The 139966-nt window shown below is 49.1% G+C and overlaps 5 protein-coding genes and 1 pseudogene across 21 annotated transcripts in view; 4 read left to right on the top strand and 2 right to left on the bottom strand.

The window, feature by feature from the left end:
• Positions 1 to 6763: 6763 nt before the first annotated feature.
• CUNH3orf18 (chromosome unknown C3orf18 homolog) lies at positions 6764 to 18759 on the bottom strand. 2 transcript variants are annotated; one of them, XM_052719815.1, is made up of 5 exons: positions 18509 to 18759; positions 16709 to 17025; positions 13387 to 13412; positions 12642 to 12789; positions 6764 to 11685 (listed from the first exon to the last, which is right to left on the bottom strand). In XM_052719815.1, the coding sequence occupies exons 2-5, from the start codon at positions 16880 to 16882 to the stop codon at positions 11605 to 11607; spliced, it is 429 nt and encodes a 142-aa protein (XP_052575775.1). In that variant the 5' UTR covers positions 16883 to 17025; positions 18509 to 18759; the 3' UTR covers positions 6764 to 11604. The 2 variants fall into 2 exon arrangements, with proteins under 2 accessions (XP_052575775.1, XP_052575766.1); XM_052719806.1 differs by having other exon boundaries at positions 16649 to 17025; positions 18509 to 18755.
• A 2781-nt stretch (positions 18760 to 21540) lies between these two features.
• Hemk1 (HemK methyltransferase family member 1) lies at positions 21541 to 32317 on the top strand. 2 transcript variants are annotated; one of them, XM_052719772.1, is made up of 11 exons: positions 21541 to 21673; positions 22522 to 22907; positions 23247 to 23338; positions 23655 to 23748; positions 28562 to 28696; positions 28999 to 29063; positions 29346 to 29395; positions 30544 to 30652; positions 31489 to 31584; positions 31717 to 31830; positions 31944 to 32317. In XM_052719772.1, the coding sequence occupies exons 2-11, from the start codon at positions 22677 to 22679 to the stop codon at positions 31978 to 31980; spliced, it is 1023 nt and encodes a 340-aa protein (XP_052575732.1). In that variant the 5' UTR covers positions 21541 to 21673; positions 22522 to 22676; the 3' UTR covers positions 31981 to 32317. The 2 variants fall into 2 exon arrangements, with proteins under 2 accessions (XP_052575732.1, XP_052575742.1); XM_052719782.1 differs by lacking the exon at positions 21541 to 21673 and having other exon boundaries at positions 22755 to 22869.
• Mapkapk3 (MAPK activated protein kinase 3) lies at positions 23680 to 103960 on the top strand. Of its 3 annotated transcripts, none has more exons than XM_052719759.1 (11): positions 23680 to 23748; positions 69882 to 70158; positions 95579 to 95718; positions 96826 to 96890; positions 97342 to 97421; positions 99103 to 99226; positions 100344 to 100419; positions 100774 to 100898; positions 101475 to 101560; positions 101831 to 101911; positions 102613 to 103960. In XM_052719759.1, exons 2-11 carry the CDS (start codon positions 69934 to 69936, stop codon positions 102763 to 102765), a joined length of 1155 nt encoding a protein of 384 aa, XP_052575719.1. In that variant the 5' UTR covers positions 23680 to 23748; positions 69882 to 69933; the 3' UTR covers positions 102766 to 103960. The 3 variants fall into 3 exon arrangements, with proteins under 3 accessions (XP_052575719.1, XP_052575705.1, XP_052575711.1); XM_052719745.1 differs by lacking the exon at positions 23680 to 23748 and adding an exon at positions 69508 to 69629; XM_052719751.1 differs by lacking the exon at positions 23680 to 23748 and adding an exon at positions 69656 to 69753.
• Cish (cytokine inducible SH2 containing protein) lies at positions 55458 to 61975 on the bottom strand. Its single transcript, XM_052719796.1, has 3 exons — positions 61547 to 61975; positions 58405 to 58625; positions 55458 to 58175 (listed from the first exon to the last, which is right to left on the bottom strand). Exons 1-3 carry the CDS (start codon positions 61564 to 61566, stop codon positions 57643 to 57645), a joined length of 774 nt encoding a protein of 257 aa, XP_052575756.1. The 5' UTR covers positions 61567 to 61975; the 3' UTR covers positions 55458 to 57642.
• On the top strand, positions 65203 to 65989 carry LOC128105484 (40S ribosomal protein SA-like; annotated as a pseudogene).
• A 22438-nt stretch (positions 103961 to 126398) lies between the features above and the next one.
• The window catches only part of Dock3 (dedicator of cytokinesis 3), a 377571-nt gene continuing 364003 nt past the window's right edge, over positions 126399 to 139966 (top strand). For all 13 annotated transcript variants that reach the window (XM_052719644.1, XM_052719626.1, XM_052719604.1 and 10 more), the window contains exon 1: positions 126399 to 126507. In XM_052719644.1, the coding sequence (XP_052575604.1) occupies positions 126471 to 126507 (37 nt within the window). In that variant the 5' untranslated portion in view covers positions 126399 to 126470. The remainder of the gene's footprint in view (positions 126508 to 139966) is intronic.

Genomic DNA, 139966 nt, shown 5'->3' with positions numbered 1-139966 from the left:
GAGGAAGTGACAGTGTTTCTGTCCCCCTTGGGCATATGGCTCAGCAGGGATCCAGGTGTGGTCTCAGAGCAGTGTCCAATAGATCCATATCTACCAGCACTAGTCCCAGACAGGGGAATTCAGGAAGGGAGGCAGAGTGGGTGTCATGTGGTGCAGGCCCAGCACAGTGAGGTGCCCCATGTTGGCAGTGAGGTGCTCCCTGTTGGCAGGGGTCACTGGTGAGATTACTATTATTGTTTGTTAGTTGTTTTTTTTTTTCCTTTTTCTTTTTTTTCCTTTTTTTTCAAGGCAGGGTTTCTTTGTGTAGCCCTGACTGAACTCTCTCTGTAGCCCAGGCTGGCCTCAAACTCAGAGATCCCCCTGCCTCTGCCTCCTGAGTGCTGGGATCAAAGGCGTACACCACTCCTGCTGGGCTGAGATCTCCATTGTTAATGTCCTGCTTCTGAAGAAGTTCCTCATCCCTTATAACTTGCTGTCTGTCCTAGTGTAAATACAAAAAAAAAAATTATCTGAAACCTAATTCAAGCCAGCAAGGTCAGCAAATACCTGTGTCTTTCATGTTCACGTGTAGGAATGCAGGAGCCAAAAGAAAGGGAGGAATGGGACCCTCTGAGCTCAGCCTTAGGCAGGACCCACCCCAAGGACGCAGAGACAGACTACATCTATTTAGAGTTTGCACTGGATTACAGAAGCACTGAGTCTAGATTCCCCCATGACTTAGGACAGGTCATTCGGTTTCACTGAAAGTTGGATCCAGATCGGATAGCAGAGTAACTTCACAGTTCAGGAGAAAGTGAGGGGACACAGATATCTATCTATCTATCTATCTATCTATCTATCTATTTATTTATTTTGGTTTTTTCAAGACAGGGTTTCTCTGTGTAGCTTTGTGCCTTTCCTGGAATTCACTCTGTAGCCCAGGCTGGCCTCGAACTCGCAGAGATCCGCCTGCCTCTGCCTCCCGAGTGCTGGGATTAAAGGCGTGCGCCACCACAGATACTTATTACTAAGCTGAGTGGGGCACCAAAGATGCCAGACCCCCTCAGCCAAAGACTTTCTAGAGCTCAGTCTTTGCACTAGAAAGAGCCATCCTCCGTAATAAAAGTACAGTAGCTGCATACATTTAGTCAAGGTTCTTAGCTTACTTGAAATAGCCTAACTCACTTAGTTCCTATGAGGCAAGGACCACTTACCCAATCGTCCACTCAAGAAGTAGCTCTAGGGGCTGGAGAGATGGCTCAGAGGTTAAGAACACTGACTGTTCTTCCAGAGGTCCTGAGTTCAATTCCTAGCAACCACATGGTGGCTCACAACCATCTGTAATGAGATCTGGCTCCCTCTTCTGGCCTGAAGATATATGCAAGCAGAACACTGTATACATAATAAATAAATAAATTTAAAAAAGAAAAAGAAGAAGCTCTAGGCACCTACTGGCACGAGGGTCCACTCTGGAGGCTCAGGCTTCCAAAGCAGCCAGTCATCCTGACCCAACTCCACTCCAGACCTGCTCCTGGCAGACAACACAGGCATTTTTTTTTTTAATTTAAGAAATGTGTTTTATTCATTTTACATACCAACCACAGATCCCCCTCTCATTCTTCCTCCCGCTCCCCTTTCCATAGTCTCCCCCCACTCCCATCCCCTCCTCCAAAAGGGCGAGGGCTCCCATGGGGAATCAGCAAAGCCTGGTACATTCAATTGAGGCAGGACCAAGACCCCTGCCCCCCCTCCCCCAATGCAGACATCTTTAGTGTGCCCAATGCCAGAACCTCTGGAATCCTAAAATAGTTGGAGGGAGGGAGGGAGGGAGGGAGGGAGAGAGGGAGGGAGGAGGGAAGTGAGATCTCCAGGCTAAATTTCGGTCAAGGAACTCCCCACCCAGTTTCAGCCTCATTCCCACTCATCACCCACCACGCCACCCTTAGACCCAATATTCTGGACCTGTACTGCCACCTGGTGGTCACAGTGGGAATTCTCCAAATATTGTTGCTGCCTCCTTTGGCCAAGGGAACCTGATTCCAACTCACACGTTGTACAGACTTGGAAAAGTTACCACTTAGAGGGTAGGAGCTAGGGACACAGGTGTGGTCTCAGGGCAGTGTCCAATAGATTCATCTCTACCAGCACTAGTCCCAGGAAAGGCAATTTAGAAAGAAGCAGAATGAGCATGTCATGTGGCGTGGATCCCACATAGTGGAGTTTTTGCAGATCACCATTGTTAGTGGCCTGCCTCTGAAGAAGCTTGTCCCAGTTGGAAACACACCTCTACAGCTTTATATCAAACCTAATTCAACCCAGAGCAAGGCCCAGCACAACAAAACCCTTGCCCCGTTCAGGAGTGATGGGTCCTCCTCTGTACTCCCCCCGTGACCTCACTTGTACCTTTCCTCGCCTCCTGGTGAGGGATGCTGCCATTGCTCACAGTCTTGCTGCCTTGGTTCTCACAACAGATGGGATTCTTCCAAAGCCAGCCCCATCTGCACCCATCAGCACCAGAGCCCAGCAGGGGACCTCATGTGGACAAATCCAGAGTGGCCGAAGGGAACAGATCACCAGCCGAGGAGCAGCTCCAGCTCTGGAGAATATTCTCTCCTTCTCTGGAAATTTTGGCAGTGAGCTCTGGGGTTAACCTGCCTGGGGCCAAGTTCTGTATACTAAGCTGCCCTATTGTCCTGTGCCTTTGTCTCTCCATCTGTAATCTGGACACACAAAGGATGTCCACTAGGTTGCTGGGAGACTGGAGAGCTCTGGTTCTGTCTGTGAGTACCCAGGAGGTTCACACACTCTCACTCGGCAGGACTTCAGAGTGTCATTTTATTGACTTATTATTGAGCTGCTGGTAAATCTCTTAAATCTCTCATAATCTTATGTTCTTGGCTTCCTTCCTTCAGTGAATGAGTCTTTCAGTGAATGCCAGGCAGGGAGGGTCTGGCCCATTTTGTGGCTCTCTAGGTCCTGCAGTCTAATGGCAGGAGAGAAGGGTGGGCCCTGCTGGACCCTGCCCAACAGAAGCCTGGGTAGTGGCATGGCTGCCAGGGCGAGGTGAGAGAGGCAGCCAGGATGTGGAGACGAGGAGGGGTGTTCTAGTCGGTGAGAGCACAGTGCCAGCATATGAGAGCACATGACCGGGGTTTATGGAGGGAGATGGGGAGGGGAAGGGAGAGGGAGGGGAGGAGAGGGGAGAGGAGATGGGAGAGCAGAGGGTTCAAGGAGTGGGGCCAGAGGACAGCTCTTAGGCCATCCAGTGTACTTGGCTGAGGCTGCCAGTGCCTGGAGTTGCCAGCAGGTGGCATCATAGTTGCTATGAGAGAGGCTGTAAGGCCAATTGGGATCCAAGTGCCTGCGGGCGACCTGTCAGGCTCCGGAACCCCCACTTCTAGAACTTATCGGGAGCTCCTGTCTGGAATGGTGTAGAAGGCCCTAGTCCAGCTGGAAGCCTGATGTTCCCAGACTGTGGGCCTAGATCTCCTCTGCCATGCAGGTGACCCTCTGCCTCCTGGAGGGGCTAATCACGCAGAATCGCAACGAGGGTGACTGCCATCCCCACACTCTTCCCTGGGCCTGGATCAAGGGCCCTGGGGCCAGAGTTACCAGCTGAAGCCGCTGCAATGCCTACTTCACGCCCTTGAGTTGAGGGGCACGGTGGGTATTTGTGGGTTCCCCCACTGTAGTGAACACAGGTGGGGGGCCTCCTCTGAGCCAACTTTTCCAGGTGTGAGTTCTGCCTCTCTATTCAGACCTGCTGCTCAGTACCTTTTCATCTCACCTGGACCAAGGGAGCGGGCTATCTCTTTGATGGGGTCTCCAAAAGCAAGTCAGTCTACAGGAAATGTTCTGGGGGTTGAGAAATCAGCAGCCTTCCCGGGTATCATCAGCTCTGCTAAGAGCCCGGCATGTTCCCAGGCTTTCCCCTGCCATCCTGCTTCCCAGCCATGTGATCCTGGACTAGTCCCTGGCTCTCTGAACACACCTGTACTTTCTCTGACAAAGGCGTTGGAGTGGGGGATGGGCGGAAGTACCTGGCTTGCTGCAGATACTATGTAGCAGGCAGGAGGTTGGGCACCGGCCATGAGAAGTTACTCTCAGGTTCTGTCTGGCGCTTTCTTCTTTCTCCTCCTTCCCCTCCCCATTTTTTTTTTTTTTTTTAAGATTTACTTATTTATTATGTATACAGTGTTCTGCCTGTATGTATGCCTTCACTCCAGATGAGGGCACCAAATCTCATTATAGATGGCTACGAGCCACCATGGGATCACTGGGAATTGAACTCAGAACCTCTGGAAGAACATCCAGGGCTCTTAACCGCTGGGCCATCTCTCCAGCATACACCCCACCCCCGTCTCCTCATTTTTGTACTATTTGTCTTTGTTTTAGATAGGCTCTTCCTATAATGTAGCCCGGCTGGGTCTCAAACTCATTGCCAGGCTCAGCTTCACTTTGCCTTGTTTTAAGCAAAAGAGAGAACCTACTGGCTGGGTCAAAGATCAAAAGGCAGGTGAGTCCGGAAGAGAGAGCGTGAGTGGTGAGTGCATTGAGGGGTCAGGAAGAGCAGCCAGGTGGGGGATGGCCAGGGGGAGGTCCCTAGGAGGGCGAGCTGAGCCAGGAGTATGCGTTCTTGTCTTCCTTGACAGTGGCTCCACATCACAAGGCAGCTCCCTGTGAGTTGTCACATCCAGCAGGATCGTGTCTATGGCAGGAGGATGTTCCAGGTCCCAGCCCCGCCAGCGCAGGCAGCTGGACTCCAGGCCTTCACCCGACCTCTGCTTAAGCCTGTCTTCTGTCATCTAGCCAGATGGGTGCCTGGGTGCCAAACAGGCAGGCTTCCTTCTACACCCACCATCTTGCCCCTTCTAGGCTCATAGGTGCCAGGCCTCTAAGATGACTCTCAAGCCCCCTCCCTAGGACACCTTATTATGAGGGGAAAACCCTCATCCCCTGCTTCAGACCCAAAGGGCTCCGGGATCTGGGGGAAAGCTTTAGTTTATATGAGCACAGAAGTTCATCCCCAGGCTGTAGATGAGGGACCTACCATACCCAGCTTAGAAATGGTAAGTTTGGATGGTCAATACAAGGAAATCTGCCTAGAGTGTGGCATCTTCTGGATGCCGCTGTGCTTGCTGGGAGAGAGCTAATTTCTTCCACGGATTTCTTGGGGAAAGTCATAGATGAGTCATAGCCACAACCACAGCCACATCCTGGCTAGGAAGCAGAAAGAGAAAGTGATTAGGCACAGCCCTGTGCCTCCTCCAGGCAGCCTTCCCTGAGTAAAACTTCGGGGCCTGGGAGCAGCTCTGGTCAATAACCTCTCTCTAATTAAGCAAAGTCAGTCCTGGAAGGCAGGAAGTCCCTCACATACAAAATGCTTGCTTAGTCCTGGGTACTCCTTGAGGTCTGAGAAGCCCAGGGAAGAAAGGATGCTACATGTCAAAGACTCTTGTGTCAGGGTCTGAGAGTCCTCAGACTCCCCTCACCCATCCATCCCAGTGCACTATAAACACCCAGGCTGCGGGGGTGTCTGTGGAGCACCCAGGCTACAGAGGTGTTTGTGGAGCACCCAGGCTGCAGAGGTGTTTGCGGAGCACCCAGCAGTTCTGAAAAGAGCAGGGAGGAGCCTGGGTACTCTCGCCACGTGGAATATAGCCCAAATCTTGGCTTCTGCCAAGACTTCCGTCCCTGGGGACTGGCCTGGATTCCATCTAGGACAGGCAAGTGGGGTGGTGGTGAGATGGCTGGGGTGATGTGAGGTCAGACCTAGACTCTCAGAGGGATCTTCAGGCCTGCCAGAGTCACCTGATGGAGCAAGGCACCAGTGACCAGGGAGAATGGAAGAGGCCCAGGGACGCTCCTGTCTCGCTCTGATGTGGAGATCTAGACTGGAGACCATGTAGTAATGTGTCTGGGACCTCAGGAAACCAGCTCCCAGACACAGGGGGCCTGGTACCCATTCTCTTCAGCAGGAAGCAAGAGATTGTCTCAGCTCTCTCCAGGCTCACTACCACCCACCAGGCAGACTCTCAGCCTTTTCCAAAACCCTCCACAACTCTAGAACTGGCCTGTTTATGTTTCTGACCACTTTGGGACGTGTTTGTTGCCGTCAGCTTTTAGGCCACTGTGAGGATCCATACCGCTCCTATGTAGGCCCACCAGCAAACATTACTCAGAAGGTTCACTTGTGCGGTGGAACAGGACTCCAGAGGCCGGGGACTCACTATGACTTCAGCTGCGTCCCAGCCCTCCCCCTGCCCTTCTACACCCTACACATTCTAGAAACCTCACACTGTGGGGGCACTTGGAAGGAGGCCCTCTTGGGATTGATTCTGCGTCCAGGCTGTCCGGGGCTTTCCTCCAACTGTGAGGACTGTGCTGTGTTGGCTGGTTTACTGTCCACTGGACACAAGCTAAAGTCATTTTGGAAGAAAGAACCTCAACTGAGAAAATGCCTGCCCCCCCCCAGCACACACACACACACACACACACACACACACACACACACACACACACACCCGACTGGCCTGTGGACAAGTCTGTGGTGCACTTTCTTGATTAATGATTGATGTGGGAGGACCCAGCTCACTGTGGGTGGTGTCACTCCTGGGCAGGTGGTCTTGGGGTGTGTAAGAAAGCAGGTTGAGCAAGTCATGAGGAGCAAGTCAGTAAGCAGCACCCCTCCACGGCCTCTGCATCAGCTCCTGCCTCCGGGTTCCTGCCCTGACTTCTCTCAATGATGGACAACAACGTGGAACTGTAAACTGAAATCAAATCCTTTCCTCACCAAGTTGTTTATGGTCATGGTGTTTTATCATAGCAATAGAAACCCTAAGACACTAGTCCAGGCTGTGACCCACTGGTCAGAGATAGGATCCCTGGCCCCAGAGAAAGGCTGCCTCTCTCAGTCACCCCCTGCCTGCAGGGTCCAGCTCTTCAACACCAGGTACAGAAACCCTGACCTCTGAGGGACCTCACAGTGTTCCAGCCTTCCTCCTGTCCATCATACTGGGATCTCAGGCCTGTCAATCATGTATCCGACTAAGTTCCAAGAGTGTCACCTTCCTAGATGAACTGTGAGAACTGGGACGTGTCCTGCAGACTGGGATGCTCTGAGAAGTGGGCTTTCTAACACACACTACTGTATGCTGGGTAGGGAAGGAAACCACCTTCACGTCTCAGAACCTTCGACTCCTCTACCTCTTTGGCAGTTCCTCTCTTGAATGAAGGCTCCAGCACTGGACTTTGCTCTGGGAGTCTTTTAAAAATAATAAAAAAAAATTTATTCATAATTTGTAAAATTATCTGTATGCATAGGTTTGTGCATATGAGTGCAGATGCCTATGGAGGCGAGAAGAGGGGTCCTCTGGAGCTGGAGTTACAGGGGGTTGTGATCCATCTGACATGGATGTTGGGAACAGACTGAGGTCTTCTGTAACAGCAGCATATGCTGTAACCACTGAGCAGTCTCCCCAGTCCTTCTCTGAGATTCTTATCCTTACTCTGCATGCTTGCTTGTTCGCCTAGCTTTCTTGGAGACTTGAGAGGGGTGATCATGGTGTCCCTAAGGAATGCTGTCCCCTACCCCGATCTGCCTCTGCAGGACCCAAGCTAAGGAGTAAGAGGCAGTGATCACTGCCAACTAGCTCTGAAGGTGAAGTGAGGTGCATGCCAAGGGCAAACCTAGTCCCCGGTGGGATGGCACTTGTTCTAATCCTGCTTAGTCACGCCTAAGGGCCCCATGTGCTTCCCTATCCTCTTCCTCTCCCTGTGCCTGATGCTCACATATTTCCCGTTCGTTTCTCAGTGTGGCCTTTCAAGAGCATTCTCGGGGAAACCACAGCTGTCCCACCTGCAGCTGTCCCCATGGCCTGAGCCCTCAGAGGGATTTCCCTCAGACATACTTAGACAAGTCCCACCCCCGACACACACACTGAGACCTGCCAAAGGGGTACAGCTTCACGGAATAGCATAGGGATGTCTGCCTGAGCCTTGGAACACCCCAGGCATTCCCTGGCCTCACCTTCTGCCTTTATCTGTAAACATAAAGATATGGACACACAGGACACGCTTGCTCGTCTTTTTTCTACTTGGCATCTTTCTCTTCCATGTAGAACAAAGTGCAGTGTGGGTTGGCTCTCTGATGGGATACTGGGCTGGAGGGAAATGTTTCTAGGAACCTACAGGAAGGTCAGAACACCGCAGGAGTTTCTGAGCTCTCCCGACCAGAGCTTTCCTTTACATTCTGAAGGCATCCCCACTGTCTGCCTGCAGCCAAGCAATGGGATTACTTTATTCACTTTGGCTCCAAGGTGACACTTCACTGTATTAAACAAGAGACAGCCTCCTTTGAAGGCTTCCATCCACATCCACCCTGACACCACCCACAGACAGCCACTGCTGCTTCTGACCTGAAGCCCTGGTTGCCAGTCACAAAGAGAGATTTTATGCATCGGGGAGAGAGAGAGAGAGAGAGGGAGACAGAGACAGAGACAGACAGAGGGAGAAACAGAGACAGAGGAAGACAGAGGGAGAGACAGAGACAGAGAGACAGAGGAAGAGAGACAGAGACAGAGAGAGATAGAGAGACAAAGAAACACAGAGTCTGATTGATTATAGGGAGGGGGAGGGCCTTCCTCAGAGGGACCCAATTGCCAATCTTAGAAGCAGCAATGGTGGGCAATTCTGCCTTGCCCCAGTCACCACTGAGGACTTGGTTCCTCAAGGAGAATATATCCACCAGAACCTTTCACCCCAATATTTATCAACCCTACACTCTGTGAAAGACATGGGAATTTGGTTTTCCTCTGAGAGTAGGAAAAAGATCTAGAAAACAGAACCAAGTGAGTAGAAGGGACAATTTACTGTGAGGGCACAGTCTATGAGTGGGTGGCCCGCCACTCACAGAGAGCAGCCTGTGTCTGTCTCTTAGCCAGGCCCGCCCTTCAGGAAAGGGGCCTGGGTCATGCAGCAGAAGAGAAGGACACAGGGGCTCTTCTACACCCTCATCATCCCTGGTCCCTGGGGTCTCCCTTACTCCCCAGGACTGTTTCTTCAGGATGCCAAGCGGTCTGCAGCACGCACATACCTGAACCAAGGGCTTGACTAATGATGTGGGAACACACAGCTCACTTCCTCACCCCCGCCAATCTTCTGAGAGGAGAGTCTTCCCTAACAGCAAATCCATCACTGACAGGTCCAGCTGTAACTCATGTGCATGGCCCATGGGGTACATGGTTCTCAGCCTTGCCCAAAGTCCTATCCCATAACCCACATTCCCCACCTTCACCCAGCCCTCCATCATGGAACTTGGAGGCTAACCCCCTCTATGTCTCCATCATGCTAGTCTGAACCTTAGCTCTCTCTCATGGAACCTTCAGCTCTAACACTGGGACATTCCTGGGCAAACTGGTCACCATGGTGTCATTCTCTAAATCTTTCTGAGCCTAGCAGGTGGGTCCCATACATAGAACCTTACTGACTCCCCATCCCATGCCATTGACCTTGTACTTTGTGCTCCCTAGGAAACCATTTTACTTATGAATTTCAGACACAGCTCCTGTGGATCCTGAGACACCATATGCCACCCCACAATCTTCGGGGATCAAGCCCTCTTCCTCACCTGATCTCACAAGATTCTGTCCTCTTGGCCTCTATCCACCCCCCAGATGTTCCAGGCATTGTTACTCCATCTCCGAGTTGAAGCACAAGGCCCCAGAGCAACCTTGAACTCCAGGCCAAAGCATTTCCATGGATAGAACAAGAAAAACAGCTGGGCTGTCTGCCTCTCATAGCTGGGATCCAAGTGACTGTCCCCAGGCCTCCCACAGATCCTCACCTCACCCACTGTGTCCCCTCCTGGGGTTTTGCACCCCAAGTGTCAAAGACTCCATTCTCTTTGTGTAAACATCTTAATTACATCTTTAATGCTCTCACACATGGTGATGCTGTGAGTTAAATTACAGCTTTGTGCATCCTAAATTACTCACAGTCCTCCAGTTGCTCAAGTGCTAACGTATTTATAGCATCTAGAGGCAGAAATAAAACCAGAGCAGTCCCCATGGGATCCTCCTAGCCCCTCACCTCTTGATGTGTGGTATCTGCCCAATGGCATATGGGCCACCCCCGCATCCCCTCTAGCCAGCAGAGGACAGCGATGGTGGTGACGCTGGGGATGCGCCTCTGTGCATGCTCATGTGGGAGTCCCAGTGTAGAAAACTGCCCCGTCTTTGTGATCTACTCTGCCCAGTTGCCCCTGGTATGAACCTCGTGCCTCCAAGACAGAGAAGGAGACCAAAGGCCGAGACTCCCTTCCACATTCCATGAACACCGAATGCCCCTTCCTGCATTTAGGGCAGAAGGGAAAAACTAAAACCAGACTTGGTTTCTTGGGTCTTTTCCTCAAAGGACAATCTTTTCCAGGCAACCATAACTTTTCCTACTAGCTTCTGGCCTTAGACTGCCCTTGGACCAAAGGCCTCTCCCAGAACCCCGTATCGGAAGGGAGCTATTTCCGGAAGCAGGTCAGGCCAGCTTTTGGACCCCACTGAAGAAACACAGTGGACAGAGGAACCCAGCCTTGTTTCCTTCTTCCGTGTAGCCCTGAGCACTGAAGGAGAGGAAGCAGCCTATGGTGATGCTCCACTGCATACCACGGGGTGGGAGTCAGCTTGCCAGGTGGAGCCGATGCAGAGAGCCTCTGTCTTACTCTTATGCTGGAACAGGTACACGTCTGTGTGCAGCCCATTCATGCACATGCATGAAGCCTTCTCCACAAACTGAGGGAAATGCATCTTTCCATACCCAGTCTCCCATTTCATCTCCCTCAGCTACCTTGGCTGCCAGTGACATGTGGCTGGGAGACTTTGTGCTCACCCACTCACCATAATATCCTAACTATGCACTGCCCTGGGTTTGTGTAGCCCTTTTCCTGGCATCTACTGGGCATTTCTAGCTCTGTCCCTGGGCCTCCTGGGCCTATAAAGGGTGCTGCCCTAGCTGAATGTGGTGGCGCACGCCTTTGATCCCAGCACTCAGGAGGCAGAGGCAGGTGGATCTCTGTGAGTTGGAGGCCAGCCTGGTCTACACAGCAAGTTCCAAGACCCTGCCTCAAAAAACAAACAAAGAACCCTTCCCAAAAGGTGTTGCAATGCCCCATCCCTATCATCTAGGGTTTGCCTCTCTCTACCCTAGAGCAGGCCCCAGGCCAAAAAAAAAAAAAAAAAATGCAGTCCTAGATAGAGGGGAGTCTGCCTCTCTTCTCCCTTGCCCTTCAAGCTCGTGCCCTTCCTTCCCAACAGAAGCAGACCTTGACGTGAGGGGTATGGCCAGGAGACCAGAAAGCCAGCAGTGGCTCTTCGCCTTCCTGCACGAGGGCTGCCTTCCGAGCCGGGCCATCGGTTCAGGAGAAGTCAGTGGCCAGATGCCTAGCCTGGTCAGAGGTCTCTCTTCAAGCTTGAGTCAGTGGGTGGGGCCTCAGCACAGCTGGTGTCTGTTGCAGCCCTTTCCTGTCCTGTGGTGGCGATGGCTCAGGTCCTGAGATAGATCTTGACAGTCAGGAAGTGGGCAGCCAGTGCTGCTGGCACTGTGGCGGGTGTCTTTGTCAGAGGTCCAGGCCACTCACGCGTGGATGGCATTGGCTACATCAGTAAACACCAGCCTGCTAGGCCTCTGCAGTGGGCCTTGGGAAGGGAGGGTGCTCTGCAGGGAAACAGGCAGGGGCATCAGAACCATGACCAAAGCCAGTCCCTGATCCAGTCACTTCCACCCTCATTTCCTGGTGCCTGCTTTTGCCTGGCACCAGTTATGCCTTCTGCCTAGAATGCCCTTCCACCAAGCTCGGTCTAGAAACGTGACCTGGCTCCTATGGCTTCTCCCTCTCCCAAGCCATTCCCAGCTTGCCCTGTCACCTTGGCAGCACTTACTACGGGCTTAGGATTGAATTAATTAGGCATGTACTTCTTTCTGCCAGCAGGAAGATCTCACCTCTGACCCTCTTCCCCCCAGGACGGGTCAAAGACAGGCCCGGACCCTTCATGGTACTCTGGCTTTGGAGGATCTGGGAGAGTGGTAGCAGTGCTGAGGTTGCCCAGTGGTTCTGACTGGATAAGGGAATGGGCGAGGAGGAGTGTTTGGCTTGGGTCTTCACTGCCCCAGATCGTCAGAGCCAAGGATTCACCAGTCTACTCAGAGATGCCTCTGCTGAAGAACCTGATCCCACTCACAACTCACTCAAGTCCATCGATCCTCAGGGACACGAGAAACCTAAGAGTCCTTGGCCCTGTTAATCTTGCTTTTAGTTTTCATCTGTGTGTTTTTCTGCTTTCCCAGCTAGTACATGAGGGTTAACAGAAGAACTGGGATTTCCATATGTAGACGAGAAAACCAGGCTTAGAGATTCCAACTGGGCCTCCAAGATCTACAGGCTGTCAGAGCCCAGCCACGCTGGATCCCACAAAGCCTGGCTTTGTACAGTGAGTCTGTGAGAGCCACAGAATAATTCCAGCACTTTCTAAACAACTCTGAAGAGACCCATACACTCAAAGCTGCCATCTCATCACCTGGCAAGGGCTGGCAAAATGCATGGAAAGGATGGAGGGTGGGTAGTAGGAGACAGGTCAGATCCAGGCTGGGTGGGAAGACTGGCCAGTGCCCACCTTGCCCTGTGTGGCCTGCAGGGAGGCAGCAGCTTGCATGGAGGCTGCATCTCGCCCATGTTCCAGGAGTTCCTGCTCCAATTCATCTTGCTCCTCCGTGGGGTCAAAGTTGTACATAGGCATGAGCTGGTGGCGTAGCTTCTCCAGCCTAGGGGGAGGACAGAGGCTGTTTGGGGGTAGGACAGAGCCTTCCTCCTTCAGTCTTGGTGACCAAGAGAGGCACACGCCAAGTTTAAGGTACCCCAAGTCTTCCCTCAGGATTCACTGATAGGCATCTTTGAACCTACAGTACCAATCTGACTCTCAGATGGGTAGCCTTAGAATGATCAACTAGCCATTCCAGGCTCTGGCTATAGGGGCCACAAGGGCTGCCTGGGCCAAGATTCTCCTGCAATCCCAGCCTCTATGGACTGAGGCAGAGGAAGGGAGCCAGTGGCAGCCAAGTTAAGACATCAGGGCAAGGGTGGCTGGCTGGTGACGATTCCTACCCTTCTTTTCTTTCCCCATACCCCAATGCCAGGGTTACATCTGTTTTCTCAGAATCTTCATACCTGCCTGCCTGTGTGTGAAAGTGGCCATCCCCAGTCACGAGTGGGCGGAAGAGGCCTTGATCTCCACCCCGCCCCCAACACCCAGTGAGAGGAGCCTTAGTGCTGGGCCTCTTTCTCCTTTCACACTCATATCCACTGGATCCCAGCCCAGCCCTTCCTATGGGCGAAAGCTTCAGGAACCATCTGAGAATTACCTCTTCTTCTTCCTGATATATAAAACCTGCAAGAGAAGGAACAGCATCAGCTGCTGAGAAACGGAGATCCCCACCAACCCAGCACGCCCTCAGGGTGGGGGAACTGTAGGGGATGAAGAGAGGAAGGAACACTTGGGGGTCCCCATCCCATACAGATGTCTTACATGTATGCTTAACATTCACCCCAGCCCTTGCCTCAGTAAGGTCTTGCTATTACCCTAGTCTTGCCTGGAATTCCCTATGTAACCCAGGCCAGTCTTGACCTCTCCATCCTTCTGTTTCAGTCTCCGAGTGCTAGAATTACAGGCCTGCGCAACCACACCTGGGTCCTTCGATATCTTCAGATGCCAACAGACTGGAGACTTGGAGATGGGGGCCAGGCATAGGAAAATTAGTTAAGGCTGTCTGGAATTGACTGTTTCCAGCTCTCCAAATCCTGACTAACCTCCCACTCAGCATCTGCCTGGGACTCCTCAGTGCTGAAGGGGAAAGGGAAGACTTCCGCATGTCCCTTCCCCTCAATTCTCACTGAAGCCCTTACAGGCAAAATCAACAGTAGGTCAGCAACAGCCAGGCCGCAGAACAGTGGCTCTAGGCAAGACTCTGCACATCTGAGCCCCAGGGTTGTCCCTCAGAACTCTGATGCTAGAGGAGCCTAAGAAAGTCCCTGGGTCCCTCCCTCCCTTGTCCAGACACAAAAGTAAAAGGTTGACAATCAGATACTATCTAGAACTCCCAGGCAGGAGTGGGGAGCCTTGGTACCAAACACCAAAGAGAGAGAAGGTGGGGATATTTAGGTGACCACGTCTAGGCAGGGACTCCAAGGACTACTGCCACCATCTGCTCTTCCCCAAACCGACAATTTTTGAATGTCAAGAATATGACAGCCAGGTGGAGTCATGAATAACTTTGATCCCAGTACTTGGGAGGCAGAGGCAGGCAGATCTCTGTGAGTTCGAGGCCAGCCTGGTCTACAGAGTGTGTTCCAGGACAGCTAGTGCTACATAGTGAGACCTTGTCTCTAAAAATACAAACAAACAAAACAACAAAAAGAGTATGACAGCTTCTGCTTGGGGAAAACCACATCCTCAAGTTTGTTCTGAGCCCCTGTGGCTCCCACAATTTTTGTAGCCAACTCATAGCTTGAATCTGTTTAATTCCCAAACTGGCCAAGAGCTTTTCCCATATGATTTCAAGTGGAAAAAAAGCTAAAATGTCCCTAGCTCACCCACCTGCTCCAGGGAGTGACTCCTTGCTGTCCTAGGGGTAGATGGAAGAGACACTCAGGTCTCTGAGTCATCCCCAGCCCCCTTCCACCCTGAGCGCCAGCCACAGTACCTCTGCTTTTGCTCCTTGGCCTCGCGGCTCTTGTGCCAAATCTCTCCCTTCCCCTGTAGTCTGTGACTCAGGATAACCTCAGGAAAAGCCTGACAGAAACTCCATCCAGCTTGCATGTCTGTGCCCTGCGGCCCCTCCACCCCAGCTCAGGACACGCTCCCACTTCCTTTCCAAACCTCCCTGCCTTTCACTGTCCAGCCTCACGTCTCCCGGAGCCTTCCTGCTCTGCTCCTACCTGTACCAAGCTCTTTTCACACTCCTGTATGAGGCATGAGGCTGGCATCAACTCCTCCATGTGCCCATGGCATGGCTCAAGGCTGGTAATAAGGGGATGGAAGAGGCATTTGGGACATTTCTAGAAGTCTTCCCCTATGTGCCTTGGAGCTCTTTCCTGCCCTCCACTAGCTTTGCCCTGCCACCTTCTGCCCCTCTACTTCTGGTGGGAAGGACGTCCACTCTGGGACGTCAAATGTCCCTTAGGGACAAAGAGCAAGGCAGCCTTATCAAATTCCTTGTCAAAATCTTTTGCTTAGAATTGAGACAGACTCTAAGCCGTTTGCCCCTGAGGTTAAGGTGTCTCCGGCTGTTTTAGCCATCACACGGGTGCTGAGGGGAAGCACCACCATCTCCCTCATTCCTATCCCAGGAGAGCTCTCCTTCCTGGCCTCCCGCTGTGTGTGATGCATCCTGGCCCTACTGGCCAGCCAGCAGTTGTTCCCTGGCATCCATCCGGAGCCTGCAGGGCCCATATGGCAGCCCTAGTTTAACACTAGCTCTAGCCAGGCCTTGGATGACTATCCCTGCCTTTTGTGTGTGTGAGCGTGTGTGTGCGTGTTGTGCGTGTGTGTGTGTGCGCGCGCGTGTGTGTGTGTGTGTGTGTGTGTGTGTGCGTGTGCGTGTGTGTGTGTGTGTGTGTGTGTGTGTGTGTGTGTTTTGTTTGGTTTTAGCCCAGTGCTGACGACTGAAGCTCGGACTTTGCATCTGCTGTTCATGCACTTGACTACTGATCTACATCCCTGGTGCCCCAGTCCAGCTGTTTGTGAGATCCACATGCTCCTGAGCTTAAGGCTAGCCACCCACTGATTGTAAAGGGCAATGGGCACAATGCCATCATTACTAGGCCTTCTAGGGGACTCCAGGTGCATCCCACTTTCCTTAGTCTTCGGTTGCACAATCCTTAGTGGCTCTTTGGTGACATTCTTTGTGTCTGTCACTGTAGAAGGATACTCACAGTGTTCTTCTAGATCACTTCTGTTCTGATGGCTGCCTGCCCCTTCTTGTGACAATGAGGTCAGGCTCCTATCTAGAGTCAGAGCTCTGATGTTTCTTCTCAGCTGTCTCTGACCACACAGCCCACATAAAACCCTCTGCCTATTAACCTATTCGTCACAAGAAACACAGTCAGGACCTTGTCTCTTCCGGCGCTGTTGTGTCCCAAGGGTAAAGGAGGATACTTAGTAAATAATTACCGAAAAAATGCATAAATGAACTGCTAGCAGCCGGCCATGGCTAAAGCATCCCACCAGACTCTGTAGCCCATAAAATAGCCCAACCACCTTCTGGCCTCTACTGCTATTGGAACTCCCACACTCCTTTGCTTCACTGCCCTGCATGGGGCTCACAGAACCTCCTATCTGCCTTAAAACTCTGCCTGTCAAGACCCTGTGTCTTGACCCCTCCCCAATCCCAATCTTATATGCCCCAGCTCAAAACACCATGTATTATTCAGACGCGTTCCTGGCTCCTCCAGTTAGAATTGCTTATCTGGGTCCCAGTAAATAAATCTTGGGGGTAGGTGGGAGGGAATTGTATTCTCATTAATGGACAATTGCTTCTAATTAGGTTGTCTATAAGTCTAAACACTAATCACCCTCCCCCCAAAGGACAGTGTTCTGGGCCTTCTCCAGCTTGCCCCGGCTCTCACCATGGCCACAGCCAGGCCAATCACTGTGATGATCCCAAAAGACAGAAGCATGGTACCCACACCGGCTGCACCACCTGCCACATCAGGGATTCTGGTGCCATTGAAGCTTGTGGTTTCTGGGCTGAGGGTGGTGGTCTCTGTGGTAGACCCTTCAGCGGCAGGTTCCAAGTCAGGCTCAGTGGTGGGTGGGTGGCTGCTGAACCAGCTCTGAGTAGCTGGGCCCCTGGGATTCATGCTGATGCTAGGAAAGTGCCAGCGCTCAGTCAACCTGCCCACTGACTTCTGACGTGAGGAGTGTCCAAGGCTGCAGCCCCCGCCACCGTGATGACCACTGGCACAGCCGAATCCTTCACAGGAGACCCCTGTCTCCCTGGGTTCTAGAAAGGCAAGAACAAAAGCAAGAGTTACAGCTAGGGGCATAGCCAGGGATAAATCACTCTAGAATCTGAAAGCACTGAGGAGGTAAAGATTTCAAGATGGAGCTAAGTTCAGGAAGTGTTAAGACACAGGATTTGCCTATGCTTCCCATATGGATACAGGGGCATGAAAACATGGTTATATCGATCATACGTGGAAGATGGGAGAAGATGCAGAGGCCTGAAGGGAAAAGTCTACCCTTGCATGCATATCTCTGCATTCTCGGTTTCTCCCATTCCTACCTCCTCATTCCTTACACCCCACACGTCTCTCATCCTGCGTGGGAAAACAAAACCCTGCAGCCTTTTCCCTCCTTGATGGGAAACGCCTGCCTAAGATTCAGACAGATCTGATTTTTGAATCCTGAACATGCTGGATAACCTCTCACAAGTCACCACTTTTCTCCACTAGTTTTTTTCCAAAGTGGAAAATGGTAAGAGCAACCCCACGGTGTTGTAGGGTTAGTGGCACGTTAGAATGAACAAGTCCCTCGGGGTGGGGGGAATTTAGCTGAGCACAGGGCCTGTCCCCAGGAGGCACCGAGTCAGTGTTCCAAATCCCCATCACTACCACCACCAAGCCAGGAGGAGGGAGGCACAGCAGTCACTGGACCTGTGTGTCCCAGGCTGTGGTTGGGGCTAGGGTAGGGCTGGTGTGGAGATACTGAGAGGCAGGAAGGATGGAATGAGCTAGGTCCTCTGGCAGGGTAGTTGGCAGGAGTGGTCATATACCACCTCCTTTCACTCCTAGAAGTAAGCCAAGGAGTTACATCTGCAAAGGCAGCAATGAAATGCCCACTTTGAAACGCCTTCTCCTGTTTCCCTCCTATTTTGGAAGCAGAGGGTGGAGATCACTCAGCCCCGTGGGTCTTAGGTAAAGCAGAGTGGGAAGGAGTCCTAGCAGAGGTGCAGAGGGGCGGACCTAGATAAAAAGGATCCTTAGCTTATGGCTACATACATGTTTCTCTGTGTAGCTCATAGGTGTGCATAGGATCTTGCAGATGCAAGATTATGCGTGAGAGGTGTGCACATCATGGTCCCTTAGGAAGGAGCAAAACTGGCAAAGGGTCATGCATGGAGTAGACTTATTCCTCTCTGTCCTCTCCAGCTTAGCTCAGCACGAAGTCTCAGGTTCACTTCTGGGCTCTGCCACTGATCCCAGCCATGACCTTGGACCAGACCCTTAACTTAGCTCCGAGTCTCTGTTTATTATGAGCCAAAGGGAGAGAAGGCATCCTGCTGACTATTTTCTTGGCCTGCCTCGGGGTCCAAAGGGGAAGGGAAGAACACCGGGGTGAAAGTGGTGGGCACCGCGACCTCCTAGAAGCTGCATGCCATTCTCCATCAGGTCTCTCAGTCCTCCCTGCCTCAGTCCCCACGCCCGCCTCCACGACCCTGTTATTCTTCCATTCTTCCTCAGAAGCAGCCGATCTCAGGCACTTACTTAATCCTCTCCGGAGCGCGGAGCTCAGTCTGAGAAGCTAAGGGTGGTAGCGACGGGCGGGCGGGAGGCGTGGGCGGGGGGAACACCCAGGCCCGCGCGTTGGGGGCGACAGGTCCGACCCAAGGTCCGCCTTCCCTGAACGCAGGGATCAGCTAGTATTAGCCTGCACCGGCTGACAGCCTGAGCTGGGGTGGGCTGGGCCGGGACCATGGAGGGGGTGGGGCTGGGATGAGCAGCCTCGGGGGATCCCAGGAGCCGGAGTGCCTTGCCTCCCGGCCCCCTCCGTGCCTCCGAGTCCTGATTGGGTGCCAGGCCTAAAACTCGACCAGCATTGGCCTACTCGCCTGTCGCTCGGATATAGCTCCGCCCCCAACGAGAGCTAGGAGCTGAAACCCTTTTGAACTGCCAAAAGAGATTCTCAGAGACTACCTCTGACCCTGGTGGCCTGCCGGAAGTTGGGCAGCGGACTGTAGGTGGCCAGATCCTTTCTGGGCCAGAATTCGGGTCCTGGCCAGCTCCGCCCGCACTGGGACAGACTTGTAAGCCGAAAATGCATAGGTACAGAGGTTTGGCGAGAGCTCTAGAGGAGTCTTTGAAGCCTAATTGAACGCTGGCTTAATCTTCTACTGAGTTTATGTCCTTGAACAGCAAACTGCTTCTCTTCCTTTGTCTCCGCTTCTCGCTTAGATAGGAACCCTGATGAAAGGACTTTTTTGCTAAATTTTTGGTAAATGACTCCAACTATGGGGCTACAAATGAAGAATCTTCAGTCCAGAGATATTGAGAGCAGAATGGAATTATCTGAGTGACATTATAATGATGTGCCCTGACCCAAGCAAGCCTACCTATCCCCCTCATAATAGCTTCCATCCACAGCAAAATTCATGTCAGGACAGAGGCACTAATTCCCTCTACTCCAGACTTATATCCCCAGCCCTTTAAAACTACCCCCACCCCCATCCCGTCCGTCCCATAGACAAAGTATCACACTATTGTTCAGGATGGCCTGATACTATGTAGCTCAAGCTGCCCTTGAACCAAGGCAATCCTCCACTTCTTGGGTGCTGGAATTTTGAATTTTAATGGATTTTTATGTGTAAGGATGTTTTGTCTGCATGTATATCTATGCATCATGTATGTTCCTGGTGCCTGAGGAAGCTAGAAGAGGGCATTGAATCCTCTGGTACTGGAGTTGCAGACTGCTGTTAGCCTCTGTGTGGGTGCTGAGAATTGAGCCTAGGTCCTCTGGAAAAGCAGCCAGTGCTCTTAACCACTGAGCCATTTCTCCCGGACTCCCATGTACTGGGATTTATAGGTGTGTACTAGTATACCCGATCCAGCCCCAAAATCATGACTTATTATTAGTTATGAATGCTTGGCCTTAGTTTAGGCTTGTCCCACTTGCTCTTATAACATATTAACCTGTTTCTCTTCATCTACGTTTTGCCTGGGACTTTTACCTTTCTTTCCTTCTGTATGTCCTACTCTGTGTCTGTCTGTCTGGCAGCTGCCTGCCTGGCTGACCCCAGTGCCTCCCTCTCTTTCTCCCTTATTCTCTCTCGAGCCTAGAGTCCTTCTTCTACTCATTCTCTCTGGCTGCCAGCCCTGCCTATCCCTCTACTGCCCAGCTATTGGTCACTCAGGTTTTGTTTTTTGTTTTTTTTTTTTTTCCGAGACAGGGTTTCTCTGTGTAGTTTTGGTGCCTGTCCTGGAGCTCGCCCTGTAGACCAGGCTGGCCTCAAACTCACAGAGATCTGCCTGGCTCGGCCTCTCGAGTACTGGGATTAAAGGCATGTGCCACTGCCACCCAGCTCAGCTTTTTATTAGACCAATCTGGTGCCTTAGGCAGGCAAGGTGAAACAGCAACACACCTTTACATAGTTAAACAAGTGCAACACATTTTTACATAGTTAAACAATTATTCTGTAGCACAAACAAATGTAACATATCTTAGTTAAATAAATATTCTATTCCACAACACAGCCCCCACCCTTTCATTCCAATTTTTTATTTTTTACTTTTTGAAACAGAGCTTCTGGTCTCTGTGTCTCCACCTCCTGGGAGCTGGGATTTATAAGTGTGTATCACCATATCCCATTTATGGGAATCAAACTGAGTATTGTGCATGTTAGGTAGGTGAGCATGTCAACAACTGAGCTACCCGAATAAACTATTTTTTATTTTTATTTTATTTTATTAAAATTATGTGTATGGGTGGTTGGGTAGGTGTGTACATGTGAATGCAGGTGTCCACCGAGGTGCTTGGAACTGAAGAATATGTGCTCCTAACTGCTGATCCATCTCTTCAAGGTCTCTTCCCACCTTTTTAATTTTGAGACAGGTTTTTACTAAATTACCCAGGCTGGTCTTGAACTTAGGATCCTCCTGCTTCAGCTTCTCTAGTAGCTGTGATTACATGCCTGTATCACCAGGTCCTGCAACTGCTATGAACTTTATAAAAGGCGCAACTAAAGCCTAGAAAGGTCTGAGCACTTAAAGTTAAGCAACGAATTGCCAACAAAATCAGGATTCGAATCTAGTTTTCCAGCATTTGCTTTTCTATCTGGTCCAAATTTTATGTGCATGTGAGGTCGAGAGGGTCTTTAGATACCTAATCCCTTCCCGAAAACAGAGACTGCCCCCAAACACTGGAACCCAACCACACGCTGCTAGACCCAGCTTGCAAGCTGTTAGAACAGCATCCTTCCTCCCCTCTCTAGCCTGGCTCTCAAACCCAACACAGACTGACACCCGCTCGGTTTGTTTCCGCCCATACACCGCCCCAACTGGATATGTAAACGCGTGCTTCAAGCAATCACTGCAGGCTGGAGCCACATCTCTGCTGCGACCTTAAGGAAGACTAATGGGTCTGGGACCCTACAGCGCACCTCACACGTCCCCACACTTTCCCACTAGTGGGGCTGAGGGTGGGTGCGGGTCAGTTCAGCCTGCCCGCCCTCCCGCAGTCTTCAAAGGGGGAACCCGGTGGCTGTAGGAACCCTAGACCAGGGAGACGTGGTGCACCGGAGCACTTTCTCAACTGCACTGGAGCGGAAACAAGGCGTTAAGGGAGGTTACTGCAGGCTACGCACATCCGGGGCCGACCCTGGGGCTGTCTCCCGGTGCTGGTGTGTAGGCTGGGTAATCGTGCATTTCCTCTATCAGGTATGCACCAGAGGAGGAAACGGGGTGGGAATGTATGACCACAACATTGCCTTTTGAGGCCAGGCCAGTCTTATCCCTCACAGTCGGGGGAAACAGGCTTGGAGAGAGGGCGTGCTTACCTGAGTCGTTGATAATGTCCTTGAGGATTTGGGACGGAGCTTTGCTTCCTTCCGGAACTGGGTACAAGTTGCTTCCTACTTCAGCCCTGTCTTTGAGACTGTGGCAGTTAGCAAGTGCTCAGCAGACGTTAGTTTGGACCTTACTTAATTTGCTTGGAAGTAGAGGGGGCCACCGATTTTAAGTTTTCAGATAACTTATTTGTGTTAAATGTAACACTTAATTTTTCAGCCTTCAGTTTATGCTGATGTCTGGGGTTATGGGCTAAATTAAAGGGAAAAATTCAGGTTCCAAACAGTGATGGTGCATACAGAATGTCAGAAGCAAAGCTCCCAAGCAGGGCAGTTTCCAGCCATCCATTAGTGAGTTATTAGTTTGTGGTGTACTGTCTTCCAGACCCTTGACATCCATTGGTCAAGGCACCAGTCACCAAAGAGCTGGTGTTATTTTTCCCACATTATGATCAAACTGAAGTCAGAAACAATGATTTGACTGAGCTCACACATACATATGTCTGACATATGCCCTACTCCCAAACCCACACCTTGACTATTAGCAGGGACCAGGCTCTACCAATTCAACCTACTTAAGCTGGAAAAAAAAAAAAATTACTGGCCAAGACAAGAAGAAATCAAATAGGTGGTTGAGGGTGTGAATATAGTCCAGGAGGTAGCAGACTAAATACACATTCTTTTCAGGCAGCTTTTGAATCTTTCCATATTCTCCTCTAGGGTGACAACAACATCTGAGAAACAGAATACGGGAGAACCAGAGCCCATGGCTGATCCTTCTGCACCTAGCCCAGCCTAGGGATCACTCCCAGCACCTCTCCCTGTGACTGGTATCACAAGGGAGACTTAGGAACTTGCAAACATTTCTCCAAGACATGAAGCTTTGGGGGCGAATACTTTGGACCCTTCTATCTGGTCCCAGGGGAAGGATGGGAGCCTCCCAGGGTTGGTCCTTCAACTCATGGAAGCTTCATTCATCTCTGACTGGACTGTTGAGTGCCACAGGGGTGGCCAGCCGGTGGACACAGGTCTTTGAGGAAAGAGGTATCCCAGAGGCCCGGGAATCCAGTGAGTACATCGTGGCTCATGTCCTTGGAGCCAAAACAGTTAAGTGCCATGCTAGGGAGGATAGGAAGAGGGGGGAGGGAGAACTCCAGGGAACAGATACTGGGGATTTTTGTTTTGTTTTGTTTGACTTATTTTGGCTCAATCAGTGTGCTTAGATAAAACTGGTGGAATTTTGCTGAACAAATGTTTCAGGCAGATACTTATTCATTCATCCAACAAACTATTACAGTGTGTTCCAGGTACTACAGGTTCTGGGATGATTAAGTGGCTAGTGTTGGTTGAGTCTACAAAGTGTTGAGCCTGTTGTCCACACAAGAGACCTGGGTGTATGTCTCTAGACCAAGGGAACCAGCCACTCACATTCTCCTTGGGGACAGTTTCAGAGCCTGAAACCAGAACTTTGGACCAAGCCACTGACCCCTAAACAACTGCAGTGCATCCAGGAACTGTGTAGCCATCGATTACAGAGGTAAGCAGCCATGGACAGATCTGAAGACTCCAAGTCAGGAACAGAGAGACTCATCCTTCCCTACTCCCACCAAATTATGATTGTGGAGGAGTACAGTGTCTGAGGACTAGGGAGCTGTTGGGGTGAGGAAATGGCAAGAGAGGGACTAGTGTAGTCAATTTACAGAAGGGAAAGAGGGTAGGCCTAGACTGTGTGTCCTCGGGCATTGCAGACAGGACCCTGCCTGATAGCCTTGGCTACAGTCGCTCTCAACTCATCTCTGGCCTTATTAATCCTGGTTCTGGTACTGATGACCCCCTGGATGCTCCTCTTGCAGGATGCCGGTGCAGTATATCCTTGGCGAGTGGGACTTTCAGGGGCTCAGTCTGAAGATGGTACCCCCAGTGTTTATTCCACGGCCAGAGACTGAAGTGAGTATATAACTGAGATGGGTCAGGATGGGGCTGAGGAAAGATTCGAGGTACTTGTCTTGCCCCAGACTTCCTCCAGGGGGTGCTGGGGCCCCATGGCTGCCATTCACAGGGGCAGTGACCTTCCACACTTATGTCTTGCTGGCTAGGTTGGTTGAGCCACGATAGAGGACTTCTCTTGCCCTGTCCCTTCGACTTCCTTCACGTTCCAAGCCTCTGCCCCAGCTCCAAGGACAGGAAGTGACATAGAATGCTCCAAGTAGTGTTGTCCCAGTGCTCAGCTCATTGTGGCCGTAACTTAGGAGCTACCCTGTAGGCTCATGGCAGACTCAACCCATGGGAAATAAATGACCCCCAGCAACTTAGAGAGCAGGGGAGAAGTAGATAGGCCTCCAGCTGGACACCTGGAGGCCTGGTGTGAGCAGTGTGATTTTATAGGTGGTTGCTACCTGCTCTGGGCTCAGACGATGAGTGTTGGCCTGTCAGGCCAGGGTATCTGTGACTCAGTGGTTGGCTTAGGTCTGTGGTCTGGTCAGGTGATTGTTTGTGTCAGTCCCTCAGATTACCAGAACTGGGGATTGTGTGGCCCATGCATGCTGTCCCTTGGGGACACACCCTGATCTGGGACAGATGTGTCTCTGTCCTTCTTGCACATCCTCCTTATTTGATGGCAGAGCTGGGAGATGGAGAATGGACTCTGGCGTGAAGTGGGGCTGCCTACAGGATGGTGAGCAAAACCAGAGGGTGCTCGACTCTGGAAAGGATGGTTTCTGGGAAGATATCTTGGCATATAAACATTCTCGGGAAAAGTCCATCCCTTTCCACCTTTCCTAGCAGGGCCTGCGGCTATCTGTCCTTCACCCTTTCCATCTCTGTCCCTTGGTCAAGAATCCTCTGATATTTCTGGAGAGATGGCTCAGTGGTTAAGAGCACCAGCTGCTCTGCCAGAGTACCCAGGTTCAATTCCCAGAACCCACACGGTGGTTTACAACGATCTGTAACTGTAGTTAGTCCCAGGGAATCTGACATCCTCTTCTGGCCTCTGTGGGCACTATATGCACACTACATAGGCATACATACCAGCAAAATACTATACACATTAAAAAAAAAAAAAAAAAGAACCCGTGGATCACCTAGTGTACCCCCTTATCATGTGGTTGAGAGACTGAATTTCACTTCATCCTCCAAAGTTGGGGCAGAACTGCAGGAAGCCTGAGGCCTTGAGAAGTCAAAGAGCTGTCAAGGAAGGGACCCATGGGCTGCACCTGAACGTTCTGACTCTGTCCTGTTTAGTGCTGACATAACCTGGGATGGGGTCCGAACATTCAAAAGCAGGATGTGGCCTGTCATCTTCAGGCTTTTGGGGGATTACCCTGTAGCTTCCACCAAATACGTGACTTCTGGCCAGGATATCACTTGCCATCCTTGGAGAATGTCAAGGCTCAGAACATAGAAGGGCAGCTATCATGGTGGGATCTGCCATGCGTTTTTGGATTCTGGGTGTTGGGTGTGAGCTTTCAGCTCCCATGTGCCCCACCCACTCTCGGTGTGTCTGGGCCAGGAAGGCAGCTTTGCTGCTTGAGGAGGGGAAGAGTGAGGATGCTGTGGTTGGGAGGCCAGGTCTGCCTCACTGTACAGACATTTCTGAGAACTTACCAGGTTTGCCCCAATGTGAAGCCACATCAGGCAGGGGCGCTTTACTAAGAAATGAAGAGGACGTGGCCTGTGGCAGAGTGGAGAGATTGGGTGCAGGGGAGGGGTCACAGTCTGTATTTTCTATCCATCAAAGGGCGGTTTTTGATGGTGGGTGTGAAAGTCTGAAATGCAAAGTTGCAAGTGGCTTGTGGCCTGATGAGCTCGGTTTTCCCTGGGGGCGAGAGGGTGGCAGTGTATACAGTGGGAAACTGCAAGGCTGGGGTGTGAGCCACCCTTTCCCCACCCGGTGTGGCATGGCTGTGAGAGGCTCAGTGCTGTCATTGTTTTAGGGAGGCAGTACACATGACTAGGGTCAGCCCCCCAGGATATGATCCCAATAGAGGATGTGTATGGGACATCCTTCTGAGACCTCAGGGATGCTGTACAGGGGTTATGCAGTCCCATCTGGAGCAGTGGCTCTAGGCGAAACTACCCACGTCCCTTCCCTGCCTCTGTCTCATGTCTCTCCTTCTGTCACTCCATGTTTTAAATTCTTCCTGGATTCAGTTCGAACAGATGATTGGGTCTGTGACCAGCTTGACTAGATAGGTCCTTTCCAACAAGCCAACAGCTTTAGGTAGAGGGAAGGTCTTTACTGCATAGGGAAGAATTTTCTAGACTTCCTGAATGTAGTCTCGACATAGATAGTTCCCACATAGTCCCCAGATGGTCCTACGATCAAGATGAGCTTTCCATGGTCTGTGGTAGATGGGAAGGTAAGAGGCCGCTGGTTGCAATGGGGGCCCAGTCTCTCAGCCCTGCCCCAGGTGGCCATTTGCATGGATGGTATGTGTGTCTGAGGTCAGGGATGCCTCTGAGGTGGCTAGCCAGTGTGGGCTGGCTGAGGGGTCATCCTCCAGCCAGAGTGGGCTGTTTGTGGTCAGGAAACCCAGAGAAACTCACACCCCTAACACAGGCTGTTATTTTGCTGGCCGTTCAGTCTGTTGCCTTTACCACAACCTCTCAGTCACAGCCTTAGATTGCAAGCTGTTCACTGGTCATAAGCCCAGTCTGCTGCACACACCCCAGTGCTCTCCACTCATGCCTGGCACAGACCTGAACCGAGCTCCCTCACCTATAGACAGTGGCTTTTTTAGTGCGGAAGGGGCTTGGAACAGGGAGGGTTGGTCCAGCTCTCCAACTTCTGTCTGCTTTGGACTTGTTACCTTTGGTGTGAGTGAGCATTGCCACTGAGGTAGGGACCCTAGGAAGGACGAAATGCTTTTTGGGACTCAGCAGACAAACTTGAAAGGGGGGTTGGATGATCTGGTGCTGTTTGCTCCACTGGGCCTGGCTGGGTCAGACCCCAGGTCTTCTCATAACTTAATATGACAAGAGAGGCAAGCCCTGGCCTAGATCTTCAAGTCAGGTTGAAGATCTTTGGGTTGTAGAGATGCAGCTGGTCTGCAGAATGAAGATGTTCTAAAGACTGTGTCCCTCAGTCTATCAGACTTGGAAACAATGGACCCCAAAGAAGTAGGGATTTCCTGCGAAATCTCATGCACTAGTCAGAAGATGAGCTTGTCTCCCACAAAGGGATCTCATAGTCCTAACAACTTGTCAGATCATCTTATGGATGAGATTGAAGTCCATGCAATGATGTGTCTGTGGTGGGCAGGACCACACCTTGACCCGCACTGCTTAGACCTGCATACCCTTGGCCCGCTATTTAAATTGTGATTTCACTTCAGGAATCTGAGGTAGACTTGAGGGGTTTGCTGGATCTCTTTGTCCCTCCTCCCAGTGTGGCCACATTGGACAAATCTTTCTTTCCTCCTCCCTCCCTCTCTCCCTCCCTGCCTCTCTTCCTTCCTTCCTTCCTTCCTTCCTTCCTTCCTTCCTTCCTTCCTTCCTTCCTTCCTTCCTTCCTTCGTTTTCTTTCTGCTTTCTACTTTTAATTTGGCTCTTTTTATTGGCGTATTAAGGATGGGTGGCCAGGTCTGATTTGGGGCACAGTTTGTGACCTCCCAAGTCTACTACCAGAGATACTTCACAGGGGCTAAGGAAGGCTTCCTTCAGAGAGCTCTCACTTGCTGCTTCCCTCTGAGGTTCCAGAGCCTTGAAGGGGCCTCTGCCCATATCCGAGGGGGGTTGTCTTTGGGAAGAGACCACATTGCCCTTTCCCTGCTGCGTGCTTGGAGCCCCGACTCTACTCTGTTTAGAAACATTCCAGCTATGGGACAACAGCAGCCTTCACCCTTCACTCCTAGCTCACCCTGTGGTGATTACCACATACAGCTTCAGTCGACATCAGGTGGGGGGCAAGACCCCAAACCCTCTTGGATTCGTGCTGATGACATCTGAAAGTATACTTTTGCTGTAGTAGTGGATACCATCCAGACAGACTCTTACCACACCTGTGCCCCTTTACCATGTTCTGTGTGTGCCACAGCCACCTTCAGGGGTGAGACTGGGTAGAGCTGTGTCCCTGCCCCATTAAGGTAATTGCTTGTCCCTTTGGCCTAGGAGTCTTCTGGGAAATTCCCAAACCCAGCTCTGTGAGAAAGCTGAGGACGCATCAGCCACCCCTGATTTATTTATTTTTCCCCTGTGGTACTAGGGGGTGGACCTTACATGTGCTGGGCAAGTGTTCTTCCTTTGAGCTGTATCCTCAACTCCAAGCCTTTGATTCTTGACCACTATGAGCCACAGTTCAGGCTCCAGGTAGGGTCTTGACCCTTGGGTGTTTCTTCATGAGCCAGTGGTGATGATCCAACCAGTTAGTACAGGCGCTGGAAGCAGGACCAGGCACAGAGGGATTGGCAGTCAAATATGGTTCTCAGCATTGCTGTGAGTATAAAAACGGGAAGATGGCCGGAAGGGCAGAGCTGAGGTTTATTGTGCACATATGCTGCAGATGAGGGGCCAGGTATATGATTCTGATTCATCTTTACTGTGTTCCTGAGGGGAGCGCTCTGTTCCGCAGATGAGTAAAATAAGGCATGCAGGGACAGAATGACCCATCCAGGGTCCTTGCTGATGTGAAGATCAGTTTGGCCTTGGCTGTCCCTCATCTGCCTACCTGCCTTCACTAGGAGCTAACTGCTTAGACCTCTTTGTTAAGGCTCCCGAAGAGCAAGAATGGCACCCAGTCTGATCCAGACCCTCTGCCTTCCAGGAACTGGTTGAATGGGTTTTAGGGGAAGTGGCCCAGCAGCCCCCTGCAGTGGGAGCCCAAGGTGGTCCCCTCATTCTGGAGGTGGGCTGTGGATCAGGAGCCATTGCCCTCAGCCTACTGAGTCAGCTCCCTGAGGTAAGCCCTCTCTGTATCCCTCTGCCCTGCCTTTCCCTGACATCAAGATGGTCACTCACTGTCTCTTCCATTGGCCCTTCCTCCACATCCCTCTGCTAGAAGCATTGAAGGAAAGTGGCCAAAAAAGGAAGATATGCCCAGTCCAGCATGGCGATAGCCTCTGACTTCCATCCCTATCTGTCCGGCTAGAGCCCAACTATAGGAAAATTTTGTTACATATTTCTTTCTTTTTGGGAGCTAGGGGAGGGTTCCCAGACAGGCATCTCCCAGAACTCTACCTCTCTTCCTTTGTTCTTGGGCAGAGTCAAGTCATTGCTGTGGATAAGGAAGAAGCTGCTGTTAGTCTGACCCATGAGAATGCTCAGAGGTATATGGGCTGGGAGGTCCAGAGGGCCAGCACTGGGGAGTTGGACTTCGGGACCTGAACTTGACCTTTATTCTAGTATCCAACCTGCTAGTCTGACTTCCATTCTTGAGGGAGAGGTGCAGTGAGGGTAGCCTGGCATTGGTCCCACCGGTCTATGAATGGATGGACTCTGAGCAATGACTATATTGCTGATCCAAGAAGGGCTCACTTTCCCTCCTGGTCCTTGTAACCAAGGGTAAAGGCTTGCATCCTGTGCTCACCACCACTTCCCCATCTCTTTAGGCTTCAGCTGCAGGACAGGATTCGGATCATTCCCCTTGATGTAACCTCAGGTACATCCCCCTACCCATCTTCTTGGGGTGGGGATCCTGGATAGAGGATATGGGTAGGTGAGGACTACAGGAATGGAGTAAGAGTTTCCCAGTAACCGTGGACCAGTGGACCACCTCAGACCAGCCCTTGCTGAGGACAGACAAGGTGCTGTTGTTGTCTGCTTGGCTGTCCTGCCCCATGAAGGGACAAGGGACTAGCCACAAGGTCTTGTAGCCCTGTCTGTCTGTCTGCCTCTGCCTCCCGAGCAGTGTGAATAAAGGTGTGCGCCACCACTGCCCAGCTACAAGGTCTTTCTTATCTTCTGGATCCCCTATAACTGATAAGTTTAACTAGGGTTTGTTTATTGGCGAGAGATAAACAGATGTTCAAAGGAGAGCAGTTCTGAGCCAGGTATGGTGGCCTCTACCTGTTATCTTAGCAATGGGGAGGCAGAAGGACTCCTATGAATTCAAGGCCTGTCTGAGGAACATAGTGAGTTCTAGACCAGCGTGGGATACAAAGTGAAACACCTCAAAAAAAAAAAAAAAAAATCAAACAAAACAACAAAGAAAGAAAACTTTCGGACCAAAATACACATGTGCCTCTGTCTCCACCCGGCCTGGAAGAGGTGGTCAGGCCGTGCCCGGCTCGTGGCAGGTTTTGCAGAATCCTCAGGTTTCCAGCTCCTGTTCTGATTCTTTTGTTACCCATGGAGCCCCCGAACTTTGTGTGAGTGTGATAAACCTGGTTTAGCATCTGGTATGAGTGGGACCCAGAAACAGCCATAAGGGATTGGCTGAGGCAGGCCTGCCCTCGCTATGCTTTCAGACTCTATTGGTTATAAAGCAGAAAGTGGCAAGGCCAGGGGAGCCTTTGTAATCAGGTTTATGGGAGGTGGCATTGAATATTGCTTAATGAGGAGACCTTGACAGCGAGCAGAGAGAACACAGACATTCTAGGTGAAGGGCTGCATGTCAGCATGTCCACCCCTGGCCAGCCTGCTAAGTAGGGACTCTGGCTACTAATCTTCAAGTCTAGCCAGGTCTAGAGACAGACACACGGTATAACATGGGGAGAGGGGCTACCTAAGGGGCAAGGTAGCTTGTGGAGCTACCAACTTTTACTTTGCAGTGGACCAATTCATTCTGTGTATCCGCTTTGCTCACAGAAGGGTGCTGGACCCACCTTTTGCCCTGGGGCCCTGTGGACTTGGTGGTCAGTAACCCTCCCTACATCTTCCACAAGGACATGGAAGAGCTGGCCCCAGAGATCTGCAGGTACAGGGGGGTGGAACAGCAGAGGAGCTCTAATAGGGTTGCTCTGGGCTGGAGGACTTGCATCTGGAGAAAATAGGTGGGCCCGAACGGGACAGCAGTGTCCCCGAGAGGTACACTTTAGATTAGAGCCCACAGCCTTACTGCGACCCTTTTTGCCTTTGCACTTGTGACTCCTGGAGGCCCCGAGGCTCCCTGAGCCTCCATCTCCTCTTTGAAAGAGGAGTGGTGGCGTTTGCAGGACCATGGGAAGAAGGACTTAGCATCGGGCATAGTGAGACCTAATAAAAAGCACTCGCAGAGGAATGTGTCATTTTACACAAGACTAAGACCTAGAGAGGGAGGGTGCCCTGTTTAAGGTCCCATGAGGACTTGTGGGAAAGCCAGCACTGAAATCTCTGGCTCTGGAAAAGCCATGCTGCATTTACAAGGACGGAGAAGGCAGTGTAACCACATGTCCCTACATAAGCACTGGTGATAAGGGGTGGGTGCTGCCTCCTCTTTTCTGGGCTCACAGAAGTAGGCAGGATCAGTTTTAGATGTCCTCAGATCAAGAGCAGGAGCAGCTGGGTTCTAAGGGAGCCTCATGCCCTGAGGGCTGTCTGTCAGTGGGACTCAGCAAATCTATCCAGCCCTGCTCTATGGGGGTGCTGTCTGCAGAAGAGGGGAGGAAGGCAAAACCTGCTAATCCATTTAGGAACCACTTGCTAATGGATCCTCAGCTTCCCTCTCAACCCAGAGTCTGTCCCAGGGGGCCCTTTGTGAAGGCCTGCCTGGCTTGTCAACCCTTTCACATACCCGTCCCCCAGACTCTTACCTGCCACTGTTCTCCCCTTCAGTTATGAAGACCCGGTGGCCCTGGATGGTGGTGAGGAAGGCATGGACATTATTACCCACATCTTGACCTTGGCACCCCGGCTCTTGAGTGCCTCTGGGTATGGACAGCAGCCTCCTCCACTTCCATTGTGTAATTGGCATGCCTTCGCAATCATTGTGCCCCTGCCTCTTGCAGGCCAGACAGGTCGTGGTCCTACCTACTTGAGGTGACCCCTTTCTCCTCTGTGTAGAAGCATCTTCTTAGAAGTGGACCCAAGGCACCCAGAGCTTGTCAAGAGCTGGCTTCAGAGCCGGCCGGACCTGCACCTTAGTCTTGTGGCTGTACGTAAAGACTTCTGTGGGAGGTAAGACAACAGTTCCCATCGCCATACCACTTCCGTGCTCTCTAGCAGCCCCCACCACTCGTGGCATTCCTTAGAGCTTAGATGGTACCCAGATACTCATCCTGTCTCCTCAGGCTCCGGTTCCTGCATGTCCAGAAGTCGGCACCATAGTGTGGCTACTATGTGAACAGCTGGCCAGGATTCTAGCCTGCTGGGTGCCTGGCTGATCCTGATGGAATACTGTTCAGAGAGAGGTGTTAATGCTTTCCAGAACCCCAGGCATGGTTCTGTGATTCCCTACGATGGATGCTTCTAGGAGACTTGGAAACAAGGATGGAGTGTTCTTCCTGGGGGAGCAGAGAACAGACTCAAGAGCTGGGTTTCCAGCCTAGCTCTTTCCCCTCAGTGTAGCAGGCTACTTGGTGTGTTCCTGTCACTGGAATTGCTATGAAGATATTGGGAAATGTGGCCAGTAAAGTATTGAGAGAGCAATAAATGGTAAACCAGTGTTTTGTTATCAGTGTTTGTGGGCCCTTGTCCCCCGTGTAGGATTAGGCCTGAGAGCCTCCTCCTACACTAGTAAGTCAAGTAGACTGTGTGGTGGGGGTGGGGCCCAGTGTAAGGACAGCACATGATGGGGGGTAGGGGTATGGAGGCTTAGTCATGGCCTTGAACACCATAGGGACTGCACAGAATAGCTCATTGTTTGGGTTAACATCATCTACCTCCAGCCTAGGTATGCCTGCACACTCTTCCTTGACTGGGCCTAGGCTGATCATGGGGGCCGTGTATGAGGGTGACGGTGGGGGGTGAGGGTCTTTGACATGTGATCCTGGGGTTGCATTCCCACATTCATGTAAGTGAATGTTTGAGACAGTAGGGTGGGGGAAAAAAACCCACAGGATTTTTGTTTGTTTTTATTGACAATTCATTCCAAATGTAGAAATTCAAATTTGGAGTTCAAATAACCGTGTATGCTTCCCTGGTTGGTGCACCCAACCAAGTCTGGGCACTGAATTGTGACCTTCACCCCAGCTTTGGGCAGATACACGGCTACCAGGAGGCCCAAAGACCAGCCTACTGTCAACAGCAACAGGAAACTTGGTGGTGAGTGTTGATGCAAGGCCGCATCTGGGTAGTTCATCAAGCGTGTCGAAGACTAAGACGTTCATTCTACCTGACTCTTCTCTGCCCCCAGCATGTGCAAGGTGCTGCCTGACCTAAGGTACCACAGCCAGAGAGAGTGTGCTCTGATAGGCAGCAGCTCCTCCAGAGCCACGACAGCTGAGTTCCAGGTCCTGGCTTGGAGTTGGTCCCCAGTCATCTCCTTTCTCTATGAGGCATGGACTCTTCTGAGTTCAGGGGCAGTGCAGGAAATAGCTTCATTTTATTCTGTTCTACATCAGCAAAGTAGAACATGCATGCTGGCATCTAAATGCCCAGTCCAGGCAGGCGGGTCAAGGCGCTAAGAGAAGACCTGCCTGAAGTCCCATGATAAAGGGAGGCTAGGTTGTGAAAGGAAGTCAGGTCCTCGCCTTTGGGAGTCTGTATTTCTGGACTTAGATCCTGTGTAAGTGATGTCTGCTGCTGTGCTTAGAGGGTATATTTGTGTTGGCAGAGACCATACTGCATGTGTCAGAGCCCCCGCATCTGACCCTGGTGACCTACCCTATGTCCAGCCCTAGATATGCGGCCTGCAAGCTGTCTCGCTTCCTTTGAAGGCGGGAGCCTGGGCTTTCCCTCATGGCTATTCCAGAAAGAACCTGGGAAGGTAACAGGGTCCAGCCAGAGCAAGGCTCCTCACCTCCTGAGCCGCCTCCGCCATTTGACCTTTGCTTGCCGAAGCCTGTGTGAAGATTGCCTTCTCTCTCTCTTGCCTTTGTCCTTTGGCTCTGGCTGTCTTCAGACATCAGGCCGCCCTGACCCCACAGCAGTCTGTTGCCCTCTTGTCTCACAGCTTGGGTTATACTCAGTCAGTGCCGAGTTCTCTTGACAGTTTTCCCTCCGGCCTCGGGCCTGTCTGAGGTAAGGCCTTGGAGAGCCTGTGGGTATGGCACCCAAGAGAGTGGAGAACGACAGTGGAGGGGCAGCTGGGGTCACTGGAGCAAGAGCCACCCTTGGGACGGCTTCCTTCCCAGAAAAATGTAGGGCCTGCCTCCACTGGGATTTCAGTCCAGGCCAAGTAGAGCGGCAAGGCAGGGCCCCCAGACTGTAGCTACTAGCTTAACTGGGCTAGACACTGAGTTGCCACACTGGAGCCATATCAACCCAGGTTTAGATTCTAGAGGCTGCCCCTTACCAGGATGTGACCTTGGGCAGATGACTTGGCCTTCTTCAGCTTTGGCCTCCAAACCTTGAGAAACAGGGCCAAAGTGCTTTACTGCAAGGATGGCTGTGAGATTTTCTTGGTACATTGCGGGTGTTTCTGTTGCCTTGAGGACAGACAGGGAAGGTCCTGTACCCTGCTGGGTCAGCTCAGCACCAGCATGAGGCAGGCAGAGACAGCAGTCAGCCAAGGAAAGATTTCAGTCCTGGGTTCTTGCTGACTCTCCCCGCTGGAGATGGAGCCAGCAGGAGCAGCCGCCTCCTCCCTTCACTGCCTCTCTCCCCCAGGGCCTGAGTACCCAAGGCCCAAGCCATGGCAGCCAGTGGCTCCACTCTGGAAAAGCCAGGCTCACGTGCCCCGTCCTCCTCTTTCTCCTGATGCTAGTGCCAGAAGCTTGGCACAAGTCTCGGATTCCCTTGGGGCCAGCGCAGGAGGGTGCGGTGCAAAAGGTACCCCCCAGGCTCTGTAGGCTGTACAGGCTCTGAGGTCTTGAGGCCAGAACCTGGGAGGTCAGTTCTGTCCCTTCCAGCAGGTGGAGAAACTGTGGTCTCACCTCATAGTTAGATGACTTCTGTAGCTTCCTATGGGTTATTCAATGCAGCTTATTTAGCTGACTTATTAAAATGCGTCCCCAGCTACAAGAAATATACCCTTTTCTGCGTGCCCACTTCCGTGGACCCTGGGCATCTGTTCCCAATCTCATTTCTAAAGCTTGACTGGATCCCCAGTACCTAAGTATGGTGTCTGTGTCCTGCAGAGTGCTGTCTGAAGAGGTGAGGGAGGCCAGCTCTGAGAAAGGCCCTAGGATACCCCTCTCTGGCCATAAGTAAGCTCTGTCAGGATAAAGGGTTTCACCACTGATGGGTTTGAGAACTGCTGGGCTGAAGTGGGAAGCCCTTCAATCAGCCCGGCCTCATCTTTCCTTATCCACCTTCAGATTCTTTACTGCCCTGCAGTACCCTCTTGAACACCTTCCCCTTACCCTAGCAGTGCATCCTTCTGGAGTGTCCTTGCCCATCACTGCCAATCCATGCCATACCTGCTAAATTCTAACACACCTGCCCTGACTTTGTGTTCTAGCCTTCCCCTACCCACATCTCTGTCAGTGTCCTGCCGGTATATCTGGCCCCTGAATTTGGAAACCTTCCAGTCTCATTCTGGGAACCACTGTGAGACTGGCACATTCAGGTTTAGTAAATGTCCACCAATAAACTGACCCCATATCCATTTGCTAGACTTGAGGCTAGAGCTTCCTGAGTGGCCCATATCTGACCTGACAGTAGCTCTCACATACCCAGTCAGCAGGGAGAGGAAACCGTGAGGTCTGGCTTCCTGCCTGAGCCAGGCAGCTGTTCAAGTTGAGCCATAATCTCTTTGAGGGCTTCAGTGCACCTGATCCCCACCCCACAGCATGCCAGGAGAACAAGCTGTCCTTGGCGGCCGCAGGAGCAGGCGCCAGGCTTCCTGGAGCTCTCGGCCTTAAGCAGCCCACAGTCAAGGCTAGGATGGTGGCCTGATCTCTCTTTATGAACTCTGCCCTGAACAAGACCCTGGGTGTGAGACAAACAAAGCCACCTTATTAAAGACACCTATGTCCTTGTCCCCCAGCCTGTGACTATTACTTTATATGGCACAAAGGACTTTGCAGATATGAATAAAGATCGTGTGTGTGTGTGTGGGGGGGTGTACCTGTATGTGTTCACATGAGCATGCAGATGTTGAGTGCATATACATGCACATGCATGGGGAGGGGCAAAGGCCTCAGTCACCACCTTATGTTTTGAGATGGGGCCTTTACACAAGCCCCAGGGCTGCTGCCTCCATCTCCCTGATGCTGGGGTTACAGATGTGACAGCCATAATGCTGGGGTTACAGATGTGTACAGCCATGATGCTGGGGTTACAGATGTGACAGCCACGATGCTGGGGTTACAGATGTGTACAGCCACGATGCTGGAGTTGCAGATGTGACAGCCACGATGCTGGGGTTACAGATGTGACAGCCACGATCCTGGGGTTGCAGATGTGTACAGCCACGATGCTGGGGTTGCAGATGTGACAGCCACGATGCTGGGGTTGCAGATGTGTACAGCCACGATGCTGGGGTTACAGATGTGACAGCCACGATCCTGGGGTTGCAGATGTGTACAGCCACGATGCTGAGATTGCAGATGTGTACAGCCACGATGCTGGGGTTGCAGATGTGTACAGCCACGATGCTGGGGTTGCAGATGTGTACAGCCACGATGCTGGGGTTGCAGATGTGTACAGCCACGATGTTGGGGTTACAGATGTGTACAGCCATGATGGTGGGGTTGCAGATGTGTACAGCCATGATGCTGGGGTTGCTGATGTGACAGCCATGTCTAGCTGTTGCGTGGGTGCTGGGGATTCAAACTCAGGCCCTCAAGTTTGTGCAGCAGGTAGTTTACCAGCTAATCCTTCTCCCCAGACTTGTGACTACAGGTCTCAGGAAGGAAACGCTGTCCTGAGTCGTTGGGGTAGGAGCAGCGCGACCACGGTGTCTACAGGAAGGAGACAGGGATGTCTAAAGTGAGAGGACCTCTGGGTCAGTGTGCTGTGATTGAAGGAGGAAGGAGCCATGAGCCAAGGAATACAGGCAGCTTCTTCCCTAGAGCCTCAGGAAAGAATGCAACCCTGCCCACACCTTCATTTCAGCCCAGTGGAATGGGATTTCTAACCTCTAAAATTATACAGTGTAGTCGTGTGTATTAAGTTACAAAATCTGTGGTAATCTTTTATAGTTAACTCTAGGGAACTAATACAGATCTTGATGCTCCGTGGAGCTTGGATTAGTCACCTTTGCATTCTTTTTTTAAATGTTTTGGGTTTTTTTTTTTTTTTTTTTTTTTTTTTTTTGAGACAGGGTTTCTCTGTTTAACAGTCCTGGCTGTCCTGGAACTTGCTTAGTAGACCAGGCTGGCCTAGAACTCACAGAAATTCACCTGCCTCTGCCTCCCAAGTGCTGGGGTTAAAGGCGTGCGCCACCACTGTCCGGCTAAAATTTTTTTTAAATTTATTTATTGTGTATATATACAGTGTTCGTCCTGCTGTTCACCTGCACTGCATGCCAGAAGAGGGCACCAGATATCATTACAGATGGTTGTGAGCTACTATGTGGCTGCTGGGAATTGAACTCAGGACCTTTGGAAGAGCAAACAGTGCTCTTAACCTCTGAGCCATCTGTCCAGCCCTTAAAATGTTTTTTTATTACACTTATTTACTTATTTTTTTTGTGTGTGTGTGTGTTTTTTTTTTTTTTTTTTTTGTGTGTGTGTGTGTGTGTGTGTGTGTGTGTGTGTGTGTGTGTGTGTCCATCCATGCCACAGCATGCTAGTGGATGTCAGAGGAAAAGTTGTAGATCAGTTTCCACCATATATCCTGGGGATTAAACTCCACTCTTCAGGCTTAGCCTGAAGTACCTTTACCCAGAGTCATCCTGGCTGGCTTGTCACTTTATATTCTTGTGACAAAATCTCTTACAAGGAGGAAAGATTAGTTCGGCTCATTGCTTCAGCCCAGGGTTGGCTGGCTCTGTCGGGCATGTGACAAGGCAGAAAGATGGTGGAGGAAATCTCACGTGACAGCCAGGAAGCAACGAGAGAAAAGGGTCCTGGGACAGTACATACTTTTATGGCTAATCTTGGCTGTCAACTTGACACCTGGGAGAGGAATCCTCAAGTGAAGAATTGTCTCCATCAGATTGGCCTGTTTTCACTTCTGTGGGCTATTTTCTTAATTGCTAATTTATGTTGGCAGGCCTGCCCACTGTGGGAAGTACCATCCCTAGGCAGGTGGACCTGGGTTGTGTTAGAAAGGTAGCTGAACTCAAGTGAGCCAGGAAAAAGCCAGCAAACAGTGTTCCTCATTGGTCTGTGCATCAGTTCCTGCCTCTAGGTTCTTACTTGACCCCTGCCCTGGTTTTCCTTAGTGATGGACTATAACCTGTGAGCTGAAATAAACCCTCCCCTCCACAGATGGAAGGGAGAGTTTTGGTCAGGGTTTTATTACAGCAACAGAAACCCAATGAGAACACACACTTTTCTGTAGGTCCCAGTCTCTTATTGCCTCCAACTAGGCCCAGCGCCTTAAAGTTCCCACCGAGTCTCAGTCACTCCACCAGCTGGGGACTGACGCTTCAACAGTCTTTGAAGGACATCCCATGTCCAAACTGTAACGGTTCTACTATGGCAAACACTTAAACATGGAAGTGTTTCTGGAATTGGAATGTGGAAATGGGCAGAGGCTGGAAGAGTTTGGAAACACATGACACATTGTCTTGAATACCTCGCCTCAGAGGGGATGTGGCCAGGGTGGGTGGTGTGAACCCTCTTCAGTCTTGCAGCCCGAGATGTCTTTAGAGAGAGTGGGCCATCTCTCCGAACAGAGTGGCTGGCCCAGGCACTGAGAGCAATGGGGAGACAGGACTGGAGTGAGAGAGAGAGAGAGCGAAGTTGGCCTCTCTGCACTATTTTTAATAATGTGAGGTCTACCCAGCTCCTGGTCCTGGATTGTCATGGAGTCACGTGGTTGGCCTAGCAGCACTGGAGAGTCAGGAAGGCCCTCACTCACTAGTCATGCCTGAGAACTGAACACAGCAACCCGTGACTAAGCCTGACCCCTCCGTGTCAGTGGATAGCTGGGCTCTTTCCAGTCACCAGGCATCCTCAGGACTGTGTGTCACCATTCTGTCCTGGAATTGAATCCGGTTGTCCATGAGGATCTTAGTATTCTGGTTCTCAAAGCTGGAGTAGCCAACTGGTGCCTTTGGACCCTGTCCCTGGCCAGCCTGAGGCTGAGACTACTCTGGATGAGGGACTGAGGGACTGTGGAGAGGTTATCCCATCTGGACAAGGTGTGCACCCCCCTCCAAGCTACAGTCTTAAACCAGGCATCACTTGGAAAGCTTCTGGAACCCCAGTGGGTTTAAGAGAGGCTGAGGACAGATAGTTCAGATACCTGAAGCGGGGAGCTTAGACGCAAAGCCTAGAGGACTTGGTACTAAAAAGAGTGAACTGTAGCAAGACTTGTATGTAATTCCTGATTTCCCCTCTTCCCAAGCAGAAGTCTGCACAGCAGGCTGGAAGAGGATGAAGCTGCCACGGATGCCCGCCTGACCAGCACAGGCACTGGGATTGCCACAGCTAGGTCTTGAGTCATGCCTTGCAGAGCTCAGAGCTAAAATCCACCTATTGGGACAGGAGCAGCAGGTGTCAGAGCTGTCCCGGAGAGCTTCCCACAGCCACAGCGGCTGCCTTCATCCTGGCGTATGCAACCAAGAGTCAGTATCTCAATCTCTCAAGCCGGGCTCCAGAGGGACTGCCACACTCAGGGGTCTTACTTGAGTTCACATAGCACTTGCCTCCTGACTCCTAGTTCAAGGCTTCCAGCCTTCGTTATTTCCAACGTCCTGTAGCCAACAGATGGTGCTGTATAGCTCAGTGGTTCTCAACCTGTGGGTCACAACCCCTTGGTCTTTCGATCAACCACAGGAGTCTCCTGAGGCCATTGGAAAACACAGATATTTACATTATGATTCATAACAGTAGCAATATTACAGTTATGAAGTAACAATGAAAATAATTTTGTGGTTGGGGTCACTACAACATGAGGAACTGTATTAAAGGGTCACAGAATTAGGAAGATTGAGAACCACTGATACACCTCTTATACTAGGGACTCTAATGTACAAAGCCCTCTGGGCTAGGTTCATGGACCAACGTGAGCCACATTAGCTCACCTGTGGCACTGGGTATATGGATACCCACATCTTGGTCCCATCTGAAGCCCTGACAGTTGTGAGGAGAGTGAAGTTCCCTTAGTAGAATAAGTGATTGCTACCACTTCTGAGGGAACTGGCTGTGCACCCCTACCCAGGCTCTCTGGGTCTCCTGAGGTCCTGTCTCAGTTAGGGTTTCTATTGCTGTGATAAAACACCATAATCAAAATCAGCCTGGGGAGGAAAGGGCTTATTTCAGCTTACAGTTTCACATCATCCATCCTTGAGGGAAGGGCAGGGCAGGAACTTAGTGGAGCAGGAACCTGGAGGCAGGAGCTAGTGCAGAGGTCACAGACGAACACTGCTTACTGGCTTGCTCCACATAACTTGCTCAGCCATCGTTCTTACAGCACCCACAACCACCAGCCCTGGGAGGCTCCGCCCACAGTGAGACAGGCCCTCTCATGCTGTTGATCAAGAAAATACACCACAGGCTTGCCCACAGGCCAGTCTGGTGGAGGCTTTTTCTCAATTGACGTTCTTTCTTCCCAGATGACTCTGGCTTGTGTCAAGTTGACTTAAAACTACTCAGCACAGATATCTAAAATGACCGCTGGGTATATTTGGCCTTATAATCAGGAATGTGAAGTAGACCAGTTTTAAATTCCAAGGGCCTCTTTTCTTCCTGATAACTGCCTACCAGTCCTGTAGGTGGTCAGTAAAGGCCAATTTTATAGTTCAGAGAGTAAGACAAACCAAAGGAGGTTATTTTGGTCTTGCTGGGAGACTGAACTGAGCTGACTTTCTCTAGGGCCCAGCTGAGGCAGCTTGGAGCATCCCTGACAGGGCGGCCCCTTTCCCAGGGCCTGGGTCTCCCTAGGGCTTCTGCTTCTCAGAAGAGACAGCCACTGAAGTGCCCCTGTTCTCTCAGTTCTACAACCTTCTCCAAGGGCTGCATCTGGAAGAGCAGACAGGCCAGATGTCCCCGCTCTGGGTCCAAGCAGCAGGTGCCATTGTTGGGGCTTGGTGTGCCTAGAGAGGTCCCTGTGCAAGTGAAGTTAAGGCTCAGCAGGGCAGGGGGCAGGACAGTTCTTTCGGGGATCCCAGTCATCATCATTTCCTCCACCCGCTAAAGGCTCCTACCCCGCCTTGCTTTGCAGAAACAGTGTCACCTGCTAGAAGAGGTAGTTTAGTCCCTCTGTCATTCCTGGAGGTCAGCGAGAAGCTGAGTTCTGTGAGGATGCAGAGTGCATTCAGGCTAGTGCTGCCTGAGCCTTTTGCCTGTTTGTTGACCTTGTGGCTAAGTGTCTAGTGTCCAGCTAGGCACTGGACCCTGAACAGCTGATCTGCACTATTAGTTATAAGTCTCAGGAAACCCTACAGGTCTTGTAACTGAGAATACCCCAGATTAGGTTGCACAGCAAACTGGGAGAGAGGACGAGGCTGCCCTTGATGCCCATCTGACCATCAGAGACCCTGAGGTGGGTGGAGATAAATCTTGGGATGCACCCTGCAGAGCTCAACGTTAAGGTCCACCTGTCAGAGCAGTGGCAGAGGTTGCTGGGGCTGTCTCCACAGGGCTTCTCAGAAATGTAGCAGCTTGATAAGCTCCTCTCCTGAGGCATGTGCAGCTCTGAGCCGGGACCTCAGTCTCCCAAGCCAGCCTAGGAGCCAAGCACCAGAAATACAGCCCATACCCACGAAGAAGGGCTATAAAACACAGAACTTGAATGATGCACACTACGAAAAGAGCATTGGATTATCGTAATCAGCCTAGGGAAAATGCCTAGGGGCTGGAAGGCACATGAGCAGAAGGGTGTGGTGCCAAGTGGGTGGGAGTGCAGGGGCCTGGCTGAACTCTAAATGCACAAGTAGGGACCAGTGGCTAGTTCATTTGCTACTTGTTTTTGTGTGAGTGTTTGGTCTGCATGTGTGTCTGTGTATCCAGTGCATGCCTGGTACCCATGGAGGCAAGAAGAGGGCATCAGATCCCCTAAGATTGGAGTTACAGATAGTTGTGAGCTGCCATGTGGATGGTAGGAATTGAACCTGGATCCTCTGGGAAAGCAGCCAGTATGTTTAACCACTGAGCCATCTCTCCAGCCCTGGGCAAGGGGCTTAAAAGCAAGGTTTTTGAGCTGAGTTACAGGGATTGTAACTCAGGCATTGAAGTTGTAACTCATAGGATTGTAATCTAGGTATTGAAGTTGCTCTTTCATGGTCACAGGAAAAGGGGGCTCAGGCAAGTAGCCACAACTGTCCAATCTGGAGGTGGCTGGGGCTACAGTGGAGGCAAAAGGCGTTCTGGATCAACTGACTCACAAACATTACTGAGGAGCTGGATGGGGATGGGGATGGGGATGGAGTGGTCAGGATCCTGATGCACAGCCCATGGCTCTGATTGGCATCAGAGGAGCTTGGGGCTGCTCTGAGCTGGAGACTGGGGATCTGGAGACAGTGAGTCTAAGAGTAAAGGATACTCTCAGAACGTCCCAGAGGCAATGTGGGCATCCAGAGATCCAGATGTGACCATATGGGAGCTCAGCATCCAATTGGGAAGATGCTCCCAGGCCTTTGGGCTGGTGACAACGGTAATGAGACATCTGCCATGTGTAATCAGTGATGAGCACCACAAGCCTGTGGTTGTAAGTCAGACAACAGCATGTCAGGGATGCCTGCCTGGCCCACTCTCAGGATAAAGAGGGAGACCTGACCTGTCCAGGGCCACACAGCAAGTGTTCACGCTGGGGTTTGCACCCTAGTCCTCTAACATCTGGGCAGGAGAGAAGGTGAGCAGGCCACAGAGGCTACCTGCATCCAAGGGCTTTACTTCACAGAAGGTTTGGCGGCTGGTTAGAGGCCCAGAGCCAACATAGGCCCCTAGGCAAAGGGGAAAATGGCCAAACCAAACAGCACCAGATTCTGGTGAGCTTCCTCTTGGCTGCCCTTGGGTGCCTAGCTTTCACATCCCACTGCAGAGGAGCTAGACAAGGAGCCCTGGGTGTAGGGGAGGAGGCAGGGTGTGTGACTGGTACTGAAACAGGACTCCTGTGCTCTGGATATGAGGTGGGGCTGGCAGGCATCACACTCTGGCTCTTGGCTGGCAGGTGAGTTAAGGAGGTGAGTCTCCATCACATTGTGAAGAAGAAGCATTTCAGGTCCCCAGGCCTGGAAGGTTCTAGGAGGAGGCACTGGATGGATGTGTCTTAAAACCCCTTTTGGAGGCACTCTACGGCTGAAGACTTTATTTATTTATATTTAAGACAGGACTCACTTGGAACTTGCTACATAGACCAGACTGGCCTTAGACTCAGCAGAGGTCCTCCTGCCTCTGATTCTTGATTTCTGGGACTAAAGGCATGTGCCCACCAGACCTGGTAAAACTCCTTCATTGCACCCCAACCCCTTACAGCTGCAGAGTTTGTTCCTTCAAACCAAGTTTCACATGGCATTCAAATACGTTTTTAAAAGGTAGAAGCAGCATTTTAATAACATAATGTTTAAACGTTGAAATTCTTTCTTAGCATAAAGTCCACTAAGGTAAACAGCAAAGAACACAAATGTCTGGCCCAGGGCCTAGCATGGGAATTGTTTTTAAATTTAAAGATGTATTTATTTTTATTTTATATGTATGGGTGTTTTACCTGTCTGTATGTCTGTGCACCACAGAAGGGAAGGAGACTCGACTCACAGATGGGTAGTTAGGAACAGTAGTAGTGCCTTTCAGCCCGCCTGACAGTCTCCGACTGCAACAGAAGGGCTCATTTCAAGCTCAGGTCATGGGGAAGATTCTGATGTGTTGTAATTGTGGGCTGCGCTTGTTTGCGTCTGTGGTGTTTAGATATCATCATCATCATCATCATCATCATCATCATTATTATTTGTGTGGGTGTGTGTATATGCCACGGTCGACATGGAGAGATCCAAGCACAATTTTGTGGAGCCCATTCTCTCCTTCCACCTTGACATGGGTTCTAGGGACTGAACTCAGGGCAGTAGGCTTGCACTATGAGTGTTTTACCCACTGAGCCATATCGCTGGTCCTGAAATTGTTTATTTCTTTTTTAAATTAATTTTTTAGTTAGTGTACAAAGTAATGAGTTCTCATTGTTAGAGAGTATATGTGTGTATATACATTTTTTTTTCATTTTTTTTCTGGGACAGGGTTTCTCTGTGCAGCCCTGACTGTCCTGGAACTCGCTTTGTAGATCAGGCTGGCCTCGAACTCAGAGATCCACCTGCCTCTGCCTCCTCGGTGCTGGGACTTAAGGCATGAACCACCATGCCCAGCTACATTGTATCTTGTCTTTATTCACTCCCCACCCCTCCCCCTCTTTTGCTTGTTCTTTTCCTCCCAGGTGGTCCCTTCTGCTTTCCTGTTATATGTAAGTGTGTGTTGGGAATAGAGTCTGCATATAAAAGAAAACATTTGATATTTTGTCTTGCCCTTCATGACCCTCTCCCCTTACATAGTCCCCCTTCTATATGCTTCTGTGCTCTCTCTCTCTCTCTCTCTCTCTCTCTCTCTCTCTCTCTCTCTTTTCTCTCTCTCTCTCTGTGTGTGTGTGTGTGTGTGTGTGTGTGTGTGTGTGTGTGTGTGTGTGTGTATTCTGCTTATGAGGAGAAACACTGGACATTTGTCTTTCTGAGTCTGGTTTATTTCACTTAGCGTGATGACCTCTGTTCCATCCATTTCCCTACACTGTTTATTTTTAAATGTGAAAAAAAAAAGGGAGAAAGGAAGGGGGAGAGAAAAAGAGAAAAGAAAGAAAATTAAAAGAGGGTCACAAGATGGGGGTGAAGATGTTTGCTGCCTGATGGTCTGTGTTACCCGTGAAAGAGGAAAATGCATATGACCTTCACGTGAGCACAATGGCATGTGTGTGTGTGTGTGCATGCACGCACACACACACACACACACACACACACACACACACACACACATATATAACAAATAAATGTTAAAAGTTTTTACATTAGAAGGGAGGGAGGGGGGAGGAGGAAGGAACTTGTGGGCGGGCATGAGGCATCAATTTTTTTTCTGTGTTGACTGTTCTGTTCCTGAAGCCTCCAGCCTCCCCAACTCTCATGTCCTGGAGGTATCTTCTCCCACCTAGCATCTGTCACAGCAACTGCATCTGGGCCACGTGTTTCTGAAAGTTCCCTGGAGTCCACAGCCCCAACCTGGCTTCACAGTACATGTGCCAGGTACGCAGTCCTTGGTCTGAGGCAGTAAAAAGTAGGCCCAAGCAGGAGGCACAGCCTAGGGGCATCCCCAGGCTTGATGTTGCCTTTAAGGTGGGCAGACTGGGGAACCCAGGGCCCCACAAAGCCTCAGATTTCTCTGGTTCTGGGTACCTTCATTTCTGGGAACTGGCCGTGCTTTGGAAAGAGAGAAATGAGAAGCAAAACACTTTTGGGCCCCAGCATCACCACCCCCCCTTTCTGTCTTCTTCCGCTGAGTCACAGTCAAGAGCCAGGCACCTCAGCCTCCCTGGGGCCATTGGCTGGGGCAGGATTCAGGGTCAGGTGAGGACAACATCTGAGAGAGGTTCTCTTTCCTGCCAGCATCCTCTGTGAGTGGTTCTGGGGCAGCTGAGGGCTGAGACCACCTCCCAAGCTAGGAGAGGGGGAACTGAGATGCTTTGTGCCCTGTCCCCCCATTTCCTTGTCTCATGTTTACTCCTCAAGCTTCTACTATGCTTGTATGCTGGAACCAGGAAGGTAGGGTGGTTCAGGCAGCCCTTAGGTTCCTTGTCTTTAGAGAGCTCATGGATGGAGACAGACTCCAGATTGTCTCCCAGCGAGGGACTCTGGGTCTTTAGGATTTGTCTTGTCAGCAATGGGGACCCTCACAAGTTTTGCCCTCCAGGGAGAGTGGCCATATTATAATGCTTATCAGAGATCTGCATATATGCCTCAGCACAGGAATGTACATGTACATGCATGTGCATGGGTGTGGCACTTGAACACTGGCTGGTATTCACGATCATAGGCATCCTTACAGAACCTCCCTTGGGTAGAGGAGCTCTAGGTTCTAGAAACTGGGTCAGAGCTCTCTTTGTGAGTGTGTGTGTGTGTGTGTGTGTGTGTGTGTGTGTGTGTGTGTGTATTATCCTGTCTCAGAGGCTCCATCAATACTTATGAGTCATGACAGCCTGTGGAAGCCCCAGCACATCACCCTCATATCATGGAAAAGAATGTTGAAATTGGGGGTCTCCCTCCGTGGCTAGCCTAGTGTCACACAGTGTTTTGGGGGTAGGTCTGGGAGGGTGACTACCCAGGTCTCTGACATGTTTGGAGCCCAGTTGAGGACCAACTCAGGTCCTCTAAGCTTCAGTGGCCTTTCTCCAGGATTTCCTGCTCTCTATACCTTGCTAGGACTGTCCTGGCCTCCTGGGATCCATTCTCGCTATCCCGAGTGCACCAGCCTCCCAGTTCTGCTGAAATGCTCCCTGCCTTTCTCATCCTCTGGAATTTTCCTCTGACTCTAGCCTCCCTCCTTCTAGCCTTTGTCCCCTTCATGTCCACCCACTAAGGCTAAAATTGGCCCATGTACCCCTTTTTCCTGTCCTTTATATTAAGAATTGTGTTGGGCTGGGGTAGATAGCTCAGTCAGCAAAATGCATGCCATGCAGGCATGCAGACTGGACCCATATAAACGCCAAGTGTGGCCATGTCTATTTATAATCCCGGTGGCTGGGGAGGTGAAGACAGGAGGATCCCTGGGACTCATTGGTCAGCCAGTCTAGCTTACTTGATGAGTTCCAGGCCAGTGAGGGACGCTGATTCAAAAGAGAATGCCTGAGGAATGACTCCCAAAGTTGACCTCTGGTCTCCACATGCATGTACACACACACACACAAACACACACACACACACACACACACACACACACACACACACACACACACACACACACACACACGTGCTGCATAAAAGCTGAAATTTTTAAAAATTTCATGTACATTGGTGTTTATGCCTGCATGTATGTCCGTATGAAGGTGCTGGATACCCGGGAATTGGAGTTACAGACAGTTGTGAGCTGCCATGTGGGTGCTGGGAATTGAACCCAGGTCCTCTGGAAGAACAGCCAGTGCTCTGAACCAGAGCCATCTCCCCAGCCTCCGAAAGCTGAGTTTTTTTTTTTTTTTTTTTTTGTATCCACTATGTAAGCAAATTAGTTAGCCTTCCACGTTTTCAAAGCTGCTAGCAGGAAGAGGAAAACTCTTGGTATAGAAACAAAAGACAGATCACCTCCGCTTCGTCAGGAACAGGGGCTGTCAATGCTCGCTGACCTGGCAGGGGTACAGAGAGGGAGAGAAGTGTGGAGCAGTCTTCCGACATCCTGCTGGGGGCTCCTTAGCATCGGTTCCAAAGAAGCTACATTCGTTAGGATCCTTGTCTCGGTGTGGCTCTTGGGCAGTGCAGGGAAGTCATGCCTAGGAGGAGGTCTTGTCTCAAGCCTCCGCTCTGTGCCCCCAGGAGGAGCTTGTAAAGGACATTTTAAACATTGTTTCAGCTCAATTTAGAAATATTTGATCTGTCTAAGAATTTATGGTGAGGCAGACATTGGATATTTTTTTCCCCAAAATCACTTGTTGGAAATGACATCTGGACGGTTGCCGTTCTCTTGTAACTTGCCTGAAACCTGTCGTTTGAAGTACAGTCCAAACCTATAAAAAAAATCAATTTCTGATACGTTTACAAAGAATGCAGGGCTATCACCAATACGAGGGTCTTGATACCCCGTGCCTGGTGCAGTGAGACAAACCCATAATCCACTCCCGTAACAGTTCGAGCCCCAGGGAAACACAGGCAGGGTCTTCTGCTCTGAGGTAGCATAAACTCCCTGCACATGTCGGAGGATTTGAACTGCATTCTGAGAAGGTTCATTTCTATGAAAACATTTAACAGGACTTAATAAAAACTTTAGGACTAAGGGTAGGCCTCACTGGTAGAGCACTGGCCTGGCATATAGGAGTCCCTGGGCTTAATCTCTAAAAAAAATTAAATAAGAAAGTAAAACTTTAATTTTCAATCATCTTAACATTTGACATTATGTTCTTCTTTTTGCGATAGGGTCTTATTCTGTATGCCAGCCTTCCTGGAACTCACTCTGTAGCCTGGGCTGACCTTGTGCTCATGACAATCCTCTCGCCTCAGCCTCCCAAGTTACTTCCTTTTAATTCATTAATCATTAATTTCGCATGTTTTTCTGGGGGCGCTCACATGTGGGTAGGTGCCCATGCATATGCATGTAGGTGCCTGTGGGGGGACTGAGGCCGACATCAGCGATCTTCATGGGTTTCTCTCTGCCTTGTTCTTTGAGGTTCTGAGGCTCTCCTGTCTCTACCCTCCTAACACTGGACTCACGGGCAGGCCGCTCCCCCCCCCCCCCCCCCCCGGCACTTATGTGGGTTCTGAGTTCATGGAACTGCAGTTGTAGGTACTGTCTGTCCCTCCAAGTCACCGTCCCAACCTGTTACTTCACTTCTAATAGATAACCTTAAAAAAGTCTATTCATTCGTATGTGTGTGAGCGCCTGCGTGTGTCTGTGGGCACCATGTGTTATTCGTATGTGTGTGAGTGCCTGCGTGTGTCTGTGCGCACCATGTGTTATTCGTATGTGTGTGAGTGCCTGCGTGTGTCTGTGCGCACCATGTGTGTTCCACAGAGGCCAGAGCTGGAACTCGAGGTCCCGCTGGCTGTGAGTCTACATGTGGATACCGGGAACTGAACCTGAGTCCTCTGAAGACCAGCAAGAGCTCTCAACTGCTGAGTCATCTTCCCAGCCCCGATTCTTATTCTTTTAAAAATATTTTTTTGGTCTAGGGATGTAACTCCTTTGGTGGAATGCTTGTCAAGTATGCCTGTTTGGTTCTCAGCACGGTATAAAACCATGCATGGTGGCACATGCCTATAATCCCAGCACGTGGGAGATGGGGGCAGGAGAATCAGAAGTTTAAGGCCCCGTCCGAATAAACAAACAAACAAACAAACAAACAAACAAATAAACAAACAAACAAATAAATAAATAAATAAATAAATAAAAATAAATATTGATCCTATGTTTAAAATACTTTCAATTTTGGCATTTTTCATTTAACCTAACATGTTTATATCATTTGGTTATACTATGGTTTTATTTTGTTTGGATTTTGTTCTGTTTTTTTGGGCTTTTTTTTTTTTTTTGTGAGGGGTTTTGTTTTTCAAGACAGGGTTTCTCTGTGTAGCCTTGGCTGTCCTGGAACTCCTCCTGTAGACCAGGCTGGCCTCCAGGGATCCGCCTGCCTTTGCCTCCCAAGTGCTGGGATTAAAGGTGTGCACCACCACTGCCCGGTATACTATGTTATTTTAACCTTGTAAACCATTACTGTCAAAAAACAGTAGTTACATGCAAATCTTATAATTGATCTTGTAAATGGTTATAACATGGACGTCTTTTCTAGAATAAATACAAGAACACCCAGCACTACAGGATAAATGGAGAATGCATTATGAGTTAAGTATATCTCTGTTTTCTTACTTAAACCTCAGACCCATCAGAGAACGAATAATTGCCATGATGTTCAAAAATCCTTGATATCTCCTGAGTTTCAGACTTATAAAAGCTGTCCATTGGTAGATCCTTTTATTGCTATGAAAGCATGTTTGTTAAGTAAGAGGCTAGCATATATTTTATTAGTAGCTTGTAGTTTATGGTTTTTCAATATTTAGATTCATATATTAGGACTTCCGCTTGTCCCTTTGCCCAGAGCACAGCATGCATCAGGGCCTGTGCTCCAGAGGGAAGGAGGGAGGTATGTCTGCAGTTTTTTTTTTTTTTTACTCCCACTTCTTGTCAGCTGCAGTGGGAGCCCCGGATGATTGGTGGCTTCAAGGTGAAGGCACAGTGGGGAACTGGGTCCTGGGTCACCTGCACTGCCTTTTTACAGGGGTTTTGGGGTCTCTTTCTTAGAGACCATCTCATAGCTGCCCCAGCCACTGCCCTGGCCTTCAGTCCCAGGACCAGCCTTTCATGGGGAGGGATGGTTTTCTCGGAAACATGGATGGGTAGGTTACAGGCTGGTGCTCAGGCAAATAGTGACGTGCAGATGTGAGTGGACTGGCAGTTCCCTGCTCACAACTGAAAACCGAGGCGCCAGAAGGCAGGTTTTCTCAAGGCTGCATAGCCGAGGGATGCCAGGGGGACCCTGGATGGCTTGACAGTGAAGCTGGGCCTGTTCTAAGGTGCAGGGATCTGAAACCAGGGATAACGCTCACCTGGAGGCTTCCTGTTCAACAGGAAGTCCTCTCAGCAAGGCATTGTTGACCGCACTTTGAATTCCCACTTTCTCTTACACCCCTCTTTCCTCTGACCTGGTAGTGCACTCATGTCTAACACCCCCTTTCCCTGTGCACATGCCCCCCTTTTGTGCTGTCCACACCTGTTTCTAGTTGTTCACTCTGCCCCAGATTGGACACTTGATAACCCTAGAGGCCACACCAGACCTGGGCCCTCCCTGGGAGAGCCCTTAGTGTGATGATGGCGTTGAAGGAAATAACTTCAGTCAAGGAGGGCTTCCTGGAGGTGGGGACCTAAGCTGAGGCTTTGACACTCTGTCCCTTCCCCAGGTCACTGGATGTCCTCTGAGCCTTTCACTTGAATGGCCATCAGGTTCCAAGAAGTGTCCCCTGTCTCTGCATTGCTGGTTCCAAGAACTGCAGCTTCTGGCAGCATTTGCCTGGCATTCTTTCTTAGAGCCTACTTGGGTTTCTAGAGTCTCCAGGCGGGGAGAGTTGGAGGCAGAGAACGGAAAGAGATGACTTCTCTACAGAGAAGGTCCTTCATGAACTAGACATTGGGAGGTGGTCCTCGACTGTCAGGCGAGGGGGATAAACACACTGAGGTTAGGTATAGGCGGTCAGTGAAGTGAAATACCCTGTCTCCTTCCTGATCAGTCATATGAGCAGGACTATGTGCTCTCCCTCACAAAAGGAAAATGATTCCCTGAGCCCATCATTTCCACTAGCTTCCCACACCCCACTCCCCATCCCATTAGCCTGGGTCCCCAGAATTCTAGGCCACAGAGAACTGGCCCAGGCCTTCTCCTGGCCTCAGCGGAGACCATCGTCAGAAAACACCCAGAGGTACAGGCCAGGGGACAGTATGGCAAGTTCTCAATAGTGAAGGGGATGGGAGCAGGAATTCTGGGGCCTTGAAAGAACGTGACACCTTCACTATGAATCTTTTTATAATGTTGCTTTGCCTGCTTAGAACTGAGTAAGTCACCCCTCCAAGTCCCCCAGCAAGTTGGGTGGGTGTGACTAGGGTCAGGGAGAGACAGGCCATGATGGGTGGGCAAAGACAGAGTCCAAATTCCCTCAAGGTCAGCTGGGCCTCTCCTCTGGGTATCTTCCACCCACTCCACCTCTGAGCTGGCACCGGGCCTGCCCACTCGCCTGGGACCTGCCCGAGCACATTGAGCAACCAGTTCCTGAGAAGCGTGGAAAGCTGTTTGGTTTAAAATTAACTCCCCCGCGCACCCTCCTGCCCGCCCTCCTCAGAGTTCTTGGAAGAGGCACTCTGCTCTTCCTGGGAAGAGGCCTCTAGCCACAGCTGCTATGGTTCTGGCGAAAACACCTCACCCAGGGTGGGGGCGGAGCTGCCTACACTGTGCCTTCTCTGCCCTCCAAAAGCACCCACAGGTAAACTGCTGAGACCCAGGAGAGAAACTGGGGATGGTCAAGTTGCTGGAAAGGGGGTGCTGGTGTGCCTCAAACCCACACCTCCCAACCCTGATGCTGACTGGCTGACTCCAAGTGAAAAGGTACAGGGCTATGCAGACCCAGCCTGGGTGCCTTTCAGGTAGGACACAGAGCAAATGGATCCCACAGACAGTAAACCCAGAATCTTGGCCTGTGATGAGAATGTGTGTCTCAGGAAGATAAAAACAGCCTGCTCAGAGTCGCCCAGCTTTGCCTGTTAAAGCTGCGCCTACCCTGTCGATGCCAGACTGGTGATGGCAAGATCCCAGGAGCACAGGCACCCAAGTGCCAGGGCTAACAGTACACCTTCCCAGGAGGTCTCTTCCTGTGGCCCCTCCACCTTTTCAGGCTGCCACGGGAACTCTCTCCTTCTGGATAGGCCTTCATGTCTCTGAGCTTTGAGGAAATGTTTGCCTAAGGACTCTCTCTTCTATGGCTCCTCCTACCAAACTGTCCTCTGGAAGGAGCTGAAGAAAACAAAGGAATGTTGGCCAAGGGGAAAGGCCAGCAGCACACATACAAGCCCACATGCGCACGCACACTCACAAGCACATACACATGCACACACACACACACACACACACACACGCACGCACGCACACACACACGCACACAAAACACACACACAAATTGATGTGCTTAGTGGGGAGGGTAAAATGCTTCTTGTGAGGAGGCTGAGAGCTGAGAGGCACTTACAACATAGCCTTGGCCTCATACAGGCTGGGACTGAACTCTAGAAGAAAGGGAGCCCATGTCTGGTGACAGGAAAAATCTGGTCTGGTTTATTGGTTCTAGGGCTGGGGAAAGTCCCCAAAGCAGGGTTCTGCCCCTGGAAAGAATTTGCTAGATGTCATGCCCCCTTCAACCACACCATCGGGATATCTCTGGGGACAGTAAGTTCCTGTGTGGGTGGAACAGTCCCAGAGGGCTACGTGGAGGAGTTGTAGTAGCCCCAAGTTTTCCCAGCCTTCAGAGGCTACCTGCTGTACCCTGGACTCTGCCTGCTTCGACCAGGCTTGGGTCATGGAAACCACTGTCTTTCCACTGAGCAGACAGCTTATGGCCTCCTTCCGCACTCAGCCAGCTGTGTCTCCCGCTCATAGATGGGTATCTGCTTCCATGGACTTGGCTTGCCCCCAAAGCCAGGCCCAGACACTCTCTACTCACCCTCTGGTCTGCAGTCTGGCCAGAGTTAACCCTCCAGGGACCTCCTCTAGCTTGTGTCCCAGACACGGATCCCTGATCCTGCTGCCCTCCAGTGACCACTCGTGCCCCCTAGTTGGCTGGCTGTGCTCCCCACTGAGCCAGAGAGGGGTGGGGAGGCCAAGTGCAAGCCTGCTCTAGATTAAAACTGGTCTAACAGGTTGGCGTGAAAGGGCTGCTCTGGCCTGCCCAGGCTCCCTTTCTGAAGGAGGACAGCCGAGGTAGGAGGGTTGCCATCGGAGAGTTAAGCCAGCCGGTCATGGCTTCAGCTTCATTCAGACACGTACAGCCTTGGTCTAGCAGGCTCTGCTCAGGCAGCAAATTAAATGCTGGACTTAGGTTCAGGGGCCCTTGGGACCAAGGGAATGCTAGGTGACTCAGTAATCTTGACTAAGACATCTCAGCGAGACACGAGCCAGTTAGACCTGCTGACAAGAAATACCTGGGTGGCTTCGTACTACCTGCCCCCTCCAACCATTCCAGAGGCCTGAGTCCAGAGAGCAAACCACATAGGACCACTTTCCAAGCCCATCCTCCTGTGGCTGGGCAGAGTCTTCCAGGCCCCAGCTCCGCCCCCAGGCCACGCCCTGCTGAACCTCTCTACTCTTCTGTCTGGCTTTTGAACCTTGGGAGGCTAAGGCTTTGGCAGGTGAGTCTTCAGAGACAGGGTAGAGCAGTGGTTCCATGAATAAGGTCTGGAGGCAAGGCTTATGATCCTGAGCTAGCCATTTCCTCTCTCTAAGCCAGTGGTTCTCAACTTTCCTATGGTGTGACCCTTTAATACAGCTCCTCATGTTGTGCGGACCCCCAACCATAAAATTACTTTCGTTGCTATGTCATAACTGTAAGTTTGCTACTGTTATGAATCTTACTGTAAATATCTGTGTTTTCTGAAGGTCTCAGGAGACCCCTGTGAAAGGGTCGTGACTCACAGGTAGATAACTGCTGCTCTAAGCCTTACCCCTTCAACTGAAAACAGAGACAACCTCTGTTAGTGTGCAGGGCTGGAGCCACGCCCCAAATTGCCACCTTTGCCTCCTCCGGTTGCGGTGGCGCCCCACCCCTCTAAGTTCCGTACCTGTGAGTCTTCTCATGGGCCACCTGCTTTGATGTCGTCATGGAGCTGCCCACCTAGAGTACTTTAGAAATGAGCATCAGAGCTCAATACAGCCCTCTAGACTCTGGGGTGCTCCACCAGCTAGGATCAGTTCAGCTGCCCTCCCCACTCATCCTGGATTCTAGGTTGGTTTCTGTCTTAGCGCCATTGTACGGGTTGTCCCCAGTTTTGGGGGGCAGCCTCTCCCCACGTTACCCACAGGACCTACCCCTCCACTTTTCTCTGGTAGCCAGGTTCACTGCCACCCTCTCAGCACCTTCTCGAACCCTCTTTGCTGCAGGGCGACCCGCACCAAGGCCATTCTTTCTCCCCCACTCAGAACCCGCCCCTTTGTTCACTTTTTACAACCTCTCTTGCACTACCCGCAAGCTCCATGAGGATGGAGGCCATGTCTGTCTCGTTCCCTGCTGTGCCCCCAGGGCCTTGATGGAGTCTGACTCAGTTAGTGGCCAAAGAGCACAAGTGAAGGGACTCAGTCAGTGAAGGGTGACATTAATTACTCTTTGGGCATTACGCAGGGTCCAGCATGCCCACCTCGTGGCTTACCCTTCCTCTCCAGCTAGCGCCAGCAGGGTTGTCCTTTTAGTAGCCCAGGAGCATCCAGGGTGGTCGCACTGGCCAGCTGCTTTTCCCTTCCTGTTAGGCTTGGGTCTCTGACTTGGGTCTGGGGTCCAATGACATGTTTTCTGCTGTCCTTGGCCCTAGGCAGGCATTGGTATTCCTCTCATATACAGACTGAAATGTCAGTAGCTGGCAGCCCCCTGTCAGGAAATAGCTAGACTCTGGTTTGAGGGGAGCTGGGGATGGCACATTGCCAGGACCACTCCAGCGCTCTCAGTAGGCGGAGACGGGTCGAGAGAACAGCTGTCCAAGCTGCCACCCAGCTGCCGATCTCCACCTCACAGAGCCGAGTGGGGCCGAGCGCAGGTGGATGAGCACTGCTCTGTGCTCAACTCTCTGAGCGGCCTGAGCCAGCCCCTGCTCCTGGCATTTGAATACAGGGTAGTATTTGAACCCCACTCCCGTGCAGTGCAGAGTCCTCACGCAGACTTGCACCTGGCAGGCATTCTTAGACAGTCGCTCGTGTGAAGAATGAGGTTTTCTCTGCTTCCTTTTCTTACAGCAGCTGACTGTCCAGGCTGAGGCACCAGATGTGAAAAGCATGCCTCTGGCCCCTGTGTGCCCACTACTTTCCCACTATATGACTCAGATCTGGGGGGTGGAGGGCAAGAGGGATTACCTCACACATTTTGGGAACCACAAAGAGGCTGAGATCAAAGTTGAAGAAAAGGCACTACCAGGGCCATGGTAACGCCGGGAAGAGGTGCACTGTTGGCCCCCACTGTCAGCAAAAGTTTTACCAGCTGCCACCAGCAATGGAGAAGGTGTCAGACCAAGTGGACGTGGACACTACTTCCAGCTTTTAAAAATATCACCCCTCCTTCATCTACCTCTTTTTAACTCTAACCCAATGTCATTCCTTTAAAAAAAAAAAAAGGAAAAAAAAAGGATTTTTCTGTGTGTGTTTCTGTGTGTGTAGGTGCACAGAGGCCAGAAGACCGCATCACTTCCACTGGAACTGGAAACTCTGGTCCTGAAAGAGTCGCAAACACTCTTGACCCCCGAGCCATCTTCCCAGCCTGCATGATGTCATTCCTCTTCTCTGTCATTACTGTCTCCTTGTCCTCAGTCCTGGGCCTCCCCAATTCTGGTTGTTTATTTTTTTTTAGCCTCTTCTGTATCAAGATGCCGCTTCTTGATACAGCTTCCTGCTCACAATCCACCATTACTGACCTCTTGTAATTTGCAACTTCTAATGGTCTCAGGACTAAGACCATATCCTGAAATGTTTCCATAAGGCTTAGAAGGCTATGAGCACAGCTTAGAGGAGCTTCCCTGTGAGGCCCTCACACACGGTGGGAGAAAATGTCAGGCCATAGCAGGATCCCAGCAGTCTAAATATCCCCAAGTCAGACCATTAACCCTGGACAGCAAGAATTTTGACACTCCTCCCCGAGACCAGACCCTACCAGCTCATTGGTCACTATCTCTGACTCAACTGATCTACCTCATTGCCCGGGAAGAGCCCTCTCAGGCCTCATGTCAGGGATCCTCATCATTCTCACATGCTTTTGTTTCCACTGTCCTTCCTCCTTGCCAGGTCTGTCCTGAGTTCTGTGGCCCCTTCTTCTCATACTACCCTCCCTCTGTGCCCACTTGCACTTTCGTTTTTTTCTGGAGCTGAGGATCGAACCCAGGGCCTTGCACTTGCTAGGCAAGTGCTCTACCACTGAGCTAAATCCCCAACTCCCCCCCCCCCACTTGCACTTTGAATGGCTACTTCCTCTACATACACCTCTTGGGCTTGGAGCCTCTCTGCTCCCCACTTCCCACATCCCCAGCGGTGCAATGGATAGCACACTGGAAGGCATGCAATAGACCTTCACCTCCTGTCTCTCATTTCCCAAGGGGAACAGGGGGGAGATGACAAGAAAAGCAGCTCTCTGTTACCTTCACCCCTCAGGCCCCTGGCAGAGACTGCTCAGCCATGTAAGGCTCTGAGCTTCTGCTTTTCCAGATGTGAAACTGGATCACAATAGGATGAAAGGGAGACAGACTATCCGCAACTCCAGATGCCCACAGAAGGCTTCATAAATGGAAGGCATAATTTTATTATCACTACAGAAAAATCAGTGGAAGAAAAACTACCAAGCTGGTTTTTGTGTTATAATAATGGTTTTATAAAGTCTCGTTAGGTATGTATTTCTTGCTCTCTCACATGCAGGCAACTTCCTGGTCAGGAAGCAGACACAAAAGAGCTGCAAGAGCAGCCCTTGAGCCAGCATCCCCTTCCTGACTCAGCACATGCCCCTCTGCAGGGAACGCACCACAGAGAAGCCAGCTCTGTGAAGGAAGCCATGTGAGGAGGCGAGTGTGAGCTCTGTGTTTCTGGCTCCCGTCTGTCTGGTTACCCAGCCTCCCAAAAGAGGCTAGGGAGAAAAGAGAGTGGGCACATCCATATGCAGGTGGTCAGGGCCAGGACATTCAGGACGACTTTGGGCCCAACAATACATCTGGGGATGGGGGGCTCCACAGGGAAGAACCAGAGCTGGGGATCTTTGGACCACCCAGGCCTTAGGGCAGAGAAATGGGGTGGCTCATGCCATTAACCCACCCCCAACCCCCCACAAGGAGAATAAATAAATAAATACTGTATAACTGTGTAGCCCCCCAGGCTGGCCTGCTTCCTCCCAAGGGGATGGCACTATCAACCTCAGTGCCTCTGGCCGATACTCTCCCAGAAACAGGCTGGCTGCTCTACAGATGGGCAGGGGGCCTGCCCTACCCAGCAGACCGAGAAACCAGGCCTGGGAGGAAATATAGAGTTCAGGTGGCTAGGGCACACCAGTGAATGGAGGCCTGGGTCCAGCCTCCAGGGTGAGACAAGGTCCTGCCTGTCTGTCTCTGCTCTGCCACGTGGCTTCACCACAAAGAGCCATATGGGACCTGGAGGCATTGACCTCGGAGTTGTGTGACAATCCCTCTTCCTTCCACCTGCCTTGTTCTTGCTGGCACCTTCTGTATGTATACAGGCACCAGGATGACTGGAGAGGGACAGCAGGAAGCCAGGTCCAGCTGGGGCCTGTGTCCGCTCCAGGATATAATTGTATGAGGCAGGGCAGGGTGTCCGGCCCAGTCACAGTTGGAAGGGGTACTGTCGGAGGTAGTCGGCCATGCGCCGGGGCAGCGGTAGGCAGTCCACGTCGGCCACCAGACGGTTGATGACAAGGCGACACAGATGTTGTAAGCTGCGAGCACTGCTCCTGCGCACAAAGGGCTGCACCAGTCTCAGATGCACGGCAGTCGCCATGGGGAGAGGCAGGGCGGAGTCACCAGGGGCCTCGTGCTTAGGCACAGGCAGGGCTGCGGTGGGAACAGGATCTGGGCTGTCACTCCGCGTGTCAGCGGCACAGGAGGCCACATAGTGCTGCACAAGGCTGACCACATCTGGGAAGGCCAGGATTCGAGGTCTGGACAAGCAGTTGGAGTCCAGCCGGAAGCTGGAATCGGCATACTCAATGCGCACATTGGTGGGGCCACGGGTGGTTTTGACGGACAGCGTGAACAGGTAGCTGGGGTGGGTGCTATCTCGTACTAGGAATGTGCCCTCTGGCATCTTCTGTAGGTGTTGCCGGGCCTCACTGGCTGTAATGGAACCCCAGTACCATCCTAGACAAGTAGAGAAGAGGCCAAGGGACGGATCAGAATGGAAATTACCTAAGGGCACCAACTCAGGGCTCTCAAGATAGAGAGCCCCTTCACATTTCCCTGGAGAGGGATGCATCTCTACCATCAGACTTAGGGGCAGGACCAGGCTTCCCAAATCCGATTCAAAATCCAAAGAGCTTAGTTCCTCCACAGACCTCTCAGGACAAGGTCTGTCTCTCCTGAGACTCACCAGATTCCCGAAGGTAGGAGAAAGTCTTGGCTATGCACAGCAGGTCCTCCTCAGGGTCCAGCACCTTTGGTTCGCTCTCTGACTGGACAGGGGTCTCCTCTGCCACCTCCTCTGGGAGTGCCCCAGTGGGCAAGGGCTGCATGGTTGGCTCAGGCAGCTCCAGAGACTGGGCCCACAGAGGCCGCTGCCCGGTTTGTTCCACAGCCAGCAGAGGACAAGATCTAAAGTGGGCAGATAGGCAACAGAGCTCTCATATGATCTTCATTTTCAGAAAAGTCCTTTGATTTCTTCCCCCAAACATACCGATTTAAAAAAACAAAAACAAAAAACCCACGGCCTCACTATGTAGCCCTGGCTGGCCTGGAACTAGTTATGTAGACCAGGCTGGCCCTACATTCACAGAGATCCACCTGCTTCTGTCTCCCAAATGCTGGCATTAAAGGTGTAAGCCACCACACCCAGCTCATATATACAGATCTTTCTTTCTTGTTTTTTGGAGTGCTGGGAACTGACCTCAGAGGCTCACACATGCTAAGCAAGTGTTCTACCACTGAGCTATATATACCCATACCCCCAGTTTCATAGAACCCATTCTCAAAAGATTCTTTTCTACTCTCCTGCATTTACTCTATACAAGCTAACCCTCATCTTGTATCACCAAAATCACAGGTCATTCCCCATGAGCACTTTCAGCATTCTTACCACAAGAATGGGGAACCTGTCAATGCAAAAGCTATCCCCCAGCTGTGCTCTGATTGAGGTAGCCTGTCAAATGCCACTGTATCTGGTAGTCACAGGATGAACTCGGGTGGGATCCTCAGGGAGACCTCAAGATTACAGGAGAAAACCTAAGGTTACACGGTGGCTTCCTGTCAATGGAGGTGTCTGTTGGGGGTCCCTCTGTCCACACCGGCTAGGACTTCACGACCTAAACAAGCTCCTACCCACAAGCGGCTAGATTCCCATCCTGGGCTCTGCTCCTCTCAGCTGAGGGGAGGCAGTGGCCTCTAAAGGCATTGGTGACTCTTAGCTCTCATAAAATATGAGCTCCCACCAAAGGACGGAACACTCAACCCACACTCCAGACTCCACCCTGTCGAGTGTGTACAGTTTACCTCTCTCTGGGTTGCTGTTTTTCTTCCTTCCAGATGAGGGCCTACTTGCCCTGAGGGGTTTAGCAATATTAGAGCGCTTTGGTTAGGGGAACCGAGATGGCTGAAGTCCTAGGGGAAGCCCACCCAGGTGGTGGCCCAGGGGCTCTGCGTCCTGAGGAAGGAATAGTTGGAGCTCACTCATTTCTAATGAAATATGCCTCCCGGCCTCAGTTCTGTGTCTAGGTCCCTGCTGGATCTTAGGACCTCAAGATAATGAAACCCTAGGCTCTACCCACACTTGCCGGGGAAGGCAACCCCGTATCAGGGATTGCTTGTAAACAACAAGGGGTGCTTAGGAGCTGGTGGCAGTCAGCAGGGACAGAAGCCAGACCTGACAGTGTAAGTGGTGTTTAGAAGGTCACGGTCCTGTGGCCACTCATCAGAAGGGGTGGCTGGCTCTTCCTGCCAAGTGTTTTTCCACACTTAGTCAATCTGACTGAGCCGTGAGAGCTCTGGAGTCCCACTTAGTGAGTAGAATTTTGAGGTGACCTGCCTGCTGGGGCTCATAGCCTGTTCCAAGTACCTTTTGAGAGGATGTGGGCAGCTAGCCAGTCATTCCACAGCCTCTGTTGTAAGCACGGCCAGACAGCTTAGTGAGGCCCCTTGCGCAGGTCCCACATGCATGTGCAGTAAGCACCTCTGGGGCTGGTATGGCGTCTAGGTGTAGAATGGCTATGTTAATCCCCTCAGGTTGCTGGGGAGAGACTATATATCTAGGCAGGGGTGTGTCTACCACTGTGTCATTGTGGTGGGGGTGAGGGCTGGTGTGTTCCAAGAACCTGTGTGTGCATGTCTTGGAATCTAGCCATTAAGTCCTGCCTGACGATACAAGCCAGTGAGATGAACCAAGCCCAGGGAGGTGGGATACATGCGCATCTGTTCAAGAGCTTGTGTCCCTAATGGCCAACGCTGGCCCCAAGGTTCCCAGGGGCTTTCAGTTAAGGCAGAGTCAAAGAGGCTGTGGGAGCCCAGAATGGAGGAGGGGGGCCACCCAAGAAAGAAGGCAGTGTGTGAGTCTGCTGAGGAGGCCAAAATTCAAAGACTGAAGGAACATGGTAGGGACTACCAAGGAATTAACAGTCTTCCCAGCATCTCCATGTCCTTGTCCTGAGACCCAGGACAGCTTAGAGCAAGGGCACTTCAGCCTGGCCCTACCCTCCACTCTTCCTCACTTAGCACCATACGCATGTCAGTTATAACAACTGCTACCGCACCACCCAGCTCTCCCTGGATTTGTAATACCCACATATACACATTTCCTCTCTTCTTAGCATTTTCTTAATTCCTGACTGATCAATGACTTAAGGGGACACTGAAACAGAGTGAACAGGTGTGCCAAAACCACTCAGCGGAGGCCAAGACTTTGTCTTATCAAAGCCCCAGTCCACCTACAAGCCCCATATTTCCATGTCCATCTCCAACCTCGGAGAAAGCAAGCTAACGTTTTTGTCGCACTGAGACCTCAATCTGGGCTCAAAAGAGGTGTGGGGATGCTCCTAAGGGTGCTGGTTATCAGGTGCCAGTCTTGGGAGAGTCAAGGACCTCAGGGATGGCCTAACCGCTGACCTGGGACGGAGGAATGGACACCTGAACAGAGAGGAGTCCAGGGGCTGGTCACTGGCAGGTAGGAAGCCGGAAGGCGTGGTAAGCTCTGGGCTCAAAAAAGTCTAGACTGGTGAGCTCCATCCTGGGGGACCTCTTAAAGTTGTTGCCAGTGAGATCTCAGGAATGGGGGCTCCTCCTCCCACCGCTCACCAGCCCCGTTTAACTGTGTGTGTGTGTGTGTGTGTGTGTGTGTGTGTGTGTGTGTGTGTGTGTGTGTGTGTGTGTGTCGGGGGGTATCCTAGGCACACCACTCAAGGTCCTCTCGCACTCCATCACCTCCAACCAGTCAAGCCCTCCCAAATCCCGCAACTAGCTGGAGGTCTGTGATCTCCTGTGCTTCCCGCGTGGAGCATAGGCACGGGCAGGGAGAGAGCTGCGCTTACCCCTGTACGCAAAGGACCATGTCCTAGAGGCCACGGCGGCTCGAGAGTCGGGGCTCGGCGGGACGGAAGCAGAAGGGAGCCAGTGGGTGTCGAGGGCCCGAAGGTCAAGGTCCCGGGGCTCACGGCCGGCAAGCAGGGACTGAAAGGCTGTGGAGCTAGCAGCCTGGAAGGACGAGGGGGCCGGACCGGCGGGGCGGGGCGGGGCCAGGCGCCTCCTAATCTTTTGTCCGCTGCGTCCCAGCCCTTCCCGGAAGCCGCATCTTCCTAGAACCGCAGGCTTTGCGGCGGCCGGGAGGGGAACAGGGGCGCTGGCGTCTGGGGCTTCGGGCTGCGAAAGGAAACACCTTTGACAGATTTCCAAGAACTTTCCAGGAAAACTGGGCAGGAGCTCCTCGAGTTGACCAATCGCAGCTCTGGAGGTGGAGCCGAGCCGCTGGACGGGCCAATTGAAGTGCGTGAACCCTGGACTGACGTGACCGAGTGAGGCGGGGCCTAGAAACTGTTCGGGAGAAGACTGAGTTTAGGGGCAACTTAAGAAGGAAGAAGTGTGCGACTCAGGCCAGATTGTCTTCCTTTCCTCAGCTTCTTTGGGGATGGGTGCGCTTATCTCCCCGTAGAACTACAGGGCGAGGGCAGGGTCTGGGCCGGTCCTCCTACCTAGCCGCTCCTATCGGACGTTGTATTAGGGCTCCCTATTGGGTCTCGTTTACAGCAGGACACTATGTGGAGTTGCCAGGAGGTAGGTGTTGTGCTGTGAGATTTGGAGATAGACTTAGGGAGAGGCGTGGGGTGCAGAAGGGGGCCGAGGAAATGAGTAGGTAGGTCTGCTGTGGTCACCACAGCTGAAAGGATTCAGGCTACATCTAATCTTTTTTATCCAATGAGTTCATCCTATCTGTATCTGATCTCTGAGTGGACCTCCAGTCATGGAACGGGAGATGAACAGAGACAATCAGCTCCCAGATAGCTCAGTCTATGGCTTGGTGAGGTACAAACAAATGCTGTGGGAAAACTGAGTTCAAACAAAGGGAGAGAGTTTGGGGATAGGACCATAGAGGTAGGGGACAGAACCGTGACTCTGCTCTCCTGTAAAACAGAGAACTTGCTATGTTTTATTCCCAGTAACTCACCAGGGAGAATTAAAAAGGATCCAGACTATCCTGGAACTCGGTATGTAGACCTGTAGACCAGGCTATCCCCAAACTTCCAAGTACAGGCTTCCGGTGTGGGATTACAGGCTAAGCCACTGTGTCCAGTTTACCAGGGAGCATATTGAAGGACTGTAGGGTCTATAGAGAACACCCTCCAAAACCTTGGTCCAGGATATGGGGAGATGGGATCTAGAGAGCCAGTAGCATCCACTACTTCCACACCCATCACTGTTCAGTATGTGTGTCTCTTCCCTTGACACATGTCACTCCACCCAGATTCCTCAGAAAGGGTGGCTACAAACCTTTGGCAGGGCCGACAGGTTTCTGGCAGTGTACAGGACCTTGAATAATAGCATCTGGGCTTTCCCCAGCACAGATAAGGCTCTGGGTGCCCCACCCAAGATAGAGAGCTGAAGATAAGACTCTGTGAAAAGGGAAGAGTACTTAATGAAGATCAGAAATGACTCCAAAGGACTCAATTCTCTGTAGCTGCCCCGAAGGGGAAGTTAAGCTTCAGTGTAACTCAATCAGAGCTCCCAGAATAGAGTAAGAAGCCAGTTTCTTGGAATATGGGTGGGGTAGAGCTGGAGTATCTAGAAAGCATGGGATCCCTGTGTGGCTGCTAACTCTTCTGTAGGAACTACTGCCACATTGCTAAGAAGATAAGGGGATTTCACAGGTGTCATGCAACTGAGTTGTAATTTTCTTTTTTTTTTTTTTAAAGCGTGTGTGTGTGTGTGTGTGTGTGTGTGTGTGTGTGTGTTCAAGTGTTTGCAGGTGCCATGGCACTCCTGTGGAGTCAGAGGATAACCATGTGAGTCCCAGAGCTCGACAAAGGTTGTCAGGCTTGATGGCAAGCACCTTGATTTCCTGATCAATTTCTCTGGCCCCCAGAGCTGTGATTTTGAACTTGGACCTTCTGATGCCACATTTCAAGCACCCCAAGACCGTGTCCCTTCCAGTTTACTGTGACTACTGAATACCTACCGTTTGCTAGACACTCAGCAAGGTCCAGTTTTATTTAGCAGTCACAACAACCATAGATAATGCCATCTGTTATGTGTGGAAACTAAGACACAGATTACAGCTAGCAAGTAGTGGGTTGCAACTAAAGCCTTTTTACCTTCCATATACTTCGCCTCTAGGTCAAGGTAACCTTCAAACTCCTCGGCATCCTTCTCTGTCCTTACTCTAGTCTGTATCAGAGCACCTGTATTCCCTTGAAAGCATCTCCTACAGAGGTCAGGGATTCGGAAGTTCTGTGCAAACCAATGTCCCCAAGGGGTTTGACTCTCCAATAGTCTTTTGTGGATTTAACAGTGTTATGCATCTCAACCTGTGTGCTGGGAACTGTTGTGTGCCCCTGTTCTGCCCAAACTGCCCACCTACTTGCTTCATTCAAGCTTTGTGAATAACTCTGGCCATTCCCTTATTACCTCTCCAATCCCTGACTGCTCCGTTGAATGGACCCCCTCCTTGACTGCTGGGCCCACACTGCCACCTGGTGGCGGAACCAAATACAAAGAGGTATTCCTTCCTAGTGTATTCTGTTGCAGGCACTGCGTGGGTTCCTGTTGCTGCAGGACACCTTTGCCTTCACCCTCCCAGAAAAATCACAAGATGGGTCACAAGGATACACAGCAATATTCCCTCAATATCTGGCTTCTGTCCTTTCACCATGAGCAGGTTCCCTTTCATCAAAAGGCAATTGTGGTGAGGAGCAGGGGCTGCCCTCCAGCAGCCACTTACTGGATGGTCTGTTTGGTCACTGTAAGTTACTTCAGTGGCCTCAGTCTCTGTTCCCTTGAACACAACTATTACCAAGGGCTAAGTGGCGGAGTCTGCTGCCATGAACCCAGCCTGCCCAGGCCCAGCATCCTAGGTTTCGAATCTTTCCAATAGTGTGAAAGGGGACATGATTCCAGGTGGTTGCTGCAGCACAGGCACTGAGAAGAAGCTACACGTTCTGATTTTCCTGGGCTAAGTGAACAGCTGGAAAACCTCTGTTTATGATTGATATGGGAAATACATGTGTCTATATAATCATAGGCATTTACATTTAAATGTGTGTGTGTGTGTGTGTGTGTGTGTGTGTGTGTGTGTGTGTGTGTGTGTGTGATGGGTAAGCATGCCACACTGTGAATGCAGAAGCTAGAAGGCAACTTTGTGGAGTCTGTTCTCTCTTTCCACCTTTGTATACATCCTAGGGATTGAACCTTTATGGGGCTACTTACATTTATACTTCAGTGTGGTCTGAACAATTGCAGCAAGCAAGTTTGACTTCTGTGAATATAAATTTTAACAAAATGCAGGGTATGGTGGCTCACATCTGTAGTTCTAACACTTGAGAGGATGAGGCAGGAAGGTGAGGAGTTGAAGGCCATCCTTGTCTACTCAGTGAGTTTGAGGTAAAAAAAGAAATGGAATGCTTTCTGAAATGCCCAGGGATGTGTTCATATGGTGTTGTTCTTGATTCCCATCATTACTTAAAGGGAAACTTACACAATGTCGGGAGCCCTCGATGTCCTCAAATTCCTTGAGGCAGGGACCCACTTAGGTAGCACCAACCTTCACTTTCAGATGGAGCAGCACACCTACAAACACTTTCAGATGGAGCAGCATACCTACAAAAGGAAAAGCAATGGTATCTACACCATAAATCTGAAAAGGATCAGGAGAAGCTGTTGCCTGCAGCTCAAGCTATTGTTGCCATTGCGAACCCTGCTGGCGTCCGCATCACCTTCTCCGGGAACACTGGCCAGTGAGCCCTGATGAAGTTTGCTGCTGCCACTGGAGCACTCCAATTGATGCCCTTTCATGCCTGGCACCTTCACTAACCAGATGCAAGCGGCCTTCAGGGAGCCGCGGCTTCTAGTGGTGACTGGTCCCAAGGCTGACCACCAGCCCCTCACAGAGCCCTCTTGTGTCAACCTGCCCACCAATGCTCTGTGTAACACAGACTCTCCTCTGTGCTACGTGAACATTGCCATTCCATGCAACAACTAGGGAGCTCTCTCAGTGGGTCTGATGTGGATGCTGGCCCCGGAAGTACTCTGCATGCATGGCACTGTCTCCCGTGTGCGCCCTTTACTTCTACAGAGACCAGAGGAGACTGAGTTCACTGTTGTTACCCAGAGGTAGCAGACTGGTCTGAGGGAATGCAGGTGCCCTCTGTACCCATCCAGCAGTTCCCTGCTGAAGGCTGGAGTGCCCAGCCAGCTACTGAGGACTGGTCAGTAGCTCCCACAGTATAGGCCACTGAGTGGTTGGAGTCATCACTGAGTGGTCCTGAGCTACTCTGCAGATACCTGAGCAAAGGGGGAAAAGGTGGATGGAAAATAAAGTTCCTAAAAGCTGAAAAACAAACAAACAAACCAACAAGCAAACTTAAAAACACAATTTAAAAATTTTAGGGTACTTAAAATCTAGCTCTGTTTTGGTTTGGTTTGGTTTTTCGAGACAAGCTTTCTCTTTGTAGCCCTGGCTGTCCTGGAACTTGCTCTGTAAACCAGGCTAGCCTCAAACTTAGAGATCCACCTCCCTCTGCCTCCAATGTGCTGGGATTAAAGGTGTGTGCCACCACCACCCAGCTTAACCCTATTTAAAAATATTAATTTTATTTTTAATTATGTGTATGTGTTTGTGTGCAGACATACATGAGTGTGGATGCCCAAGGAAGCACAGTACAGGATCCCCTGGAAGCAAAGTTACAGGTGGTTGTGACCCACCTGGGTATGGAGAATGTAACTTGGGTCCTCTCAAAGAACAAATGTGCTCTTAACAGCCGAACCCCATTTTTGGTTTGTTTTAAGAAAGAGACATTTTTGAGATGCCCAGCCCTAGTTTCCACCCTTAGTTACCTACCTTGTGGAATCCTGCTCATAGAGAACGAGACCTTGCTGAGCCTTGGGTTCACTAGCTTCAAACTGGTTGCCTACAGAGAGCAGTGCCTGCCTCAGCCTCCTAGCAGCAAAAACTTCCAGATTGCATGGCTTCCTTCAAGCTCTTAGATCTGGGGTCTGATTATTAGGTGGGACTATGATTCCACCTGATCCTAGATGCAGCTAGGCAAATGTGTGTGGGTGTGTGCCTGCACATGGCTATATGTATCTGTGCATATGTATGTCATACACATTTATGTATCTGAATATCTGTGTGTGTCTCTTGTATGCAGTGTGTGTGTATCAGGCTTTTTCTTTTAGGCCACCAACCAGCTCCCAAATCATGACATAGAGACTTATCCTTAGTTTTGAATGCTCGGCCTAGCTTAGGCACATTTCTGGCTAGCTCTTCTAAATCAACCTGTTTATCTACCCTTTGCCTCGGGGCTTATTACCTTTCTTCTGTCTATCTTCCTTTCACAGCTTCTCTATGTCTGGCTGACTGGTGTCTCCCCTGTTCTCCCCTCCTTCTTCTCTCCTTTTCCCTCCCCTCCTCCTCCTCCTCCTCCTCCTTCTCCTCCTCCTCCTCCTATTTATTCTGTCTACCAGCCCCACCTATCCTTTCTCTGCCTAGCTATTGGCTGTTCTGCTCTTTAGTAGACTAATCAGGTACCTTAGGCAGGCAAGGTGAAACAAACGTGACCCATCTCTACATCATTAAACACACATCCTTACATCGTTAAACAGATGCAGCATAAATAAAACATAGCACTCCTTCACACAGTTAAAGTACTATTCTGCAGCATAAACAAATGTAACACATCTTTGCCCAGTTAAAATAATGTTCCATAACAGTGTGAGTGCAGGTGTCAGAGTATACTTGCACATGTGAATGAGTAGAGCAAAGAAGGAAACATCATGAGAGGTGGTCATTATTTGAGAGAGCCCAGCTTTGAGGTTGTGCTTGGGGGTTGAAATGGGGGGGGTGAGGGGAGAGTCTCCTGCTAGTTGTTGACTTCAAGCAGGTCACTTGCCCTCTCTGGGCTTGTTTCTCTTGTGTGCTTTCAATGTGTGTCTAAAGGGATGATCATGTCTTCCTTTCCCCTGTCTCAGTGAGACCATGGGGTTCAGGTAGAGCATTTCCTGGTCTGCAGGAAGTGTTCTTATGATTAGCAGAGGCTCTTATCTAGGGACCTCTGCTTCATAGATTGTTGCTAGCTTAAAGGTTGCCTGGAGAAGACAGAGTCGCCAATCCTGGAGGAGACAGACTGAGCTGTCTGCACACAGAGAGTACCACAAATAGTTGCAGTACCCTTCACAAAGTAGTTATCAGCAACGGGATGCAGTTGTATAGACAGAAGGGCACCAAATTCCTGCTAGCTAGGAACTAGTTCTCTGACAACTGTGGACGTGCAGCCCATGCATCTTTGTATGTGTTGTGGTGGGAGGTTATAGAAGAGGTCTTCAAGGTCACCAGTTCCTAGGCCAGGAGATATATACATTTTGGAGGTTGACGCCTTTGGGTGGGACAAAGGTCCTGGTGGCTGCAGGTCTGAATACAGCCTGTAGATGGCAGCAGAGACCTGCTCAAAGGGCCTGCCTGTGGCACCACCCACTTTCCAAAAGTTTCAAAGAATCACTTGGCTTGGGTATTTCAACTTGTGGGTTGTGGATATGGTTGAAAGATTTGCCACAAGAGACACAGTCTCGCTATCTGTGGCTCTCACTGAGTTTTTTTTCTCCATGGGCGCCCCTGATCCTTCTGTAAAATAAGAGACTTCTGGGAAAGCTGGCTCAAGATATCTATGACAGGCTAAGATGGACTAAGAATGAAACTGATGTCTAAACCCAGGAAGGGAATTTCAAAGCTAATAGTGTGTCTCTGGGGTGGGAGAAAGGGAGTTTAATGTTAAGGGTTTTTTTTTTTTTGGTTTATTTATTTATTTGGTTTATTGAGACAGGGTTTCTGTGTAATAGCCCTAGTTGTCCTGGAACTTGCTTTGTAGATCAGGCTGGCCTCCAACTCAGAGATCCCTTCCTCTGCCTTCCCAGTGCTGGGATCAAGGGCGTGGGCCACTACGCCCGGCTAATTTTATTTTTTTAAACACAGCCTCACGATGTAGCCTAGGTTAACCCCGAACTCAAAATCTCCCTGCCTAAGCCTTCTTCGTGCAGGAATTAAGGGTGTTCACCACCGCGGCCAAGGGCTTGAAACAGAATAATCCAAAGCCCAAACCATAATAAGGTGAAAAGCTGATGTACCTGACCAAATGGAAAACCAAGATTTCTGATTCAGGAAAGCCCCAGGTGTGTTCAACTTGCAGCTGCAGACTGCATGCGTTGCAGGACAGCACGAATGTGGCCCAATACGTTAGCTGACAAGTAAATCGCAAAGTCAAAAGTCAAAAGATTGGTCAGGAAGCGCACAGAAAGAAAAGCTGGCTAGTGCTAGAGAGGTACCCTAAACCACCGGGGACCGAAGAGTGGTGAATCAAACAGCATACCAGTTCCCAGGGCAGGTTGGCAAAAATTAAGTTGAATTCTAGCGCGCTTAGCCACCTGGAAAATCGGGAGTCTAGCAAGGCCCCCTGGCAGCATGCAAAAAGAACACCGCGCTCAAGAGCCTTAGAGAAACACAGTGTCTTACGCTGTCACTTTTCTAGGTCGCGGATAAAAATCCGAGACTGATACGGCACTTGGAGGAGTTTCTACCCGGTGTCCCAAGGCGCCGGGAAAGTTACAGCCACTTCTGGAGGCCACGCCCCCATTTTGTCCGGGGGGGGGGGGGGGGCTCGGGGCGGAGCCTGCCAGGGGCTGTGCCCTGGCCAGCCCAGCCGGGACCTGCCTGGCCCTTTAAGGCTGACCTAGCGGGGCCCCAAGTCCGGATGACGTGCGGGGAAGGGGGGGTGGAGGGTCACGTGGGCCGCGGGCGGCGAGACTCGGGCCCAGGGCGCCCCTCGGCTACGGGCTCCCGGGATCACTATCCCTTGCCCCTCTCGCCTGCTGCATGGCTTCCGTCTAGTGCATTGCCACCAAGTGCGCCTTCGCCAGGTACGCTTTCCCGGGGTCCCTGTGTGGCCAGCCAGCTCTCAGGATCTGGCGGCTACACAGCGCTGGACTCCTTCCCCACTCGACACGTGCCCCGACAGAGGGATCAACCTCCCCCCTGCTGCACGTAGGTACTCTCAGGCAGTTTCCAGCTTGTCTTGGGCCAGCAGCCCAGTCAGTCTAGTTCTGGAGAAATCAAGGCTGGGGTGTGTCCCAAAAGTCCGTGTGGGGAGTGACTCTTTCCCTTTCCCTCAGGTGCCTCCAGACGCGTCAGGCTGGGGCTACCTCCGAGCGCCCCGTGGGGGCCATGGATGGCGAGACAGCAGGGGAGAAGGGGAGTCTTGCGCCCCCGCCAGGTGCTCTCGGTGGGCCCACCTTGGGCGGTGCTCAGGCCCTAGGTGTGCGACGGGAGCCCAAGAAGTACGCGGTGACTGATGACTACCAGTTATCCAAGCGGGTGCTGGGCCTGGGTGTGAACGGCAAAGTGCTGGAGTGCTACCATCGGCGCACGGGGCAGAAGTGTGCCTTGAAGGTTAGTGACCCATCTCTCTGAGGGCTGGGGTGACCTGGATGGAGGGTCCAACAGCCGATACCTGTGGGTGTGTGTCCAGGGCCTCTATTAAGCATCTACACTTAGCATCATATTTTATTTTTATACTCTTCCTCTAAGATCAGACCCATAGTCCTCCCAGCCTCACACATGGGGAAACAGGCTCGACCTACCCAAGCTCCGGGTGTGTCCCAAAGAGCAAGGGGAGGAGTCAATGTGAGTAGGGCTGTTGAACCCGGAAGGTGGGAGGGAGTGGCTGTACACTCTGGCTCTGGCTTGGGCTCAGGCCCAAGTGGGGCTTTTAAGGCTTGGCTATCCCCCCCACAAGTAGCTTCTGCTATGGAGATGGGTCTGAGTTTCCCTCTACCTGAGGCTGAGCCCCCAAGGCTCAGAGCGGCCTGCTTCCTTCTCGTTGCCTCTGCCTGCTTAGACTGAGCTATGAGCCTCTTAGAGCATGTTGGGGGGGGGGGGGGGCGCAAAGGCTGATGCCCATCACACCTTAGGGTGCTCTTTGACTACTGGGCTCTTGATGAATTGTTGCCCCCTTGTGGAACGGGCCAGCTCTGCTCCTAGGCTGACTCACCCTGGACAAATGATGGGCAGCCATTTAGTCCGATCATACTCAAGGTTCCCTAGAAGCCTGGCACATTGATGGAGGGGAGCTGGGAGCGTGGCTTGGAGTAGCTGATCTCTGCATCTGGCCCCAGGCACCCAGTTCCAGCCCAAGAGCCCCCATCCTTACTCCTATCCCTCTCCTTCAGAATCCCTTGAATTGTTTGTCGTTGGGAACCTGTCCCAATTGGAGGCAATGCCATTGGCACCAGGATGGTACAGTATGGTGGAGAGTGACCCCTGGTCTGTTTCCCAAGTTGCCAGCAGGAGCCAGAGTGCAGAGTCCTGAAGATGTGGCTGTAATCTCTACCTTGGCGTGTGCCAACTCTGCAACCTTGGGCAGCACCTTGGAGGATTGTAGTTCCGTCTCTGATTTTGTTCAGGGAGAAGGAACGGGGCTTGGTGTGAACTTGAAATGAGATGAGTGAACTTGAACAGGCCTGGAATCAGCCTAGAATAGGCTTCGGGACCTACTCAAGGCACAGGCGTTGCAAGAATTTGAGTGATACTCGGCCCATTCTTTGTCTTTCTCTGGTGTATCAAGGCTGATAGAGGGGGAGGTCGTCCCCCAAGAAGGACTCTGGAGGGGATCGTGAAGGTGGCCTCAAAGGCAGGGAAAGGGTTGACCTGGGGGCTGGGGCCCAGGTATAGCTTTGTGACCCTCTAACCCTACAGCTGACTAGAGCTTTGAGATCCCAGGCGGGGGAGAAGGCGGCTTTCCTCACGGTAGATAGGTATAAGGAGATGAAAAGTGAGCCCTTGTCCTCTCCCTTGTCATTAGCTGTCCTGTTGTGTGAAATAGGAGGCAGCCTGGGAGAGGGTGAGTGGTTGATTGAGGCCAGAGAACCTCTTCTCAGGTTCAAGACTTTGACCCTGAGAGGCGAGGCTGAGAGCTCTGACCAGCCCCTCTAGGGTTCAGATACTGTGAGCAAGGCCCGGATGGGTGAGAGTTCCGAGTCTGTGGCCCAGGCAATTCCAGGTTTGCGCAGGGCTGGGCCTACACCTCCCCTAGCAACGGGGTATCTGACCAGAGACTGGAGGAACTTGGCTGCCATGGCTTCCACTCTAGCGCCACTATTTTAGGGCCCCAGTGTCCTCCCTGTCCGGGACTGGGAACTGTGGCAGTTCTGAAGTAGTTTTACCTCTGTATCCCTTAAGACTGTACGTGAGCATGACTGGAGCTACTCGCTCAAGGACCCTAGGATCTGGCCCTAAAATGACCCTCAAGGACACAGATTAGATGTGACCCTCACCCTAATTCTTTCTGATCTTGACTCCTACACTCAAGAAGGGGCCAGTACAACCTCTGGCTCAGTGACTATGTACATATTGTTTTAGTGGCTTGGCCTTGGGAGGGGGCAATGGCATCTTCTCACTCATAATTTCTGTCCTCTGTCCAGAAGAGTGAGGACATATTGGGGGTCTCAACATAGTGGCAGACCCGGTCCTAGGGACCTCAGCCAGCCCTCGATGGATCCTAACCCTCTCCCAGCTGCTCTAGCTCAGCCTAGGAGAAGGTCATGGGCTCCGTTCCTTTGTGCCTTCCTAGAGCTGTGCCTTAGTTTCTTAGGCTGTCCTATCCTGACCCTGTAGCCTGAACTTGGTCAGGTCATCCCTTTTTAATGCCCATCTTAAGGCTTTGTTGCCTGAGAGGTCAGAAAGGACCTAGCAGGAAGCCTAAAGGCAGCAGGCACTCATGAAACAGGAAGACTGTGGTCATAGGCCCTGTAGCCACGACCATTCTGTGGGGCTCCAGAGGAGCAGGCCCCTCCCCTCTTCCCCTTTCTCTTCGCCTCTGACCACTGTCTTATTCTGGCTTGGCTTCATGCACAGCAAGTCCTCTTTCCCCAGGCCAACTTCTGTGACCAGCAGAACTTTCTGTGGCACCCCAAGCACTTCTGCTGTGCTGTTGGAACCAGAAGGTGAAGTGCCTCAGGGGGTGTATGGGGGATGCGGTCTTCATACTCCTTCTGCTGACATCTTGTGCTCCTTCCCAGGCCTAACTGATTAAAGCAGATGTGATCTGGGCACTTAGTACCTTCAAGTAAAAACAAAGAAGGTTCAGGGGAGACGGTGTGTGTGTGTGTGTGTGTGTGTGTGTGTGTGTGTGTGTGTGTGTGTGTGTGTGTGCACATGGGAGGAGAGGTGGGGTTCTTTTTCCTGCTCCTGCTGCTGGACAACAGGGCTGGGGACCCTTCCCTTCTGATCAGCACAGCCTGTTGGCGTCTCCTCTGGCCTCCCAGCGCCCCCTCTTCTCTTCTTCATTAAAGAGAACGGAATGGGGGGGTGGGGAATCTCCGGTAGAGTCTTCCAGATGGGGCCTCTGCAGTGAACATCCTCCTCCCAGGCTCAAGATCAGGAAGTGACTGACTGCTGCTTCCCCCAGAACAGTTCTTTTTCCCTTGGTGTTGATAGCTGAGGCCAGCTAGGCCGCTCTGGATGTGTGCTGTGTAGGACCACAGTGATGCCCCGTAGCCCAATGCCTCAGAGGATATTTTTTCCCCTGATTGATTGGAAATAACACCCTGGAGACCAGGAAATCTTGCTTGGTGTCACCAGGGTCTTGGTGTCACCCTGACTCTGCATACTTTGAGCCTCTGAGTATGGCATACAAGGCTTTTGCAGTTCAGTCTTCTGGTCTTTGCTTCCGTAGGTGACTGACTTTCTTCTGTAATGGAGCCATTCCCACCTGGGGAGGCTCAGGCCCACTGACACCCCTTCCAGGAAGCTGTCCCGAGTCTTTGACTTTGGGAGCAATGGAATTTCCTTTGCCCCGAAAGCTATAAATCAAAGCTCCCCATAGCACCTGGGCCCAGGGCCTGGCATGCAGTAGTGGCTCATAAGTGCTCATTGAAATAACCAAGCACAAGGACCTGGACCTTTTCTAATCTCTCCTACGGCCTCTCAGAGATGAACCACAGGAAAGTGCTGTTTCCCAGTCTAAAGGCCTGGGACTTCACAGAGGAGCACAGCAGCTTCACTCTCCTAGGTGGAGGTCACGGGGAGGCCCGTGGAGGAAGGAAGGAGCCTTCGGTGAGGCCCTCCTGCCACTTCTCTGCCATTGGGCCGCCCTTGTGAGCAGAGGGGCTTTCTCCACCCAGAATGGCAGGAAGGAGGAAGAAGCCTGAATAAGAGGCAGAGAGAGAGAGAGAGAGAGAAAGAGAGAGAGAGAGAGAGAGAGAGAGAGAGAGAGAGAGAGAGAGAGAGAGAGAGAGAGAGAACCTCCAGTTGGCTCCAGTTGCTCCACCCTGCTGCTCCATGGGCGGGGATGGCCTGTTGGGGCTGGTGTGGTAGAGCTGGATTTGAGGCTAGGTGGGGCTGTCATGCAGGGCAGGCCTTTTCTCCTTTGGCAGCCACCACCTCCTCACCTGCCATCTCCAGACCAGTCAGATGAGCCTCTGCTCCTTGTCACTTACTCAGCAGGTCAGAGGCCCACGGATGGACCAGTGGCCCTGTACAACAGAGTCCCTGGAGAAGAAAGGGTTTCGCTGGCCCAAGATTCCCACCAGGTGACCCCTCACTGAGAAGGAAAAAAATATCTAAGGAGCCTGGAGGTTTCTGAACTGCCAGGGGCGATCAGTTTGGTTAAGCAGGTTTCAGGAGAGCATTAAACCTACACAGCAAAAGTGAGGTCTAGATCCAGGCTTGAGTGTTCTGAGATTATGCCAGGGCTTCCCAAAATTTTCCCACTTTGCTTGAGAAAAGTTTTACGTGACTCTGAGTTTATAGATATATAAAATAGGTATACAAAACATACATTTACTGACAGTAGATCATCAAGACATTTATTTTTAAATAATTCTTTGTTATAGGTACAATGTGACTATTAAAAATGAAAGCAAAATTTCATATTAATGAGATGAATGCACTTGTTTATTTATTTAGGTTTTTCAAGACAGTGTTTCTCTGTGTAGCTCTGGCTGTCCTGGAACTAACTCTGTAGACTAGGCTGACCTTGAACTCACAGAGATGCACCTGCCTCTGCCTCCCAAGTGCTGGGATTAAAGGCGTGCGCCATTACTGCCCGGCTTCAAACAGCAATTTTGAAAGTCAAATATTCTAACAATGTAATTCAAAGATATACTAGTGTAAAACATGCTGAGGAATGATGGTAGGAAAAATATTAAAGGTCTTGTTTTCTGTAATTAAACCATTGTGTTTCTGTAAGAGCAGACAACTTTGCAAACATGGTTTTTTTTTTAAAAAAAAAAAAAAACCACTGCCATAATACACAGTTGTATTAACTCTCAATTGAGGTGGTTCAGGCAAGCAGCTTCCATGTTGCATGTCCTGATGCCATGCACAGTGCAAAGTACATGTGTGTTGAGAACCAAGGCTGCAGAGCAGGCACATGATCAGCACTGCAGCAAACACTTTGGATTCATTATGTATTTGGTTTTTAAGTTTTTGGTCATTGTATATTCAGAAACCCAAATTTTGACAACTCTCACATTCAGTTAGGCAGCCCCATATAGGGTCTCGACCCACTGTTTAAGAAGCTGTACTTCATGCCATGCCTGGTTGAAAAGTGTGCTGCAAACCTACTTTGAGAATCCTCTTCCAGGGTCCTCTCTCCACTGCCCCCAGACCATCTAGGAGCTAATGCCAGCATTCCTTTGTAGTAGGCTTTCTTTTGGGCCACCAACCAGCTCCCAAATTGTGACATGGAGACTTCTTATTAGTTATGAATGCTTGGCCTTATCTTTGTCCCACTAGCTCTTATAACTTAATTTAACCTGTTTCTCATGATCTATGTTTTGCCTGGGGCTTTTTACCTTTCTTTCCTTCTGTATGTCTTACTCTGCGTCTGGCTGGCGGCTACCTGGCTGGCTTCGGGCGCCTCCCTCTTTTTCTTCCTCATTCTCTCCTCTCTCACTTCTCCAGCCTAGATTCCTCCTCCTACTTATTCTCTCTGGCTGCCAGCCCCGCCTATCCCTCTACTGCCTAACTATTGGCTGTTCAACTTTTTATTAGACCAATCAGGTGTCTTAGGCAGGTGAAACAAATGTAATACATCTTTACATAGTTAAACATTCCTTGGTATTGTAAATTTAATTTTTTTTTGCCATTTATTTATTTGTATGTATAGTCATGCACTTGGGTGTATTCATGCCATGGCCTGCCTGTGGAGGTCAGAGGTCAGGAGAACTGCAGGAGCCAGTTCTCTCCTTCTACCTTGTGGGGTTGGGATTGAAGTCAGGTTGTCAGCTTGTTGACAATAGTCTTTACCTGCTAAGTCATCTTGCCAGCCCTGGTTCTGTAAATTTTTTTATTACATTTATTTTATTTAAAAAAATTATGTGTATATATGTATATCTATATGTGGGTATGTGCATGTGAATGCAGGTGCCAGCAGACACCAGAAGAGGGTGTCAGATCCCCTGGGGCTGAAGTTACAGGCAGTTGTGAGCTGCCCGACATGGGTGCTGGGAAGTAAACCCTGGTCCTCTGGAAAAGCAATAGCTTTCTCAGCCACTGAGACATCCCTCCAGCCCCTGGTCTGTAGATTCTAACATGCCCATAAACAGCGGACGGCTTTCTAGAGAAGTCTGTCTGGCAGGCCTGTCTCTAGTATACAACATGCGTTGTTTTAACAAATTCTCATCATTCTCCTTTTATGGATGAGCACACTGAGGTCCGGAGAGGTCGTAGACTTGCCCAAAGTACCCACATCTGGGGGATGGCAGGGCTGGAGTAAAGCCCAGGAAACTGAGGCCAGTCTTAGCATCCATGTCAGCCCCACCTCGTGCGAGTTCTTGAAGACAAGGGAAAGTCTTTGAGACCTGACCTCTAGAAAGTGCTGGCATTGCCCTCTATAATTTTATTGGGAATCTCGCAGTCCCAGCTTAGCCCTGTGTGATACTGCTGGTGTTTGCCTACATCTCCCCAGTTCACTCACTGGGTGGAAGTTCATATCTGAATTCTCAGGTGTGATTCCATGAGGTCAGTATGCAAAGGTTATGATGGATGTGGGGCTCCTCGGGCTGTACAGCTTGTCTCAGGCCTCGTGAAACTGAGCCCAGTATGCCAGAGCCCACCACAGACCACAGGAAGTTTGGCTGCTGGGTGTGCAAGAACTATCTGGACTGGGGTACAGCAGGAGGGGGGACCTTTCTGGAAGGTGTTCCCCTCTTTAGTCCAGACCTCTGGTCTGAGAAGAACAGTCTGGTGTGGGTGACGATGTGTTTGGTTTAACTCCTTAGCACCTGTGGTATGGTACCACTTCCTCACTTGCAGATCAGGTCCTGGCAGGATATGGCTGATTTCAGTGGGGTCAATGTCACAGGCTTGGGAAACAGTGGAGGGACTTAAGAGCTTTGGGGAGGAGGGTAACTGGAAAAGCACCATTGTTGGGAGTGCAGTAGAGATGTCTAGGTCACTTGGGCTTTGTTCAGGGTCTGGTCTCCATGACAACAGATGTCTCTATCTCTCCTGAGCTTCAAATTTGGGATAGTAGTTTTCCTCTTTGCATTATCGTGGAAACTGGAAAACCTTGGCTTTGTTGCTCTTCTGCCTCCCGTGGTCCCAACCTTGTGGCTGGCAGCAGATGTCCAAGTGTGGCGACCATTATGCAAGAGCTGAGGACAGTAGTCATCTCCGTGTAAAGAGTAATTTCAAGCATATAACAGTACTTTTACAGAGTACAGAACACTTCCTGGAGGACTGGCTGTACCCTTCTGGACAGGGAGACCAGGGCTCCTTGTAGCAGGTGTTTTCTTTTGAGCCACCAACCAGCTCCCAAATCATGACACAGAGATTTATTAGTTATGAGTGCTTGGCCTTATCTTAGGCTCTTTTCTTGCTAGCTCTTATAACTTAACCTGTATCTCTTCATCTATGTTTTGCCTCAGGGCTTTTTACTTTTCTTTCCTTCTGTCTATCTTAATTTCACTGCTTCTCCTGTCTAGCTGTCGGCTGCCTGGCTTCTGGGCAGGGGTGTATCTTTCTCCCCATTCTCTTCTCCTCCTTCTCTCTCCTTCTGTTTAGATTTCTCCTCCTACTTATTGTCTCTGCCCACCAACCCCGCCTATCCCTCTTCTGCCTAGCTATTGGTCTATTTTTATTAGACCAATCAGGTGCCTTGGGCAGGCAAGGTGAAATAGCAACACATCTTTACATAGTTAAACAAAGGCAGCAGAAACAAATGTAACACATATTTACCTTGGTAACAAAGGCAGCAGAAACAAATGTAACACACCCTTACACAGTTAAAGTAATGTTCCCCAGCATAAACAAATGTAACCCATCTTTAGGTAGTTAAATATTCCACAACAGCTCCTAGGAGCACCAGTGTCTTCACAGAACACTGGGCTCTGCTGCTCTCGCTCTCCTGGAGCTCTTGTGTGGCCCGAAATGAGAGGTTGTATAGGGCGCAGAGAAAATAGGAGTTCCAAGCTTAGCAATCTTTCCTGCTCTTCCTGAGTAACCTTGGACAAAAGAGAGTTTGGGAATCTTTTTGTCAAAACTCTCTTTGTGGTTGAACCTGGATTTGTGTATATGTCAGGAAGCAGGATTCAGTCTTGGTGGCTGCAACCATCTTTGCATTCATGAGGAGACAGCACAAGCTAATACGCATTCTCAGAGGGTGGGGGCTCTCCTTTGGGTGGCTCAGGGACAGTTTTTGACGGTACATTATTGGCTCTTATAAGGGCTCTCCTGATCTCCCTCTGCATCTGGAGGAGGCAGCCCTCATGGGGTGGAAAGAATGCTGTGGAGGAAGCCGGGGTAGCTGCGCTCCTCCCACCCTCTTGCCCTTTTGGAACTAAGTGGATTAGATTGTGGGTTTCAATTGTGATTGCAACCCTGCTGTGTGGGAACTGCAGAGGCTTGGCCTTGAGCAGGAATACAAGACACCTGCTTTGGGAACCAGGACTCCCTGGAAACCCTTTCAGCACAGGACCAACAGAAGTGCTGAGAATATTGATTTTGCTTTCCGTGTAGGTTTGGTGTTAACGTTGCCATTTTCCTTAGACTAGGCCTTGGCCTTGGCCGCTGCTCTGCCATGGCACTGTTTCTTTACCTCTTTGTCCCACCCATTTCTCCTGCTGTGGTTCGCCCTCCTCTCTCAGGCCTTGCCATTGCTTGTTTCAAATGTTTCCAGCTGGGATGGGCCCTCTCTGCGGCAGCCCACAGGCTGAGGACAGACGGAGGACAGGGCAGGGCAGGTGCTGGGGACTTGTTCTAGTCAGCCTACCACTCCCCCATACTCAGGGGAGGGCTAGGGTGGGACAAGAGCAAAGAGCGCCAGGCTGCACCCTGGCCACTCCCGATGTCCCCTCCTGCTGTCAGCTTTGACCAGGTGCTGGCAGAATAGTGGAGTCAGGCGCACTTGGACTGAGCTGTAACTTGAGGCGTCCCTGTGGAGAGTGGGAAGGCAGCTCTCCTTCTTGGGTCTCTTTATGGCCCAATGGTCCGAGACCATTGCTTGGACAACAGTGTGACTAGGTGCATTATGATTCCTAAGGTTACCTGGAAGGGAAGGACCAACGTCTTAGCAGAGCCTCAAGGCTAGCAGAGGAGACTGGGAGAGACTGGGAGAGACTGGGAGAGACTGGGAGAGACTGGGAGAGACTGGGAGGACTTAGATGTGAGGTGCAACATGATTCTGTTTCTGTAGGGTGGGGCAGAATGTGGGCTGCCCCTGCACTCTCTGGGACGATCCCCAAGGCTTTCTAGACTGTACTTAACTCCGTCACTCCGGTAATCTCAGAGGCTATTTCCAGAGTCTGAGTGGCCAGGGCCCGATCAGCCACACCCATTACTTCATTCCTCCACTCCTGAGGGGTTCAGCCTCCACAGGGGACCCAGAACTTGTCCTACAGATTTTCTGAACATGAACAGCCATTTTCTCAGGATGTCGCAGGGTGCCTAGCAGGTATTCTCCGTGATCTCTGGTAGGCAGCTAGCCAGGAGCTGAAGGGTAGAGAAGAGGGCCCTACTTGCTGAGTGTCCTTACAGCAGAGTCTGAGAACTGGTCACCACCCCTCCTACCCCCCCCCCCCCCCCCCGACCCCCGTCATGGCTGCAGCCACTGAGGTTCAAAAAGGCAGAGTAACTCACCCGTGTTCACAGAGCAGGGCTGTGTCCATGCTGGGCTGGGTGCCAGGCTTGGCAGGCAACTAATTCCTGGCCCTCTGCCATCCTCCCCTGTGGGCCACAGTCAGCCCAATCTGTAAAATGGGGGGCTGGGTACTTTCTTTGGCAAAGGGTATCCCTTCTGGCTGGGACACTTGGGTGGGCAGTGATTGTGAACAGTGCCAGGGAAGTGGGCAGGAAGGAGTCCGACTCACTGTTGGGGCTGACCTCGCAAGTGGTTGAGCTGCAGGATGGAGACTAGCCAGAAGATGCCCCAGGGTGCCTGTCCTCTAGCCACTCAGTGAATGGTGTTGCCAGGGAAAGTGTCAGCTGCCTGATGCCACAAGCAGGGTCTATAGTCAACTCAGGACAGGAAACTGGGGTTATGACTCAAATTTGGGAACTCCTCTCCATTTTCCTCCATGGCTCAGTTCAATGTTTGAGTCAGGCTAACCCAGTGCCAGGGAACATTCTCAGAAACCCCAAGAGAGCAGAAATGAGTCACTGTAGCCCATCACCTTCACAGGGGTGTCCCTTGGCAGTGCCAGGCCATCTACCTGGCCCTAAGAGGGCAAGATCTCTCCCCTTCTCCTGCTCATGTCCATGGCTCTGTGGCATGCATGACTTTTAGACACAGGAATTTTTTTTCGAGAAGCTGGCTAGGTATTGGGGACTTGGTCATACTCTGGATGGACAGGAACAGGAGTAGAGAGGGCCTGGGGTCGGGGGTGGCCAAGGAAAACTGGAAGCCTGGACACATCACCGGTGCTTCTGGAGGAGTCTGAGTGGAGTGATGTAATGATGCAATTCCACGGAGTCTGTCTAATAGTAAAAGGGATTTATTCTGGGTTAACTCACAATGAGCATAAGGGAGCTGGTCCCAGGATCCAGGAGGGATGGGGTGTGATCCAAGGCAGTTTTCTGGAGAACTCTGCCATGATCCACAGCACCAGCATCCAGTATCCAAGACCATGAGGTAGCCAAGAGAGCAAGCACATATGCATTCCAGGTCTTAAGGGGTCCCCTCTTGGCCACACCCCCAGAGGGGGCAGGTTCCTAGCAGTTACCTACTGCCTACCAGGGGTGGTGCTTCAGGGGTAAAACACAGACAACCACCCCTACAGTGATGTCTGCCTGCACTCATGCAGACCTGTGTGGGGAGCTGGAGAGACGTGGATGAAGCTAAGGGAAGAGGAAAAGATGCTGAGATGAGCTGATGCAGGCTTCGGGAACTGCAGGGCCAGCGGGTGGGATCAGCAGGTTCCCTGGGTCCCTTGCCATGCCTGCGATGGGATCTAGGCCATCTTCCCTGCACTCACTTTGTTTTTAAAATTTTTTATTTATGTATGTGTATGGGTGTTTTGTCTGCTTGTATATATGTGCATCACATACATGCCTGGTGCCCTCACAAGCCCTGGGAGTCTAGTTACAGACAGTTGTGAGATGCTTGATGTGGATGATGGGAAATGAACCCAGGTCCTCTGGAAAAGCAGCCAGTGCTTCAAACACTGAGCCATCTCTCCAGCCTCTTCACCCCCACTTCTTTCCATGACAACCAGGGTAAGAGATGCTATCTACCATTCTGTTGGGAGTTACAGATGTACTGGATCTCTTTTCTCTAGAACTGGCTGGAAGTTGAGTGCCTCAGCAGGGGTCATCTGGTTATGGCTTTGCCTGTCCTGGTCACCCATGCTTAGACAGAGTAGCCACTGTCCCCTGTGACCCTGTGCCAACTATGTGGATATCACTGCAGTACAGCTGACCAGTTGAGGCACATATTTGTGGCCAGGCTCAGATCCGCTGGTGAAGACAGACCACCAAAGGGACATTATTTCTGAGATCAAAATAAAACACGGTATTTACTAAAGTCTCTGTTCGTACGGTGAAAACATCCTCTTTTTCACACTATTGTGGAAGACATAGTACTGGTGTAATGTTTCACAAATTATGTAGAAGTTTTTGTATAGTTTTAAAATTATATCTATATATTGGCTTGGTTTTGTTTGGTTTTTTGAGATACAGTTTCTCTGTGTTGCCCTAGCTGTTCTGAAACTTGCTCTGTAGACCAGGCTGGCCTTGAACTCTGAGATCCACCTGTAATTGAAGTAGAATTACATCACATTCCCTCCTCTCTTTCTATGTATGCACAAATACATATAAATACCACTTGTGGAGTCCATTTTTGTTGTTTATGTGTATATGGTTTCAGGACTGACCACTCTGCATTGGACAATCAATAAGGATGTTCATCTCTGGGAGAGATTAATTCTTCCCTCAAAAGACATTAGTTGCCTGTAGTTCTGAGGGTGGGACCCTGTGACATTTCTCCCTGCCGATTATCTTTTAAGTTTATTTGTAAACTAGACATCAAAATACCAAACAATCCAATTAAAAAATGGGCTATAGAGCTAAACAGAATTCTCAACAGAAGACTCAAATGGCCGAAAGACATTTAAGGAATTGCTCAACATCCTTAGTCATCAGGGAAGTGCAAATCAAAACGACTCTGGGATACCATCTTACACCTGTCAGAATGGCTAAGATCAAAAACACTGATAACAGTTTATGTTGGAGAGGATGTGGAGCAAGGGGAGCACGCCTCCACTGTTGGTGGGAGTGCAAACTTGTACAGCCACTTTGGAAATCAGTATGGCGGTTTCTCAGAAAATTGGGAATAAGTCTTCCTCAAGACCCAGCTATACCACTCTTGGGCATATTCTCAAGGAATGCTCAATCTCACCACAAGGACAAATGCTCAACTATGTTCATATCAGCATTATTTGTAATAACCAGAGCCTGGAAACAACCTAGATGCCCCTCAACTGAAGAATGGATAAAGAAAATGTGGTACATATACACAATGGAGTACTACTCAGCAGAGAAAAACAATGACATCATGAAATTTGCTGGCAAAGGGATAGAACTAGATAATATCATCCTGAGTGAGGTAACCCAGACTCAGAAGGAAAAACACAGTATGTACTCACTCATAAGTGGATACTAGATGTAAAGCAAAGGATAACCAGACTACAACCCACAGCTCCAGAGAAGCTAGCTAACAAGGAGGACCCAGTGAGGGATGCATGAATTGCCCTGGGAAGGGGAAATAGAGGAGATCTTCATGAGCAAACTGGGGGTGAGGGGTGGTAATAGAGGGTAGGGGATGGGGGATGAGAACACTAGTGAACAGTCGCGCTGGAACAGGGATGAAGTGGGAGAGCCATGAAAGAGATACCATGATAGAGGGAGACACCATGCAGATAGGGAGAAACTGTGTGCTGGGGAAGTTCCCAGGAATCCACAAGGATGACCCCAGCTTAGACTACTAGTAATAGTGGAGAGGGTACCTGAACTGGCTTACCCAAGTAATCAGATCAGTGAATACCTTAACTGGAGCCTTTGTCCAGTGACTGATGGAGGCAGATGCAGAGATCCACAGCCAAACACCAGGTCGAGTTCCAGGAGTCCAGTTGAAGAGAGAGAAGAGGGATTTTGTGAGCAAGGGGCATCAAAATCATGATGGGTAAACATACAGAGACAACCAAACCAAACTAGTGGGAACTCATGAAATTTAAACCAACAGCTGTGGAGCCTCCATGGTACCGGACTAGGCCCTCTGCATAAACGAGACAGTTGTATAGCTTGATCTGCTTAAGGAGCCCCCTGGCAATAGGATCAAGATCCATCCCTGGTGCATGAGCAGGCTTTTTGGAGCCCACTACCTATGATGGGACACCTTGTGCAGCCTTGAGGCAGGGGGAGGGGCTTGGACCTGCCTCAACTGAATGTACCAGGCTCTGCTAACTCCCCATGGGAGTCCCTACCTTCTTGTAGGAGGGAATGGGGGGGGTGGATTGTGGGGGGAGGCTGGAAGGGTGGAGGAGGGAAGAGGGGGATCTGTGATCGGTATGTAAAATGAATAAAAAATTTTTCTTAATAAGAAAACAAAAAAAATATTATCCTTTATTTTTTATTTTTCATTTAATTTTATGTGTATGAGTGTTTTGTCTGCATGTATGTCTGTGACCACCTGTGTACCTGGTGTCCACTGAGGAAGATGGCATTATCACCTGGAACTGGACATGGACACTTGTGACCCACCATGTGGGTTCTGGAATCAGCCTCTAGTCCTCTGGAAGAGCAGCTAGTGCTCTTGACTGCTAAGCCATTTCTCCAGCCCCAATGTAGTTGATTTGACAGTTCAAAAAAAAAAAAAAAAAAAAAGAAAAGAAAAGAAATGGTTTTTCCTCTGAGAAGTTAGAGGTAGAGAGCAGGCTGCCCTTTGATGTGCACTTACAGGACTCACAGTCTTACTTGCCCCTTTGAAGAATTGAGGCTATTTCCCGACCCGTCAGATTGCTCCTGGAGGCTGCACCTAGCTGTCTTTGAGTTCTGGGAAATAGGGAGAAGAGCATAAGTTTATCTCAGGGCAAGGCCTAGATGAGGCCAGAAATCTCTAAGCAAACTTGGAAAGCCATTTCCACCTGTGAAACAGTAGGTCCCCTCCCCCCCCCCCCACCCCCCCCACCCCCCCCCCACCCCCCCGCCCAGTGCATTCAACGTGTGCTTGTCATTGTGCTGATCTGAACTTGTGTGTGTTCTCAGTCTGTCCTTGAGACTGCCTAGGGAATACGTACGGTCATTGTCCCCACTTTTCAGATGGGGCCAGCGATTCCTGAGATATGGAATGACCTACCGCTGGGTGAGCAGGGGAATGAATTAGCCTCCAGTGTTCAGGCATGTCCCACCTGAAACTGTGGCCAGAGCTGGTCTTGCCATGCAGGACCTGAGGCACTGGGACCCTGGTTTACTCCAGCCAGCACTCATGTGCCCACTCTCCTTGCTTATGAGACCAGTTTTATTCTCTTTTTCTGGCAACATCTCTTTCCCATTCCCAGCCCCACCAGGTCTGGCCCTTCTGCCTTTATTTCTAGGTTGACTGGAACTGGCAGGGAGCAGAAAAACTGAGGCCATCAAAATTTAATAAATTGGAGGAGTCTGTGTTCTGAGACTTGCTGACATCAAAATGTGCCTTGGCTCTGCTGTCGGCCGGGCATCTTGGGGAGGTTGGGGCTTGGTGCCGCAGCTGCTCCCCTTCTCCCAGAACTCTAACCTGCCAGGATCCTAGCCTTGATCTGGAAGGGGACCAGTCATTTGGGAGCCATCTGTGCTCTTGGGTTCCCTTGCAGGGGTAGTCTTCTCCATTTTGCCCTCTTTGTAAGGGTATGGTCCCGGAAAGAAGGCAGAAGAGAGGGACCCACGGCCAGTTTCCCAGAGCTGACCTCTTTATCAAACATTGCCATGACTCATGCATAGAGCCCCCAAATCCTTGAGGACAGCGTGTCTGTGACAGCATTCCCTGCCAAGTTTTAGGCCTGGTGCCAAGATAGGGCCAGTAAATGTTTGTGAGATATGGGAATGGACAGGCCTTGCTAGGGAAGAGAGCAGAACCTGGGATCCCAGGGACTTCTCAGACTTGGAGATGGTCTGATGCAAATCATATGACCTAGGGAAGACATGAAACCTCTGAGCTACAGTCTGCTCAGCTGAAAATGTTAGGTAACAGTGCAGCTGTTGAAGGGCAGGAGCTGATGGGTATTATGTGACTAGGACAGGGCATGGGATCTGCAAATGTCTGCCACTTTTGACACCTCTACCAAGCCTGGTCTGGACTCGGGAATATGGGGCCCAAGTCTAGGAAGGACTGGCTGGGCCCTCTGGTTTATTTTTCCCTAGCTAATGTTGTTGGAGTATTGCCCACTCAACCTCACAGCTATGGAAAGAACATCCCCCCGCCCCACCTCTCTCTTTATGTGCATACTTAGAAGCCAACAGCTCTGGGTTCAAGTGTTGACTCATTATCTGACTGTGTGACTTTGGGTGGCTCACTTAACCTTACAGAAAGACAGTTTCTTCATAGGTAAAGGGTTTTGCCAGTTCTTCTCTGGATACAGTGAGCCAAGCGTGAGATGTGCCAGCACAAACATGGACTTTATATCAGGGAAGAACAATCGCTTTGAAAGGGGGTGCTCACACTGGCCCGAAGCTAGCTAGGCATCCAGCTTGGGCCTGGGCGTTCGGGGGTCATTGGTACCAGATGAGCTGACCTCTCTGAAACTTTGCATCTGAGGAGGAGAAGGTAAATGACCAGGGTGCGACAGAGGACAGGCTGTGGTCGGAACTTAATGAAGTAGAGTCTGATCTGGCGTGAGGCCAACTAATCCATAGCTGCAAAATTGGTTCCATTAGCTCTCTTAATGAGCTACAAAAGCTGGGAAAAAGAGTGTGAGAGAATAATGGCACACGTCTGAGGCTTTAATTTGAAACGGTGGCTAAGAAGTTAGATTTGACATCACTACCAGCTCCCTAAATAGCACTGGTACTCTTGAGGATACGGCCGCAGGGAGTGTTGGGGGGAAGAGCGGAGTTGTGACGACTTTGGTTTTATAAGGTCCACGCTTAAAGAAGCTCTTGTCAAGCCAGCCGGGTGGTTCAACAGGTGAAAGTGCTTGTCACGAAGCACCTTTTCATCCCTAGTGCCTACATGATGGAAGGAGAGAGTGAGCTCCAGCAAAGTGTCCTATGTCCTCTTCCACACGCCTACTATGGCACACATGATCCCGCAAGCACACACAGGCACACAAGATAAAAGTAAATAAATGTTAAAAATACTAAAAAGGATGCCGGGTGGTGGTGGCGCATGCCTTTAATCCCAGCACTGGGGAGGCAGAGCCAGGCGGATCTCTGTGAGTTCGAGGCCAGCCTGGGCTACAGATCCAGGACAGGCACCAAAACTACATAGAGAAACCCTGTCTTGAAAAATGAACAAACAAAACCACTAAATAGGAAGACACTCTTGTCTCTGTACCCTGAACCGACCTGGATGATGTTTGCACCTAGATCAGAGGCGGTGGAGGCTGTGCCTCATGCTCTCAGCAGACAAAAACAGCCAGAAGAGCACACTGGCAGGTGAAGGCCAGGGGCAAGTGTGTTCACAACCCTCACAGAGTACAAGGCAGAGGCGGTCTCATATATAGGTCGGAACCAGATGTGGTGGTGCACACCTGTAATGTCAGCACTCGGGAGGCTAAAACAGAGGATCATGAGTTTGAGGCTAGCCTGGGCCTCATAATGAGATCCTATAAACAAACAAAAAGGCTGGAAAATGAATCCTACTATTCCAATGGTGTCTTTTATAACACTAGAGAAGTAGCCCTGTGGGGGTCACAGTCTCCATCATTGTAGAATTAGAAGACATAAGGGATCTTGGAGATGGCTGAGTTGACAACTCTTGTCAAGGAGGAAGTGTGGCAGGGCTTCTTTTGTTTTCTTTTATTTTGTTAAAGCAACATACAGAGTATTAGATTCATTATGACATTTTCTTTCTTTATTTTCTTTCCCTTCCTCCCTCCCTCCCTCCTTCCCTCCCTTCTTTCTTTCTGTTTGGTTTTTGGTTTTTCTGAGACAGGGTTTCTCTGTTTAACAACCTTGGCTGCCCTAGAACTTGCTTTGTAGACCAGACTGGCTTTGAACTCAGAGATCTGCCTGTCTCTGCCTCCTGAGTGCTGACCTCCTGGGATTAAAGTATGTATGCCACTAGACCTGGCTCATTATGGCTCGCTCCTTCCTTCCTTCCTTCCTTCCTTCCTTCCTTCCTTCCTTCCTTCCTTCCTTCCTTCCTGTTTTTCAAGACAAAGTTTCTCTGTGTAGCCCTGACTGTTCTAGAACTCACTCTGTAGACCAGGCTGGCCTTGAACTTAGAGATCTACCTGCTAGGATTAGAGGCATTGTGCCAACACCAATTGGCATCATTGTGGCATGTTCAAACATAATTTGTTCTCGTTGCTCCTCTTTCTCCCTCTTTCCCTACATTCTTTCCCCTTCTACATCCAGCCTCGTTTCTGCTTCCACGTCACATGTGTTCTGTTACCGTCAGAGACCTCCTCTCCCCCAAAACACCTGTGCCTTTCCCCTCCCATGGTACACTTTCTAGTTTCAGTGTTTTTGTTTATTCATGGCCTCCTTTGTTTTTGAGACAGAGTTTTTCCATGTAGTTTTGGTGCATGGCCTGGATCTCGCTCTGTAGTCCAGGTTGGCATTGAACTCACAGAGATCTGCCTGGCTCTGCCTCCCGAGTGCTGGGATTAAAGGCGTGCGCCACCGCCGCCCGGCTCATGGCCTCCTGTGTGAGAATATGGGCTTCCTACAGGGAAAACAGTAGGAGTCGAAAGCTGTGTTTTCCTATAACACTGTGTTGGGTTCTTCTGCCCAGTGTTTGACACTGGGCATGTGCAACCCTAGTTCATCAGGGGCTGGGAATGCAGTGCTTCACTTCCTGTCTGCCCTGGCCCGAGGCCAGGATGAAACCTCTTATGAGTGAGAAGGTGTGATACACCAGTCCTTGGCCCTTGTCTCCTCTCTGTCCTCTGGCAAAGAACAAAGCCGGAATCCCAACAAAGTAGAGGGTCTGTTTATCTTGGTGCTAAATTCAGTCTTTATGGGGGAATCCATATTAAACATGTCCGTTTGTGTCTTCCTGTATCTTTTGTAGAACTCCTGCTGAAGGTGTTGTTAGAACGCTTTGCCTGTTTCCTCTCATGTAAGGGCTGATACTAAATTGCTTTTGGAGTTTGGTCTCTTGGAAAAGCTGTAGTGCTTACCTGGTTTGTTTCTTTGCCAAGACATCCAGGAAGCTCAGAATTAAAATTTGTCTTTGTTTATACTTATAAACTTAAATGGGTTTCTGGTAATTTTGTCTTTTCATTCTAGAGACAACCAGAGGCTTTTGTTTCACTTGGCTCCTCTTGTGCTTTGGAATTATATAATGCCTGAAATCTTGTGGTCCATGGACAAAGTCCATGGAGATAATGGGGTTTGGAGTTTCTGTGGCTCCTCTGTGGAGCCTCCTCATGTCCTGTGTTATCCTCCCATGGAGCTGGGACCTCAGTGGTCTAAATGGAAGATGTCTAATAGAAGTTTCCAGGCTCTGTCTTGGGCAAGGCTGTCATAGGTTGAGCTGTGGCAGGAAGGCCATCATCATTCTTTCTTGAGACCCTCCTTGTGGCCAGTTCTCTGCTTGTCACTGTGGAGAAATTGAAGCTGTTGGAAGAGCTAATGGACAGATGGATGAATCCCGTTTAAAGTTTAAAGTCAACTTCATAGAACCAAGTGCCCAATCCCCACATACCCTATACTTTCTGTACACCATGCATATACCCCAACACATGCACTTTGTCATGCGTGAACACACATGTACCTCCATGTGCTTATACACCTGTTCTCACATTTATTTAGAATTTAGTTTCCCGAGTCTTATGCAAGCTATGGTTTTCCAACTTGTGGCCACCCCTTCCTCTCATCTCCCCTCAGATGCTCTCTCAAAACTCAATTCTCTCCCTCTCCCAGCCACCACAGTAAGACTGGAGGCCTCAGGGCAATGACTTCATCTTCCTGAGCCTCTGTTTCCTTCATCTGCAAATTGAGGCTAATGGTTCCCACCCTGCTTGCCTCACAGGGTGGCACCAAGCATTCCCAGGAGATAAAGGACAGCAGAGTGTTTTGTAAATTGCAAATTGTTTTCCAAACAAACAAATGCTACTGTTATGTTCTTAGTCCTGGAACTCAAGAATTAAGCCACTGTCTCTACACCCTGTATTTGTGTGGGAATGGGCAGAATTGGGATTGGGGGGGGCTGCCTTTCCTGAGGCCCAGTTCCACCTAGGGCTGCCAGAAGGGTACCAGCAAGTCACTGGCTTGCTAGGGTCTGGCCATCTGGCTGTCAGGTCTGAGTGCAGGAGAGAGAATTTGGCAAAGGAGAGTGAGGGAGAAGGCAAGGTGGAAACCTGCTTGAAAGGCTTAGGCTAGAGAAGTGTTCAAGGACATGCCACCTCAAATTCAATACTTGGCTGAGCTTCAGTGGGGTCCAGACTTCAGCTATAGCCAGGAACCCTGACTCTTCAGAAGGAAGCCTTATAGTGTATGTGTATAGCTGTTTGTGTCTCTTGGGTACTAGCTACAGCCAGGGAGCCGCCCAGATGTCATTGCTAACCCTCAGCTTTGATGGACCCCGAGGAGCCCAGGACACAGCAGTGAAGCAAGGGTGGGGGCGTCTATGGTTTGTCATAAGCTCCTTCCCTAATCTTTTTGTCTCTCCCACAACTGTGACTGGGCATACTGTTGCCCATTCTGAGTAGAGATGATTGGGCTCCGGTGTGGCTATGGGCTCTCTCCATGGGTGGTGCTGTAGCAGTGGCTACAGTAGGGACTTTGCAAGCAGGTCCTGTTCAAAGGCTCCCTTTGTTACTGAGGCTTACCGTTTTACACTGGGGAAACAGAGGCCCAGAGAGACAAGGGTATTGGCTTAAGGCGTACTAAGAATAGAGTCTGGGCCTCTTGTCCCTGAGCCTGTGTTCATTCTTATGCTTGGGGACACTGTTTAAGAAGGGTCATGTAGAGTCATGTACCTGCATGAATGAAGTCAACTTGCCGTGGGGATTAGAGGAAGTTCTCATGGGTCCCTGGAAGAGGGGGGAAAGTCTGATTCACTGGGGAGAATGGAGGAGGTATGTACAGAAAGTTTAGCCAGGATGTCATGCCTGTCCTTTGTGGAGCCCGCCTCTTGTTCTTATCTTGTTCCCATAATGCATTGTAAGTGTTTCCTCCTTTCATCCCTCCTTCATGGATGTAGACACCTAATTTACAAGTAATATCAGAGACAAAGCCGGGCTCTGTGCCAGGCCCTGTTCCCCAGGACTGGGAACCAGAGGTGACCAAGCAGACAGACCCTGCTCTGTGGGTCACAGTTTGATGAGGGAGGCAGCAGGATGTTGGCCTTGGGAGAGATTTCGAGAACAGTCATGTGATCAGGGACTAGTTATTTCCTCTCTTTGTGCTTCAGTTTCTTATCTAAAAAATAATGATAATGATGTACTTGCCTCCTAATATTTGTAACATGTTCTGAGCAAAACCAGGCACATTGAAAATACAGTGTCTGTGTATATTTGTTTAAGGAGTGATCAAAGGAACAAGCTAATTGTAGGCTGTGAGCATTGCGGCATGGGAGGTAAAAAGGGCTATGACATGGGAGCTTTCTGGGGAGCTGGGAATGTTTGCCATCTCGATGGGCGTGTGGTTCCCAGGGTGTGTGGGATTGTCTAAACTCATTGAAGCAGACCTGTGAGACCTGTACATTTTACTGACTGTAAATGATACTCAATAAACAAACAAACAGAAACTATATAGACAGAGGAGAGAAATACAGGGTGAAAGGAGACTGTTGGAGTCCTTTTTGGGAAAGATGGTCAGGAGGGCTTCTGGAAGGAGGTGACATTAAGGGGAATCCTGAAGGAGGAGGAGGAGGAGGAAGGGAAGGAGGTTCTAGCTGTGGGGAAAGAAGACGAGGAAACTTAGCTTTTACAAGATTTGGAGGCTGACAATGCAGCTCAGTTGGTAGAGTACTTGATCCCCAACACTGCATAAACCAGGTGTGGTGGCACAAGCCTATAATCCCAACTCTCAAGAGGTAGAGGCAGGAGGATCAGGAGATCAAGGTCATTCTTGGCTATATAGTGAGTTCAAAACCAGCCTGGGCTCTATGAGACCTTGTTTAAACAAACAAACAGCCGGGTGGGTGGTGGTGGCGCACAGCCTTTAATCCCAGCACTCGGGAGGCAAAGGCAGGTGGATCTCTGAGTTCGGGGCCACCCTGGCCTACAGAGTGAGTTCCAGGACAGCCAGGGCTACACAGAGAAACCCTGTCTCTCAGAAAACAATAAAACAGAAACAAAACCCAAACCAGATCTATGTGGTCAGGGAGATGGCTCAGTGAGTATAAATCACTTCCTGCACAAGCATGGGTACCTGGACAAGCTGGCAATCCCCAGCAGTCATATAAAAGGTGGGTGTGGCAGAGCATGTCCGTTACTACAGAGGCTGAGATGGCAGATCCTAGGGACTCACTGGACAGCCAATACAGCTGAAACAGGGAACACCAAGTTCAGTGAGAGACCCTGTTTCCAAAAAACAATAGGTGATAGTGTTGGAAAGATGGCTCAGGGTTAAGAGTGCCCACGTGGTAACTCACAACTGTCTGTAACTCCAGCTCCAGGGAGTCTGACACCATCTTCTGGCTTCCTTGGGTACCACGCTCACATGTGGTGCACATACATGGATGCAAGCAAACACTCATACACATAAAATAAAAATATTTTTTTTAAAAAGTGGAGAGGAAGTGTGATGTTGCCGGGCGGTGGTGGCACACACCTTTAATCCCAGCACTTGGGCGGCAGAGCCAGGCGGATCTCTGAGTTCGAGACCAGAGCTAGGTCTAGGATTCGTCTACAGAGCTAGGTCTAGGATAGCCAAAACTGTGCAAAGAAACCCTGTCTCAAAAAAAAAAAAAGAACGCCGGGCGGTGGTGGCGCACGCCTTTAATCCCAGCACTTGGGAGGCAGAGGCAGGCGGATCTTTGTGAGTTCAAGGCCAGCCTGGTCTACAGAGCGAGATCCAGGAAAGGCGCAAAGCTGCACAGAGAAACCCTGTCTCGAAAAACCTAAAAAAAAAAAAACAAAACAAAACAAAAAAAAAAAAGAGAGAGAGAAGAAGGAGGGAGGGAGGGAGGGGGAGAGAGAGAGAGAGAGAGAGAGAAAGAGAGAGGAGGGAGAGGGGGAGAGAGAGAGAGAGAGAGAGAGAGAGAGAGAGAGAGAGGTGGTGCTCTGGCTTTCACAAGTTCATGAACAGGCAGGTACACCCACTCATACACACACACACACACACACACACACACACACACACACACACACACACACACACACATACACCGGTCGGAGGCTATGCTGAGGGACAAACCAATGTGGCAGAAGTGACAGTCCAGGAGGTTTCTTGGCAGCTGGGCTTAACTGGGCCCAGGTTCAGGGCTCTGACCCTGTGGCCTCACCTGCAGAGAGTGCAGAGGAATCATTCATTGATTTAGTGGGAGCAGCCATTGTCCCATGCCTGTGCCTCTTCTGGGGACAGGGGCTTGGTACTAAAGGACTATTTATTTAGTCTCCAGGGGAAGTAGGGGAGGGGCCTCACACAGCTTCATCTCAGAGCATCAGGCCCAGCTCTGCGTTTCTATGACTCCTCTGTGGCATCCCTCTATCTTCCCTCGCTCCTCCCTTCGGCCAGCCCTCACCATCCCCCTCCTTCATTTGCTCAGGCCAGCAGTGTTTCCTCTAAGGACCAGCCAGGGAACCCCAGTTCACCTGCCTTGCTTTCGCTATGCACCTGCTCCCAACCTGGCTGGTAAAACAGAGGGAGGGGCTGTTTGTCCTGCTGGCCTGGACAAACTGTTTAGGGCCCAGAGGTAGCAAGCAGATCATGAGGTGGGTGAAGAAGACAAGTCTGGGTGCTGGGGCTGAGCGTGTTTGTCTAGAGGGCCTGTGTCCACAGATGGAGAAGAGGAGGGGCACCTGACCCTGCTGGATGCATTCCATCTGTGAGCTTGGGGTCTCTCAGAAGAGAGAGGGCTTGGGTGGGAATGAATGACAGAGGGAGTCAGAGTGAGGAGGGGTTTAAAGCCAGTCTGGGAGGCCTGACAGACAGATCAGCCTGGGGAGCAGGAAGGTTAGGAGGTAGATGAGGAATGATGTCTAAAGAAGGCTGGCTCACCTAGGGGCCCATGGCTGAGAACTACAGAGCCACCCGGGACACGGTAGAGGAGGGCTGCTGTGGTGATTGCAGGATCTGAGACAAAGGTCCTCAGCTCTGACAGCGGGAAGCTGCTGCTGCTGCAGTGTGGACCGCAAAGGTATTCTGCGAGGCCAGGCTCCATGGTACCCAGAAGTGGCCTTGGCCCACAGTGTTCAAACATACCTACAGGGTAACAGAGTAGGGAACTCAGAACTGACAGAGGGCCTTAGTAACTCCTGGCTCCCTGTATTTCTTGCACTGCCTGGATTCCCAGGCCGAAGCAGAGAGAAACAACCCCAGAGCTGGAGGAACAGCCAAAGGGCAGAAGATTCCGGGAACCACGGCTTTCCTCTCTCTTCCCTGGGACACTGCCCCATCTTTATCTGGAGAGCTTGGTTCTCTAGCTATCTTAATTGTGCCTGTGTAAACTGGCTCTCCCCATCTTGTATCGGGGAAACTGAGGCCAGTGTGTCCTAGGTTCCTCTAGGTGCTGAGCAGGGCAGAGATGATTGGAGCGCTGATCCTCAGCCTTCCTCAAATAAAAAGTAAAATATAGCTGGTCCTTGGATGAGCAAGGCTGCTGGGTGGCTTGTCACTACTGTCCCATTCTGGGGCCTCTCCGCTTGTATGCTGGCTTCTCTCACAGCTCCTCCAGGCTCTCACTCCCAGGGTTTGCTCATTTCCGATGATCAGCCTTCTGGAAGGCAGCCATAGCCCAAGGCTGTTAACCTGGGCGAGATTCCTGACACTTGCCTACTTCATGCCCGCTTTACTGAGATGAGTCTTGTGGGGATGACTCTGTTATTACTGCATTTTACAGGGTTGTGGGCTGTGGCTTGGAGCTGTGCATACTTACTTAAGGTCAGAGTAAGTCCTGGAGGAATTCAATCCCCAAACTACATCCAACTCCACTCAGTTGTCATTTTCCTCAATTAGAGTCCTCCCTGTCCTGAGTTTATACCTCTGTGTTATAACCTGGGGTCTATATAGGCATGGGATGAGGGTGGGGTCACCTTGAGGTGATTCCATCTCTAGCATCATCCCTTTGCTCTGCACAGAAGCTCTCAGGGAGGCTACAGAGTTATGTTGAAAGCCAGAGGTCATGACCAAACAGCTAATTTTATCTTATTTATTTAATGTTGGTGTGTGTGTGTGTGTGTGTGTGTGTGTGTGTGTGTGTGTGTGTGTGTGTGTGTGTGTATTTAGAAGACAACTTGCTTCCTTCTACTATGTGGGTCCCAGGGATCAAACATGGGTCACCAGGCTTGGTTACAGGCACTGTTACCCACTGAGCCTTCTCAGCAGCTCCAAGCAACTCATTTTAGAAGTACTTTTCTTGGTAGTGACAGTTTTGTCCCTGCACCCACTCCTGGAGAATGTGATGTCTTAATTACCTTTGCTCTTGCGGGAACGCAGCTGTGTCTCCCTCCACTCAGGGTCAGGTCCCAGAGGGATAGACTGACGGACACAGGCCTCCCTGCCTCTTCAGACAACCTCTGTATATATAGTTCCAACGTCTTTTCTGTGTTCTGATCTTTACCTTTTGCCTTCCTCTAGCACCCCCATATTCCCATAGAGATTCTGGATGATGGACACAAGGCATCACCAAGGGTCTGCAGATCCCAATCAGCCTGGATAACTGGGCAACCCTGTCATCAGTTGTAAAAACGAGGCTGTAAAGATACGTGGTCCCTGGCCTGCTGCCCCATGACTCATATGATCCACCACAAACCTTGCTCAATCTCTACTTCATTTGCTTCCCCTGAAAAGAGAATCAGGGACTTTTCTGACCTCTGAACTCTAGCCTGTCAGGGTCTAACTGCCCAGGGCCCTCTAGACCTCTTGGCCAACCTGCTTGTGCCCAGGGCCGACCCCTCAAGTTCAGAGGCTCACTGGACCATAAAGCAGGGAAAAGTGGATTTCAGTTTTCATTCTGCCCCTCACAGATAAATTCCTGATGCTTGGGCAGGTCACAGGCCTCTTTGAGCAAGGGGAGGGGGGTAGTAAGCATGAGCCTGATGCCCTTGGTGCCTGCCTCCCACAGCTCCTGTATGACAGCCCCAAGGCCCGGCAGGAAGTGGACCACCACTGGCAGGCCTCAGGCGGCCCCCACATCGTGAGCATCCTGGACGTGTATGAGAACATGCATCATGGCAAGCGCTGCCTCCTCATCGTCATGGAATGGTAGGCAGGTACCCTGCCTTTAACCCCTCTGGTGTCCTTGTGCCCCCAAGATCACTGCTATCCAAGGACTTTCTTCTCCGGATAGCAGCTCTGAGTGCCACTCCAGCTCTTGAGGAGGAGTGCAGTGGACAGTCACAGGCCTTGGATTTGTAGAGTTGGCCACCAGGGCATTTCCACAAGGGCAGGAAAAATACTTCCCTAGCTTTCTGTTGCCTTTCTGGACAGGACTTCCACTCTGCAAGGAGTTTTCAGAAAAGGCTGCCGGGCCCTGAATGTGTGGGCAGGGAGCTTTGGGACAGAGTAGGGTACACATGGCTCTTGGCTTTCTCCTTTCTATGGGCTTGTCCTATTGGATGCTGGGTATTGAGGCCTGGGGACAGGAGCCGTTGGCTGCCTCCACCCTGGGTTTGTGCCATCAGTACTAGGACACAACCTTAGCCTTCCTCAGACCCTATGCCCCCTGTCTGGGTTCTTTTTGTCTGCCTATCAAGCGTCTCCTCCCTCCATAAGTTAGCTAACTGTTCAGATTTGGGGTTCAGACCCTGGCTCTGCCACCCACTAGCTGTGGGACTGTGGGTACCTGCTAATCTTTCTGAATCTCTGTAACTCAAATGTTAAATGTGGAGGAAGATCGTAATGAGGTGTTCACCCTGAGCTTGACTCTGTTCCAAGCTCTCCCTGTATATCACCCAGTCAATCTTCATGACTCCTGGAGGTTGGTGCTATTATTCCCCTTTAACAAAAGAGGTAGCTGTTCCGTAGCAGTATGCATGAAGGGTGGAACTCGGGGCATAGCACACCCCAATCACCCGGAGAGCAATGGACCATGAAGATGACAATGGACGTCTCGTTATGCATCTGGAGGAGTACCCTTGGTTGGGTTGGGAGTGTCCAAGGTCTCACAGCCAGGCAGAGCCAGCACCACAGGGAGCATGGGAGTTTCCTGGCAAGGATCCGGGCCTACCACCTTTTCTTAGTTCCAAAAGTTCAGATCAATCCGCCCAAGGTGACAGCCTACCATCTGCCAGGCACACGGGCCCAGGCCTCTGACCCAGGGCAGAGCGAACTGGTGACACTCAGTTCTCCTCCTTCCTGCCTGTCTTGCAGCATGGAAGGCGGTGAGTTGTTCAGCAGGATCCAGGAGCGTGGTGACCAGGCTTTCACTGAGAGAGGTTTGTGTGGGCCCTGGGGCCAGTGAGGCGTTAGTGTGGGAAGGCTCCACTGGAGTTGCTATGAGATACTGGGCAAGGCCTGCCCCTCGCTGAACCTCAGGATTCACATAAGAACCAAAGAGAATGAGGCAGACTGTCCCATCCCCTCAAGGGGTTGGTTCTTTGAATCTGTAACATTATAGACAGACTATCTGTGGTCTTGAGGTGGCAAACTTGGTGCTGACCCATGGTAGAACTGATATGAGGTAGTGTAGGCCTGAGGAAAGGTCTGGGTGATCTCAGAACATCCTTGGAGGAAATTGAAGTGCCTGGGCGGGTATCTAGGAGGGAAGACCTATTTAGGTTGCAGGACTGCCACCTAGTGCTCAAGAGAGATTACAGGGTGGGTGTCCCTCAGGTCACGTGACTTTGAACTGACATTGTGTCCCCCTTCCTCTCTCTGTGCCTGCAGAGGCTGCAGAGATAATGCGGGACATTGGCACTGCCATCCAGTTCTTGCACAGCCAGAACATTGCCCACCGAGATGTCAAGGTGAGCTGCCAGAACTCAGCCTGGGGGACAGCGAAGGAGTTCCTCACTCATGGCTCCCAGCACTCACTGAATTGAGCCTAAGTGCCTTGCCTCAGCTTCCCCACTCAGACTGCTCTTCTCTCCTCCCATGGTACAGCACACGCATTCTGCTCTTGCCAGATGGACCTCCTTGTTTTCTTCAAACACTGGGTAATCCCAATAGTAAGGAGAATAACTGCCTACTTCCAGCCAGTGGGCCCCGACAAGCATCTCTTTTCATCCTCACCTGGCTCTGTGGGATGAGGCCATTACCCATTTCATAGACAAGCAAACTGAGGCTCTTTGAGAAATTATCTGTCTTGCTTTAGGCTGTGAGGTTGCTGCGTGGGGATTCATTTGTTCATTTGCTCAGCAAGAAGTTTTATGACCATCAGTGTGCCAGACCTTTGAGAGGAGCTGCCTTATAGTGTAGGTCTTCTGTGAAGTCACAGATAGAGTTTAAACCAATTAGGCTCCCAATCAACAGCATTTAAATAGAAAGAAGCCATTTGCTGGCTATTTGAGGAAGGAATCCAGGTGGTCCCAGGGCTGGGCTTGCTTGCCTTCCCAGTGAACGGGCTTGAAAGATAGGAAGCGCAATGCTCCAAATGTTCTTTCCTGGGAAAACTGAGGTCTCCCGGGCAGCCCTACATACACATAGCTACATGCATGCACACACATAAACATTTGTGTGTGAGCCATTGTTAGCACAGAGTCTGTTCCTCCTCGCCTCTGCTTGGCTTATTTCCTCCTAAGCCTGGACCTAGGAGAGCAGAGAGGCTAGCTGACATGCCTCTCTGGTTGAGGGCTGCCAGCCTGTACAGTTACCTTTCGATTTAGGATACACACGCAGCCAAAGCAGATCCACCTTCTAAATCCTTGCTTTATGTTAGCCCCCGAGTTCCCTTTTTCCTAAGGGAAGAAAAGCCTGCAGAGCAGAATATGCTAAACCGCTTCTCTGTTTATTCTGATCCAAGGTCAGATCATCTCAAACAGAACTAAGAAACAGCTCCCACTGGATCCAAACTGGAGCGCGATTTTTCCACCCCAGTTTTACTTGGGCATCATCCCTCCTGCTCTTTGGCATAGGCCTAGATCCTACCTGTTCACTAAAAGCCAGCTTTCAGGGCTGCCTCCTCCATGGAGCCCTGCTGGCTGTCCCCATCTGCCAGGCCCATCTGTGCTTTGCAGCTAGGAAGATTTCTTCTGTGTAGCTCCTGAGATCTGTGTTCGGGGGTACCTGCTCCCTTGAGCTATCTCAAATGGGCCTAGTCTGCTGGCTTTGTGGGCTTCCTTCTGGGCTGGATGTGGGACATGTACTTGGCAATACTGGCTTATGAGCTGTCTGCTTTCTATTCTACTCCAGCATCTTTCTGGCATTTCATGGTATTCACACCAACTTAGGAACAGAAGTTTCTGCCTAGGGGCTTCCTATGGCACCTGGTCATTCATGGTCTTGTCTGAACACCTGCCTCACTTTTCTCTCTGTGAATGAAGGTATCAACTCCAATCCGTGTTGATGACCAAGGTCCAGATCTTTGCATAAAACAGAGCTGGCTCATCATGTAATGGGATGGAGGCAGGGATTAGAGATTACTTTGGGGCTCTGTCTCCTCCTGGTACCTTCCTCTTTACCAATGCTTTCTTTCTCTTCCGGACGTAGCCTGAAAACCTGCTCTATACATCCAAGGAGAGAGATGCTGTGCTTAAGCTCACCGATTTTGGCTTTGCCAAGGAAACCACCCAAAATGCCCTGCAGACACCCTGTTACACTCCCTATTATGTGGGTGAGTCTTAATGCGTGTGGCTTGTATCCCCCTTGCTGTATACTGCTGTAGAACGGGGCAGCCAGTGGGTTGTGGGAACCAAGGAGTTAAAGCCTGATGAGGAGGGAGGAGGGAGGAGAGAGGAGGGAGCACTCTTGTCTGCATGGAGGCGGGTGACGTGGGGGGCCGGAGGCTGCAAAAATATTCTTCCAAACTTCAGCTTCTGCTTTTGAAAATAGATCCAGGAAAATTCTGGCTGTGGCCTGTGAGCTGAATGACATCACAGCAGCTCTAAATATATACGTGATAAAAGGCTGCCATCAGCTCGGGACGGAGCCCAACGGCGGTTGTTTTTCTCCGGTTTTCATCTTCATATTCAGAAAGTGGGCAGGCCTTTTCTCCTACATTAGAGGGATACAGGGTACTAGTCACCTGCCTGTGGGAAAGGGTCCCTTGAGCCAGGAATTAGGTGGGACTTGGGGGGCGGGGGTCCACACTTATGATTCCTGGGAAAGCTCCAGGCAGCTTCCACGATTGCCAAAGGCTCCTGTAACAAGTGCCCCTTCCCGGAGAGTAGGGCAATAACTGAAGCTTTTTCCCTTTGGGGAGGGCAGCTAAGGGGTAGGAAACTCCAGAAACGGCCCCCTAATGACCAGGGCGAATTCTACAGGACTTTAATGTTAAGTCTGGCCTGCTGACCTCATTGCACTGATTGGAAGACCGAGGTCGATGCGGGGTAGCCAAGCTGACAGGAATACAGAAGTCTGTGATCTAGGCTGTGCGTTCAGAGAGATGAGAGACGCAACACAATGCAGCCGGCAGACCCTCCTGTCAGTGGCAGGGCCTCACCGAACTTGGGGCTGGTGGTCTTCTTTCCTCCTCTCTTACCAAGTTGAGACTGGCAGAGGGGCCCTAAGTAGACAGGGGGCTGTCTGAAAGCAGCTTATTTTTTTCTGGGCGCTGTCTTTCCTCCCCCTACTTCACACACATACTGCCTTCCCAGAAGGTGCCAGACGCCAGTCTGCTCTGCCCTACCTCCCAGCCTGGGTACCTGTTCCTCACCTTACCCAGCCTTAAGACTCCGTTCTAGTTCCCAAGACCCTTGGAGCTGAAAGATCTATTCTCTCTGCTCTGGCAGCTCCTGAGGTCCTGGGTCCAGAGAAGTATGACAAGTCATGCGATATGTGGTCCCTGGGTGTCATCATGTACATCCTGTGAGTACTGATCTTCCACTGACCCACCCCACCCTGCCCCAACCTTCTGCCTCTGCTTTTCCATGTACCTTTAGTATCATTCAGCTTCTCACCCCTTGTGTCCTTAGGGACATGCCATCCCTTGGGCCAGGTTATCTTTTGTTTCTTGTGTCGTGAGACACATTCCTTGAGACTGCTTGAGGGCTTCCTCATGTCAAGGCTGATGGCATTCCTGGGATATATTCAAGAGTCTGCAGGGGCTGGTGTTATTGCTGTGGTGTTTGGCTGCCTGTCTCCCCAGTGAAAGGAGAGGACTGGTCTGCCTGCCCCTTGTGTGCCCAACCCTTGTACCAAATGACTCCTTGTCTTTCCCAGTTTGTGTGGGTTCCCACCCTTCTACTCCAACACCGGCCAGGCCATCTCTCCAGGAATGAAGAGAAGGATTCGATTGGGCCAGTATGGCTTTCCTAAACCTGAGTGGTCAGAGGTCTCTGAGGATGGTGAGTGAACTTCTCTGCCCAACCTGGTCCCTTCAGCCTTCGTTTTGGGAGACATCCCTTCAGCTGTCAAACTGACCTGTGTTTAAATCTTAGCTATGTGAACCTAGACAAGTCATCAGAACTTTTCAAGTCTCAGTTTCTTTATCTGTCAAGTGGGCTCAAAATTTGTCTCCCCAGCCAGGTGTGGTGGCGCACACCTTTAATCTACCATTTGGGAAGCAAAGGCAGGCAGATCTCTACAAATTCGCATAGAGTTCCAGAACAGCCAGGACTATAGAGAGAGACCCTGTCTCGAGAAAAAAATTGTCTCCCAAGGACCCCCTCTTCCTTATAGTCCTTGTTCACACTTTCCTTCCTTGGTAGCACAAACAAATCTGCCTTGTATTAGTTGTCCATTGTTGCTTAACAAATTATTCTGAGCACTTAGTGACCTCAAACAAGACACAGCTGTTAGCTCACCATTTCTGATCATGAAGAATGTGGGAGTACTTAGAGCCCTGTCTGACAGAGCTTGTGATTTGTGCAGAGGATTGAGGGACTGCAATTCACCGCTCCCCTCTTTTCTGGGTCCCCTAGCCAAGCAGCTAATCCGCCTGCTCCTGAAGACAGACCCCACAGAGAGGCTGACCATCATGCAGTTTATGAACCATCCTTGGATCAATGTGAGCATGGTCTTGGTCTGGAGTAGGGCTGGCAGGCTGGAAGGTGGTAGCCCTGGAGGCGTGGGTGCAGGGCTGGACTGGAACCTTGCACAGTGATGTATGGTAACACCCCACCTGTAGCCTGACTTGGCTGCTGCCCCAGGCGGGCTCCTTCACCTCTCTGAGCCTCCATTTCCCTACCTGAGAATGGGAGAAGGTATGTGGTGGTGGTAGCCTAGGCTGTACCACACAGTTCTGGGCTCTAACCCATGGACTTGGGATTCCTTCTAGCAATCAATGGTGGTCCCACAGACCCCACTCCACACAGCCCGAGTGCTACAGGAAGACAAAGACCACTGGGATGAAGTCAAGGTGGGTAGATTCTTTCTCAGTCTCTATATAATACTGGATGGTATCTCCTTAGAATCTGGAGTTTGGTTCTTCCCCTGTGCCTAGAGGATGTCAGTGACTGCCCTAGTGATCCATCCTGGGCATGCCACTGAGCACTGGGCTGCTACACTTTCCCATTTAGGGTGGTGCTCATGGGGTACTCTTAGTGAGGAGACTTTAGGCTTAGGACTCCATGAAAGGATTTGGGGCCCAAGCATTGGCCAGAAACTTTCTTATGATCTGGCATTTGCGACAGGAACCGGCCTTGTTTTAGACGTAGTAAGGGTCAAGGTTGTCCCTATGAGATAGCATGGTAGAGCACTGGGGTATCCAGGGTACAGTCTCAACGCTTCAGATGCTTGGGGACCTAGGGAAATGTCATTGTCTGTAGGTCTTGTGGTTCTGTGCAAATGCCATTGGCTCAGTTCTCTGTCCAGGTGGCCTTGGTGTGGTCTCAGGGAGTCATCTGTTTCTTTTGCCTTCGTGAACAAGCTCAGTGTCCACCACAAAAAAATTGTAGGGAGGATTATGTATCCAAGGCCAAGCACATAGTGGGCACTGGAGCAGTGCATCTGTTACTCCTGTCAGTGATGTTATTGAGGGGGCTTCCCAGGCATGACTGTGATGGCTTCTGATGTTAGGTTATCCTGATCTCTTCTTTCTCCCATGCTAATGGTATGCAGGAGGAGATGACCAGTGCCCTGGCCACCATGCGGGTGGACTACGACCAGGTCAAGATCAAGGACCTGAAGACCTCTAACAACCGACTCCTCAACAAGCGGAGGAAAAAGCAAGCAGGCAGCTCCTCAGCCTCACAAGGATGCAACAATCAGTAGCTCATGGGGGAGCCAGAATGACAGACTGCCATGTCCTGAGGCTCTGGCCAGGAAGGGCCGGAGTCGTGTTTTATAAGAAAAGGATAATTTTGTTGTCTTAATGTGTCACATTGAACTTGAGGACGAAGAGCTTGGCCCAAGAGTCCCAGCCTAAGTTCAGGCCCTAGAAAGCTGCTGGGCCCCGGGGATGGTGAGCCCTCTGCTACAGCAAAAGCAACCTTGGCCACTGTGGCTTGAGTGAGGCCACAGCTCTGTTCTGCTTTAGGACTTGGCCTTACTGCTAGGCCACTGGGAGTTGTGGCAGACCTACCCTTTTTCTACAGAGACATACCCTGCTGTGTGGGCAGATGGGTCTGGCCTTGAGAAAGGTAGCTGGCCATTGGTTGCTATGGTGACCAGAGGCCATGTTGCTGTCTATGCATACTGAACAAAAGAGGAAGGAGGATCAATCAAGGGCCTACCTTCTCGGGGAGGTTTATCTCTCACAGTGGCTGCTCCTCCCCAGCCTCACTTCTCTTTGGTCTGCCAGAGGCTGTGTAGTCCAGCTTGCTTACTTCCCGGGGTGGTCCAGCCCTGCCTAACTGTAGCACAGGTCCACACAGCACTCAGTCCACTAGAGTCCCTGGGGCCAAGCATCCTTTCACTACCCCCTGTCCAAAATGTAACTTATCATCTCAACTGAAGGTGTGGGTATGCGTGCTGGGGGTGGGTATCCTTAACCTTTTTCCGTTTTGGAAAACGTCACTGTGACAAAAGCCCCTGCCTCTTCCTGTTCACCAGATCTCAGGTAGGAAAGTCCCTCTCTGCTGAAAGCAAGGGCTACTCTGGGGTTACTTTTGTGAAAGGGAGTGCTTGACTCCCTGTTTTCCAGGACCTCTTTTTCTACTCTGGATCAGACCTGAGGTGGTCATGGGCTGCCAAGCCATGCTTATGAGGTCCGGTCCTGGTTTTATCATGAATTGGAGCAGAGAGGGTCCTTCTTGGCTAACCCCAGACTTAGCCAGCTCTGCCCTGCCATGCTCAGGGTAGCCTCCAGGTGCTGAGTGTTTGATAGACAACCTGACAAGTGCCTGGCACCCAGCCTTGTTCCTAGATCCTGGCCTTTTTCACTGGCTGGGAAACCTTAGATCATATCAGTTAGGACGGTACTGCTGGATTTTATATCCAGATATTAATAAACATCTTTTTAACATTTTCAGTGATTCCTGGGTTTCTTTTTGTGTACCTAGGTGGACAGAAGTGGTCAAAGAACAGCTCCACACCCCTACTAGTGATTTTATCCTGGCTGGAGAGGGCGCCTCTGGCCTGGTAAACACGCCAGGCTGACTCCAGCACCTCTGCCTCATTCATTGTAGAAAGGTCAGAAGGACTGAGGGATGGCAGCTGCCACATGCCTCCAGCTCTGTGCCGCCCCTGTGCACTGTGTGTGTGACACCCACCCCCGGCCCTGTGTGTGCCAGCGTCTGCCCACAGTGGCCACCCCCAGCTGCGTGCCAGCCTGCTGAAGGGCGGGCAGAGTGCCTGCTGCAGCGCGGAGCTATTTTCAGAAGCTGCCAGGTTTCATTTGGCAGTGAGAATATCGGGGAGGGGAGGGGTGGTATGCTGGAAGACTGTCTTTTCACTACTCCAGCAAGAGAGCACCCTCACCCCTTGGGAGCCCTTGAGGGCGGCCTCGAGGGGCCCTCACTGTGGCATTTCAACCCCCAGCTTCAGTCTTGAAACCCTCCCATTTTCTCTAGCGCTCATCTGGCTCAGGCGGGGCTCGCTCCTCCTCAGCTGCCCCTCTTCTCTCAGGGCATGGGGGAGGGTGCAGAGATGTTAGAAGGCAAGCCACTCCAGAGATAGTCTACTGCTTCCTAGCCTGGTGACCTTGGACAAGTCCCTCAGCTTCCCTGACTTCTCGTTCCTCAACTGAGTACTGCAGATGAGGTGCCCATCTCATACTATCAGCTGGGGGCTTGGGGTAGATGCCATTTGTGCGGTACTTTTAAGAGGGTGCCTGGTACGGGTCGCAAGCCTAGCCCCTTGGTATCCAAATCCATTTAGAAGGAGAGAACTTAGAATGGTCTGAGGAAGAGGGAAGCTCAGTCCAGGCCCACTTCTACCTTTGGGACTCTGCATCCAGAAAATCAGATCTTCCAGACTCATGAGGTTTCACTTCCAAGGACTTGCTCTTTAGGATAGCAACATGTGGGCTTTTGGGGCCTTTACTGCAGCTCTGGACTTCAAAGGAGGGTGATTAGATGACTTCAAGGTTCCTCATAGAGCCTGTGGTTCAGGTCAACATTCCTCGTGTGCTAAGGCTGGTGAAATGCTGGCCATGTGGGAAAGTACATATAGCACATGAGGTATAGATGGATTCTTGCACTTGGTTGCCAAGTCCCCATTATGCCTGAGACTTGTAAGTACAGGGCAGGCAGCAGTAAAAGCTTCTGGCAGGGTCACCTCAAGGAGTTTACACTGGTGGGGGAGAGGCAGAGGATACTGGGTGGCTAATAGGAGCTGGACATCCACTGTGGACCAGGCACTCCCCTTAAATACCACACCTCCTCTTGGATTATTGAATCATGGTCTTCATGTGGTCTAGGAGGAAACGTCATGGGCTGTTTCATCCAAAGAGAGCTGATGTGACCTAGAGGACAGGAAGGTACCTGATAGGTCCAGGGTTCAAGAGTAGAACAGCTGGGACTAGACACTCAGACTAGACTGCCCTAGGTCTCTGCACTTCAGCCCTTCTAGTGTGTCTCCCTGGGGCTGGCCTTGAGTCTCTGCTGTATCCACCTTCTTCACAGGTAAGACCACAGCTGCAGAAGTCTTGGAAGAGGCTCTTATCAGACTCAGTGTCTTCCTCCAGCCCAAGGAAGAATTGTTATTAGACACACTGGGCCCATCACTATCATGAGGGAGGGAGCTGGCCTCTCATGTGGCCCTTAGGGAAGAGGTGCTGTAGGGGCAGTTAAGAGGGTGGAAGGCTTATTCTCCTAGCTCCTCCCGGGTCTCCTTGGCCACTTGCTTGATTCCATGAGAAAATCTGACTCAGTGACAAGCCCAGTCCAGGGCTCTGCCCCGTGATGTTGGCATTAGATGCACTTCCCACAAGCCAGGACTGGGAGGCTGGGCCTCAGTGTGGCTACCTGTGAAATGGACAACAGAAAATGACAATCAGGTGATAGCTATTAGATGAGTTAAGAAGCCAACTGGCCACATTCACACGAGCCAATCTAAACACAGGCATTGATTATACATAGTTACTGTGGTAGCTTCTTTAGGAGCTTTTAGTGAAGAATTTCATGAGTGTGTGTATGTGTGTATGTGTGTATGTGTGTGTGTGTGTGTGTGTGTGTGTGTGTGTGTGTGAGAAAGAGAGAGAGAGAGAGAGAGAGAGAGAGAGAGAGAGATACGTGTATGTGTGAGAGATGCATGTGTGTGTGAGAGGTGTGTGTGTGAGATACATGTGTGTGAGAGAGAGAGGTCCATGTGTATGTTTGTGTGTGTGTGAGAGAGAGATGCATGTGTGTGTGTGAAGAGATACGTGTGTGTGAGAGAGAGGGGTGTGTGTGAGAGAGATGCATGTGTGTGTGTGTGAGAGAGAGGGGTGTGTGTGTGTCAGAGAGAGAGAGAGGGTGTGTGTGTGTATGTATGTGTGTGTGTGTGTGTATGTATGTGTGTGTGTGTGTGTGTGTGTGTGTGTGTGTGCGCGCGCGCGTGCACACGCACTTCGAATGGGTGAGGGGAGCCCTGACTCAGTCCTCAGAACCTGAGGCTGGCTGCCTTCCAGCAGTCTGGCTCATTACTATTCTATACGAGCCCCTCTCCACCCTCACCCTCCATTCAGCCCCTCCACTGCAGGATCAGAACTGGGTCTCCAAATGCAGCTTGCTATAGCCTTTGCAAGGGTCTCGGTGTTCTCTGGCCTCTTAAACTCCCCCTGGAAGGCATGAGGGAACTGTGGGAACTGTGTAGCTGTCTCCAGACCTGGTTGCTTTAGGTTGAGCCTCTGTGGCTCCCGTTGATTCTCACAGCTGCCTTCAAGCCCAGAAGGGTAAAATTCCTCCTTTTGTCCCCTTGAGCAGCCAGCCTGCTTACCCTTTGGAATAAAGATCAGCAGGCAAGAAGCCCACCTCATAGCCTATGTATAGGATGAGGTTAGAACCAGACCTAAACTTTAGTTTGCCTGAGGCCTTGGCCAAGATTATACTCATTTTTGAGTTTCGCCATCAGTAAAATAAGCTGTTGATTATGCAGGACCAGATTACTCCAGCAGCCTGGCAGACATATATGTTGATATCAGTTGATAGACTGGGAAAAATGTTCTGTGGTCTCAAGCAGGCCATGAGCTTTGCTAGGTCTTAGTTTTCTTACCTATTAAATGGGAGAAAGCCCTCACAAGGCTGGAGGAGGAGGATGGGTAGATGAACCCCCAGAGGCCTTTGTCACCGTATCTGTTGCTAGGTGAGTCCAGCTTCCTGGCATTGCTAATTCTTCCTCTATTTCCTCTGCCCCCAAAATATAGCTGTTAACTTAAGGGATCCAGTTTTTTTTGGGGGGGGCTCAGGGAGTTAGTGGACAGTGGACAACAAGACATGTTTATTGGAGATGTGAGGCCATCTACTGGTCACCCAGGTAAGCATTTTGTTGATACCTACTATGTGCCAGAACTTGGAAAAGGATGCGACCACATCATGATGAACAGTTTGTTTGCTGAGTCCTTATTGTGTGCCGGGCTTTACCTGGGTCACTTAGTTTAGTTCTCACACTCCTATCTAACTAATAGATGGAGAAACTGAGTCTCCACCTCCATCCTACAGAAGGCTAGAGGAAGGAAATGCTACTCTTGGTCTTGGCTGGAGACGATCACAGAAGGCCTCTGAGATGTAGCAACAATGTGAACTCAAAGGGTAAGCCAGATTTGGGTAGAGAAATTAGGGAAAGGGCACGTTGGCTAGCAGATGCGGGGTGAGGCAGGGCTTTGTATGGGAAGAACGGAGAATATGTCCGTCGAACAACTGAAAGTCAGCTGTGGCAAGGAGTCCCTCATTTCTTCATCTGCCTGTGGGAAGTTAGAGTGGGGTCCTCAGTGTGCGACAGCGGATACAGAGGCAGCTCCTCCCTGCACGTGCTCCTGGGGCACTCTCGTGGGTGCCACATTTCCCACCCCTACCCCTCACCCCTGGCTCTCCTAGAGATACACCCACCTTTGACGCCAGTTTGTCAAACAATCCATCCACCTCCTCCTGCTGCTGTGGCATTTCCAGTTCACTCCTGAGCTGGCTGTCAGAGCTGGAACCAGGTCTCGTCTATGTTGGACTCCCTGAACTCCCAGCATTTGGTGGAGGAGTCCTAGCTCCTTGCCTCACACCTCTGCTGCCAACAGAGTTATTTTATATACTGGGATTTCTCTTGAGATTTAAATTGAGCATGAATTTATGTGCTCTAAAAAAAGTTTATGGACCACTGAACTAGACATTATCAAAATACATCTTGAATCCTGCAAGGCAAGCGCTACGATCTCCAGTTTGCATATGGAAAAACCAAGATTCAGAGTAGTTCAGTGGCTGGCTAAGGTCCAAAGCTGGAGAGGACGGGAGGTGGAGCTCAGATATGGCCCAGTGACCTCCGTGTTATCCTTTCTCCTACCGTGCCTGCCCTCAGTCCAGACTCTGCAGGGACAAGAAGGGAACAGCTGCCTGCACTCTAACAAAGGGGGCAGAGATAGCTAGGTGACCATTGTCATCTTGTGCTGCCGTTGGGGGTGTTTCACTCTGGGAAGAGATAGTGGGGGTAAAGAGGGGGTAATGGACAGTAGGAGATTCCAGGGACCATGTTGGGGAGTCTGCTTTCTTCTGCAAAGGTGGCCTGTGCTTCAGGGACTATGTGAAGTGTCCACATCAGACCAGGGGCAGTTGCCTCTCTCATCTAGCTGAGATTCTTTGTGCAAGAATGAGGCAAGCTTGTCAGCTCGCTACAAAGCAGCCTTTCATCCCAGTGTGTGTACACACCCCAGTCCAGGTGTGTGGTAGGACTTGGGCTTACAGGCTATTCTCCACAACATAGCTATTATAGGAGCTTGGGTAAAGATCACCGAAGAAGGCCAATCTATTGGGCCCATTGCAAAAACAGTTTTCAGCTCAAGTATCGAGTACCTCCCGTGTGCCAGATATATCTCACATGGCCTCCCTTATGTTTCTGTTCTTCCAATAGCTTCTGAAGCAGAAGTTATACCCATATTGCAATCCACGTCCCTGGAGCATGAGCAGCTATGTCATGGCCAGTGGCACAGATCTCCATAGTTTCCACGCTAAGAAGTTTGTCTGTAACCAAAGAGGCCGATGCTCTGATCCCTTCCCAGACCTGTTTAGTTGAGATGTCACTCATCTGTCCTTCCCCTCCCCTGATTTTTGTTACTCCTGGGTTATCAGGAAAAGGACTCTTGAGGTGATCTGTGGCTCTGGCTCCTGACTCTGGGCATGGGCGAATGTTTAAAGTCAAGGTATTTATCTGCAAATGAGTACCCTAGTCATACAACCTGGGGTTCTTTTTGACTCTACTTTGAAATTTTGATAATCCATTTAGTCACTCTGAGTCCATTTCTCATTAGGATATTTGGGTAACAATGCCTGTCCCTTGTACTAGGAGACTAGAAAAGATAAAACATGACATTCTGGAGAACTCCCAGCTTGTCACAGGTCCTGAAAAATTTCACCTCACACAGGCCTCTGTGTGTGGGCATGATGGCCTTCTGAAAAGTGTTGAGTCACGGGTTAGAGCCTCTGGAAGGAGGCAGTCTTCCTGGATGGAGCTCCTGTCTGATGGAGCTGCCCACATCTTTTGGGCCTCTTTGTGAAGGTCCCTTGCCAGGCCTAGTAGGCTGTGTGATGAGGCTGCCAAGGCTGCTAAGGGGACAAGAAAGGTAGAGGAGTCTATGCTAGGCGGGTCCAGAGACCCTCTCCTACAGGACTGTAAAGGGAGCGAGAAGCTGTGGGGGTGCAGGCTGGCACCCTGCGTCAGATGGGTAATGGAATGGACTGGCTCCAAGGGTCTCCAATGGGCAGGTTTCCTGTGTGCTGGCTGGAGCAAGCTGAGCAGCTAGGACTCCATGTCCAAAGTTGGGGCCCACAACTGAGGAGTCGGTCACAGATATGGACAGAAGGGTCAGAGAAGACTGAGTAAGGGATGTCTAGTTAGGGACAGATGACAAAAACGTGGGCTATAAGAAGGACATCCCCAGAGAGAAAGAAGAGCAAGTGCAAAGACTCAAAGGCTCTTGGGGTAGCAGAGGGGGAAAGTGTGTATGTTGCTCCTGGAGAGGGCTGTTTCCCACCAGCCTCTCCTAAACAGGAGTGAACATGTGGGCTGCCTATGGGGCTTCAGAAAACAGCTTTTTTCTCTTTTGGGAATAGGGGTGGGGTTGAGACAGGGTTTCCTCATGTAATTTTGGCTGGCCTGGAACTTGCTATGTTAGACCAAGTTGTCCACGAATTCACAGCTATACCTGCTTCTGCCTTCCAAGTGCTGGGATTAAAGGTACAATGATTACACAGAGCAAGCAGGCCAGACCCAGGGCTTAGGGTAGCATGGCTAAATGTATATCAGCCCTCTTCTAGCCTTGACTCTACAGAAGAACCATTGGCTTCTGAGATGGTTTTACCATGCTATTGTTGGTAACAAACTGAACCCACTAACCTGTGGATACATAGTTTTCTGGGGCTGTTAGTATCAGCAAACCCAATGGCTATGTCTTTTTACATATAATTCATAGGGCTGGAGGGAGAGATGGCTTAGCAGTTAAGAGCATGTACTGCTCTTCCAGAGGACCTGAATTTGGTTCCCAGCTCTCAAGTTGGGTGGCTCACAATAGACTAACTCCATCTGCAGTGGGATCTGATGCCTCTGGACTCTGAATCCACCTGCACTCAACATGCACCCCCTATATTTATAATTAAAAATAATAAAATAAATCTTAAAAAAGATGTAACTCACATCTGAGTAGAGATCTGAGTGTGTGTGTGTGTTGTTTATGGGCACATGTGTGCAGGTTTGTGTGCGTGTGTGGAGGTTAGAGGTCAACATTGGGCGTCACTCCTCAGTTGCTTCTCCAACTTATTTTTTGAGACAAAAATCTCACTAAACTCAAGCTTGTCAATTCAGTCAGTCTGGCTGGCCAACAAGCCTCAGAAATCTTCCGGTCTGCCTCCCCAGCCTGGGATTATAGGTGTGTACAACCATGCCTAACTTTTACATAGGTGTTGGTGATCAAACTTGGGTCCTCATACTTGCCCAGAAAACATTGTACATACTGAGTCATCTCTCCAGCCCTGGAGATGGGCTGTAGAGATAGAGTGTGCTCTATCTACTAGGCCAGAAATGGAAGGGGCAGATTCCTCTTGGTGAGCTCTCAGAATTGGCATTCCATTTTACTGGAGTTTATGGATGCTTGGTAGGGGGATGCTGAGGATGGAGTAAGCAGAAGTTCTCAGTCATACATCATGATCCCAACCAGCAAGAGTCAAGTGCCTCCTTCCCCTAGCTTGTGATCAGGACCTCCTGACTGTGCCTGAAGCTGTAGAGATGTTGAAAGCCACAGCCTGTCTATAGTGGACCCCCTTTCTCTTCTCCTACAGGCAGTCCCAGGATGTGTTCCTAGAGTCAGAGCCGTGGAGATCCTGGGAAGAGAATGGGAGCTTTGCTTGATCTTGGGGCTTGAGATTGGTTTAGAAGAAAGAGGGGATTTGGGAAAGCTTGCAGCTTTGCTCTGGGAAGGGACTTACTGAACCTTGCTGTAAGAGGTGTGGCCTAGTTGAGAGTTGGTGTCACATTGCCTTTAATCCCAACACTCGGGAGGCAGAAGCAGGCAGATCTCTGTGAGTTCAAGGCCAGCCTGGTCTACAAGGTGAGCTCCAGGACAGTCAGGGCTGTTATAGAGAGAAACTCTGTCTCAAAAAAAAAAAAAAAAAAAAAAAAAAAAAAAGGCCGGGCGGTGGTGGCACACGCCTTTAATCCCAGCACTCGGGAGGCAGAGGCAGGCGGATCTCTGTGAGTTCGAGGCCAGCCTGGTCTCCAAAGCGAGTACCAGGAAAGGCGCAAAGCTACACAGAGAAACCCTGTCTCGAAAAACCAAAAAAAAAAAAAAAAAAAAAAAAAAAAAAAAAAAAAGAGGTGTGGCCTTAAGAGGATGGGAGTACTTACTGTCCTGTCAAGGGACATCAAAATGTTCCCCACGGGGCAGGCACATCCCCTACACCTGCCTTTAGAGCTTCATTAGAAGGTTTTTGTCTTTGTTGCTCTGGAGGTCAGGTTGTTTACCTTATAGAGCAGCTTCAAGGAGTAAATCCTCCCCAGCTGAAGTTGTCTGGAGGAGGTAAGGACAGTGAATTCAAGAGTTTAGGAGGCCTTATGGGTGTGATAGTTTGTCTCAATTATCAGCTCTGTGGGATTTAGTATCACCATGGCAACATGGGCATGCCTGTTTGGAGTTTCTAGATTCAGTTAATTGGGGTGGGAAGTGTTGCTATACTGAATAAAAAGGAGAAAACGAGCTGACCACCAGCACTAATCACTTCTGCTTCATGATTGTGGATGTTCCTGCCACCACGCGGGCCTTCCAGCCACGACAGCCTGCAGTCTCCAACTGTAGGACGGAATACTTGCTTCCTCCCTTCAGTTGTCTTAGCCAGGGATTTTGTCACAGCAACAAGAAAAGCGACAAATGCCCTGGGTGACGCGATTCCACAGTTGGGTCTGTGCGAACCCTCGTGGTCTGCGCGGCCAGTGACCGCCAGGGACAGAAGTCCCCCTTGCTTTCCTCGCCATTCATGAAGCCCTTGTGATTCTCTGCATCTAGACAGGAATTCACAAATATAGGCTGTGTCCTGCACTGGTGGGGGAAGAGAAAACCTCTCCCACTTTTCTCTTTCCCAAAGTATGGTCCACAGCTGAGTGTCACGGTCCTAGAGCTGGCACTTCCCACTCAAGGTTCTGCAGAATTCCCAAGTTCAACTCTTCGAAGACTGGCCCCTGCCAGGAAATGCTGGAGCTCTATGACCAGCTGTTATATATACTCAGACAAGCCTCTTCCTTTCTTTGGATTACCTATTTCATTTCCTGTAAATGGCCATAATGATGCTCCCAGGGTTCTTGGGAGAATTCAATATGAAAACACAGGAGAACACCCCCCCCCCCCAGTTTTGATTTGAATTGAAAGTCTGATAATGGAGGTTACTCCAGGATGGGGGGAGTTAGGAGACAGATCTAACGGGTGGGGAGGGGAAAAGAAGTTAGATGCAAAGTAACAACTGATATAACAGGAGGGCCAGGGCATTTAAGAGTCTAAGGCTCCTAAGTTCTGCAGAAGTCTCTACTGTAAAATCACTGAAAGGATCCATGGGTACACACTGGAGTGAGGCTACCCGGGAGAGTAGGTAGATCGATCAGAAGATGGAGTTTTGTTTTTCAAAGGCCACACCAGTGCTCATGAACTTGAGTCACCTTCAAGTCTTACATATCGGGGTGGGGTCAGACTCTCATCCCTGCCCACAAGATGGTCTGGTTGACAGGGTGACAAAGCCTTTCAAACGAAAGACAAGCTCCAAGAGTTCCAAACCCAAGGCCTTCAGCTGCCTGTCCCCTCAGGCTCTGGTAGCCCTGGCTCATCTCCGCAAGCACAGATCAAATGCATGTTGTCTATTTCCAGGCCTGATTTGTCTTGTCCCTCCAGATCACATCCAAGAAGGAGCTACAGGATGTTCATGTCCTGGTTCTCGTGAGGGCATTACACTGTTTGGGTCTGTTTTGCTAAAGCAAGCTGTTTCTGAAATTCATTTTTGAGATAACATGGACATAGAATGAAATCTGAAGTGGAAACATAGATAATTTTGACCTAACTTATATTACTATGTAACCAGTTTACCAACCAGGATATGGACCATCTCCATCTCAGTTTCTAGTCACTTCTTTTCCCAAATCCAGAAAATAGAATCTGATTTCTATTATCACAGACAAGATTCGCCTAGTCTAAAAGTTCATATAAAGGGAATTTTACAGTATGAAAGAGCATAGCTCTTTGTATTGACTTCTCTTGGAGATTTACCCATGTTGCACTAGAAGTCTTTTCCCTTTTATTGTCCCTAGTATTCTTAGGTTTTGGATGCAATTGTAAGTGAAATTTAAGAATGTTTTAATTCCCTGGTAGTTTATTGCTGGATTATGGAAGTATTATTGTTTTTCTCACATTGATCTTGTATTCTATGATATTACTATAATTATTTATTTGCTCTTCTAGTCTCCACACATAATTATGCTGTGAATAAAGACAGCTTTATTTCTTCCTTTACAATCTCGTTTTCCCTCTCCATTCTTTCTGTTTTATGCAGTAGGGCCTCATAGCCCAGGCTGGCTTTGAATTCACAATCTTCTTACCTCCACCTCCTGTGTGCTGGCAGTATGTACCACCATTCCTGGAGCTTCCACTCCAGTCTGTATGGCTCTGTTTTCCTTGCCTTGTTGCATTGGTGGTGACTTCCATTCAACACAAAGTACTGGTTTGGACTTAAGTTCTCAATAAGTCGTTATTCTAGGGTATGAATTATACTTAATTCCTCTGGCTGCCTGAGAAGAATCATGGGAGACAAATGTAGAAGAAAGCAGAGAAAGAGGCTGAGAATTCCAAGTGAAAGAGGGAGATGTTTTGGCTTGAAAGAATGGAAGATCTGGATGAATTTAGAGTTGGAGTCATAGAACTAACTCACTGTGGCTGAGTATGGGAGAGGGTGAGGGCACCAAGGATGACCACTAGTTATTTGGAGAGGCAGAAAAGCTTCCTCTTGGGATGAGGAGACTGGGATGGTAGCTTTCTACCCCCTTTCAGGATACCATTAGAGGCTCTTGATCTTTGGAAGGCAGCTCTAATAATCCAGTTTAAGATACTGGGCGATAGTATTACTTAGATGCTGTTCAAAGCTATAAAAGCAGGCAGGAGAGGAGAGAAGAAGAGAAGAGAAGAGAATTGAGAAGAGGAGAAAGAGAAGAAGAGCCTGTGGTGGTTTGAATGAGAATGGCCCACATAGGCTTATATATTTGAATGCTTGGTCCCCAGTTGGGAAGGATTAGGAGATGTGGTGTGGCCTTGTTGGACTAGGTGTGTCATTGGGGCCAGGCCCTGAAGTTTCAAAAGCCCATGCCATTCCCAGTTAGCTTTCTCTCTGCTTTGTGCTTGTGGGTCAAGATGTAGGATCTCAGCTACTGCTCCAGTGCCATGCCTACTTGCCTGCTGCCATGCTTCCCACCATGATGGCCATTGACTCTCATCTTCTGAAACTGTAAGTCCTCAGTAAACTCTTTCTTCTATAAGTTGCCTTGGCCATGATGTCTTACCACAGTAACAGAAAAGTAAGGAAGGCAGAGCCTCAGTTCTGAGATAGGGATTGAAGAAAGATACATTAGCTGCCTTTTCATCACCACCAACAAAAAAAGCAACTTAAGAGAGGAAAAGTTACTGTGACTCACAGTTCAGGGGACATGCCACCAACAGCAAGAGGCTGTTCTTTCATGTCGTGGAGGATCAGGAAGCAAAGAAGAGGGAACACTTGCTTAGCTGGCACACTCACAAACGCAACAAAAGGTGTGTTTCACTAATGCCCTAGATTTGGCTCTCAATCTACTCAAGTTGACACTCAAATTAACCATCACAGGAGATGAGATGGTACTAGGAAAGTGAGTAGACAGGAAGGAGAAAACCCAGGAGAGTCCCTTGATATCAATGGAGGATTGATTCCAAGATCCCCACATATACTAAAATCTGTAGATGCTCCAGTCTCTTACATAATATGACATACTATTTGCATATAACCTATGCATATTCTCATGAGTGCTTTAAATCATCTCTAGCTCAGTTATAGTACTTATACAATGTCACTGCTGTGCTAATAGCTGCTATACTGCTTTGTTTAGGGAATAATGATGAGAAAAATTTTGTGTTCAGTACGAATGTAATTTTAAAAAATTTATTTTCCAATGTTGGCTTAAATCACTGATGTGGAAATCCACAGATCTGACTATATAGTTTATTATAAGACTCTAAAATGCAAGTGTTCCCAGAAAGGACTGGTTAATGTGTTAGATGCTGCTGAGCAGGAAAAGTAGGACAAGGACAGAGAAGCAATCATGAGAGCTGGCATTACAGACATCCTCGGAAGAGTCAAGGAGGGCATTTCTGTAGAGCAATAGAGCTAGGGGCCTATTCGGCCAAAGTCAGAGCTACTGATGTGGAGGTTGATGTGTGCAACACAGCCCAGGGGTGATGGGGGTGTTGGAACCTTTCTCCATTACCTCCTCAAGAAGCTTTGAGGAGCTTTTGGTGACCAAAGCCCTCACTGGCCACAAAGAAAAAAGTAGATAGACCCAGTATCCTGCAAGACAGGGATTGGGGCTGGCAGGCAGTATAGATCAACCAGACTAGGGAGGATGAAGCAAGTTAGGAATCCCTTCTCAGTATTGTACTGATTCTCTATCGCAAGATCGTCATTGTGACATACAGTCCTGCTCATTTCCAGCAGAGGTGAACTCCAAGGAAGGTGGGAGGGTGGGCTCCAATGTCGTTCAACACCATGCTCTTCCTATGTGCGTTATCCTGAGAAAGTTACAACGCTTTATACAGTTGAGTTTAAGATGGAAACTATATATACTCATTGGGAAATTACAGAAAAGTGAAGGATTATCTTTTGACATATTTTACTCTAGTGTGTATCTACATGCATTTGTTCTTGCATAAGATTTATTATTTTTCATTGAATGCTGTATAATACATATTTTCCATGTTGATATATGGCTTTCATAGTAAAGTTGATTGATGTAATTCCCCTTGTTCAAGCAATTCTTACCCAATGATGGTCATTTGGGTCGTATCTAATATTTATAAACAGTATCACACTGAGTATCTATAGAAATAGAACTTACTCTTGATCCATTTCCACAAAGTCAATAATTGTATGGTTTTTTTGGTATTTTTCTAGCCATATTGCTGGTGGGAGGTCAACTGGACCCACCCCACTTGGCATACACAGTCTAACACTCCCAACTGCCTACACATTTGTCATTTAATTTTTAAAAAAATTGATGCACCAAAGAGGGGTCTCATCATAGCTTCAGTTTGTCTTTCTTTGGTGGTTAAATAAGATGCTCATTTTCCCATCTGTTCATTTACTGATTCTATTTCTCTCCCTGGGAGCAAGCAGCTCCCAAAGAGTGATTCACATTGGTGTCTTTCTCAGCGAGGTCTCTGAATGGCTCCCTAAGGCCTGTGGGAACTGTTTTCACCTACTGAAGTAAACCAAGTCAAACGCTTGTGCCCTTCTGCATGTCCCCCTATATCTAGCTACTCTCCACAGTTATATTCTTCATGTTGAAAGCTCCATGGCAGCCTTTTATGGACTCTCCTCTAAATCATCATTGGCCTTCTCTTTAGCCATTTTCCATGGATCTCAGAGAAACTTTAAGAAACACTTCTTGACTAATTTATTAGTCTAGTCTCTACTGACTTGCTTGGAATTCTTTAGTCTGTCTCCACCTACTTGCTACTTCTCCAAAGGAAATCCTGGGCTTTAGTCTGACTTGTTTTGTTTCCTTCTATAAACCTCTATTTCTTCCTTCCTCTGTGTCTTGGTTTGGGGGACCCTCTTCCTAGAGTGCCTCTGTTTACTCTTTGGCTATGTCAAGTCAAATATTCCCTGAGACATGGCCTCCTCAGCCAAGCTTTCCTGGATTTTCTTCCAGTCTACTCAGCCGCCAGCTTGCCTCTGAGTGTCCGAAGCATTTGCAGCATGTAGGGGATCTCTAAGAAAGCCTTCAATACTCCAAGAAGTAGCTCTTCCCTCCTCCCACTCAACTTGGAGTAAGTTGAGAAAGGTAGTCCAGGTAGAGGGCCAAGCACCACTTTTTTCTTTTGATGATACAGGCTTCGTGGAGGAAACAGCTTAGTGTGAAGACAAATAGAACCGTAAACTGACCCCAGAATTATTTTTCCTGTCTCTCCCCAAGTCTCAAGTGCTCTGCAGGGGGCTTATATGCCACAGTCAATGGAGGCACATGCATGGAAGGGGGAGTCAGCAATGAGGTATTTACTGCCCTCCTCACAGAGGATCCCTCAAGAGCAAATGCTAAATGTTGTCTGCAATTATAATTTTGTCACTTTGTAGATTTTATTGTCTCAGCTGTGCCTTGACCCCCCTAAGGACCAAAGTATGTAGAACTTCTTATCTACATTTTGCTTTCAGGCAGGTGAAAAAGACTTACTTAGCAAGCACACCCACTCCAGCCAAATCTGAGATTCTGTTCTGTTTTGAGGGCCTCATTTCTCTATTGATGACGGCCTAGTTATGCAAGCAGAACTCATGGGAATAAGTTAGGAAGTTTCCTTGACGGTGCAGGAAATGAGGACACTCTTGTCCTTGCACTAGAATAGGGGGGACAGCCAAATGAGAATTGGCCTAACTTACAATTGTGTCAAAAGCTTCCCTGAGCCTTTATTGGACTTAGTGCTGAATGATCAATCACCCAAGGCACAGGGGAATGACATCTTTTTCACTTATCAGGAATTCATGGGCAGAGACAGGTTACAGATTCCACTGCTCCATTGGCTGCTGCTTTCTAGAAGAATTTGAGCCCTCACAGAGTTTGGAGCCCACCTGCTAATGCCTGGATTCCAGAGCTGTGGGTGCACACACATCATTGCACCATGTAGAGTTAGAAAAAGATCTCTCTAAAAATAACCACCGAGGAATATTTAATTTGATAGCAAGACTGTGACTAATCCATGAAACAGAGAGTCTGTGTGACAAGACACAGTACAATAATGGGGAGAAATTCATGTTTGACCTTTAAGCAAGTGCAAAATGAAACATATCTGTGCCTCAGCAGCTGAGGACCCTGTGGCTGTAGGTAGAGTGACTATGAGCAGGGGATTTGATGGTCATGGAGGAGAACGGATGACATTTATAGATCTCTCGGGTGTTGTATCATGAAAATAGAATGGGGAAATCAATACTTTTGATGTTAAATAGAGAGAGAAGGCTGATGCTCAGCTAAGTGGGGGATGATAAAAGGTAGATGTGGACAGCCCAGCTGGGCAGGAGTGACCAAACCAGTCAGCCTGGCTTGGAAGAAAGGCAGGTCCTACAAATCTGAGGAGACCCAGTGTTTCTGTGTATATCATGGGGAGAGGAGCAAGATTCTAATGTTGAATGAACTTTTACCCTGTGCCATGCTCTATGTTGAGAATCTTATAGGTATTATCCTCATAGATATTCTGATATTGAAGGCATTGTAATTTTCACTTGCTAGAGGAAACTGAGTTCAGAGAGGTTCAATTACTTGCCTAGGGTCACACAGCGTGAATGTGTCCAGGACTGAATGTGAGCCCAGTCCTGATTCTAGGGCCTTAAGCTCTATTCTTTATTGCAATGTTACCTGAAACTTGAAGCAAGGCTGGAAGTGGGCTAGAGTGACTGGGGTCAGAGGTGGGAGGCTGAACGCAGAAGTGGTTCTAGCAAGGCCATTCAATGATGAGTTCTTATAAAAATTTTCACAGGATCCTGGCACGGCAGGTCGGTAGACGAATATTACTTCTCTGATTGTTTTATTATTCATGACTGTGCATAAAAATTATGATCCATTGCCCTCAATGTTAATTGAAGAATAGCCTCTATTTCTTCAAGTTTCTCTTCCTCAGTGGAAACAGGGTGAACACTGTTTCTGTAGCTCTCTGGGTCAGGACCTTACATTTTCTAAGCACATATTCAAGATCTGTTCTCATAAAAGAGTCTTTTGAGTTTTGTTTTGTTTTTCACTCTCTACAGAATGTTTCTCAAGGAAAAAAATTAGCAATGGTCCTTGATCAGACTCAGGTCCAGATGCTTTCCAGCATGCTTGGTGCTAGTCTTTCCTCAGACCCTTAGCATGTGCAGAGTTGTAGGAAAACAAGCAAATTTTTAAGTCTGCATGCACCTGAAGCACTGGGTCCCAGAACTCTTCTGCAGCTCTGAAGATTAGGCTGTTCAGGGAGGGATGCTGCTTTTTCCTTCTGAGCCTAGGAAATGAGGGCTACAGGCTGGGTACAGGTAGGCTATCTCTCGACTAAAGGAGGATTGGCTCAGGAAAAAGAGAGAAGCCTGGTGGGATCCTGAGTGAGAAGCGGTCCTAGATGATTTTATATAGTTAGTTTTTATTGGGTGCTCAGAAAACTGGAAAATGTGCAAAGGTAAGCTCTGATCCCAATACTCAAGTGGGTGGGCCTTTTCCTAGACTCTTCCTAAACATACTCGGGATTTCTTCTAAAAGCTGTGTTTAAGGGCTCTATCTTACTCATAATGGCTTGTTAGGGCCTGACATGGCTAACACCCAATGTCACAAGACCTACTAGGGTCCTCAAGACCTGGCTCCACCTCTTACTCCAGCCATGTCTCTTCCCACTCTCCACTTGCCTACTTCCAGATCACATCCTAGGTGTGTTAAACAGTTTTTTGTTCGATCTACCTCCCCGTGCTCCTTCTGTCTAGAATAGTTTCTCCTTTATTTGGCCGATTCATCTGCCTCACCAGGCTCCAACTTAAGTATCACTTCCTCCAGGAAGTCTTCCCTGACTTGCAAACTAGGTCAGGCCACCTGACCGATGCTCCCTTGGTACAGTAGTCTTGTGTCTCTGACTAGAGATTTGCTTATGTGGTAACTGGTTCAGTTTCTCTTTCCCATGATTAGATCATAAACCCTATGATGAAAAAGACCATGGACGTCCTCTGTCGCGACCCTAGCCCATAACAGGTTCTCAATACATTTTTGGTGAAGGAATGCTGCGAAATTTTCACATTCAATGTGAAAAGCAGCAAAGGAACAAAGGAACAAACTCTTGGTTTCCTTCTTAGTCCCAGTCCCACAGCAATTCAAATACTGGGGAGAGAGGGCTGTATCAAGCAAACAGGCTTTGTTTTACACTTCAGTGAGTTGGTGAATGCATTGCAATTGGTTGCTTTTTATGTATAGAGAAATTACCTCTGTCCTGATTTGCAATATCTGTGCTATTTTGGGCTGTTTTTCTCTTTTGGGCCTATTTGTATTAGAGCAATAATTTCACCATTTGGCTACACAGAGGCTCAATTAATATTACAAATATGGTCCCATAAAATTCACTTCTTGACATTAGAACGTTTTGTTGCTAATTACTCTCCAAGGTTTTTAATTTCAATCCCTCCTGTGACTTAGTGCAGAAATTCAAGGGCAAAATTATTTCCCCCAAGAGGAAGGAGAAGTAAGCAATGCCAAGTTTCTATCTGTTTGCCCTTCCTTCTGGGGGTGTCTCACTTTGGATTCTGTTTTTGCTCATTTCCTTGGCCAAAAAACAATAAGCAAATCAAAGCTTTATTGAAACAAAGATATGCACTTCTGAGATTTAAAAAACCCCTTTTTTACTAATGCATTCACTCAAAGAATATTTACTGAATGTCTACCATGTGTGACATCCTGTGTCAGGCACCGAAGATGAAAAAAATAAGGACGTCATGTTACAGTCTCCAGTAGCTCAGTGTTGGGTGAGGCAAGAGGTGCTGTAGATTCTCAGGCACATCTGGACACATCTTGTGGTACTCATCATGATGGGACTAGATAACTACATCCCGTCCGGAATTCCCCTATCAATCTTTAGGGGCTGAAATCAGAAGAACCTTGATTTTTCCTAATTTGAAGACACTGGCTAACTGCAAAAAACCTGCATTTTAATAATATTTTGAATGGGTTGATTAAATAGGAACAGATGGTTAAAGTTTGTCGTTTTAGGAAAAATAATGAAATATTGCACTGCTTAATCTGTTTCTCTTTCACACTCTTCCCTATTCCCTCCCCACTGCATAGATATTCATTGCAAAAAAAATCTTAAGGCAAAATGCTAATAATGTTTTTTTTAGTCATGTTAGGTCTCCTTACCTAAAAGGACCCTAACTTGGAAGCTATCTCTGTGTGGCTGGGTTAGCCCTTTGTTCCTGGGCTGCCTCAGAGGAAGCTTCCTACATGGTGTGAGTTTGGGCATTTAGGAAGTGGTGGGGAAGTGACACTACCTTAGATACTTCTTTCCATAAGGAAAAGTAGCTCTGCAGGTATTTTACCAGCCAGAGGCGGCTCCCACCCGGAGGGTGCCAGCCGAGCAGAGGTTAATTGTGTAAGTCTCATCCATTTACTCCCCGGCTTTGTGGAGGAAGAAGCTCTGACTCCCGGTGCCTCCTGGTCAAGGGAAGGCAGGCCACTTCTGTCGCCGGCATTCTATTTGGGTGTGCTTCTCTGCCGAATGCATTTCTCTGAAGTTTTCTTACCATTCTGTGTAGACAGCATCGTATGAGATCAACTGCTGGGAGAGAAAAGGGAGTGCTGCTTTGTCACTGCCACCAGAAACGCTTGGGAGAATGAGCATCGTGTGCCACATTCCCACAGCTTGCAGACTTCAGTAGCGGGAGCCTCCAGAATGCTCCTGGATAAACATCATCTTTGTGGCCACACATTGTTTTATGAGCTGAGTCATCAGCCTGGCTGGCTCCTTAAATGCTGCTGTCTGAATCTTCAGGCAGAGGAAAACAAGGAGGCTTGAAGTGCAATGTGACAGAACTTTATAGAGGGTCTGTCTCATTCGCCAAAGGTGATGAGGGACTTGCCATTATGGAGTTTGCTCACGATAAAAGGATTATTGATCAACGTTCATTTCATTTGAGAGGAAATATGATGCTTTTCTGCATTTCTTATACATTATTTAGGAAATCTGTTTCATTATAGCTACTTTTAATAGCCACTAGCATTAAGGGATTTCCTGATGAAAATTTGATTCCTTCCTCAGCCATCAAGTTGCAATTTATCATTTAAGATAATGAGGTAAAACCAAAAGGAACGGTGACACAAGAAGCCAGACTGTTTGCAGATTTCTGGCTTCTTAAATTGTTCTATCATATTTATGTTTTTTTTTTTTTTTTAAGATTTATTTATTTTATGTATACAATGTTCTGTCTGCATGTATGCCTGCAGGCCAGAAGAGAGCGCCAGATCTCATTACAGATGGTTGTGAGTCACCATGTGGTTGCTGGGAATTGAACTCAGGACCTCTGGTAGAACAGTCGATGCTCTTAACCTCTGAGCCATCTCTCCAGTCCCCCCATATTTATGTTTTATATAGCTGTTCAGTAAGAGGTTTCTTGATTAAAACTGATGTTCTTATAATGGGGAAATTTGTTCTGATTAATTCGAGCTTCTGATTGGGAGATTTGTGATTTGTTAAAGTATCCCATTTCTTTTTCAGCCCAATCTTATTATGGTGTCTGTAGACATATAGGTAGAACATTCACCAAAGAGTAGATGTGAGATTCTTGTTAGGTGTCAGGCACTATGTGAGCCTCTGTGCAGGGCTAACATAACTGAAATCCTTGCCACCGAAGACAAAAATGGATGGTTATCGGTGTGCCAAGCAGACACACTCTGCCTCTTAAAGCGGGGGATTAAGTGCTACAAGGAAGAAGGCCCTGATGGTCGAGAAGACAAACTTCCTGTTGTGGTGGTGGGCGGCTGGGAGTCTTCCTGGAGAAAGTGGTCCCGAGGCAATCCTTGGAGGATGAGGATAACCCATAAGTTTCAAGTGAAAGAGGTTGTGGGCTAGGGGATAGTGTTCCCCAAAGCACCATCAGATCAAGAAATGGTAGATGCCAGTGTTTGGAAGTAGGATAGCTCTGGAGAATTCTGGAGAACAGTTTTTTAAGTGGTAAGCTTAGAAATCAGATCTTGAGGGGCTGAGAATCAAATAAATTACACCGACATGAAAGGACCTGGAATAAACAGGTCTCTTCTGAAGTTAGGTAGGAGGAAGAAGGGATGGTTGAGGAGCGGTGAGGCTACTGACGAACTTGTCTTCCTGGGGTAGTAGGAGCCTGTGGAGCAGGACAGGGTGAAAATGGAAGATAGAGGCTTCCAAAGGAAGAGCAAGAGGCTGGGTTCTGGCAGGAACACAAGAAAACTGGGTAAAGAGGAGAGGGAGGTCAGTGAGGATTCTGAATTTCAGATGCAAGCTGGAAACCAGCTCAGGGCTGGGAGGGTTGTGTGTAGGGGGTTGTCAAGTGGACGGAGAGCCTGAGGAAGGGAAGGCTCGGACCAGATGCCATGGGGACAGAAGAGCAGGTGCATGGTCCTGCTGAGGCCTGATTCTCCACGTGTGCTGTGTCCTTTTGCTTTGTTTCAAGAAAACAATCTAAATTTAGTGCAAACAGCAGGAGTAAAGGAGTCCAGAACTTAACCAATGTCCCCTTTCTCCTCCTTGGCCCCTTTTCTTTCCCTTTCACTGGCTGGAATTAATAATCTCTGACCTCAGAGCTGAGATGTGCAGTAGTAGGGTGGATTTTCTTTGTTTGGAAATGGGAGTAAATTCTGGGGAAACTGGGCCTTAGGCTCTGCAACTGTCATTATATACACCAGTTAAGGGAATGGAAGTAGAGGATGAAGTAAGAGCTTCATGGGTGTTCAGAGGACCTGTGTTGCTTGCACCCACTATTTGGCCAGAGCTCTCTAGAGAGAGTTTTGTGGGAATGTGGCTCTGTTCTGTGGTATGCCCTCCATCACTGACATTGTCCTGGGGTCTATATTCCTGGAAGAGCTGAATAAATAAGAGCACCTCTGTTGTTCTGCTTTTGGTTCCCAATCAACCTTCTACTCTCAAAGTGTATCTGGCTATTGAGAAATTCAGTTGTTCACAGCACAGACATTTTCTGGGCAGGAGTGGCAGGCAGCCTTCGTTGGTAGAGGGAAGAGTCTGGAGATCAGGACGTAGTGGCAATAGTCCAGGTGACAGTGAGGACAGCCAGGGCACTTTGAAGAAGTAATCAAGATCTGGCAATTACTAAGATACTTACTCTTAAATTACAAAAAATTTAAAAGCAAGGTCTCTGTATGTAGCCCAGGCTGGCCTCAAACAGGATTCTTTTGCCTCACATTTCAGACTGCTATAATTACAGGGGAGTGCCACCATGCCTGTGGCACCAGAATATTCTTATTCTAGTCCTGCTTCTCAATTAATGGCCATGCACTAAATGTTGAGTTGGGTGGGGGCTGAGAGGCCAAGTGATGATTTTAGCCTAAAGCTTGCCTACAAGCCAATAAGCTGACAGTCCTATGGGAGAAAGGTTAGGGTTTTAGATAAAAAATGAATACCTGAAATCCCAGACAAAAGATGTAAGGAAGAGGCTGGAGAAATGGCTTTGGCAGTAGGGACCTGCTCTTCCAGAGGACATTATTTTTACACACACACACACACACACACACACACACACACACACACACACACACTCTTAAACTCTTAAAAGAGAGGAAAGCTGTCATTGTGTTGACTGCAGTACTGGTTTAGGCTTCCTGGAAGAGGGTTCCTGAGATGGGTTTTGAAGAATATGGCATCCAAGAGGGATAGCGAGGCATGACACCAAGGTTTTGAACTTACAGGGCTGGTGACAATTTGGCTATGTGCTGGGTCCAAATGCAGAGTCCCGAAGTTCCTGGTCTTTGCTCAGCAGTTGACAGTAGGGGGTCATAAGGTAATGTTGGTAGCCATCCGAATGAATGAATTCTTAGGAGGAAGAAAGTTCTAGGAGGGAGCCGGAACTCAGGATGGCTGGAGGCGGAGACCTATACCCCAGAGAGGCTGTGGCATAGGTCTGGTGTACACAACTAGAGTTCTGAGAGAAAAGGCTTCCTTTCTAGAAAGGCTGCTAAGCTTGCTCAGGCCCCACACACCACCACATCAGCCAACTCAACAAAAGAACTCAGGAGATGTTAGAGGCCTTGGCCTAGATACAGCACCCTAGGAGCCCAGGAACCCGTGCACTTCACGTGGTTCCTTTGAGGTGATCCCACTCTGCCAGCAACGCCCCCCCTCCCTTCCCCGCAGGATTGCAGAAGAGGACTTTTCAAAGGATGTGACTGTGACAACGAGACGAGTTTAATGACAATACCCGTCCCCCCCCCCCCCCCCCGTTTGTTTGTTTTAAAACGGGTTCTCGTCTTTCTGGCCAGAGGGCGAGCGCCCATCTCGGTAGGACTGGCCGGAGGCACTGTGGCCTTCCACACGCAGGACCGCGACCCCGCTCTGGTGCTCGCTGCGGCCAGAGGCTCTGGGTGGGCGGAGGGACCTGGGTTCCTAGGCCGGGCTGTCCAATAGCCTCTCGCAGATTTCCCTCCGCTGGCCCGCAGCGGCGTCTCGTGGATTCGCGCGCGGGCTCGGGGCGGCGCGAGCCCGGGTATTGCGAGCCCCCGCGCGCCAGGGAGCGGCGCATGCGCGGGCGTCCCGCGAGCCCGCTGAGGCAAGCCGAGCCGCGGCGGCGCCGAGGAGCCAGCGACGGAGCTGTGAGGAGCCCGAACGGCGGCGGCGGCGGCGCAGGGACGGTGGCGACGGACAGGTGCTGAGCCCTCGCCCGCGTCGCCAGGGGCCGTCCGGCCGCCCGCGGAGTCTCGCCGTCAGGACGTGGCATCCGGCGGTGGCGGTGGCATCCCGGACGGCCTGTGAGGGATGCGCCGCCTACTGCCCCGCGCCGCCTGACCGCCCCCGCCTCGCCTCGCGGTGCGCCACAGCCGGGCCCGCGGCCGCCCCTGCGGTCGTCGCCTCCGCGCTGTCACCCGGCCGCCGCGCCTGCGGGGCTGCGCCCGGCCCGGCCATGTGGACCCCCACGGAGGAGGAGAAATACGGCGTAGGTAGGTGAGGCTCGGGCCTGACAGCGGCGGCGGGGGACTCGGGGGCACGTGCCCGAGTTCCCGGCCCCGCCTCGATGGCCGCCCTGGCTCCTCCGCCCCTGCCCGCAGACTGTGCGGCCTCGGCGCGGGGCGGGTGCGCTCCGGGCGGCGGGGATGGGCCCGGGGCTCTGGGTGCGGGAGGGCGGCAGGGGGCGCTGGCGGGGCGGCCTCAGCAGGTGCGGCCCGCGGGAGGGGCCGCCAGGCCGGGGCAGTTGCGGAAGGTTTGTGGTGTGGGGCGCAGGACAGTTTACCCAAGACGATCCATTCTGAGAATCTGCTTTTTCCGGCAGTCAAAACCCTCGATTTTAATGAGTTTCTGCACAAAAGTTAACGAGCCCGATGGCGGTTTATTTTCCGATTGGGATCTTACCAAAAAGGATGAAAATCGTTGACATCATTTTCTCAGTTCAAAATGCTGCAGATATTTGTCTTGCTTTAAATATTAGAAATAGTTGCCCTACTACCGTGGGAGGTGTTTGGGACATACATTGTTAAAGTTTAGTGTATTTTGTTGATATGGTTTTGTTAAAAAAATCTATTTTAAAATGAGAACGTTATTCCTTAGTTTTCTTTTTAAGTGTTATGCGAAACTCCAGAGGCTAAGGATTTTTTAACATTCCATTTTTTAAAAAAGAATACTCATTTATTTAAGGGACCGAGTGTTTTACTTTTACAATGTTAGCATTTCGTGGTCATTACACGACGCTTTACATTATTTTGTTCAGCCACTTTACATTATTGTAAATTGGATTTACAATTTGGATTTACTTAGAAATATTTAAAGTGTGGAGTGTGCAGTGATTTTTCTCTTTCTTAGCCTGTAATGGAAAATTTTAAAAAAACTTGCAGGAAATATATTGCCAAGAGGCAAATTATTATTTCCACTATTGCAACAATTCTATCAGTATTTTGTTCATAATTCATTACAAAGGAACTTTGTAAATTGCAGTGGTAACAATTGTTTTGGAATACCATCAGGCAAGGTATGTCAAAATAGGATTTATATCAGAGAAGCCCTCTATCTTGTTCTGAAAAGTAACATTCCAAAGTTTGTAATTAGCTATGCTACAATGGAACTGGTGAAAAAGACTCCCGAGTCTGTTGAAATAGAATTGGGAAATGATGCACGTGTTGGCATTCACCCCGAGGGACTCTTACCTTTTCTATTTAAAGCATCCCTTGAATACTAAGTTGATGCTGTGAAATGAGGAGTTGATGGTTTTTCTTCTTCATAACTTGCTCTCAGAACTACTTAATTAGAATAACAAGCAAGCAGTATGAAAGTGGTCAGCTGTCCAGTGGTACACTTGATTGATTTCTTCTGGGGAGGAACCCCCAAGTAGTGCAGATAGTGGAGTTCCGAGTGCTGGCTTCCATTTACTGGTGCTTTGGGCAAGTTACTCAAATCATCTTCTTAATGTGTAAATGAGGGTTCATGTTTACATATCTTATAGGGCTGTGGAAACCAAACAAGTACACACTAAGTAGTTAGTATATGTTAATCCTCCATTAGTACTTAGAGAGTGATAACACTCTGACAATAAACACTAGGTGTGTTAGTTCTAAGACGGGCAATTCAAGCCAATCAGGACAGGTGTATGTGAATCCTAAAGTACTAGGATTTGATGTATGATTTACCAAGACAAAAGATGGAAGGAGATTCTTCAATTCTTCAGACTATGTGCTTAGCTTTAGAAAAATTGCTGTTCCCTGTAGAGGAGCACAGCATTGGGCACAGGGTAGGTCTTAATGCTTGTTGTCATTCTGAAGACAGTTTCTTTACTGCTGTGGTCTGGTATAATTTTGGTGCTTTTTCTTAAAAAAAAAAAAAAGGCAACTACTTGGTATTTCTCTGTTTTTTTCAACTGTCTCTTCCTCAGTTATGGTCTAAAAGTTTTTGTTAAAATTGTTTAAAACTCAGGACATCTCCCCCCCCCCCCAAACATGTTAAGGGCTGCACTTCTAGGCATTTTCTTAAAATCTAATTTAATCTGTAAGATATCTTCAGTATTGTGCTTAATAATGAGAAAAAATGTCAATTCAAATGATTTTCCATTTGTTCCAGTGTTTAATTGCTTTAAGGACCAGCTTGAAAGTTTAACTATTACCATTGTTTCTATGAGAAAGTATTGAGTTTAGCTTTGCTCCTTTTTCAAATTAAACATTTATTTTTACTTATTTGTGTGGGGAATAGGTGTGCCCATGTTGTGACCTGCAAGTGGAGGTCCCAGAACACCTTGGGGAGTCTGTTTTCCTCTACCCTGGGGCTTTGGGTGTTGAACTCAGGCCATCTAGCTTAGTGACAGGTGCCTTAGCCCACTGAGCCAACTCACCAGCCCCAGCTTTGAATTTTGTGACTAAGTCAGAGCACAGATATCTGTTTCTGTTTGGCAATTTGTAATCCTTCAACAAGGAAGAAAGTGTACTTTCCATCTGATCTGGAGAACCATGAGAAAGAGCTCCTGATGTCGGTGAGGGAATGAGTTCCTGTTGCAAAGTCTCCCCTCTGCCACCCTGTATTAGTTGTTACAGTGCATTTTCACATTTGTAAGGCTTTTGAAATCTAGTAGTAATTCAGTTTTCTTTCAAGACAGTTTCTTACTATGTAGCACCTTGGTTTCCCTAGTACTTATAGAGAGATCCACCTGCTTCAGCCTCCTGAGTACTGGGATTAAAGGCATGTGTCACCAAGCCTGGCCCGGAATTTAACGTCTTATTTTTTATCTTTATTTTTACAATAGAGGAGCTTTGTACAGGCAGAAACATTTCTTTTATTATTTTTCACTTAAGATTATGTGGTACCCGAGCTCCCTTTTTGTTACATTCTGTGTATGACTTGAGAAGGTGGAGAGGCCACTGCCCTTTTGTGAAGATAAATGATGTGCCAATCAGTTTGCTGGAGATACCCGATTGTGTAGCCATATGTAGATTCCTAGAGTAGTCTTCATAGGATCTATATTATATAAATGAAGAAAAGGATCTCAGAGATTGCTTTTCTTTCCTTCCTGTCTTTCTTTCTTTCTTGGTCATTCAGCAGTTATAGAGTCCCTTTAATTTTTTTTTTTTTTTTTTTGGCAATGGGAGGCATTTTATGACATAACTTGACTGTTTTTGCTCTTCTCTAGTATTGTTAGGGGATTTTCCCCTCCATTTCTTCCCTCTGTGTTTTTGCAACAGGGTTTTACTCTATAGTTCAGACTGAACTATACTCAGGCTGAAAATATAATTGCTTGGAAAATTCTGTATGTTTTATTTCTTAGGTTGTCTTTCCAAGGAACTTCATGCATTACAGCATTACAGTGCATTAAATAGGAAAAATGGTTGACCTTCCTTTTTTTTGGTTTTTTGAGACAGGGTTTCTTTGTGTAGTTTTGGTGCCTGTCCTGGAACTCACTCTGTAGACCAGGCTGACCTTGAACTCACAGAGATCCACCTGGCTCTGCCTTCTCAAGAGCTGGGATTAAAGGTGTGTGCCATCACCGCACGGCCTTGTCCTTTTTTTACTGATTGTACTCAAACTCCTGAACAGGGAAGCCAAAACTAAAACCACACTATTCTTACTCTCTCCTAACAAGAACAGGAAATACCCACAGCGAATAAAAATGTAATTAAATTTGTTCAATAGATAAACAGCAAAGGTGTGAATGTGTTTTGATGTCGTAGATGTGTATGTTGGTTAGTTTTTGTCAACTTGACAAAAACCTCTGGGAAGAAGGAATCTCAACTGGGGAATCACCTTCAGACTGGCCTATAGTAAGGGATATTTTTCTTGATTAATGATTGATGTGGGAGGACCTAGCTTACTGTTGGTAGTGCCACCTTTGATCAGGTAGTCCTGGGTTGTATAAGAAAACAGGCTGAGTAAGCCACAGGGATGCCTGTAAGCAGCATTTCTCTGTAGTCTCTGCTACAGTTTCTGCCTTGGCTTCCTCTGATGAGGGACTATAACCTGTAAACCAAATTAAACCCTTCCCTTCCTAAGTTGCTTTGGTCATGGTCTATTTATCATAGCAATAGAAAATGTAACTAAGAGAATATGTAAACTTCCTCAAAAAGCCATCTTGTCTATTACACTGCTGTCTTTAGGTTAACAAACAGACAAAAACACATGTGTATGCTAGGCAGGCACTCTGCCACTGAGCTACATCCCCAGCCCCATGGTAAACTTTAATAATTCAGAACATTGATTCTTATTGTTTGCTATTTTTCAATTCTTATACCATGAAAAATTTCCCTCATTACCCTCCAGAATATTTAACATATTTAGCAATAGTTTTGCAATGCTACGTTCATTTTTTCCTGATTCCTAAGACCAGGTTATGTGTGTACAGTCTTTTATTTGTATTTAAATAAATCACTAAGTTTCATGGAAATTTAACTTCTAAAGATCTGTAGTAGAGCCTGGTGTGGTTTATATTTCCTTGAATTCAACAGACTGGAGGATTAGAAGTTTGAGAAGAGAGGGAGGGAGATAGGGGAAGGAGGGAAGGCAGAGAGAGAAAGGATGAAAAGGAAGGAAAGAAAAAAAAGATCTGTAGTACAGAGGAGTCTGAAGTGGAGCAGGAACCATATGGAAAAGAACCACTGTCCACAGCATTTGAGTAAATCCACTGGTCACTAGAGCAGCCTGAAGACATGGCGGCTTTCGTTATTTTATGACCCATCAGTCCCAGGAAGGAAACCCAGATTTTGAAGTCTCTGAAAGAGAACCAACACCTTTTTTTTGAGGTAAAGATTCCCACCAGGGGAAGAGCTGTCACATCTCCAGAACTTTATTTTGTTCTGAAAAACAAGTATATAATCTGCATTTATAATCATAGGTTTAGTATTACAGGGAATGTTGACATTTAAGATTTTACTTGAGCATCATGATGGGAGTAAAGTGACAGATCTAAGGTACTAGGCTAACGAGTGCTAAATTGAAGTTTGAAGCCAAGATTTCAGAATTCTAGGCCACAGATTTTCCTCTTTTACAAAAATTTTATTTTATTATTGTTATTTGTGTGTGTGTTTTATGTATTGTGTCTTGAGTGTTGACATGTGAGGTCCCATTGTGGTAGGAGACGATTTTTGGGAGCTGGTTTCCTTCTTCCACCATGGGTTCCAGGGACCCAACTCAAGTTGTCAGGCTAGGGCAGCAGGACTGTTTTACCAGCTAAGTCATCTTGCCGGCTCTACAGATTTTCTTACACCCTTTGCCTTTGAGTGGAATTTGTCAGTACTGTATGTCTAGCTTGAAAGTTGAGACATAGTCTAGAACAGTGGTTCTCAACCTTCCTAATGCTGTGACCCCATACAGTTCCTTATGTTGTGATAATCCCCAACCATAAAGTTATTTTTGTTGCTACTTCATAGTTGTAATTTTGCCACTGTTATGAATCATAATGTAAATATCTGTGTTTTCCAGTGGTTTTAGAAGAACCCTGTGAAAGGGTTGTTTGACCCCTAAAGGGGTTGAGACCCATATTTTGAGAACCACTGCTCTAGAGTCTTTTCATTTTTAACTAGGTAAATATATTTAAGGATTTTTTTCACCTTGGACATTATATAAGGCTACATAATATTATTGTTGTTCCATTTCTGAATATAATGATTTATTTTGATAGTGGGTATAAATACAGGGTATGAATTCAGAAAGCAAGTTTTTAATAATGCCTTAAGGGCCGGGCGGTGGTGGCACACGCCTTTAATCCCAGCACTTGGGAGGCAGAGCCAGGTGGATCTCTGAGTTCGAGGTCAGCCTGGTCTACAGAGTGAGATCCAGGACAAGCACCAAAATTACACAAAGAAACTTTGTCTCGAAAACAACAACAAAAATGCCTTAAGGACTGTATTAGGTATTATTATTATTATTATTATTATTATTATTATTATTATTATTAATAAGACAGGGTCTCACTCCTTAACTGGCCTGGAGCTCACTATGTAGACCAGACTGACCATGTCCAGCATATTGTTCTTTTTTAGAAAGACACCTAGGACAGAGGAAAGAAATTGAACTTAGCAAACATTTACTGAGTGACTTTATTTTTTTTTTCTTTTTTTTTTTGGTTTTTCGAGACAGGGTTTCTCTGTGTAGCTTTGCGCCTTTCCTGGAACTCACTTGGTAGCCCAGGCTGGCCTCGAACTCACAAAGATCCGCCTGGCTCTGCCTCCCGAGTGCTGGGATTAAAGGCGTGCGCCACCACCGCCCGGCCTGAGTGACTTTTTAAACCAAAAGTTGTTGTTTTGACCTGTTCTCTAAAGCAAAAAGGAAATAATCTTCAGGGAATTAGCAATTAAAAGTTTGTGTGTGAGCCGGGCGGTGGTGGCGCACGCCTTTAATCCTAGCACTCGGGAGGCAGAGCCAGGCGGATCTCTGTGAGTTCGAGGCCAGCCTGGTCTCCAAAGCGAGTTCCAGGAAAGGCGCAAAGCTACACAGAGAAACCCTGTCTCGAAAAACCAAAAAAAAAAAAAAAAAAAAAAAAAAAAAAAAAGTTTGTGTGTGGTGTATGTGATGTATGTGCATGTGTAAGTGGAGATTGACCCTGAGGTATCTCTCTCAATTGCTCTCCTCCTCATTTTTTGAGACAGGATCTCTGGATGAAGTTGGAACTCAAGGATTTAGCTAGATTGGCTAACTGACCAGAGAGTTTTCAGAGATCTCCCTGTCTCCATTCCCCACCCCAGCAGTGATGTTACAAATGTATCTGGCTTTTATATGGATGCTAAAGATCTGAACTCATGTTCCCAGGCTGTGGAACAAACATTTCATAGATTGAGCCCCCCACCCACACCCCTTTATAGAGATGGGTATCTTGCTGTGTTGTCTGGGTTAGTCTCTAGTTCCTGGGCTCCCACCTTAATATCCCCTATAGCTGGGCAACAGGTGTGCATGAGCTACCATAGTCAGCTTAACTTTTTAATAGATTTAATATATAACATCCAGTAGACTTCAGATTTACAGATCATTTTATCATGCAGTATTAGAATATACTTTAGAAGTATTAGTAAATATGGCATTGTTTTCAGGGTAACATTTAAAATTTTTATGTGTATGTGTTTTTTGTCTGCCATGTGTGTTCCAGTGTTGACAGAAGCCAGAAGAGGGTGCTCCTCTAGAGCTGGAGTTCCAGGAAGTTGTGAGCTGCTGGATATGGGTGTGGAAATCTGAACTTGGGTCCTCTGGAAGAATAGCACATGCGCTTAACCCTTGAGCCATCTCTTCATTTCAATGTGTAGCATTTTTAGACACATCCTAAAACATGGCAGTCTGAAAAGAATGGTCACTGAGGTTGGAAATACCTTATATTCATACTTGGTGCTGAATTTTAACTTTTAATAGCTTTTGAATCTTCTTTTAAATTTTGTATCTTTATTTTTGATAATAGGAATGTTTAAAAAATTATTCCTACTATGTAAACAGCAGTTGGCCTGCTATATTAGGGATTTATTTCCAGTGTTAGATTTACAATAGCGGACAAACCTGTTTAGGACTGTGCTCTCAAGTCTCTTGCATACCTGCCCCCGGACACATTTTGTGTAGAGAAGCAAGATTTTATAAAGTTTTTGCACATAATCTCTGGAGACCTTTTTAATTTTTAAAAAATTCATAAATATATCACCACCTATTTTAGTGGTGGTCCAGGTACTTGCTATATTGTATTAGGATACTTTAGTTAAGATAATGACTTTATTGGGAAGTGTCTTTCAGAAGCTTTCCATTTTCCTGTTTATCTACAATGGTGTAAAATCTCAACTTCCTACTTTCATATATTTCCCCTCTTCTTTCAAAACTCATTTATGTGCTCTTGCTAATGAGTAAGAACCAATATTTGTGGACGAATTAAAGCACGATAAACATAGAACCGAGTAAAGATTTAGCACTGCATCTCCAATAGGTGTGCATTTGACCTTCACTGCTTTTCAGGTGGAGCCCATTTTATTAGTAGACAGCAATTACTAGAGTATTCTTACTGCTGAATAGAGTTGATGACTTCATGTACATTCTTATAAATTTTTGTTCTTTGCCTCCATATAAATTGCTTGGATCATACCCTTCTAGTTCAATTTAAAATTTAAAAAATGCGTGTATGGGTGCTTTGACTGCATTTATGTCTGTGTACCATGTATATGCCTGTTGCCCAGGGAGGCCACAAGAGAATGTTGGATCTCTTGGGACTGGAGTTACAGATGGGTAGGAGCTGACATGTGAGGGCAGCCAGTGCTCTTAACCCTGAGCTATCTCTCCAGCCCCACTAGTTCAATTTTTGGCTTCTAAGAGTTCTTAGAGAAAAATACAGCTTAAGGTTCTGTAGTTTGATCCCTAGGAAGGACCCCCATGGTAGAAGGAAAGAACCAACTTCTGCAAGTTGTCCTGACTTTCACACACATTCCATGGCACACCTGTGCTCATACACAGACATACATGTGCACAGAATAAATAAGAATGAAATAAAAATTTTAAAAAGTATTGGTGGCAATTTATTGGTTTTTGTAACCCATAGTTAAAAAATAATGTTATTTGCTTGTGGGCTCGAGAGATGGTTCAGCGGCTTAAGAGTACTGGTTGCTCTTCTAGAGGACCCAAGTTCAATTCCTAGCACCACATGGTGGCCAACTACCACCTATAACTCCAGTTCCAGAGATGCTGCCTTCCTCAGGCAATGTATATGTGCCAAGTATACGGGCATACATGCAGGCAAAATACCCATACACATGAAATAAAAATTAAATCTTAAAAAACTATTTCCTTATTTTTTTTCTTATATATTACATCCTGACCACAATTTCACCTCCCTCTTCTCCCTCAGTCTCCCCCCCCACCTCCCCTCTTTCCCAGATCCATGCCCCCTCCATCTGCCCTGAGAAAAGAGCAGGCCTCCCAGGGACATCAACCAAACATGACATAATATACTACAGTAAGACCAGATACATATTATCACATCAAGGCTGGATAAGGCAACTCACTAGGAGGAAAAAGGGTCCCATAAGTAGGCAAAAGAGTCAGCAACCATCCCTGCCCCCACTGTTAGGAATCCCACAAGAGCACCAAGCTACTCAGCCATAATGTATAGAGAATCTAGGTCAGACCCCTATCGGCTCCCTATTTCTTTGAGCCCCCATGAGTCCTGGTCAGTTGATTCTGTGGGCCATGTTCTTGTGGTGTCCTGACCTCTCTGGTTCCTCCAATCCTTCCTCCCCTCCCCCACTGGACTCCCTAAGATTCACCTAATGTTTGGCTGTGGGACTCTGCATCTGCTCCAATTGGTTGCTGGATGAAATCTCTCTAATCTCTTTGATGATGATTGTACTAGGCTCTGGTCCCAGGAACTGCAGGCAGGCAAACTGTAGGTCAGAGGTTTTGTGGCTGTGTTGGTGTCCCAATCCCTCCATTTGAGGCCTTGCCTGGTTACAGAAGAAGGCCAGTTCAGGCTCCATATCCCCCATTACTAGGAGTCTTTGCTAGGGTTACTCTCATAAATCCCATGGAGTTTCCATTGTACTAGGTTTCCACCTTGTTCTCGAAATGCTCCCCAATTCCAATTGTTTCTCTCAGTATTCTCTCCCCCCCCCCAACCGATTCCTACTGTTCCCACCCCACTCGCCCCTAGTCCACCCTCAGAATTTATTCTATTTCCCCATTCTCAGGAAATCCTTGCTTTTCCCCCTTAAGCCCTACTTGTTGCTTAGCTTCTCTGGGTCTGTGGATTGTAGCATGATTTTATCTTTTACTTTATAGCTAATATCCACTTATAAATAAGTACATAGCATTTTTGTCTTTCTAGGTCTGGGTTACCTCACTCAGAATGATTTTTCCAAGTTCCACCCATTTGTCTGCAAATTTCATGATGCCATTGTTTTTAACAGCTGAGTAACACTCCCTTGTGTAAATGTACCTAATTTTCTTTATCCATTATTTGGTTGAGGGACATCTAGGTTGTTTTTAGTTTCTGACTATTATGAATAAAGCTGCTGTGAACATAGTTGAACAAGTGTCCTTGTGATAGGATGGAGTGTCCTTTAGGTATATGCCCAGGAGTGTGATAGCTTGGTCTTGAGGTATATTGATTCCCAATTTTCTGGGACACCACCATATTGATTTCCATAGTAGCTATACAAGTTTGCACTCCCACCAGTGATGGAGGAGTGTTCCCCTTACTTTATATCTTTGCCAGCATGAGCTTGTGTTTTTGATCTTAGCCATTCTGACAGGTACAAGATAGAATCTCAAAGTTGTTTTGATTTGCATTTCCCTGCTAAGGATATTGAACAGTTAAGTGTTTCTTGGTCATTTGAGTTTCCTCTGTTGAGGATTCTCTATTTAGATCCCTACCCCACTTTCTAATTGGATTGTTTAGTTTGTTGGTGTCTAGTTTCTTGATCTAAATATATAATTTTGGCTATTAGCCCTCTGTCAGATGGAGTTGGTGAAAGTATTTTCCCATTCTGTGGGCTGCCTTTTTGTTCTATTGACAGTGTCCTTAGCCTTACAGAAGCTTCAGTTTCATGAGGTCCCGTTTATTAATTGTTGATCTTAGTGCCTGCACTATTGGTGTTCTGTTGAGGAAGTTGTCTCCTGTGCCAGTGTGTTCAAGGCTATTCCCATTTTCTCTTCTATCAAGTTCAGTGTGCCTGGATTTATATTGAGGTCTTTGATTCACTGGGACTTGAGTTTTTTACAGGATGATAAATATGGATCTATTTGCATTCTTCTACATGCTGACATCCAGTTAGATCAGGACCATTTGTTGAAGATGTTTTCTTTCTTCCATTGTATAATTTTGGCTTCTCTGTCACAAATCAGGTGTCCATAGGTGTGTGGATATACATCTGGGTCTTTGATTAGATTCTATTGATCAACCTGTTTGAATTTATGCCAGTACCATACGGCTTTTATTATTAAAGCTCTGTAATATGGTTTGAAATCAGGGGTGGTGATACCTCTGAAAGTTCTTTTATTGTACAGGATTGTTTTAGCTATCCTGTTTTTTTTCCATATGAATTTGAATATTTTTTTCAAGTTCTATGAAGAATTGTGTTGGGATTTTGATGGAGATTGCATTGAATCTGTAGATTGTTTTTGGTATGATTAGCTCCATAAGCATGGGAGATCTTTCCATCTACTTATATCTTCTTCATTTTCCTTCTTCAAAGACTTGAAGTATTTATCATACAGATCTTTCTTGTTTGGTTAGAATTATCGTAAGATATTTTATGTTAGTGGCTATTGTGAAGGGTGCTGTTTCCCTGATTTCTTTCTCTGTCCATTTGTTGTTTGTATATAGAAGGGCTACTGATTTTTTTTTTTGAGTTAATCTTCAGCTGTAGGAGTTCCCTGGTAGAATTTTTGGTATCACTTAATGTATACTATCATGTTGTCTGCAGTGATACTTTGACTTCCTTTCCAGTATGTATCCACTTGATCTCCTTTAGTTGTCTAGCTAGAACTTCAAGTACTATATTGAATAGTTATGGAGAGAGTGGACAGCCTTGTCTTGTTCCTGATTTTAGTGGAATTGCTTTGAGTTTCTTTCCATGTACTTCAATTTCCTTATTTTATAAAGTCTAAAAAGTAGGGATTGTGCTACAGTTCTTGAAAGATAGAGCTCAGTGCCAGGCATATAGAGGCTTCATACATGTGCTTGTGAATTAAATTGAACACTTTTGTTAGTGTGGCATTACGTTTGATTTTTGGTGACTTGAGATGTTTTTCCGTACTTAATGGTTCATATTGAACTTATAACCAACTAAACTCTAGAACTTACTTCATTTGAACCAAAATCAAACTATGTATTCTGAGCTTATACATAATATCAAACAAAAGATGTTAAATTCTCTTTTTTTTTTTTTTTCAAGACTGGGTTTCTCTTTGTAGCCCTGGCTGTCTCAAACTTACTGTGTAGACCAGGCTGGCCTTGAACTCAGATCTGCCTGCTTCTGCTTCCTGAGTGCTGAAATTAAAGGCGTGTGCCACCACTGCCTGGCCCTAAATGTTCTTTTAAAATGTTTTATTTTTATTTTCATCATATTTAAATTGCCATACTTGGCTTATCAGTACAACTTCTCAAATATTTTTGAAGGTTAAGTTTGTGATTTTACTCATCTTTCTTTGATCATTTATCTATACAATTAATCAGACTTTGTTATCCAAATGGCTTGTCTTTTTGCTGATAGCTAATAGAATATTAAAAAGACAATATTTAATTTTCAATAAACACTAGAAGGAGGTATTTACTATATAAAGTTGTATTTTTGCTGTCTTATATTTTGAATGCAAATTATCTGGATGAACATTTCATGACAGTGCCAGCTTCACAACCTTTGTGAATCTGATAGTGCTTGAGATTATGGCAGGTTCCAGATTATGATCTGTGACCAAGGTGTTTTAGTGAGGAAGAAAGATGTGGTTGAGAGGAGTGTGTGAACCTGCTTTTAGTTATGAGCATGTCAAAGAAATGTTAGTATTAAAAAGAGGTTAGTCCTATTTTCATCTTCATACATAGGAGGAAATGTAGTGCTAAAATGTTCTTGACTTTTATTTCTGATTTTCTTTCCAAATTCCACATTGCTATAGTTTGGACTTGGAATGTTCCTGTTCCCAAAGCCCATGTGTTAAAGATGGCCCCTAGCTTGGGCTATTGGGAAATGGTAGATGCAAGGCTGTAGTCAAAAGATTTCCTGTGTCCTGCCCGGCCTCCCTGCAGTCGGGATAAATCTCTCTCACCCGCAGTCCCTCAGCTGCTTATAAAATAATCCCTCAGAAGAATAATATTAATTATAAACTGTATGGCCTATGGCTAAGAATTCTTTCATCTTCAATTAACCCATTTCTATTAATCTATGTATTGCCATGTGGCCATGGTGTTACCAGTCTGCTGGCATGTTGCTCCTTGGGTGGCAGGCTGGCATCTCCTTTCCTCTGCCTTTCTTCATCTTGCCTCTCTCGGATATCCTGCTTGGTTATAACCTGACTCACCGTAGGCCAGAGCATCTTCTTTATAAACCAGTCATAGCAATACATATTCAGAGTACAGAAAGACATCCCACAACACAAGGCTTTCTGAGTGTCCTCTGGTTAATGGGGATGTATCCTTGGAAAGACTAGTGAGGACCTAGCTGCTGCTTCCTTTTCATTATTTTTTTCCTGACTTTGAGGTAAATTTGCTGTGCTATGTGCTCCTCCTTCCTGAGAGTCCTAGTTCAGCTGTCCAGTCATGGACTAAAGTTCCAAAATTGTGAGCTAAAGTAAACCTTTTCTGTGTAGAGGTTAGTTTATCTCAGATATTTGTTGACTATGATATACTTAAGTTCTTGATACGCCCCTATGCAGAAACATAATTTTCCACTTTTTTGCTTTATTTGGGTTATATTACTAGCAAGATTCTATGACTGTTTTTCTGCTTAGGGAATGCCAGTTCAAAAAGCTAAAATATCATCT

Source organism: Peromyscus californicus, unplaced genomic scaffold, assembly GCF_007827085.1.
Source record: "Peromyscus californicus insignis strain IS unplaced genomic scaffold, ASM782708v3 Scaffold_11__1_contigs__length_118956290, whole genome shotgun sequence".
NCBI classification, from domain to species: Eukaryota; Metazoa; Chordata; class Mammalia; order Rodentia; family Cricetidae; genus Peromyscus; species Peromyscus californicus.
The sequence above is the reverse complement of the archived record's forward strand: the minus strand, read 5'-3'. Positions and strand labels throughout refer to the sequence as shown.

What these genes read in the sequence shown, in the direction of transcription:
- CUNH3orf18 (XM_052719806.1), bottom strand. Translation starts at nt 16,882, where the DNA reads ATGAATCCCAGGGGCCCAGCTACTCAGAGCTGGTTCAGCAGCCACCCA. An exon ending in TTGGCCTGGCTGTGGCCATG is followed by an intron (nt 13,413 to 16,648) that starts GTGAGAGCCGGG and finishes CTTCTCTTGCAG; the next exon opens with GTTTTATATATCAGGAAGAA. An exon ending in TGCAGGCCACACAGGGCAAG is followed by an intron (nt 11,686 to 12,641) that starts GTGGGCACTGGC and finishes GTTTCCCTGCAG; the next exon opens with AGCACCCTCCCTTCCCAAGG.
- Hemk1 (XM_052719772.1), top strand. Translation starts at nt 22,677, where the DNA reads ATGAAGCTTTGGGGGCGAATACTTTGGACCCTTCTATCTGGTCCCAGG. An exon ending in TTCCACGGCCAGAGACTGAA is followed by an intron (nt 23,749 to 28,561) that starts GTGAGTATATAA and finishes TCTGCCTTCCAG; the next exon opens with GAACTGGTTGAATGGGTTTT. An exon ending in CGGCTCTTGAGTGCCTCTGG is followed by an intron (nt 31,585 to 31,716) that starts GTATGGACAGCA and finishes TCCTCTGTGTAG; the next exon opens with AAGCATCTTCTTAGAAGTGG.
- Cish (XM_052719796.1), bottom strand. Translation starts at nt 61,566, where the DNA reads ATGGTCCTTTGCGTACAGGG. An exon ending in ATGGTCCTTTGCGTACAGGG is followed by an intron (nt 58,626 to 61,546) that starts GTAAGCGCAGCT and finishes TGCCCACTTTAG; the next exon opens with ATCTTGTCCTCTGCTGGCTG. An exon ending in CTCCTACCTTCGGGAATCTG is followed by an intron (nt 58,176 to 58,404) that starts GTGAGTCTCAGG and finishes CTACTTGTCTAG; the next exon opens with GATGGTACTGGGGTTCCATT.
- Mapkapk3 (XM_052719759.1), top strand. Translation starts at nt 69,934, where the DNA reads ATGGATGGCGAGACAGCAGGGGAGAAGGGGAGTCTTGCGCCCCCGCCA. An exon ending in GTCAGAGGTCTCTGAGGATG is followed by an intron (nt 100,899 to 101,474) that starts GTGAGTGAACTT and finishes TGGGTCCCCTAG; the next exon opens with CCAAGCAGCTAATCCGCCTG. An exon ending in TGAACCATCCTTGGATCAAT is followed by an intron (nt 101,561 to 101,830) that starts GTGAGCATGGTC and finishes GATTCCTTCTAG; the next exon opens with CAATCAATGGTGGTCCCACA.